General features: G+C 44.9%; 1 protein-coding gene across 2 annotated transcripts; it reads right to left on the bottom strand.

Annotated features, from left to right (window-relative positions):
• Positions 1-30,493: 30,493 nt before the first annotated feature.
• Positions 30,494-119,785, bottom strand: LGMN (legumain). Of its 2 annotated transcripts, none has more exons than XM_030214433.1 (14): positions 119,510-119,785; positions 87,933-88,092; positions 81,103-81,200; positions 75,968-76,049; positions 74,198-74,283; positions 73,980-74,055; positions 66,085-66,147; positions 61,945-62,011; positions 59,435-59,553; positions 48,964-49,053; positions 44,881-45,081; positions 39,619-39,789; positions 32,863-32,930; positions 30,494-31,186 (listed from the first exon to the last, which is right to left on the bottom strand). In XM_030214433.1, exons 2-14 carry the CDS (start codon positions 88,083-88,085, stop codon positions 31,144-31,146), a joined length of 1,317 nt encoding a protein of 438 aa, XP_030070293.1. In that variant the 5' UTR covers positions 88,086-88,092; positions 119,510-119,785; the 3' UTR covers positions 30,494-31,143. The 2 variants fall into 2 exon arrangements, with proteins under 2 accessions (XP_030070293.1, XP_030070292.1); XM_030214432.1 differs by having other exon boundaries at positions 87,933-88,095; positions 119,510-119,784.
• Between the last annotated feature and the right edge of the window lie 24,394 nt (positions 119,786-144,179).

Here is a 144,179-nt window from a genome sequence, read left to right as displayed (position 1 = left end):
GTGTTACTCTATAAATCCAAGTAACTCAACATAGTAACATAGTAGATGACGGCAGAGAAAGACCTGTACGGTCCATCCAGTCTGCCCAAGATAAACTCATATGTGCTACTTTATGTGTAAACCTGACTTTGATTTGTATCTGCCATTTTCAGGGCACAGACCGTAGAAGTCTGCCCAGCATTAGCCCCGCCTCCCACCACCGGCTCTGCGTATTTGGGTCACAATCCCAGCTCAGACCACCCAGTCTGCTCCATTCAGAATATGGCTACTAGAACTGCTGAGATACCAAGGGACTCACTCTCAAACTCTTTGTTGCCTCTGAATAAAAGAAACCAGCAGCCGCAAAGCAGGACTGTGGAGTCGCTGCACCAAACCTTCAACTCCGACTCCTCTGTTTTTCTACTGTCTGACTCTGACTCCAGCTGTGACTCTTACTGATATTAGTACTGATAACTATAACTTTTTAGATCCAGAACAAAGATATGTATATATATGTATAAAGTGATAAATTTACCATCTATTGTAATATTTTGTTATTTTGAAGCTGGAGTAGGAGGCGGTACATTTTTACTGACTCTGACTTCAACTGCAATTCCGCCCCAGATTGCCTCTAACTCCGCAGCCCTGGTGCAAAGCTGAATTCTATCGCAACGGAAACAATTTGTTAACTTCCTGGTCTCAGCTTCAGATGTTTCTGTTCTGTCAGAGCAGGGGTGTAGGCATACTTCGGTGGGAGGGGGGTCCAAAGCCCGAGGTGAGGGGGCACATTTTACCCCCCCCCGGTGCCGCCAACACCCCCCCCCCCCCCCCGCCACCACCGCCACCACCAACAACAACTTTGACCCCCACCCCCACCCCCTGCCGATGACCCTCTCGACTTCTCCTCCCGCCGCCAACCCTCCGTCGCCTACCTTTGCTGGTGGGGGACCCCAACCCCCGCCAGCTGAGGTCCTCTTCTTCCTTCGTTCCGTGTCTGAGTCTGACGTCAGACTCAGAAACGGAACGAAGGAAGAAGAGGACCTTGGCTGGCGGGGGTTGGGGGTCCCCTGCCAGCAAAGGTAGCAGACGGTGATGGCGGGTTGACGGCGGGATGGGGGGTCGAGAGGGTCGTCAGCGTGGGGTCCAGGGCCAAATCTACGGGGGCCCAGGCCCCCGTGGCCCCACGTAGCTACGCCCCTGTGTCAGAGACATGAGCTCTTTCTTCAGGCAGTTATCTTGTATGGTTCAGGTTACTTTCCGAATGTTGAATAGGAGGTTCTCTAGCTGATAGTTAGAGCAGTAGGACCTGAATTTAAGGCTCAAATCTACCACTGTGACTGGGGATAACTCGTTGATCTCTCTCTCTCTCTCTGTTTCCACAACTCTGTTAAAAAGATATTTGCCTTAATCTGGCCGTTTGCAGCTAATAAATCCAAAGAGATTAGATTAGATGTGAAAATGCCAAATCTGGGAGTGGAGGAGCAACTTAATGGTTAGAACAGCAGGCTCAGAAGCAGGGGAGCCTGGTTAAAGTCCCACTGCAACGCCTTGTGATCTTGGGCAAGTCACCTACCCCTCCTTCGCCTCCGGTACAAACTCATATTTTGAGTCCTTCAGGGATAGAAAAATACCTGCTATACCAGAATGTACATTACTCCAGTAGCTTGCAGGTGACAAAAAAAAAAAATCAAAGCAACTCTGGGACACTGAAAATGAAATCTATTGTACCTGAGTGACATTTCATGCAGTTTTCAGTGGAAGTTAATGTTGCTTCTAAATTCTACTGTGTTTTGTGAACTGTATCTGTGATTCAGTTCTGTGTAGAGACCAGATGTCACTGAAAACCTCATTTTTTTTTTTTAAAGTTACATTTGTACCCCGCTCTTTCCCACTCATGGCAGGCTCAATGCGGCTTACATGGGGCAATGGAGGGTTAAGTGACTTGCCCAGAGTCACAAGGAGCTGCCTGTGCCTGAAGTGGGACTCAAACTCAGTTCCCCAGGACCAAAGTCCACCACCCTAACCACTAGGCCACTCCTCCACTGTTGCTACTATTTGAGATTCCACTAGCAACATTCCATGTAGAAGTCGGCCCTTGCAGATCACATACGTGCAGGATGTCAGACTCACAGAAACAGAAGCCTGCGCAGCCTTCTACATGGAATGTTGCAAGTGGAATAGCAACATTCCATGTAGGATCTCCAATAGTATCTATTTTATTTTTGTTACATTTGTACCCTGCACTTTCCCACTCATGGCAGGCTCAATGTGGCTTACATGGGGCAATGGAGGGTTAAGTGACTTGCCCAGAGTCACAAGGAGCTGCCTGTGCCTGAAGTGGGAATCGAACTCAGTTCCTCAGTTCCCCAGGACCAAAGTCCACCACCCTAACCACTAGGCCACTCCTCCACTGTTGCTACTATTTGAGATTCTACATGGAATGTTGCTATTCCACTAGAAGTCGGCCCTTGCAGATCACCAATGTGGCCGCGCAGGCTTCTGCTTCTGTGAGTCTGACGTCCTGCACGTACGTGCAGGATGTCAGACTCACAGAAACAGAAGCCTGCGCAGCCTTCTACATGGAATGTTGCTAGTGGAATAGCAACATTCCATGTAGAACCTCCAATAGTAGCAACATTCCATGTAGAATCTCCAATAGTATCTATTTTATTTTTGTTACATTTGTACCCTGCGCTTTCCCACTCATGGCAGGCTCAATGCGGCTTACATGGGGCAATGGAGGGTTAAGTGACTTGCCCAGAGTCACAAGGAGCTGCCTGTGCCTGAAGTGGGAATCGAACTCAGTTCCTCAGTTCCCCAGGACCAAAGTCCACCACCCTAACCACTAGGCCTCTCCTCCACTCCACAAGCAATCCCACAGTCTTTGGTAAATAACTATGTAAAAAAAGGAACCAAGACTACTTCTGCTCAGTGGCGTAGCCACAGGTGGGCTTGGGTGGGCCAGGGCCCACCCATTTATGGCTCAGGCCCACCCAACAGTAGCACATATTTAGTGGTAACTGGAGGGAATCCCAAGCTCTGCCAGCTGAAGATTTTCCCCTGTTGGTAACGAAAACGCTACTCTCCATGACACCGGCACCTGCGCATGCTCAGTTTTCAGTGCAGGCCTGCTGCCAAGGTGGAAAGAAGCGTTTTCCCACCAGCTGAGATATATATTTTTTTTTTGGGGGGGGGGGGAGAACACTTGGTGCCCACCCAAGTTGTTGCCTAGGTCCACCCAAAATCTGTTGTCTGGCTACGCCCCTGCTTCTGCTACCCTAGAATAGCCACATCTGGTTTAACCACACATTGAACAAACCTTTGTGAAAATAATCACTTCTGTTTTTGTTTTGTTTTTTCAATTATTCAAACTTTTGTTTATTTAAACTTTTTCTCAAGAGTCCCCTCAGCAAAAACCACGATTTTAAGGCAATTACATTTCTGTTGCCAAGTGGCGCATAGCACTTCTTTCATCCGGCTACTCTCTTTTTATCTTTCATTTTATAAACGTGCTATTCAAGTAGTGCTACAAAAACATTCAAAAAAACGTGAACTTACCTTGCAACGTTCTATCAGCATTCTCATTAAGTCCTTGCTTCGCTCTTTCAAGGTACCATGACCACTATTGGGTCTCCGACTGCCTTCCCCTGGAAACGCCCGACTCCGCAGGTTTCAACGATCTTTCCTTAGGGACTTGGGTTAAAGCCGTCTCCTCTTCACCAAACAATGTGTACGACATTCATAGCGTTCACTATTGCAGCTTATAAAGGCGGCCATCTTGAGGCAGGAACCGGAAATCATTCTCATGACGTCACCACATAATGACAAGAATATTTTTATATGTTTTAATGTTATACAATGCTGTTTATATACTGATGGTACACATACAAACTCGTATTCATGGTGTTGTTGAAAAATATATACTTTTGCCCCAAAAAATATAACGTGAAAAGCAGGACTTAAAAATCTCGTAAATAATATCCCATCAGGCTACAGTCTCAAATAATTGTGTTCCACTCAATGTTCTCATTCAAGCCTTGTGGGCTAATAGTCTGTAATTTATAGATCCACTCCTATTCCCGGCGGGTTAAAACTGAAACTCGATCCCCGCCAGACTGAGTGGTGGGAACATGATCTATGATGAACCAATGTAATTCAGAAAACTTGTGATTGAATTGTAAACAATGGGTGACAAGTGGGGCTGTAAGATTTCTTGTCGCTAAACGACTTTTGTGTTCTGTCAAACGAATTCTCATCTTACATAATACAAGTGGCACGGACATTGAATTATATATACCACAAATGATGATTGACATGTAGTAAAATGACTCAGTGTGTAAATCCGTTGTGTCCCAAAATGTGTCCACTGTTGTATGACACTAGTTTGGGAGCAGAACTGACACTCTCCACAAGGTTTATGTTGACCTTCCTTGCTCTGTTGGTTATATTTATTTATTGCATTTGTATCCCACATTTTCCCACCTCTTTGCAGGCTCAAAGTGGCTTACAATACATCATGGATAGTGGAAATGAGAGGGGAGTAAACATTTGGTGTTACAGAAGGATTTTGGGTTGCATGGTAATGGAATACATGACAGTAATATAACAGAAGGCATTATTAACATTTCTGGATATGCGGGAGTTTCACATGTTTTGATCTTTGTGGTATGTCTTGTCGAAGAGATTGGTCTTTAGTAGTTTGCGGAAGTTGGTCAGTTCATAGGTCGCTTTTAGGTTACGTGGCAATGCGTTCCAGAATTGCGTGCTCATATAGGAAAAGCACTTGCCACGCAGCCATTTTGAGGGGGGGGGGAGCCCTTACCGCTACCCATTGAGGTGGCGGTAAGCGCGCCTGCATTAACTCGGTGGTAACTGGGCAGCACGTGGCACTGCCCGATTACCGCCGGAAATGATGGCATGCTAGGGGTGGGAAGTACAGCCAGACTGCTGCGATAGCCCAGCAGTACTTCCTGTATAGCGAGCAGTAAGCCCACGTTGGGCTTACTGCCACTTAGTAAAAAGAGCCCTTAACCCCCATTGCCCCACGTACAAAAACTTAGATTGTGAGCCCTCTAGGGACAGAGAAAGTACCTGCATATAAGGTGTACAGCACTACATACTGGAGTGGAGGAGTGGCCTAGTGGTTAGAGCACCGGTCTTGCAATCCAGAAGTGGCCTGTTCAAATCCCACTGCTGCTCCTTGTGATCTTGGGCAAGTCACTTAATCCCTCCATTGCCTCAGGTACAAACTTAGATTGTGGGCTCTCCTGGGACAGAGAAATATCCAGAGTACCTGAATGTAACTCACCTTGAGCTACTACTGAAAAAGGTGTGAGCAAAATCTAAATATATGGAATGTTGCCACTTTTTGAGATTCTGGAATGTTGCTACTATTTGAGATTCTACATGGAATGTTGCTGAGTGGAGGAGTGGCCTAGTGGTTAGAGCACCGGTCTTGCAATCCAGAAGTGGCCTGTTCAAATCCCACTGCTGCTCCTTGTGATCTTGGGCAAGTCACTTAATCCCTCCATTGCCTCAGGTACAAACTTAGATTGTGAGCCCTCCTGGGACAGAGAAATATCCAGAGTACCTGAATGTAACTCACCTTGAGCTACTACTGAAAAAGGTGTGAGCAAAATCTAAATAAATACACCTAGTAGTGCTATAGAAATGATTAGTAGTAGTTATAGAATTTGGGCTACTTTTGTAGAATTGAACCCAGAGCGTTGAGGGGGGTGGGGGCCTTCACTCTTACATATCATGTCTGTGACCTGGTTGGGAATTTCACAGCACAGAGGCAATTATTTCTAGCCTGTGATTTTGTACTGTAAATAATACACAGAAACTGGAATTTTTATTAGCCAATATACCCAAACCATTTTATCATGTTTTATAATATATTATTCAAAGCTTTCAGAACCTCCTCATTCACTAAAATATGTTACATGGAAAGTATTTCTGGACATCATCTGTACAGTTGGTTCTGCCTCCCATGGATCTTAGTAGTACCAGGTTCTGATGAGGTCTAAAATGTTTATGTTTATATATATATATATATACATATTTACTTATACTGCATTGCCTCTGTTTTTTGTTTGTTTTTTCTTTTTTAATAAAATCATTTTTTTTTAAATGTGCTCTTTTTGTTATAACCATGCCCTGTTCCTACTTATTGCAATTCTCTGCCGGTAGGGACTCTCTTCTTCTGTTTCATATATGTATCCAAAAGTGTGTGTGTGGGGGGGGGGGGGGGGGGGGGGGGGGGGGGGGCTCCACTCCGTGGTTTTCTAAGTCACATATAGATCTTGGATTCAGGGTAACATGCACACAAGTCCAGCAGATTTGTAAACCTGATATAGATTTTTTTTTTTTACATCTTTTTATTGATTTTCTGTTATGAAAGTGTGGACAGAACCATGAAAAACAGATACATTCACCAAATGTATATAATATAACCATACAAACTGGCAAACGTAATACAACGCTCATAGAATATTACAATAACTAGCACTGATATCAGATTTATTGCAATAGCTGTCTAGGAGTGACCAAAGTTTCTGAGAAGGAACGATATTACGAATGCAAATAGCATTAGCAGCTTCGTATTTATGGGTCGCACATATGTGTGACCAGCATTCAGAAGTATTCAGTTTAATATTGCCTTTCTAGTTAAGAACGATCAAATGTGAAGTTGAAGCTGGCATGATGTTGGATAACTTGACTAATTTATCAGGTATGATGTCGGGACATGAAGATCTGAGCAGAACAGTGTTGTATAAAAAGAGTCTGGGGTTTTCTATGCGAATAATTTGCATGATTCTGTTCCATGTTTCTTCCCAAAACAAGTGAACATTGGAGCAGTAGTAAAGCATAAGTGATAGATCACAAGGAGCTTGATTATATGATCAGCATTTGGATGGAGCAGATTCTGAAGAAAGCTTTTCCAATTTTGAAGGAGTCCAATATGTTCCCCCCCCCCCCCCCAAATTCTATATATGGTGCCTTAACTTGTGCATGCTAATTTGGCCACATGGCCAAATTGCACGCACAACTTAATTGATTAACAAGCCAATCAGTGCCGATAATTGGTACTTAACCAATTAGATGTACTAATAAATGGCTTTAATTAGAATGTATGTGCACAACTTTCTAGGCATATTCTACAATGCAATGTGTGTAAATTCTAATGCGCGCACTTGAAAAGGGGCGTGGTCATAGGTGTGGAATAGGCGGATTGTGAGCACTTCAAAAAACTATGCGCACTATTATGGAATACACCCGATCTGCACCTAAGTTAAGTACAGATATTTAGGCCTGGTTTTAGGTAGCCTAAATGGGGGTACCTACATTTTATTTATTTATTTGTTGCATTTGTATCCCACATTTTCCCACCTTTTTGCAGGCTCAATGTGGCTTACATTATGCCGTAATGGCGATCGCCATTTCCGGAATGAGAAATACAAAGTGGCATTGCATTAGAGTTCATAAATGATAGAGTACATTATAGAGTAAGTTAGATAATCAGTTCGTGTTCGGCGTGAGAAATAAGGTGGTAGTGCGTTAACGTTCATTAGTGACAGAGTGACTGAAGCAGTCAGGTATAGAGGAATTCGATTTTGTCTGGTTCTGGAAGAGTCGCAAGAATGGTGCATGAGCATATTCTATAAACTATGCCTAACTTTAGGCGTAGTTTATAGAGTCACGCTAAGCATGTGGTTTTTCAGCACCAATTTTTAAGACGCTATCTATAGAGTTTGACCCTTTGTGGATAATAAAGTAGGAAGATTGTAGAATAGCTGAGGATAAAGTCGGGCGACTTTCTAGCAACTTTCGTTCTCAAATAGAAATTTGTGAACAAGGAAATAAATTCTTACAAAAACAAAAGCTATGCTGTAGTCAATAACCCCCAGATTCTATATAAGGCACGGCGAGTTGCGTGTGTTAAATTGCATATGTGCCCAATTCGCGCATTCACCTTAATTGAGTAACAAGCAAATCAGTGATGATAATTGGCCGATAGCAACCGATTGTCATCACTAATAGGCAATCATTGGAATTTATGTGTGCTTCTAAAACGAAGTGTGCGTTAATTCTAACGTTCATAGCTGGAAAGAGACGCAGCCATAGGAGGAATGTGAGTGTGCTGGGGCCATTACTCAAATTCACACGTGGTTTTAGAATTTGGGGGAACACGTCTACGTTTTGGCGCAGGTATTTACACCAGGTTTTATGATTCATTTTTATCCTCTGACAGCGTTAGCTTCTGAAAGCTGATCGCATTCGTTTCTTAAACTAGTTCTAGCAAAAGGCATCTCGCTATATAAAATCCACTTTGAATGCTGGCTGTAAGAAGTCATGGTGCATATGTGTGCATGCAGACACCGACAAGGAACTGCTCCTCATGCATGAATGGAATCTGGGTGCAGCATTGAATAATGGGGTGCACACATATACACACAACACGGATGCTCCTCATGCAGCGTGGTGGCACTGTGTAGTGGGTTGTACGTACACATGTACACTGTGATAAGTATAGGTAACGCGCTGCCATGAAGAGGCCACCAGAGGGAGCTCTCCTTGTGAAAAGCCTGTGCAATGATATAAGAGAGGCCAATAGAGGGGGCTCTGGTGATAAAGGGACCTGGTTAGCTGGGAAGGGCCATTAGAGGGAGCGCTACCTCACGGCTTGTCTTATTTTAGAATGGCCACTCGAGGGAGCTCTGCCTATAAAGGGGTCCCCTATCTGTGACCTCAAGAGTACTAGCCACAGTAGTCGAGGGAAGCTGTCTCTGAACAACCTCTTAGAGACAAAGCTCTTGTGTCCCAGGATATTAATATAGGGGCTAAGCAGGCTGGCTGGCTGATGACTGCTGAACAACTACACCAGGACAGCAGTGGCATAGGTACGGGTGGGCACAGGCCCCACCCATTCTTGCCTCAGGCCCACCCAGTCTAGCGGCCCCCAAAGCACCTCATGGGCGATGCTTCACTCCTCTCTTTCCCGGCAGCTGCCTGTCTCTCTCTCTCTGAACCCCTCCCCCCATCTATCTTTGAGCCATTGCTGGCAGCGATTCCTGTAAGCAATCTGCTCCGGCCCTGCAGGCTTCCTTCTACTGCATTCCACCCTTGATGACATCACTTCCTGCTTGTTCACCGGTGGGGAGTTGGGGACGCGGTAGAGGGAAGTCTGCAGAGCTGGCGCAGGTTGCATACTGGAATCACTGCCAGCGACAGCATGGAGGTAGACCAAGGAGAGAGAGAGGAGCAGATGCCGGGCAGGGGGGAGGAAAGAGGAGGAGATACTTGGTGGTGATGGGGGGAGATGATGATAGCAGGGGCAGAGGGAAACTTTTTTAGATAACTGTGTATGTACTGGAGTGGGAAGGGCCCAACCAGGTTAACTCGGGGCTCACCCAAAATGGCTGGTCTGGCTACGCTCTTGCAGGACAGTATAATAAAGGGTGTGGAGCACCAAGAAAGAAGCATTGCTTCGTACTGGTGCCAGGGAACCAGGGAATCCCAGCACTTGAACCAGTATAACCCTGATCAAAAGGAACGTTCTAATGAGGGGCTGAAGGTCAGACACCCAAGGTCCCCAGGGAGAGAGAAGATCAGGTGAAGCAGGCTATTGGTCACAACGGGCTGATCACAACACACAGACGCTGACCCACTCCCCTTGTAGCAAGATGGAATCTGGGTGCACCACTTGATAGTGGGGTGCTCATACAAGTGCATGGGCATGCCACCGAGTAACTCCACCTGCACCCTACCAGGGTGGGGAGGCTCTGACTTGTACTGGTCCCAACATTTGCCCCCTGCTCTGACAATGAGTGGAGTGGAGGAGTAGCCTAGTGGTTAGAGCACCAGTCTTGCAATCCAGAGGTGGCCGGTTCAAATCCCGCTGCTACTCCTTGTGATCTTGGGCAAGTCACTTAACCCTCCATTGCCTCAGGTACAAACTTAGATTGTGAGCCCTCCTGGAACAGAGAAATATCCAGAGTACCTGAATGTAACTCACCTTGAGCTACTACTGAAAAAGGTGTGAGCAAAATCTAAATAAATAAATAAAACAACGGTGTCAGTCCCTTTCCTTCTATTACTGCTGTGTCTCCATTGGTGTCCTCTTCAGCCCGCATGAAGTGATCCACTGCCCAATGTGTTCTGGAGGAGCACAGCAGCAGCACTGGTGCCATCGGGAGGGTAGACATAGGACAAGAGTTGCCCTACTGGGTCAGAACAAAGGTCCATCTAGCCCAGTATCTTAACAGTGATCACTCTAGGTCACAAGTACCTGGCAGCATCTCAAAACGTAGCAAGATTCTATGCTACTTAACTTCAGAGATACGCAGGTACCAGGAATTGGTCCAAATCTTTTTTTTTAAACCCAGCTACACTAACTGCTTTTACCACTTGCTCTGGCAATGAGTTCCAACAATTATTCTTATGCATTATCAATAGAAATCAAACAAAATAAAACATGGAAAAGAAAATAAGATGATACCTTTTTTTATTGGACATAATACATTTCTTGATTAGCTTTCGAAGGTTGCCCTTCGTCAGATCGGAAATAAGCAAATGTGCTAGCTGACAGTGTATATAAGTGAAAGCTAATCAAGAAATGTATTAAGTTATGTCCAATAAAAAAGGTATCATCTTATTTTCTTTTCCATGTTTTATTTTGTTTGATTTCTATTGATAACCTTAAGAGTGGACCAACATGGCTACCACACTCCTCTTCTTATGCATTGAATGTAGGAGACTGTTATGCTAGTCATTCCATTTTTTGGGGTTGTTAACTTTTATTTCTGGATGCGACAGAGCCAAAGCTCCTGTGGGTATCAGGGCTCCAGGGCTCATCGGACCTTGTTTACTCTCCATCTTTTGCTGCTAATAAGCCTACTGAGACCAAGAGAGAGAGAGCAAAAAGAAATTACATGAGGTTAAAGCAACGGTACCACTAGCGATGTGAGTGTTTCTGGTACTGTGCCTTCCTCAGTTTGGGCTCCTTTTTAGATCTCCCACTACTCTTTGTTCCAGAGAGTTTTCTATTGCTTGGTTTTCTGAAATAATGTGTGCCTTTGATTTTAGCAACATCCATTTCCTGATTTTGTTTTAAATCTCCTTCCTCGTTGACTGTTGATGGTTTTTGTGTTCAGAAGTATCAGTGTGGGAACCAGCATCGGTTTCCGATTACTACCAGTGCAGCCGCAAGTCTTAACCTACAAATGCAGCTTTAAGAGCTCGTGATGGCACCTGTCTCGAACTTCCTGTGTACCATCACGTTGATATTGGACCCTTGCAGGGGAATTCTGTATAGGTCATTGAAACTTGGGCACTCAATTTAGCACAGATCTGTCTACACCCTATTCTATAACATAAGCACCTAATTTTAATAGCATGCAACTCCAAAGGGGGTTTGGGCCAGTGGCATACCCACAGATGGGCCTGGGCCTACCTGCTTTGCGCTCAGGCCCACTCAAAATTGTGGCACCCTTGTTATGTGCAAGAGGAAAGAGGGCCGCCGGTTGCAGCACGTAGAGGAGTGTTCTGGGCAGCTGGGGGCATTCGGGGATCCCCACCAGCTAAAGTAGTTATTGAATTCGAGGTTACAGGGGGATGGGGGATAGTGAACCCATCTCACACCTCCCCTTTCTCTTCCCCTCCAGCCTTCTCTCTTTGCCATCTCTCTGTTGCCCTGCTGACCCAACCCTTCTCTCATCCTCTTGTCCCACCCTTTGCTCCCATCTCTCCATTAACACCGGTATTTCTCCCTCCAACCTCCTGGTTTCCACTTTGCCATGGTGCAACATCCCTGCTCCCCCCGACTCCCCCTTCTTCAGTAGTGGTAGTCCTTCTCAGTCACCTCACCACCACTGGGGTAACCCTGCTCTAACCAGTAGGATATCCCACTCATTCTTGCACCCTCTCTACTCTGCATGACCCCCCATGTCCCTCTTTCCCAATCCTTATCACACTGCCCCAACCTGCTGTTTCAGCTACCTCCCTTTCCCCCACCCCCATACGTCCTGTCCCTTTCCACGCCACTCCCACCCATTTTTCCTCCCCAGTCCTCACTTCCCCCTAGCACTCACCATCATGCTCTCTCCCCATATTCAATAATTCAACCTATCCTTTCACCCCCTCCCATGCTATCCATAAACACTTATAATTCAATCTCTGTGCTTTCTCTACCCACTTACTCCTCCCCCAGCCCCCACACTCAACCTCCACATACTTTGTGTCTCTCTTATCCCTCCGCTCACCCCCATAATCTCTTCCCTAACTCATATCCCAGGCTGTCTCCCCCAATCACATTCCTTGTACTCCTCTCCACGATCTCTCCCCACCCCATACCCTCTCACTCAACCCCATGCTCTTTTCCACTCCCACTCAAGCTCTCCTTTCCACGTGCCTCCCCTCACTCACCCTCATGACCTTTCTCCACAGCAGACACTGTAGTCGGCAGCTTGGGGGCATCAGACGCACTTTCTACCTGTTGGTGAGGTCTAAGGATCGTTGCTGGTGTTTCAAGCTCAACTCTAGCTGGAAACTGAGTTTCAGGGCACTGTGCAATTGATTTGAGGCACACCCCCTTTGCCTGGGAATGGCATAACTAGAATGCAATTTGGGGGGGGACAATAGCCTATGTCAGGAATGGCATAACTAGAATGCAATTGGGGGGGGACAATAGCCTATGTCACCATCATACAACTAGTAGTGGAAGGGGCCGGGCCCAGGGCAAGGCCGCCCCCGGGACCCTGCTGCCGCCCCCACCCCCAAGGTCATTGTCGTCGCTACCCCCCTCCGTCCACCACCGGGCCGGGCCCCCCTGAATTCAAATCATAGCGCCTCACCTCGATTTGAATTCAGGGGGGCCCGACCCGGTGATGGATGGAGGGGGGGCGGGTGGAGGGGACGGCGGTGACTTGGAGGCCCGGGGAATTTTGTCCCCCCTGCCCCCCCCTCGGCGGCCCTGAGTAGTGGAAGGAGCCTGTCATGCCGCAACTCCCTGCTCTACACGCAGTCAGCATTGTGTGCGCATTGAAACCTTACAGGCAGCATGTTCTGTTCACAAGCTCACAAAATCATGAACGGAAGACATGGTGCTGTGACCTTTTAATGTGTGCACCGTGCCAACTAAACACCAGTGAAGGCTGTAGCACGTGGATTTCTTCTGCTGGTGGAGCTTCTGAATCCCGGACAGCATGGTAATTCACCCTGACTGTGGTTGTGCCAGGGAAATTGGAGTACAGGGACTTGAGCCCTTCCATTGGTCCAGAGGCTGGTGATGTCTCAGATAGAGTTCTGCAATGCACTGCATTGGGGACTTGCTAAGTCTAAGATTCAGGCATTACAGTCTATTCAGAATGCAGCAGCCAGGTTAGTGGCTGGGGTTCCACAATTTGAACATGCCTCACTAGTACATTGTTTGCTGGCACTGGTTACCATTTGCCTCTTGCATGCATTATAAGATTGCACAGTTGATGAATCATGTTTTGTATTAGGAGTTAGAGCTCCAGTCTTGACAGCCAGAGGTGACCAGTTCAAATCCCACTGCTACTCGTGATCTTGAGCAAGTCACTTAACTCTCCATTGCCTCAAGTACAAGCTTAGATTGTGAGCCCTCCTGGGACAGAGAAATATCCAGAGTACCTGAATGTAACTCACCTTGAGATTCTACATGGAATGTTGCTACTAAAGGAGATTCTACATGGAATGTTAATGTTGCTATTCCACTAGTAACATTCCACGTAGAAGCCTGCCCTTGCAGATCAGCAATGTGGCTGCGCAGGCTTCTATTTCTGTGAGTCTGACGTCCTGCACGTATGTGCAGGACGTCAGACTCACAGAAACAGAAGCCTGCACAGTTGATCTGCAAGGGCAGGCCTCTACATGGAATGTTGCTAGTGTAGTGGAGTAGCCTAGTGGTTAGACCACCAGTCTTGCAATCCAGAGGTGGCTGGTTCAAATCCCACTGCTGGTCCTTGTGATCTTGGGCAAGTCACTTAACTCTTCATTGCCTCAGGTACAAACTTAGATTGTGAGCCCTCCTGGGACAGAGAAATATCCAGAGTACCTGAATGTAACTCACCTTGAGATTCTACATGGAATGTTAATGTTGCTATTCCACTAGTAACATTCCATGTAGAAGCCTGCCCTTGTAGATCAGCAACGTGGCCGTGCAGGCTTCTGTTTCTGTGAGTCTGACGTCCTGCACGTACGTGCAGGACGTCAGACAAACAGAAGCCTGCGCGGCTGATTTGCAAGGGCAGGCTTCTATATGGAATGTTACTAGTGGAGGAGTAGCCTAGTGGTTAGACCACCAGTCTTGCAATCCAGAGGTGGCCAGGTCAAATCCCACTGCTGCTCCTTGTGATCTTGGGCAAGTCACTTAACCCTCCATTGCCTCAGGTACAAACTGAGATTGTGAGCCCTCCTGGGACAGAGAAATATCCAGAGTACCTGAATGTAACTCACCTTGAGCTACTACTGAAAAAGGTGTGATCAAAATCCAAATAAATATTCAGTTTCCAATCATATGGTATTTTAAAGAAGTTATTACTGTGTATCACCTGCAGAGAGCTTTACACTCAGAAACATCGATAATACATGCAAATGATGAAATGAACACTGTGATGTGTGCTGTAACATGGGCAGCAGCTTTTTTGATTGCTGGTCCACAGATCTAGAACAATTTGCCTGGATGTTTGAGGTTATATAACAATATGGAACAGTTCTGCAAGGGTCTGAAGACATATTTGTTTGTTAAGGCATGGGGTTGTCACTGTTGTAACGGACTAAGTATGATCAGTTTTCTATCGGGTTTGTGAATTTTATTATGTATGTTTTTATGTACTCCACTTATTTTTTATTACATTTGTACCCCGCGCTTTCCCACTCATGGCAGGCTCAATGCGGCTTAGATATTATATACAGGTACTTATTTGTACCTGGGGGCAATGGAGGGTTAAATGACTTGCCCAGAGTCACTAGGCCACTCCTCCACTGTTGCTACTATTGGAGATTCTACATGGAATGTTGCTACTATAGGAGATTCTATATGGAATGTTAATGTTGCTATTCCACTAGTAACATTCCATGTAGAAGTCGGCCCTTGCAGATCACCAATGTGGCCGCGCAGGCTTCTGCTTCTGTGAGTCTGACGTCCTGCACGTGCAGGACGTCAGACTCACAGAAACAGAAGCCTGCGCAGCCTTCTACATGGAATGTTGCTAGTGGAATATAGCAACATTCCATCTAGAATTTCCAATAGTAGCAATATTCCATGTAGAATCTCCAATAATATCTATTTTATTTTTGTTACATTTGTACTCCGCGCTTTCCCACTCATGGCAGGCTCAATGTGGCTTACATGGGGCAATGGAGGGTTAAGTGACTTGCCCAGAGTCACAAGGAGCTGCCTGCGCCTGAAGTGGGAATCAAACTCAGTTCCCCAGGACCAAAGTCCACCACCCTAACCACTAGGCCACTCCTCCACTTAGTTTTAGGCAGAATATAATTTTTTTTAATAAATAAATACCCATGGCTCTATCCCTGCTGCCTGGTGCTAACGACGCCCATGCTACAGATTTATGAAAAGGACTATGAAATTTCCTTCAGAAAAAGAAACTCTTTTGAGCCAAGCTATTATCATCTAGTAGCTACATTTGACTTATTTTGGATTGTGGACCTAGCTGACTTCCCCTGCAACTTTTTCCCGTACTCACACGTTGCTTCCACTGGGGTTAAGGGTCCAACACACACCTCCATTGCAAGTACCCCGCATTGCCCCTGTCTATATCCCCTTCCACTCACTTAGTTTAGTCACTGAGACTGTTCTGGGCTGGGGGGCCACATACCAGGGCTTCTTCTGGGAGACCTTCTCTACCCTCGGGGCTGAGTGAAAACAGACTGTGGAAAAAGCCAGAGTCATCTTTTCACAATGCCTGGGCATCTTATTTTGAAATGGGGGGAAAGATTTTGGACCATTTGGAAGGTTTATAATCAAATTTTGCCACCTAAAGCATGTCGTATGGTACGCAATGAACTACTCTTCTAGTCCACATTGTCTAGGTGTTTGACCGATGGCCATGAAAGGTAAGGGAGTGTGGGATGGTTTTTTGGGTGGGTTGTCTGTGTAGGGGGGGGGGTTAAAAGGGTAGAAGGGATTATGTGTGGAATGGCAGCTCAAGACTCAGCGTAGAGATGGGAGGAGGTCTCCTCCATCCTTGGTACATGTCCTATATAATAATTCTCACCTCCAATGTTCTGTGCTTGTGACTGTGGATCCCTGGAGGTGGTCTGCTAGGCAGACACGCACTGACGTCATGACAGCTGATTCCAAGGCAAGGGGAGGAGTAGGGAATCACGCGCAGCGTGGTTCCCTACTCCTCCCCCTGCCTCGGAATCATCTGTCACCCTCCACGCTACGGCCCCCTCGACCCCCCCCCCTCTGCGAACCTGTTGCCCCCCTGGACCGCTGAAAACCACCCCCCGCCGCCGTTGTGGACTACCTGTGCTGACGGGGGACCCAAACCCCCGACAGCCGAAGTGCTGTTGTGCCCTTCGCGTTGCTTCCTCAGTCATCTTCTCTGCAAGTTTCTCTGCGTGCGTCTGACGCCAGAGGCACGCAGAGGAACTTCCAGAGATGATTGAGGAAGCAACGCGAAGGGCACAACAGCACTTTGGCTGTCGGGGGTTTGGGTCCCCCATCAGCACAGGTAGTCCACAACAGCGACGGGGAGCGGTTTATGCCGGCACGGGGGGGTCGACAGGGTCATGGAAGGGGGGGGGTCGAGGGGGCCGTAGCGCGGGGGGGGAGGGGGGGGAGAAATTGCCTGCTTAGGGCCCATTTCCTTGCCTTCAGAAACGGGCCTTTTTTACTAGTGTTTCTATAAGTTCACTAGTCTTAAATGGGGTGGAAGGATATCCTTTAAAATGTTGAAAAATGTTGATGCTGATTATTATTTTGATAAAATGTTCTCTGGTTTCTATGTATCATTTAAAAAAAAGATTTATATCATGCTTCGGAATATTATGGACTACCAGTTCCTTGTTGTTCTGTGACAGTATTTAGGTCAGTGTTCCCAAGCAAGAGCTGGACGCATCCGCCTGATGCTCACATGTTTCATTGGACTTCAACCCCTTAAAGAAAGGTTTTGCAAATCTAGCAGAGGTTTTCTCCAGAAACAGCCACACCCGTGTTCACTGTTTAACTGTGCAGGAATAAATTCTTTGCATTTTAAACACAGGAAAAAGTTGGTTTAACACTAACTATGCAAGTATAGATGAGTAAAGAAGTTGCTTTAGACCCTTAATTTGAATATTAGTCAACCATCCAGAACTGTAGGTTTGAACCTTGGGCTCACAAGCTGGTTGTGTGCACAGGGACTTTGGTGCCACAGCTGAACTTTCATCCTGGAAGCCCTTCAATTCACTTTCAGGACCCTGAGCCCCTTCACATTTTCTAAATTGAATTCGACAACCACGATCACACTGACACCAGCTCTGCTAGAATGGTTCTCTAAAAACTCAGAATTAAAGAATTAGAGCTAGTGCATGGCATGAGCCCACCCAAACGGTGGCAACTAGTTATAGAATGCCCCCCCCCCCAAATGAATACTTGGCTGATTGGGCTGAATTCAGCACGTCAAAAAATCCAGTTCTATTCTCCGTTCACTGATAGTGACATAGACCCTACTCATTACCACACTACAACAAAGACATTCAGAACCCGTAGTGCAGAGGAAGTGATGTCATGGACCAAGATGGCCGACTGAGCTCTTAGCTCTGCACAGTCCGATATAATTTCAGTTTAAATCCCCATTATTTGGCCATTTCCACATACAGGCAGAGCATTAATCTTATAGAAGAATACTTGAAGAGTACATGGATATGTGTTTCTCTCTCTTCTCGTTATTCTTTGTAAGATTTTGCTTACCATCCCGTTGGAGCTGCTAATCACGAGAAAATTAAGATGGCAGAGACCAGAGGCCAGGCCAGCCCACCAGTGACACAGCCGCAGCCCTAAACAGAGGAATTACTATCAGACCCAGTAGATGGAGGTCCACTTACAGAATTTCAGGTACTCCTACAAGAAATAAAGACCGATCTGAAAACAGTTCGATCTAAGCACATTATCTGCGGATCTGTTTTTTTTTTTTTTTTTAATGTTATGTGATTTATCTCATTCATATTGGTTTTATCATATGGTGTTAATGTACAATTTTATTTATCTATGTTTGATATTTATATTTTTTTAGACCCCTGATGCAGTTTCACCGAAACACAGACCATGTCGAGTCTAATAAATAGCGAGTTAATGCTCCCGCTTTTTTAAGACTCCTTGTGCTTTTGTTTTCATCTTTACAGTGGACTGACTTATCAGAAGATGTACAGAAAACCATAGCAGCAGCACTTACATCAGGATCCCAATCACAGGTAGCACCTGTGTTTCATCATAAATTTCTTCAGGACACAGCTGCGCAGGTGAATTATCCTCAACTGGCTATGCAGTGGTCAGCAGACCTGCAGATAGGACTTACCGTTGATCATCTGAAAACTTAGTTGAGGAACATATAGAAACAGGTAGTGCACATTCAACATTGGGGAAACCCTTTTTAAATTTGCCCCACGATGCCTATGTGATGTCCTATGGTGGGGACACAGGGCCCACCCAGCAGGACTTACCACACTGGACGTATGTCCTAAGGGCGGAATCTTGGAACCACATTGGAGCATATGTTTTGGCTCTGCCCACTTGTGGTGGCCTTCTGGACTAAATCGATCTTTACTCTAAAAGTTTGGTCCTGCACAATGCATCAAAACCCGCTGTTACTATGTGGGAGTAGACTGGTGGACCCAGCTGTACCCTCTGGCTATACGAAATGTATGACTCATGGAATTTAGTTTGCTCTTAAATCAATACTGACTGCATGGATGAAACCCACAGGGCCCGCCCTGCAACAATGCAGGTTCCTCATGATTATTTATTTATTTATAGCATTTATATCCCACAATATTCCCACCCATGGGCAGGCTCAAAGTGGCTTACAACAGTCTATAAAAAACATTCAACAATTCAGCAAACAAACAATCAATATCGTAAGAGAGAACGGGGAAATAGCGAGGTGGGAAAAGGGGAAAGAGTAGCGGTGATCAGTATGTCGCTGCAACAGCTGTAATTCAGAAGGAAGAGACACCAGGCAGGTCATATGCATCTTGAACGTATGGCAGTGGAAGACTTTCCCCACACTTTAGAGGTTCTCTCTTGGACTTCTAACACTTTTATTGTTGTTAGCGACTGCAGATATGGTAGGTGGGGTTGCCAGGTGGGTGGTATTGTTTCCTAGTAAACCTGACGGCTGATAATTGAATGTAACAAGTTTGTGTTGTACTGATGTGATCATTAAGACAATAAATACAATTTAAGCAAAAATTGCAAATCACTAGTACAACAAATTGCAAGTACACTTCTTTCTGATACCGATACAATATTGGCTTCTGACACAATCAAACTAGAAAGAGCTCACCCCATAGCAAGACCCCCTCTAAGCCGATCTCTCACGGGTTATAATTACAGACTTTAAAAGAAGCTATAATGACTAAAGCGCATTCCGTGGGAGACCTTTGATGAGATACTTATGCGATTGAGGTGTTTCAAGATTTGGCAACAACGCCGCTTCGCAGAAGAAAGGAACTCCAACCCTTTACTAGGTATTTACATGAAAAGGGAATTAAATACCAATGGCACCATTCGTTTGCATTAACGTTTTATTTGGAAGGACATTTTCAGCAAGTTAGATCACATGCAGAAGCTAGAAAAGTTTTGCCTGAAGCGACTTCCTTATCTATTGCTTCAAGTTCCACAAATAATGGAGCTTTGCCATTGCAACGTCTATCAGCCCGACCTAAGTGGAAAAGGATTGCCACTCATGGTAAAGGCCGCTTGCATCCGATACCTTCGCTCCTGCACCCGATCTGCTGAAAGCCTCTGGAGGAAATCTCGCACCCATAGCGACTTCATTCATTACAAATTCATGCTATCCTCCTTCCAGTCCTCCCTATTCCTTGCCAAACAGGACTATTACACCCAATTGACTAATTCTCTCGGCTCCAACCCTCGTTGTCTCTTCGCCACCCTTAACTCCCTCCTCAAAGTGCCATCCGCTCCCACCCCCACCTCACTCTCTCCTCAATCACTGGCTGACTACTTCCGCAACAAGGTCCAGATCAACCTCGAATTCACTACCAAGCCACCTCTTCCTCTTCACCCTTTAACCCACTCCCTCAACTAACCAGCCCAGGCCTCCTTCTCCTCTTTTCCTGATATCACCAAGGAGGAAACCGCCCACCTTCTTTCCTCCTTGAAATGCACCACCTGTTCCTCTGATCACATCCCCACTAACTTACTAAACACCATCTCTCCTACTGTCACCCCCCCATCTGCCATATCCTCAACCCCTCTCTCTCCACTGCAATTGTCCCCGACTCCAAGCAAGCTGTAGTCACACCACTCCTCAAAAAACCATCACTAGACCCTACCTGCCCTTCCAACTACCGCCCCATCTCCCTCCTACCCTTCCTCGCCAAGATACTTGAACGCACCGCTGCCTTGATTTTCTCTCCTCTCATGCCATCCTCGATCCGCTTCAATCCGGTTTCACCCTCTACACTCGACAGAAACGACACTCACTAAAGTCTGTAATGACCTGTTCCTTGCCAAATCCAAAGGTCACTACTCCATCCTCATCCTCCTCGATCTATCTGCCGCTTTTGACACTGTCAATCATAATTTACTTCTTGCTAAACTATCCTCATTTGGGTTCCAGGGCTCTGTCCTCTCCTGGTTCTCCTTTTATCTCTCCCACCGTACCTTCAGAGTACATTCTCATGGATCTTCCTCCACCCCATCCCACTCTCTGTTGTAGTTCCTCAGGGATCTGTCCTTGGACCCCTTCGTTTTTCAATCTACACCTCTTTCCTGGGCTCGCTGATCTCATCTCATGGTTTCCAATATCATCTTTATGCTGACGACACCCAGTTTTATCTCTCCACACCAGACATCACTGCGGAAACCCAGGCCAAAGTATCGGCCTGCTTATCCAACATTGCTGCCTGGATGTCCAACCGCCACCTGAAACTGAACATAGCCAAGACCGAGCTCATTGTCTTTCCACCAAAACCCACTTCTCCTCTCCCTCCACTATTTCAGTCGATAACACCCTCATCCTCCCTGTCTCATCTGCCCGCAACCTCGGAGTCATCTTTGACTCCTCCCTCTCCTTCTCTGCCCATATCCAGCAGACAGCCAAGACCTGTCGCTTCTTTCTCTATAACATCAGCAAAATTCGCCCTTTCCTCTCTGAGCACACCACCCGAACTCTCATCCACTCTCTCATTACCTCTCACCTTGACTACTGCAACCTACTCCTCACTGGCCTCCCACTTAACCATCTATCTCCCCTTCAATCCCTTCAGAACTCTGCTGCGCGTCTTATCTTCCGCCTAGACTGATATGCTCATATCACCCCTCTCCTCAAGTCACTTCACTGGCTTCCGATCAGGTACTGCATACAGTTCAAGCTTCTCCTACTAACCTACAAATGCACTCAATCTGCAGCCCCTCCCTACCTCTCTACCCTCATCTCCCCTTACGCTCCTACCCGTAACCTCCGCTCACAGGACAAATCCCTCCTCTCAGTACCCTTCTCCACCACCGCCAACTCCAGACTCCGCCCTTTCTGCCTCACCTCACCCTATGCTTGGAATAAACTCCCTGAGCCCATACGCCAAGCCCCCTCCCTACCCATCTTCAAATCCTTGTTCAAAGCCCACCTCTTCAATGTCGCTTTCGGCACCTAACCATTGTACCTCTATCCAGGAAATCTAGACTGCCTCAATCTTGATTGACTGCACTTTTTGTCCTTTAGATTGTAAGCTCCTTCGAGCAGGGACTGTCCTTCTTTGTTAATTGTACAGCGCTGCGCAACCCTGGTAGCGCTTTAGAAATGTTAAATAGTAGTAATAGCAGTTGACTAGACAAATCATTGGACCTTTAGTTACCAGATGCAGTTCCTACTTATGTTTACTAAGAGAGGATACACTGGGTTCTAGTAACCAAGAGAAATTCTCCTCTGAAGTTCTGTCACTATGTGATTGATCTGTGTTTGCAAGTAATTTGTTTTTTCTTAAGTGACTCGTAAGTCAAAGGAGATAATTGTTTTAAGATTCCTGATGCATTCTAGGCCTTGTAGAATTTGCTCCTTTCCATTGAGACATGCCGGAATAATGGCGCATGTTACCAGTAGTTTCATCTATGGGGAGGGGGGGGATGGAAGGGGGTATGTGGTAAAGGGGTCATAATCCATGGGATGTCTTTTATTGGTACATTGGTTCAAGCAGGTTGTGAGGAGAGGGATATTAAAGGCTTGATCTACCTCAGATAAAACTGCTATCTTATCTATCTTGGTCCTTGAATGTCGAGGTTTTAAATACAGCCTTTAAACGCCAGCTGCTGTTCACAGAAGCACAATGGGTGCAAACAGATGTTATCTTTATCCAGGAAACCCATTTACTCCCAAGACATGAACGAATAATCCTATATATTTGCACCTCCAACGTTCCATGTCTGGCTGCCTGGGTTCGTAACATCTCCTGACGTCAGCCAGCCTCCAGAGTTCCATTCCCCCTCACTGTCCCGCCTTCGTGTCAAGACGTAATGACTTCAGAGGGCGGAACAGTGAGAAAGAAGGGAACGCTGGAGGAGAGCCGACGTCAGGAGGGATGTTACGAACGGAACGGAAGCCAGCGCCAGCCATCCACAGAACGTTCAGGTACAAATCGAGGAGAGGAGAGAATCGCAGGACATCGAGGGGAGAGGAAGGGAAGGGGAGGGCAGGGCAGAGGAGAATTGATGGACATGGATGGGAGGACAGTAGAGGAGAGAATCACGGGACACGGATGGGAGGGCAGAGAAGAGGAGAATCGCTGGACACGGATGGGAGGGCAGGGAAGAGGAGAATCGCTGGACACGGAGGGAAGAATCGCTGGACATGGAGGGGAGGGCAAGGGAGAGAGAGAGAGAGAGAAAAAGCTTACATGACAGCCTTCCTAGGGCCCGTTTCATTGTTGAGGAAACGGGCATGGTTCCAGTATTTGCTGCTACTAGTTCAAATGAGGCAATCCTTATTTACTTTTCTAAATGTATATGCACCTAATCGACCAAAAATCTTTTCACGAATCAGCGTCTGAGTTGCTGACTAGACGTGTGGAGGGGGCTCTGCTCACAGAGAGGGATTTCAATTCCAATCTCACTTTAAATCTTGATATTGACAACTCAGTGACCTCTGTGACTTGCGCTACAGCAGATAGAAAGGCTTTGAAAAATTTAGACAGACTAGGGCTTAACAGACCAATGGGAGATTATACATTTTACTATACTAACCGTGACTCTTATTCTAGAATAGATTTGTGGCTGGAAGGGAGATAGAAAAGAATACCTGAGAAATTACTATCTGTACTAGAACATGGTCTGATCATGCACCGATTTCTTTGACCCTATCGGGAGGCATGAGAGGGAGAAGATATTGGCAACTGAGGGGCCCTTTTACTAAGCCGTGTAAGCGTCTAAGCATACCCAGCGCGTGCCAAAGTTACCGCATGGCTACCGCGTGGCCCTTGTCATAAATTCATTTTTGGCACGTATCCACTATGAGTGCACCAAAAATATTTTTTACTTTCTGGCGGACGTCAGCTACGCACGCCAAGTGGCATTTGGCATAGGTAGGTCATTACTGCCCGGTTACCGCATGAGACTTTACCGCTAGGTCAATGGCTGGAAGTAAGGTCTCAGACCCAAAATGGACGCACGGCAATTTTCATTGTGCCGCACGTCCATTTTTGGCAAAAATGTTAAAAAAAGGCATTTTTTGTAGGTGCGCTGAAAAATAATTCTGCCCACTCCCAAAACACACGTCTACACTACCGCAGGCCATTTTTCAGCGCACCTTAGTAAAAGGACTCCTGAATGAGCCATCATTATCTGATCCAGCTAATGTATCTCCATTAGAGAAAAAATTGTTAGATCGTCTCATAATGATAAGTCAAAAGTAACTCCATTAATACTGTGGGAAACGTTGAAAACAGCAACGAGAGGTCTTATTATCTCCTTGCAATCCTACGTGAATAAGTCTAAGGTGAAAGAACAAGAGATAAGAGCTTAGTTAGCAACCCTAGAGGCTTCCAGTAAAAAGGGCAAAAGGAATCAGCCTCAAAGAGAAGCTTTGTACAGAGCTTGGTTACAACTACATGAGCCTGAGTTTAATGATATTACCGAGAAATTAAACTCTTGTCAAACAAGAGCATTTTGAATTTAATAATCGAACTAGCCGATTACTAGCCCATAAATTACATAGGCAACAGTCAAGTAAATATTGTTATGACGATCAGCCTCAGGTAGATGACTTGGCTATTCAGCTGGAGTTTGTGACGTTTTAATACTAATTGTGCACACCTGAATTGCTACCCACTGAGATGTCGGGGTCTCATTTTCTCTCCACTGTTGAGCTACCTATTAGCTCCCCCTCAGAGAATGAGCTATTGTTGGCCATAATAGTCTTAGATGAAGTGCTTAGGGCTACAAAAACAAAACAAAACTTACCTAATGGCAGTGTGCCCGGACTGGATAGGTTTGGCGTTTTATTTGGCATAGCTGACCATGACTAAATTTAGTCAAGAGGATGGGCACACGGTGTAGTCTATAAACCGTATGGAAATTTAGGCTTATTCAATAGATTATGCCTAAATCTAGGCATACTTTATAGAATACGCCTAGGCATATTTCATTTCCATGCCAATTATTTTTAGGCACGATACATAGAATCTAGTCCTAAATGTTTAATGTCTAGATTGACTGCTGTAAAATATGGTAGGATTTTCTCACTATCATAAAATGATACCGCTGCTTTTTAACATATTTATAAATGACCTAGAGATGGGAGTAACTAGTGAGGTAATTAAATTTGCTGATGACACAAAGTTATTAAATCACAGGAGGATTGTGAAAAATTACAAGAGGACCTTACGAGACTGGGCGTTTAAATGGCAGATGACGTTTAATGTAAGCGAGTGCAAAGTGATGCATGTGGGAAAGAGGAACCCGAATTATAGCTACGTCATGCAAGGTTCCACGTTAGGAGTCACGGACCAAGAAAGGGATCTAGGTGTCATCGTTGATGATACGTTGAAACCTTCTGCTCAGTGTGCTGCTGTGGCTAGGAAAGCGAATAGAATGTTGGGTATTATTAGGAAAGGAATGGAAAACAAAAATGAGGATGTTATAATGCCTTTGTATCGCTCCATATTGCGACCACCCTCGAATATTGTGTTCAATTCTGGTTGCCGTATCTCAAAAAAGATATAGTGGAATTAGAAAAGGTGCAGAGAAGGGAGACGAAAATGATAAAGGGGATGGGACTACTTCCCTATGAGGAAAGGATAAAGTGGCTACGGCTCTTCAGCTTGGAGAAAAGGCGGCTGAGGGGAGATATGATAGAGGTCTATAAAATAATGTTTGGAGTTGAACAGGTAGATGTGAAGCGTCTGTTCACGCTTTCAAACAATATTAGGACTAGGGGGCATGCGATGAAGCTACAATTTAGTAAATTTAAAACGAATCAGAGAAAATGTTTCTTCACTCAACGTGTAATTAAACTCTGGAATCATTGCCATAGAATGTGGTAAAGGCGGTTAGCTTAGCGGAGTTTAAAAAAAGGTTTGGACGGCTTCCTAAAGGAAAAGTCCATAGACTTATTAAATGAACTTGGGGAAAATCCACTATTTCTGGTATAAGCAGTATAAAATGTTTTTATACATTTTGGGGATCTTGTCGGGTATTTGTGACCTGGATTGGTCACTGTTGAAAACAGGATACTGGGCTCGATGGACCTTTGGTCTTTCCCAGTACGGCAATACTTATGTACTTATAAAATATGGGATCGATATACTGGGTGGAGATCCAAAAACAAATTGATAGTTAATACAGGAACACAATCCTCAACTTCCAGCTAGATACATCGATACGAATTCCCATGGTTTAATGATGGTATGAAAGGTAATGGGGGGGGGGGGGGGGGGGGGGGGGGGAGGGGGAGGAAGATTCTGTGGGATTTACTGATATGTCAAGTGATATTATTATATGGCAACAGAAACATAATAGAGCTGTGATAGGTTTATTATCATTTTTTATTTGGTTTTCTCGAAACTGGAATAAACTTGTGAAAAAAACAAAAAAAAGAAATCAGTACTGCAAACCTGCTATTCCAGGACAGCACCAGCCCTGCTACCTCAGAAAAGGCAGCAGACGGAGCTATTAAAGCAGGCCGAGAGCTTCAGTCTGGAAACCAGAACAAGCAGGACTGCAGAGCAATGACACATTAGAATGCTATTCGCTGACGGTGGCCGCAAACACACAGGATTTGCAGGACACACCTGATATGCATAGGATAAATCTATTTGCATATTGACTCTCTTACATGCAAATGTATCTCAGGTGTATTCATTAGGTATAAGCTGACCACACTGATCTTAATAAGCAGAACACCAAAAAGACCCTCACCGGCCACCAAAGAGGTAACCACAAATTAGACCTGGGTGAGTTGCAAAACGAGTTTGTGGAGGCATTAAAACAGCAGACTTAACAGGAGACCTGCTCCAGTTATTAAACACTTCCATTTCTAGTAACTGGGGCTGCAGAGGGAAGACAAGGGTCCAGGAATTTGCAGCTGTTAAGAAGTCACAGGAACGCGGAGGAACGGGCAGGAGACTTAGGAGGACAGGAAATCCCTGGGGAAGATCGTGGACCCTTCGTGGCACAGCCAGCGATAACTTCCACGTTAAGTTCGGATATATTAAGTAAGTCTTATTTACCCAGTAAACCTCAAATAACTTTGGACAATATATGGGAAGCATTGTTGGGCTTAGAGACTTCTTCATAAGTTCAAACGCCTTAATCAGCAATTTGACTCTGAGAAGGAAAAAGTGAATGCTTTGGATAAAAAATGATACCAAAGGGTAAAGAAATTGAAGTAAACTCTAATAGGATACAAGATAGTCAACAGATTCAAGCCAACCTTATAAAAGAAAATCTTTACCTGCACAATAAAATTAAAAGCCTGGAAAACTATCAAAGGTCCAATACTTTTAAGATTAACACATTTTCCTAAACGAATTTCAATTTCACCCTTGATAATGTTTAAAAAATATCTAAGTGAAGTATTGAAAATTCCTGAAGAATCATATCCTCCAGTTTCAAAAATAGATTATATTCAACCTTTTCGTAAGATGGATCAACAAACTGAGGAGAGAATAGAACAACCTGCAGAAACCTTAGATATGAATTTAACCCAGATACTCCAAGATGATAAAAAGGGTTTGACAACAGCAACGCTCAAAGTGACTTTTATCCTACAGCCTGATAGAGACTGGGTACTAGAGAGCTGCACGGGAACGGGGTTCGCGGGAATCCCGTGGAACCCGCGGGATTCCCACAGGGACAGAAGCAGTTCTGTGGGGTTCCCGCGGGGATGGAAGCAGTCCCTATGGGGGTTCCCGTGGAAGTGTAAGCTACACCTGCACCAGCCTCTCATCTACCGAGTACCAAGTTCTTTGAGTGATGTCTCCTCCTCCTCTTCCTCCTTGCTTTAACAGCACAAATGTGGAAAGTCTTCCATTAAGGAGGTGGTAGAGACACAAATGATGATGGAATTCAAAAACGTGTGGGATGAACACAGAGGATCTCTAATTAGAAAATGGAAACCTAACCTTAAATGGCTGCATGTGCGTGTGGATGTGTGATGTAATGCTTAGATGGTGACTGGCTGTGATTAACTTCGGCCTATACTGGGCAGACTTGTATGGTCTGTGTCTAATATATGGAAGTCTGGTTTAGGATGGGCTGGAAAGGGCTTAGACAGCAACTTCAGTGGCTGGAACACAGGGACAATTCTGGACAGATTTTTACGATCTGTGTCCCACAAATGAGAAGATGCATAGACTGGAGTGGGCTTCAACGACAACTCCAGCAGTTGGAACGGGCCAGATAGACTTCTATGGTCTATGTTCCAGAAACACGAAAGACCATAATCAAGTATATAATATCACACTCGTTGATTTAATCATGAATTGATAATGAGTGACTATTGGGCAGACTGGTCTTTATTTGCTGAGTGTGATTATTGGGCAGACTGGTCTTTATTTGCTGTCACTTACTATGTTACAATTAATCCTCTTTGCTACCGGGCTGATGAGCAGACCTCAGCTCTGACAAAGGCATGAGCATTGGATGTCACCTGACCTACTCACGCTTGCATGTGAGCACGCTGGCAGCACACAATGCCAGTAAATCAGAGACAAATCTTACATGTACACATCAGAGTGTTCCAAGTTTTAGCTTCCAATCCTTCCTTGCCTACAGTGCTGTGGCTCAAATCGAGAGAGAGACTGAGGGAGCTGACTGGAATTTTCTTTTATGTACCATTAAATTCTTACAGTGATGGGTGGGGATGGGTTAAATTTTTGCGGGGACAGGTTGGGATGGGTTAAATTCCAGTGGGGACGGGCGGGGATGGGTAAGATTTCTGTCCCCGTGCAACTCTCTAATGGGTACTTAAACAGTATTTTCTTCACAGAGAGCAACTTTTCCTAGATTGTAAAATACGAATTTACCCAGATGTTTCAAAAACTACACAAAAGAAGACAAGAATTTCTCAAACTTCGCCCCAAAGCTCTCCAAATAGGTGCTTTGTTCTGGTTGAACTTTCCTTGTAAGTGTGTTCTAAAATTTAATTCTATTAAATATGTTTTTTTTTTAATTCAAAACAATTAAACTCTTTACTACTACTACTATTTAGCATTTCTATAGCGCTACAAGGCGTACGCAGCGCTGCTCAAAGAGCTTACAATCTAATAGACAAAAAATAAAGTAAGCAAATCAAATCAATTAATGTGTACAGGAGGGTAGGTGGAGGCGAGTGGATACAAGTGGTTACGAGTCAAAAGCAATGTTAAAGAGGTGGGCTTTCAGTCTAGATTTAAAGGTGGCCAAGGATGGGGCAAGACGTAGGGGCTCAGGAAGTTTATTCCAGGCGTAGGGTGCAGCGAGACAGAAGGCGCGAAGTCTGGAGTTGGCAGTAGTGGAGAAGGGAACAGATAAGAAGGATTTATCCATGGAGCGGAGTGCACGGGAAGGGGTGTAGGGAAGGACGAGTGTGGAGAGATACTGGGGAGCAGCAGAGTGAATACATTTATAGGTTAGTAGAAGAAGTTTGAACAGGATGCGAAAACGGATAGGGAGCCAGTGAAGGGTCTTGAGGAGAGGGGTAGTATGAGTAAAGCGACCCTGGCGGAAGATGAGATGGGCAGCAGAGTTTTGAGCCGATTGGAGAGGGGAGAGGTGACTAAGTGGGAGGCCAGCAAGAAGCAGATTGCAGTAGTCTAAACGAGAGGTGATAAGGGTGTGGATGAGGATTTTGGTAGAGTGCTCGGAAAGAAAGGGGCGGATTTTTTCTTGGAAGCTAAGCTGGCAGAGTCACCCAGACCAATTCCAAGGGCATTAACAACTTCAACTCCATGAAAGTATTATTCCTGGCTGCCCTTCTCAGCCGCCTTTTTCACTTTAAGTTTAGAAGCCATTACGTTATCTTAGATTTCTAATTTCCTCTAGTATTGTATAATGCCTCCTGATAGTGGACTAGAGATGAGCAAATAGATCAATATTTTGTTTAATAATATATTATTATATTTTCCTGTCTGCTCTTTTTGACTTAAAATCATCTTTTTTTTTTTATTCTCAAGATGTAATGCTTGAAAAACAATGATAAATAAATAATTAAAAAAAAAAAAAAAAAAAAGGAAAGGGTCTGTGCAGGAGACATGTCCAGCCTTTCCCAGAGTACCTGTCCTGAGCTGATCAGAGGCTAATTTCATGCACAAGAGTACTTAACGCACAGGTACACACCAGGGTGTTTACTGTTCAGAGATCTTGCCAGGTATAAGATTGGCCACTGCTGGAAACAGGATACTGAGTACGGCAACGCTTATGTAGGCTGCAGTCCTTGTCCTTTGAAGCAAAAAGGCAGCACAATATTTGATTTGGCCTCGGTTCAAGTTTCAGTGAGTTTCCTAGGGTAAGCTGCCAACTGTGCTCTCCCTCCTGCTCTCCCTGAAAGCACTACAAAAGCTTGAGAACTGACAAATTCTACTGTCTCCATCAACCTTGCTCCAATACCAAATGCAGCCGCTGGAATGTTGTGAGGTAACATATCCAAAGACTGAATCCACAGTGCACACACACACACACACACACACACACACACACACACACAAACAGTCTGATAAGCCTCACTTTGTACTGAACTGAAACCAAAAATGCAGCTCATGCTCTCTTATATAATTGTATCTGGGAGGGGGAAAAAAAACCCTCCTCCCTGTTAGTAATTCCATAAAGAAACACAACTCTGCTTTCTCGATTTATTCATTAGCAGCAATTTTTTTTTTTTAATTGGTGTCCAGTTTCCTCAGAATCTTATACAGAGGTTACAGTACTGGAAGCTTTTCCTTTCAACCCCCGGTTTCTGCCCGCTCTTCCCCTCCTAGTGCGGAATCCTCATCGCAGCTGTGAAATTGACAGCGTTCTACATCAGTGCAGAAAGGACGTGGGAAGGGCCTTTTGAAATTTACAGTTTAATCACCTACGGCTACAGGCAGCCGAACCAAACACAGAAATCATTTTTAGTTCCTTAAGGCTGATCAGAGCAAAACATTTAAAAGTGTTTCAGCTGAATGTTCAGATTCTTGTGAAAGACGCTGAATGCAGGCTGGATAAGTCCACCCACTCTGGCTGCTGTAAAAAAAAAATCAACACACAGACCTACACACGTGTTCAATATCAGAGGTGCTCGGTGAAGCAGCCCTGAAATGCGAATGGTAAAATAGTTTAAAACAGTGGCGCAGTATCCTGCTTTAGTCCATTAAAAATTAGTTGAAATTTAAAAACAAAAAAAAAATGCTTTCAAAGTCGGGGTGCCCTCGAGACGTACTGTTTGCCACCCCTCTGGTCTAGTAGAAGGCAGTCACATCTCTGCTAGGGGAGGCGACGATAATGGTTCAGTTCCAGGCCAGGCACACACTGTCCATCGCCCTTTGGATCCTGCAGCAAAGGAAGACAAGGAAAGAAATTAGAATCATGGGAGCATAGCTGGGACGGGCAGTTGTTTGAAACATGGGAAAACGTCAACCATTTCCCCTTTCACTGCACGTGGTTTTTAACCTGAAACGACAGGAGGGAAACCCACCAAATCAGCGTCATTAACTGCGCACTATTAACACACACTTACCCTCCTCCCCGAAATGAAAATTTGAACAAAACACACTGAAAATGACACAGGCAACTAAATGTAATTTTTTCCCAGGATAAGTGCTGGGTCCTTCTCAGCTCTGTCCAGGGACCTAGTCAGCGATGATGTCCAGATACTGGCCCTGAACATTGGACTCCCAGGATATATCAAAACATAAATAGCCATAGGAGTGGAGGAGTGGCCTAGTGGTTAGGGTGGTGGACTCTGGTCCTGGGGAACTGAGTTCAATTCCCACCTCAGGCACAAGCAGCTCCTTGTGACTCTGGGCAAGTCACTTAACCCTCCATTGCCCCAGGTACAAATAAGGACCTGTAAGCTGCATTAAGCCTGCCATGAGTGGGAAAGCACGGGGTACAAATGAAACAAAAATAAAATAGATACTATTGGAGATTCTACATGGAACACTAGCAACATTCCATGTAGAAGGCTGCGCAGGCTTCTGTTTCTCTGAGTCGTGCAGGACGTCAGACTCACAGAAGCAGAAGCCTGCGCGGCCACATTGGTGATCTGCAAGGGCCGACTTCTACATGGAATGATGCTAGTGGAATAGCAACATTCCATGTAGAATCTCAAATAGTAGCAACAGTGGAGGAGGGACCTAGTGGTCAGGGTGGTGGACTTTGGTCCTGAGGAACTGAGTTCGATTCCCACTTCAGGCACAGGCAGCTCCTTGTGACTCTGGGCAAGTCACTTAACCCTCCATTGCCCCAGGTACAAATAAGGACCTGTAAGCTGCATTAAGCCTGCCATGAGTGGGAAAGCACGGGGTACAAATGAAACAAATATATATATATATATATATATATATATATATATATATATGCAGTGGCTTCACCCATGTCCCTCTATGGCTGCAGTGTGATTCACAGCGTGAACAGAATATTCTGTACTGATGAATCCAGAGCAACCCAGCTCCTATTGGGGTCCTCACATCCCCCCCTTGAAATCCTGAAAATCTGGTGTGGATACACCAAACACATGCAGGGTGATGTCATAAGCTTTTGCTTCCTTCAGAAAAGAGGTTAATGACAAAAATTCAGAAACGTTGAAGCAGTGAGAAGTTACACTGCTCCTGCATACTTCCCCCTTTTGCCTCAACGCATGAGATACAAAAATAAAGCTTAAAAAATAAAGTCCTGGGACCTAAGCACTAAAATCCCTCTAAGCCACAACATGAAACTCTCATCCACTATCCCACTCATGTGACGAGCATCACTCAAAAGGTTGATGGGGTGCAGAGAGATAGGGATAAATCCAAGGAAATGCGTTCCCTGCACATGCATGACCCACTCTTCAAGGTTTTCCTCAACATTTAGGATAATGGCACATTAGAACAGAGAGCCCATGCAACCCCAGACTAAGGGAAAAGTCATGGCCATCCAGTCTGTCGCAAGACTGTCACTCCATTCAGTGTGAATGCAAGTAACCCAACATCTGCAGTAACAGTGCACGACAGATCAATTATTACCTGTCTACAGCGTATCCTCTTTCACAGAGATTGACCAGGACGTAGAGTTGCCTCAGGGCAAATTCATACTGAAATTTAAAGAAATGAGTCAGACTTTTCCTCCCTCATCCATTTCTGAGTCAAATACAAATAACACCAAACTTTCTCAAGTACACGTCTCCCCATCTTCATGGCTTCCTATATATAGCAATGCAACACTCTGATAACAGATAGACAGACACGGGGGGGATTCTTTGAGAACCCTAGGAAATTCTTTCAAGAGGGGGAATTTTGAGAGAGATTGGGAACCAGCATAACAACACAGCCCCAACACCAGGATTCACTCTAGTTAGAGAAACATTTTTTTAGCACAAAGACTGACAACATATTATATATATATATATATATATATATATATATATATATATATAACACATTTTAACAGTGGCCCATGAAATATTTTACTGTTAACCCCAGTTAATAGTAACTAGGTCTCACTACATAAAATGGGACCTGTGCAAAAATCGCACAAGTTAGTGTTAAAATAACATGTCATAATGGTAGCCCACATTGATAATTCCCCCTTTGTGTGAAGAGTTTCCAGTCAGTGGTAACCAGAGCTGCTACTGTGATGTCATAATGCCTCATTCCACCAATGCCTAAGAGCCAAATCTCATCAGTGATGTCACAATGGCTTCATTGTCCTATACCTGGCTCACTTTTAGTATATACAGCAGCAATTTTGATTTCCATAGACATTTCCTTGTTCCTTAATTAAGGGGGGTAGTTACCAACGTGGGCTACCATTAAGACATGTTATTTTACTGTTAACCCCAGTTATTAGTAACTACTAGGTCTCATGAATGGGACCTGTACTAAAATAGCATACGTTTGTGGTAAAATAACCTGTCCTAACAGTAACCCGTGCTAATAACTCCCCCCTCCCCCAAAGGTGTTAAGACAATACACATACAAAGCAGAACAGGAACTCTACACATTATGTGGCAGGTGGCACAGTTCTCCCTGGCTGAAAAACCCACATCAAAGGTAAATATGTGCAAAGAACTGTCAGCATGTCAGAGACAGCCAAGTTGGAGACATTTCTGACCTATAACTCTGGTGTGGAGGAGGGGAAAATGCAAGTGGCAAAGGAGAGTGTCTAAGTACAAGTGTAAACAAAGACATGAAAATCTAGAAAAGCAGCGCAATTAAAAAAAAAAAAAAAAAAAAACTACTGTATGACCTTCAGCATCAGTAAGAGTAACTGCAGGGGAATGGGATGTCCTCTCCTCGGGAGACTGTGTTCTCATGTTATTTACTATTTTTATTTTCTTTTACTTTGCAGCTTCATCCTGCTCCAGCTCAGAACCAGTAGGTGCACTGCTGTCCTTTTGGTGGGAAGTAGAACAGGTATCAGGGCGCCTTCTAAAACTCTGCCATCTTGGACCCTGAATCTCCCTCAGAGGTCGTGCCATTGGCATAGATGCAGTGCCATCTGAGACTGCCTGCTACAATAACTACTACTACTACTACTTATCATTTCTATAGCGCTACTGGACATACGCAGTGCTTCACACTTGAACATGGAGAGACAGTCCCTGCTCGACAGAGCTTACAATCTAATTATGACAGACAGGACAAGTAAGGGATAAGGGTTAGGACAGACAGGACGTATAAGGGATAGTTGAAGGGTTAGGTTTAGGAGTTAAAAGCAGCATCGAAGAGGTGGGTTTTTAGCCTAGATTTGAAGATGGCCAGAGATGAGGCTTGGCGTACCGGCTCAGGAAGTTTATTCCAGGCATACGGTGCAGCAAGATAGAAGGAACGGAGTCTGGAGTTAGCGGTGGAGGAGAAGGGTGCAGATAAGAGAGATTTGCCCAGTGAGCGGAGTTGCCGGGGAGGAGTGTAGGGAGAGATGAGAGCGCTTGCTACCAATTTGATGCCAGGCCCCGAACACTCTTACCAAGGCCTTATCGTGGGGTCACAATCACCACAATTCTCACGAAAACCAAAGGTCCGATTCTCCAGCAGACATGAGTTTGACTCTGGACTTTTAGCCTGTGTCATTCAAGTTCCCTTTCTGCAAAGGATCCCTAAAAGTACTATATTTTAAAAAAAGCCCCTCACCTACACCTTACTGGGTGAAGCTGGAGGGGCCACATGACAAATGGGGAAACCCATGAAGAAAGCGGAAGGAGAGCACTTTATATAGCATCTGTTCAGGTATGTTAGATTGTTATAGTGTTTGGTTTTACTTGTTTGAACACTCATTGTACTTGTTCCTGTTTTATTGTAAAACGCTTTAAAACTTAACTGTATTAAGCAGTATAGTAACATAGTAGGTGACAGCAGAGAAAGACCTGTACGGTCCATCCAGTCTGCCCAACAAGATAAAGTCATATGTGCTAATTTATATGTATACCTGACCTTGATTTGTATCTGCCATTTTCAGGGCACAGACAGTTTAAGTCTGCCCAGCATTAGCCCCGCCTCCCACCACCGGTGCTGCCACCCAATCTCCGCTAAGCTTCTGAGGACCCATTCCTTCTGAACAGGATTCCTTTATGTTTATCCCACGCATTTTTGAATTCCGTTACCGTTTTCATCTCCACCACCTCCCACGGGAGGGCATTCCAAGTATCTACCACTCTCTCCGTGAAAAAATACTTCCTGACATTTTTCTTGAGTCTGTCCCCCTTCAATCTCATTTCATGTCCTCTAGTTCTACCACCTTCCCATCTCCGGAAAAAGGTTCGTTTGCGGATTAATACCTTTCAAATATTTGAACGTCTGTATCATATCACCCCTGTTTCTCCTTTCCTCCAGGGTATACATGTTCAGGTCAGCAAGTCTCTCCTCATATGTCTTGTAATGCAAGTAATTAAATCAAATCAAGTCCAATGCATTTCCTACAGAAAACATATTACTTCTGTCACCCTCCCCCCCCCCCCCCAAAAAAAAAAAGTTTTAAAATATGGAGGGTTATTCCGGGTATGACTCCTAATGTTTTTTTTCCTCTGAAATGATTCCTCTTAATATATTCATTCAAAAGGAGTGAAACCTGTGAAACTGGGATTACTCTAATCAGCGGGAATTGGATTGGAGATTCAAGGGTTTGTATTGTTAAACAATTTCTGGTTTTAAAAGGGAAAAAAATGAAATCAGGTGTATTACTTTCACTAATATTGGACAATAAGTATGTTTCCAATGAAATTGACGGACTATGCACCGTTATGGTCTTGAAGAAACCAACCAGATGATCAATGTGGAATAATGATTTAGATAAATAATAACTGGGGATAATCGGGTTAATACCACGTTTTCTTTGTTTGCTGTTGTTTAAATTGATCTCCTTGTCTTGTTTCACTCTCCCTATTTATTTTGTGGTCTAAGAAAGAGAAAGATTGTATAAAATCCATTTATCTTCTTGAGATTGTTTTCTTCTAATATTGTTTTAATGTACAATCATCTCTGTTTTACTGTTTTGCAAGTGATCCTTGTAAAATGAAAAAATTATAAATAAATGATTTAAAAAAATGTGGAGGGTTAATTCTACAAAGCAAAGCCTATGGGGTCCTTTTACTAAGATGCACTGAAACATTACTACTACTACTTATCATTTCTATAGTGCTACTAGACGTACGCAGCGCTGTACACTTGAACATGAAGAGACAGTCCCTGCTCAACAGAGCTTACAATCTAATTAGGACAGACAAATAGGACAAACAAGAGATAAGGGAATATTAAAGTGAGGATAATAAAATAAGGGTTCTGAACAAGTGAACAAGGGTTAGGAGTTAAAAGCAGCATCAAAAAGGTGGGCTTTTAGCTTAGATTTGAAGACGGTCAGAGATGGAGTTTGACATACCGGCTCAGGAAGTCTATTCCAGGCATATGGTGCAGCAAGATAAAAGGAACGGAGTCTGGAGTTAGCAGTGGAGGAGAAGGGTGCAGATAAGAGATTTACCCAGTGAACGGAGTTCCCGGGGAGGAATGTAGGGAGAGATGAGAGTGGAGAGGTACTGAGGAGCTGCAGAGTGAATGCACTTATAGGTCAATAAGAGGAGTTTGAACTGTATGCGGAAACGGATAGGAAGCCAGTGAAGTGAGGAGAGGGCTAATATGAGCATATCGACACTGGCAGACTATTAGTCGTGCAGCAGAATTTTGAACAGATTGAAGAGGAGAGAGAGTGGGAGACCTGTGAGAAGCAAGTTGCAATAGTCTAAGCGAGAGGTGATAAGAGTGTGGATGAGGGTTCTGGTAGTGTGCTCAGAAAGGAAAGGGCGAATTTTGCTGATATTATAGAGAAAGAAACGACAGGTTTTAGCAGTCTGTTGAATATGTGCAGAGAAGGAGAGGGAGGAGTCAAAGATGACCCCAAGGCCTGTGGTTTTGTAGACACATGTATTGGATGTGCACAGGTTCATTTTTTGGCACACCTGCAAAAAAGGCCTTTGTTGGGGGGGGGGGGGGGGGGGGGGGGGGGGGGGGCTGAAAATGGATGTGCGCCAAAATGAAAATTGGCGCACATCCATTTTGGGCCTGAGACCTTTACCGCCATCCACTCGTTAACCGGGCAGTAATTGTCAGTGCGCGTACAATGCTGATTACCACACAGTTAGCGCCGCACGCCAGAAATTTTCCGACGTGCGTAAAAAATGAAATTACCGCTCGGCCCATGTGGTAGCTGGGCGGTAGTTCTGAATTGGCACCTATGCAGCTTAGCAAACGGGCCCCTTAGGCTGCAAGCAGGTGTTACAGACATCCATTCTTTATAGAATACCAGCTTAAATGCCAAGAATGTGCCCATATTCCAGGTGCCATCACTTATACCAGCCACAGAGCTGGTGTAAATATTATGCCTGGATCGGTAACGTATGCACACAGATAACAGTGTCCCTTGTAAATCATGGCCTACGTGAATGCCCATCCATAAACTATGCGCGTGTTTACAGATCACAACTTGACCAGTATGCTAACCATTTACACGCGTGTATGTCAACTACACGCATAAACATCTAGAACACAGGGATTTATGCATTCTTGCCACATTACTTTAGGGGGCTCCATCTAGAATTACCCCCCAAATGGGCCTGATGTTCCATCCTCCCCCCAACAGACCTAACTCCACCCCAAGTCTGCTTTTGGTAGATGCAGCTTGTTCAAAAATTATAGGAAGGGATAAATACAGACGACATCAGTGTGATCCAGGAAGGCTCCCTTTGCATCAAACTGGGGATAAAAAAAATATTACTACTGACATGAAGACTCCAGTGAACCAGTTGTATCAAAACTAGCTTTTATTGTTTCAATGAGTCCACTATATGACACGTCAACAATTAACAACTCATTCATTACCATTCATGCCACACTCATCCCTTGTTACAAATGCTATAATATACATATGCTGTAATAATTAACAAACATCAAATCTTTAACCAAAGGTTATTATCATGCTGCTTGTTCATCAGGTAATGTCTCTTTAAACAGATCTCATTCAGTGGAGCGGCAAATCCAAATCAGCCAATGTCCAACCACTTATCTCAAGCTGTTGCTGCCGTTACATATCCCATGAACGACTCAGCTCTGAGTGTATTTCAATTAAATGCTGGTGTTATACCGCAACCCCACTGTCTTGAAACGCTTGATTCTTAAGCAACTCGTGGGTGAGACGGCACAAAATTCGCCTTACAGGCAGAGAAAAAACTTTTCTTCATGTGCAGCACGGTTCCCCAATGCTGGACCGCATTTCGCTACACTTCCTCAGGAAGAACCACCCATTGATTGTCGCTGTTATGCGCGGCTGCCTGCCAGATTGGGGTTCACGAAGAGCCACCCCACTTTAGTCACGCCTTGGTGAACGCCAATCTGGCAGGCAGCCGCGCATAACAGCGACAATCAATGGGTGGTTCCTCCTGAGGAAGTGTAGCGAAATGCGGTCCAGCATTGGGGAACCGTGCTGCACATGAAGAAAAGTTTTTCTCTGCCTGTAAGACGAATTTTGTGCCGTCTCACCCACGAGTTGCAAGTTGCTTAAGAATCAAGCGTTTCAAGACAGTGGGGTTGCGGTATAACACCAGCATTTAATTGAAATACACTCAGAGCTGAGTCGTTCATGGGATATGTAACGGCAGCAACAGCTTGAGATAAGTGGTTGGACATTGGCTGATTTGGATTTGCCGCTCCACTGAATGAGATTTGTTTAAAGAGACTTTACCTGATGAACAAGCAGCATGATAATAACCTTTGGTTAAAGATTTGATGTTTGTTAATTATTACAGCATATGTATATTATAGCATTTGTAACAAGGGATGAGTGTGGCATGAATGGTAATGAATGAGTGAGTTGTTAATTGTTGACATGTGTCATAGTGGAAACACAAAAAATAAAAGCTAGTTTTGACACAACTGGTTCACTGGAGTCTTTATGTCAGTAGTTATCTAATCCAGACTCTGATAATTTAGCATTATCCCCTCTTTCTTAGGAGAGGATAAAAAAAAAATATTGAAAAGTTACAAAACTTCGACGGGCTTCATGCCTCCCTGTGCTTTCAAGACCCCCATCTCCTTAGAGGTAACTCCTGAAAAACGGGTTACTATTGGATCTCAACTGCTTCTTGAAGGTGGACCCTAAGAAGGATCAGATGCATATTTTTCAAGAGCAGAATATACTGTCTTTTTATCTGTTATGATATCCCCCCATCCCTATGCTAGCACAGTACTGGTATCCCGGTCTGACCCAGCTCTTGTTTCATGGCTAGGGGGATGGCTTACCGTGGGGGAGTGCCAGTTGAAGCAGCGGGTTTTGAAGTGGTACACAGCTGCCTGGTAGCAGCTGTGTTTGCTGATGTTCAGTCTGTCTTTCAAGACTTGCTCCGTCTGTTCTTCTGATCCAGTCACTGAAAGCACAATCTTCCTCATGGACTCTTTGATGATATGTCGAGTCTGTACGCAAAACCGGGACAATGAAACACACTGTTTGTCTGAGGATATCTTCCCTCATCAATTCCCCTCTTCCCCAGGAGGGTTTACCCAGATTACTGAGACAGCTCTGTAAAAAGGTACTCAATGCCTGTCCCCTGTAATGCCGCTCAGGGTCAGCAGGGGTCATATGAGCCAACTTTTCAAAATGATTGGGGGTGCTGAATTTTTTTTTTTTTTTACAGGTGGTGCATTCCCCCTCCCCCCCTCCCAGTTCCAGGCTCCCCTCCCTCCCTCCCTCCGAGTTCCAGGGTCCCCCCTCCCTCCCAGTTCCAGGGTCCTTCCTCTCTCCCTCCCAGTTCCAAGGTTCCCCCTCCCTCCCAGTTCCAGGGTTGTCGTCCCAACCTCCCTTCAAGTTCCAGGCCCCCTCCCTCCAAATTTTAAAAGTCATCTATCTTACCTCGTCGGGGTTAGGCCGGCAGCAGCGGTAAAAAGCATGCAGGCTCGGCTCGGTGCTTAGTTCTGTTTTCCCTTCTCTCAGCTCTGGCCCCGGCCTTGTGGAGACAGGAAATGAGGGTGAGACCAGAGCTGAGAGAGAAGGGAAAACTGAACTAAGCACCGAGCTGAACCTGCATGCTTTTTACCGCTGCTGCCGCCCTAACCCCGACGAGGTAAAATAGATTACTTTTAAAATTCAGAGGGAGGGGGGCCTGGAAGGGAGGGAGGGAACGAACTTCCGGTGGGTGAATGAACTTCCAGTGGGTGAAATATTGGGGGTGCTCAAGCACCCACAGAATCGGCGCCTATGGCAGGGGTCACCTTTGCAGCTGGAACTGTAACTCCTCTCCCCCGCCCGGAGGCTTCAGCACATCCATCTTAAACAATTGTATTAACAGACATTCTAAAGGAAAATTAGAACTACATTGCCATACATGCAATGGGGTCAAACCATTACAAGTATGGAAACGTAGCTCTAATTTGTGTGTGTCCTGATAAGTAATTACATATAATATATTGCTGCCTCCATTTTGGTCCCAGGAGTGGCTGCACTTCTCCACCTTCCTTCAGCGTAGACACGGTTTTACGCTGTAATATATGGGAGCAGTTGTGTATCACACTGTTCACGCTATCCAAAAATACTAGGACTAGAGGGCATGAGTTGAAGCTACAGTGTGGTAAATTTAAAACGAATCGGAGAAAATTTTTCTTCACCCAACGTGTAATTAGACTCTGGAATTCGTTGCCGGAGAACGTGGTACGGGCGGTTAGCTTGACGGAGTTTAAAAAGGGGTTAGATAGATTCCTAAAGGACAAGTCCATAGACCGCTATTAAATGGACTTGGAAAAATTCCGCATTTTTAGGTATAACTTGTCTGGAATGTTTTTACGTTTGGGGAGCGTGCCAGGTGCCCTTGACCTGGATTGGCCACTGTCGGTGACAGGATGCTGGGCTAGATGGACCTTTGGTCTTTCCCAGTATGGCACTACTTATGTACTTATGTACTTATGTACTTATGATTGCTTGATTTAATGAGAGACGTCGCTGTGCCTTCATAATTGACAAGGAGCAACTTTGAGGGTCCCAAAAAAAACAACGGCAAGCGATCTGCAAGATCCAACGTGGAGATTACATGAGCAGATCAAAGTGACATCCAAAGGATTTTATTAGAGATATCATATATAAAAAAGTTGCCCGACATAGGCTGTGTTTCGCCCACAGAGCGCTTCAGTGATGGAGTACTGCTTGGTGATTTGAGCACGTAATAGGACTTGCCGTCTGTGCTGGTTTTTTTCTTCTTTTACTCTTTCTCGTCATCATATGAGTATTGCAATTGTTCCTTTTGGGAAGATACATTTTAGTTGTTCTTTTCGGGAGGATACATTTTAGCCCCTGACGCAGCCCTCTGTGGGCGAAACACGGCCTGTGTCAGGCAACTTTCTTATATATGATATCTCTAATAAAATCGTTTGGATGTCACTTTGATCTGTTCATTTAATCTCCACCAAGGAGCAACTTTGCCAAGAATGTAGGCAAAACACAACACTAATGAACAAATTTTGTACGGAGCAGGGCAATATCAGATACACAAACAGACATCCAGCTACTAAATCGTATATATCATCAATCAATAAGTTAAATGTTTAAAGGACCAGGACCATCAGAAGGTTAACGTTTAAATCATTGGGACAAGTGGTCCAACGATGATTATAACATCTGACTTCCTCATTGGTCTAAATTAATTAAAAACTTTTTGGAAGCTTCTGTTAAAAATAACTGAAAGTGTGTCAAGTGGAGGAGTAGCCTAGTGGTTCGTGCAGTGGACTTTGATCCTGGGGAACTGAGTTTGATTCCCACTGCAGCTCCTTGCGACTCTGGCCAAGTCACTTAACCCTCCATTGCCCCTGGTACAAAATAAGTACCTGAATATATGTAAACCGCTTTGAATGTAGTTGCAAAAACCTCAGAAAGGTGGTATATCAAGTCCCAGTTCCCTTTCCCTATTTGAGATTCTACATGGAATGTTGCTACTATTGAGATTCTGTTGCTACTATTGGAGATTCTACATGGAATGTTGCTATTCCACTAGCAACATTCCATGTAGAAGTCGGCCCTTGCAGATCACCAATGTGTCCGCGCAGGTTTCTGCTTCTGTGAGTCTGCAAGGGCCGACTTCTACATGGAACGTTGCTAGTGGAGGAGTAGCCTAGTGGTTAGTGCAGTGGACTTTGATCTTGGGGAACTGAGTTTGATTCTCTGGGCAAGTCACTTAACCCTCCATTGCCCCTGGTACAAAATAAGTACCAGAAGATATGTAAACCGCTTTGAATGTAGTTGCAAAAACCTCAGAAAGGCGGTATATCAAGTCCCATTTCCCCTTTCCATTTCCAAAGCCCAAATTTCACCTGGTTTCAGCAAGTGTAAGCCCTGGCACCTAAATCAGAACTTAATGCTATTCTGTAACGGGCACTCATCTTTGGTGTGGCAAGCGGAAGTCACTTGACACACCAAGATATTTTCACAAAGCCTTCAAAAAAAGTGTTTTATTAATTTGGACTAATGAGGAAATCATGTGTCATAATCATGATTAGACTGCTTATTTATTAACTCTATTTTATAGCCCGCCCTATCAACTACGCCCAGAACGGGTTACATGGTTTACAATAGTAATAATAAAAACCACAATACATACAACTTATGATCAATTACACAAACATAAAATCAATGAAACCAATCTGCCAGCTTAAAAATTAAACAGTCCATCGGAACTCATTAAATCAAGTGAGTTTACACAGCCTTACAGCAACTTAAAAGATCATTAATGCATCTCACCTCAGGACGCAGCTTATTCTATAACCAAACCAATGAATAAGAAAAAGCTTGTGAATGAGCACATTCCAGCTGGAAAAGTCTTGCAGAAGGTAGAAGAAAACGTTTCTCACACTGAGAGAGCAACAACCAGTTTGGTGTATACACTGGCAGCTTTAGCCAGTGTAATGATAGAAAAGAGGGCGACAAACACACGAACAGAGTCCTCTCACAGTTGGTGTCTTCCTAAACAAGGCCTGCATCAGGGGTCTATTGATCTTTACATAAGGTACATAAGTAATGCCACACTGGGAAAAGACCAAGGGTCCATCGAGCCCAGCATCCTGTCCACGACAGCGGCCAATCCAGGCCAAGGGCACCTGGCAAGCTTCCCAAACGTACAAACATTCTATACATGTTATTACCGGAATTGTGGATTTTTCCCAAGTCCATTTAGTAGCGGTTTATGGACTTGTCCTTTAGGAAAACGTCCAATCCCTTTTTAAACTCTGCCAAGCTAACCGCCTTCACCACGTTCTCCGGCAACAAATTCCAGAGTTTAATTACGTGTTGGGTGAAGAAACATTTTCTCCGATTTGTTTTAAATTTACTACACTGTAGTTTCATCGCATGCCCCCTAGTCCTAGTATTTTTGGAAAGCGTGAACAGACGCTTCACATCCACCTGTTCCACTCCACTCATCATTTTATATACCTCTATCATGTCTCCCCTCACAATCGGTTGTTTTTCTGAACCAGCACACTGCGTTTGACACAGATAGCTGCAGCAGCGCATTGCACAAGGTATCTTTGTTAACAGATATTTGACTGCGAGTCATCTGCTTTACAAGTTGTTTTGCATCAAAGACCAATAGACCCCTGAAGCAGGCCTTCACGGCCGAAACACGTTACGTGTCGGGTTGTTTTTATTGATTTGAATAAAGGCCTTGTTTAGGAAGACACCAACTGCGAGAGGACTCTTTTTGGATCCACTGTTTGTGTGTTTGTCTTTTGCTTCTCCTGTGGAGAGATCACCTTCTGTGTGTGTGTGCTTCGTTGGATTTGGAGAAAAGAGGGTGAAACATGATCACACAGGGCCTCTTTTACCAAGCTGTGGCAAAAGGGGACCAGCGTGGGCGTTCGGCACGTTTTACACGTCTGCCAAGGCCCCCTTTTACCACAGCTGGTACAAGGGAAGTCTCGCTTTCCGACAGGAAATGGCTGGACAGCAAGTAAAGCACGTGCCGAGCGGCCATTTCAGGAGGGAGCCCTTACCGCCACCCATTAAGGTGAAGGTAAGAGCTCCCGCGTTAAGCTGGCGGTAACCGGGCAGCGTGCGGCACTGCCTGATTACCACTGGGTACACTCCAGCGTTAGAAAAATAAATACATTTTTGTAGCGCCGGAAATCACGGGGCGCTAGGTGTGGAAAGTACTGCCGGGCTGCTGCAGTAGCACAACGGTACTTCCTGTATAGCAAGCGGTAAGTCCGCGTTGGGCTTACCGCAGCTTGGTAAAATTTTTTCAAAAGTCGAATTGCCGAATTCTGAACCCACTGAAGCCTCTTCAAGCTCTTACTAGGCGACTCCACAAACAGAGCATTACAATAATCTATGCGTGAGATTACATACACATAGAGCAACTGGGCAAAATCTGACTCAGAAGTAACCTGATGATTTAAATATTAACCTTCTGATGGTCCATTAAAAATGTATCTTATTGTTAGGAATGTAGGTCAAGATCGGTGTGGGGGACAGGAAGTCCTGGAGGCCTGGGAAAGGATTTGAGACTCTCTTTTCTTCACACTTACTGTCAGGTGATCTTTCATTTGCTCGACAATATTCTTAGCTGTTACAATATCATTTGTGGCCATCAATTTCCGTCTCAGGATTTCCAGAGGTACATCAGGACTGGCAACGAGGTCCAGGTGTTTTACTGGAGGATAGGAAATGGGAGAGGCCGGTTTCTTTCCCATCCCTTGGAACTGCATCAATTTCATTCGAGAGATGGTCTGCAGAACAGAAACAGAGAGAGTCGTACAAAAAGATGCGACTACGATCTCGGCAGATGACACGCTGAGCACATTCTGTGCCAAAGCTCCAGCCACATCATAAGCAAATGCTGTGTCAGACCCAGACATCAGCTGGTGCCCCAGTATAAAACATGGGCTGCCCTTTCTAGGGAATGAAGGTGTCAGTTGCCAGCGCTCTTACCTAGAGGGCAACCAACCAAAACCGCTCAAGTTTCACACTGGAACTGAAACTGTCACCTTGCCCCCTGCCGCAGAAAGCCTGCCCCTCCCACCAACCACAAACTCCATCATCCCCAGGCCTACCCTTCAAAGCCCTGATGGTCTAGTGCCCTTTTTCGGGCAGGAGCAATCCCCACAGCAGCCTTCCGAGACTGCCGCAGCAGGTCACGGTAGTCATTTTGAGATTGGAACTGCCATGGGCCGCAGCAACCAGGGATTGCTCATGCTCCAAAATGGCCACTAGACCACAAGGGCTTCAAAGGTAGGCCCAGGAAGGGCCTACGGGTGGGGAGTTTCAGTTTCAGCGAAAATGCATGTGCATTTTTGGTCAAAACCAAAGCATTGCTGAATCTAGATTTCGAGCCAGTTCCAGCGCTGAAGCTAGAAACTGAAATTCAGTCTGTCTCCAGTCCTGCATAAGCTCATGGTAACCGAACAGTGTCAGACTCTATCATGTACCTTTTGGTTTTCCCTTCATTTCCTTTGCTTATGCCTGGCCTTCTTAAATTTGTTACCATTTCAATCTCAGTTGCCCTCTAGGCCAATCATGCGTTTGCTACCCTACGAAGAAATATCTTCTAATTTTTCTCCTAAATCTAACACAAGATGGGAATGAAAGGAATAGACTCAGATCTAAGGAAATATTTCGTCACATCAAGGGTAGCTGATGTATGGAACAGTCTTCCAGTACACAGGATCTCTGAGGGAGAGGAAGGGATTGTAGGAACGAGACTGTTAGATCAGCAGACAGTGAACTGTATGGTCTCGCCAATCTACTACATTTCTTTGAAGGGGTGAATAAACACATTGATAAAGGTAAGCCAAGCCGATCAATACTGTTTATCTGGATTTTCAGAACGCATTCGACAAAGTACCTTATGAAAGACTCCTGAGGAAATTAGAAAGTCATGGGATAGAAGGTAATGTCCAAGAGTGGATTAAGAACTGGTTAAAAAAGACAGAAAACAGAGACTAGGATTAAATGGTCAGTATTCTCAATGAGAAGGGGTAGACAGTGAGGCTCCTCAGGGGTCTGTGCTGGGATCGCTGCTTTTTAACATATTTATAAATGACCTAGACTTGGGAATAATTAGTGAGGTAATTAAATTTGTCCCTAAAACTTCTTAAAAGTAAACTGAACACCTGGCTTTTCCAAAAGGCTTTTGAGGGTACTTACGGTAGATCTGCTGGTATTGGAATTTGGGTAGCACGAGTCTGAATTTTAGTTCTATTTTTTGCCTATTCTTTGTGTGCTTTATTTTAACTAACCTATCTGACATTGTAGTTCCTTTCTTTAATGTGAATTTTTTTTTGATTCTGCACCACTTTGATCTCCCAAGTGGCAGCTACAAGCGGTATAGCAAGTTTTAACAATAAGTATGGCCTACCTCTCATTCCTCCAACCTTCCAAAGGCCTGCCCAAACAATTTATGTTTTCACGGCTCTCTGAAGCTTCAAATAAACCAAACAACCCTGAATCTCACTTGGAAGCATTCTCCGCCAAATTGGCACCACTACCGAAAAGGTTCTCTCCCTCAAACCTCTGCTTACGGCAGCTGCCCATTTCCCACCTCTAGCTTCTGATAGGTCTTGGGCTAGCAGAATGAACCAATCAGCAGCAAGAGGCAGGGAAAAACATTCTTCAACTCCTGCGGTAACAACGGGGAAGGACGGAACAGAGGACGGCATGGGATTATGTGTATAATATTCATCAGGGGGACAAGAAGGCAACGAGGAGAATGCAAGAGTTGAGTGGAGAGGTCAGTGAAGCCAAAATGAATGGGGGAGGCGAGGAATGGTATTACCATGACATAAAACAAGTTTGGAAACCACTGACTCAGCTGATAGAAGGATTTAAGCCATGCTGCCTTCTTTGGTAGATCTCTAACCCATCTCAGCTGGAAGAGCGGTAGTTAACAGTTTATCAACTTCCTCTGATGAGTGGAGCTACCAAGGTGTTTCCTGGTATTCTTCTTATCTCTCCCAGCGTACCTTTAGTGTATACTCTAGTGGATCCTCTTCTACTTCTATCCCACTGTCAGTTGGTGTACCTCATGGATCTGTCCTGGGAACTCTTCTCTTCTCCATCTATACTTCTTCCCTTGGTACTCTGATCTCATCCCATGGTTTTCAGTATCATCTTTATGCTGATGACTCTACCTCTCCACACCAGAAATCTCAGCCGAAATCCAGGCCAAAGTATCAGCCTGCCTGTCTGACATTGCTGCCTGGATGTCTCAGCGCCATCTGAAACTAAACATGACCAAGACTGAGCTTCTTATCTTTCCCCCTAAACCAATCTCTCCTCCTCCCCCATTCTCTATTTCTGTGGATAACACTCTCATCCTTCCTGTCTCATCAGCTCGAAACCTTGGGGTCATCTTCGACTCCCCCCTCTCCTTCTCTGCACATATTCAGCAGACTGCTAAAACCTGTCATTGCTTTCTCTATAATATCAGCAAAATTCGCCCTTTCCTTTCTGAGCACACTACCAGAACCCTCATCCACGCTCTTATCACCTCTCGCTTAGACTATTGCAACTTGCTTCTCACAGGTCTCCCACTTAGCCATCTCTCTCCGCTTCAATCTGTTCAAAATTCTGCTGCACGACTAATATTCCGCCAGGGTCGTTACGCTCATATTAGCCCTCTCCTCAAGTCACTTCACTGGCTTCCTATCCGTTTCCTCATACAGTTCAAACTCCTCTTATTGACCTATAAGTGCATTCACTCTGCAGCTCCTCAGTACCTCTTCACTCTCATCTCTCCCTACATTCCTCCCCGGGAACTCAGTTCACTGGGCAAATCTCTCTTATCTGCACCCTTTTCCTCCACTGCTAACTCCAGACTCCGTTCCTTTTATCTTGCTGCACCGTATGTCTGGAATAGACTTCCTGAGCCGGTACGTCAAGCTCCAATCTCTGACCGTCTTCAAATCTAAGCTAAAAGCCCACCTTTTTGATGCGGCTTTTAACTCCTAACCCTTATTCACTAGTTCAGAACCCTTATTTTATCATCCTCACTTTAATATTCCCTTATCTCTTGTTTGTCCTGTCTGTCCTAATTAGATTGTAAGCTCTGTCGAGCAGGGACTGTCTCTTCATGTTCAAGTGTACAGTGCTGCGTACGTCTAGTAGCGCTATAGAAATGATAAGTAGTAGTAGTAGTCTTGTTCTTATACATTTCTGCAAGTGAGTCTCTGTAATAATGCAAATTATTTTTGGCGATGAATCCCCAGAATGAGCCTCTGCACGTGTGTAAGGACACTGGGAGGTATTATCCAGATCATGCTTCTGAATATCCCAGCCAGAAGAACTTATTTGAACAGCAGGTGTTGTTATCCAGAGCTGTGTTACAGAATATTGATCCCAGCGTTATCAATATTCAGGTACCTTCTGAGCAGGAGTTCCTGGACCTATCTATAGGACCCATCCAAAGAACTCCTTAACGATCACCAACAACTGTGCCCAGCATGGCAGGACAGGCAGTAAAGGTCACGGCATTACCAGCTACAATTAAGTCAAAGAGGAGCAAGAATGACCGTCAGGCTCAAGGCCCCACCCCCCCCCCCCCCCCCCCACCCAAATCAGGGCTGCTAAGTTTTCTCCACGTTACAGGAAAAAGCAAACGGTAGGACACTCACCTTATTTCCATATTGCATCACGTGACTAGTGTTGGTGAGTTTTTTCACCAGTTGGAACTGCTTGTGAAGAGTCTCGATTGTCAAGTCCTCCTGTAATAAGGACAAAAAAAAAATCTCTGCGTTTGTTTTCAAATTCTGAACAAAAAACATTAACAAATAGCAGGGAAAATTTAAAAGGAAACGGAGGAGAGCAACGCTGCACATGTCTGCTGACTGAGGTGAGAGATGTCCCACCGCTCACCATGCCCAAGGGATACACTCAGAAAAGGACATACTCTGGCAGCCCCCCCCCCCCCCCTTCACCTCAGCAACACCATTTTATCGACTAACTTGACAATTCTTTTCACCTTTTTTCCTGATCTGGCAGTTCTCTCACGCTTTTCATTACTTTCAATCAGTGCGTTTTTCTTCTAGTGAAAAAGATGCCAGTACTCAAATGCCAGACCACCATTCAGGGGTGGGGTGATCACTGAGGGACCCACCCCAAAATAGCCAGGCCCCCTGCAACCAGTCACAGAATCTATGACAAGGCAGAATTGGTGTGTGGGGCCTGAGCTCTTTCATTCAAACTTGGGGACCATGGGTCCATTTTAGCAGACAATGGAAAAGGTGCTGGTACCCCAAGTACCCCCTGAAAAAAAAAAGCCCTGCTTTCAGTTCAATCAGAAGCAGCCTGGGACTTGGTGCCATGAGACTCATTTGCATTGTCAGGATTCCTCCCCTACTTGTATGGCTTTGGCTTGCAAGAGCTCAATTTTGATGGTGTTGTGTGGTCTTTAGAAGATACTACAGGGCAGTTTGGAACAGCTAGTCTCCAAGAATTGAATTTGGAAGAGAAGGTGTGAGAAGCCAATTGATTTTGTCTATGTTTCATCCCTGAGGGAGCCTGTGGATGAAACGTGGCCATGTCCAGTTTTGTTAATAAATGATTTTAAAGAAAAAAACAAACCACTTTGTACCGGTGTGTTAATACTTTGACTGTGGATTTAGTGTATTACCTACCCTCCCTTGTTTGTATGCCCATATTCTCTCACTTTTGTTGAGTTACTGTAGTGAATAATGACCCCTTCAAATTTAAAAAAGGGGCAGCTGGTGGTTACACTAATAAATTAAAGAATAGCCATACTGGGCTTATGTTTCAACAATTTTTATTGATGATTCAACAAAATATATACATCCACTACTCTCAATATACAATGGATTAATAACAAAGTCATCTGTATTCGAGTACAAGAATAGTCACATCATCACATTTTTTAACACTTCCCTTCTACCCTACCCTAATCCCATGACCCAACCCTCCCTTCTATTCTACTTCAGTCAATATCTATTTGCAGAATCGTAATACTCGAAACATGTTATAATCACCTATCAGAACAATCCAATAACTTCACCTCAAAACGATCAAACTTCAAGTGAGCTACCCAGGCCATAGTATATTATAAACATTACATTCAAACCAAACTCCCAACAAAAGGACCCTGTAGCCCATAGCTTCTTGCTCTTAAATAGGCTGCTCCCCCCATTAATAGTAACAGATAAACCCTTCTGTGTTCAACAAATATATCCTCATAAGAGGGACAGAAAGCCTTGCTTCAAAGTTAAAGACATAGTACATCCTCTAATCTACAACCTTAAATCTCCTTTCCCCTCTGCTTTCCTAACCCCCCACCTCTATATAAAAACCACTCTGCCCCCTCCCCCCATACTACAAAAAAAAAATATATATATAAGAATGAAATGTATTTAGAATAAAACTGCGAGCTCTTGGTGATAGGACCTGTATATATGGCTCCCACGGGACTGTCGACGTCTACGGGGAGAAAACCCCACCATTCGGCGTTCCCACAACAATAACTCATGGAATCTATTACGCCAGTGCCAGCATTCGGGTCTTGATTCTCCCTTCCAGGAACACATTATCACTCGTTTCCCGCAGGCCTTACGTACCAGAAGATGGGCTCCCCTTCTACCCAGATGAAATGATTCATACTTATCTAACAGTACCTTGAGCGGGGACAGGGGGACTGGACCCCTCAGAAGAGTCCTCAAATATTGAAACAGAGACAACCAGAACCTCTGGACCCCACGGTACTCCCAAAGAGAATGAAAAAAAGAGCCCACCTCTCTCCCACACTTCGAACATAAAGGCTCTTCTACTCCCCCCATTTTGAAAACTTGTGCTTTAGTCATATAGGCTCTATGAAGAATTCAGAACTGACATTCGCGTAGATCTGCATTTATAGTCAATAAAGGAATACGAGACGTTAACTGATCCAAATCTACATTCAAATTAGGTAACTCAAGGTCTTGTGACCAAAGGCCACAATTCTAGCCTTATCCTTTCTGGGTACCAACCTAGTAATTACCCCATACAAACCAGAGACCGAAAGTCGTTCTCCCAAAACTTGGCCAAAAAAATGTCTCAAACGCCGTCCATGCCGTGCTCCCAGGGCCTTGTTTCGCAGCGTAGAAATGTAATGTTTCAACTGATTATATGCGAAAATATTATTAAAGTCAAAGCCAACCCCCAAGGCTCACTACAGTACCTTTAGCTGTTAAAACATGTTCCAGTCTCGTTATTCCCATAACTGCCCATCTCCGAAAAATCGGGTTCTCTGATCCCGGAGAAAACCTTAAGTTGCCCTATAGAGGCAACAGATCAGAAGTGTCCGAGTCCACACCCCAATAGTCATATCCCTCCAAAGTTCCCATAGTGGCCTTAACAATACACTCGCTCTAAAATGAGCAGGAATATCCTGTCTCGAAGCCTGCAATAAAAAATAAGGGTGACAGGGACTAAAATAATCCCATTCTAACTGCCTAGTGGTGAAATCCTGCCTATCCAAAAAACAATCACCCAAATGCCGCCATAAACAGGCCTGGTTATATCTACGTAGATTAGGAATACCCATCCCTCCCTCCCCCCATAGACCCAACTACAAATGAATACCCAGCTTTGGTTTCCTACCTCCCCAAATAAATTTACGCAGATGTTTATAAAGCGTTTTCAGATCCTTATTGAATACACGAAGGGGGAGCAAGACATATAACCACTTCGGGAATTTGATCATCAGAAATAAATGAATTCTGCCATGTAGGGACAGGGGCAAGGATTTCCACCTATTTAAGTGTACTAGTGTGCTAACCAACAGACAAGAGATATTAGTCTGGTACAACAAGGCCATTTTCATAGTGAGCTTTACCCCTAGATATAAAAAGGACTCCCGTGCCCATTGAAACGGAAAATCTGCTCCACAGTCCTGCCGCAGATGCTCCACTGAGGCCAAAGCCAAAGTCTTGGAAAAATTTAACCTGAACACAGCAAAATCTCCATATTCCTGAAATAACTCCAGCAATGCCTTCAAGGAGCTCCTAGGATCAGTGATATGTACCAATAAATCGTCCGCAAAAGCTGAAAGTGTAAAAGTGGAGTGCCCAACTGGGACTCCCACTATCTCCGGATGCGATCCGTTCTCTCGCAAGAGGGGGTCCAACATTAGTGGTGCACTGATAAGAAAAGTTAGCATTGTGGATTGTTTTGTAAGATACATTGGTGCAACTGGGGAAACGTAAAACCAGATATTCTTTGGATGACATGGAAACATTGCGTGGAGGTAAATCAATGAGTTCATTCATATAGGATGGTGACATACCAAATAAAATTTAATGGACCAATGCATATAGTTTGAACAAAATTCTGTTCTCGATAACCAGTGTAGATGATGAAGGAGTGGGGTAGCTTTAGCAAAGCACGGTGATTTACAAATTAGATGAGCAGCTGTGTTTTCAAGTTCGTAGTTTTTTTTTTGAGAAGGACGCATTTAATTCCAGCACAGATGGAATTACAATAGTCGATTTTTGTTAGACCAAGAGATTGGGTTAAGGTACGGAAGACTGGTCTTGTGAAAAATGATCGCAATCTCTTTAGTTTGCAAAGCATATGGAAGGAACTAGAGCTAACATTCGAGATTTGACTGTCTAAGGATAAAAACTGATCAATTGTAACCCCTAAGATTATCACTGAGGATACAAGAGGATAGGTTATATTATCAATTGTAAATAACCAATGGTCCATCTAGCCCAGTATCCTGTTTCCAACAGTGGCCAATCCAGGTCACAAGTACCTGGCAGAAACCCAAAGACTCAGACTTAAAAAAGGGGAAAAGAATGCCTACTCCACAAGATGGCGGTATAGCGACCTTATGAATTCCCCTGGAAACAGGTCTCACTGATCGAAACGTCAATGTGAAAAGAGTTGTGGGCATCGGGTGTTGAAATGATTACAGGGCTGGTTCTGCAGTGGCAAATGAGTGGTGCCTTTTCTCTTCTTTTTAATTATGAATATTTTTGTCATGACTTTGACATTGTAATTATTTTTGAAGAGAGTCTTAATAAAGTTGTAATTTTAAGATTGTAACAGTGGGGGCAAATGATTGATTTCACGATATAGGCTGGGATTTGAAACAGCTGGGGCTGTAAGAGATCCAATGGCTTTGTATATTTAGAAGTCTAATACCTCCTTGTTGTTCTTTTAAATTTTGAATAGTTGGTTAGAACCATAAAAATATACCAACTGTCACATTGCCTTTTTCTCCTTTCTCTCTTTATATAGAAACCCAAACAGTAGTAAGATTCCATGCTATCAATCCCAGGGCAAGCAGTCTCAATACCACATAAGCTCTGGAACTCATTGCCAGAGTAACTATTCGTTCAGTGAAAACATATTTCCTCATTTGTTTTATTTATTTATTTATATTTGTTACATTGTTACATTGGTATCCCACATTTTCCCACCTATTCCGCCCCTTCTGCCTCGCATCACCTTATGCCTGGAACAGACTTCCCGAGCCCATACGCTACGCGCCCTCCCTGCCCATTTTCAAGTCCTTACTCAAAGCCCATCTCTTCTCCCTTGCTTTTGGCGCATAACCACCTTCCCCATTCATGATACCTACACTGACTACATAGTTTGTAACCTTTAGATTGTAAGCTCTCTTGAGCAGGGACTGTCCTCCCCATGTTTAAACTTGTACAGCGCTGCGTAACCCTGGCAGCGCTATAGAAATGCTTAGTAGTAGTAGTATTTGCAGGCTCAATGTGGCTTACATAGTACCAGAGAGGCGTTCGCCGACTCCGGTATGAACAAATACAAAGTGATGTTGTGGTAAGATAAGGTTCATGTGGAACAGACACATTAGGGAATCGTAGAGCGGAAGAGTTGTGTTATGTCCATTGCATACTTTCGTTTTGTTGTGTTGCAGAGATCAGGCATTTAAGTAGGATCGGTAGGGTATGCCTTTTTAAACAGGTTGGTTTTTAGTGATTTCCAGAAGTTTAGGTGGTCATACGTTGTTTTCAAGGCTTTTGGTAATGCGTTCCACAGTTGTGTACTTATGTAGGAAAAACTGGATGCATAAGTTGATTTGTTTTTAAGCCCTTTGCAGCTTGGGTAGTGGAGATTTAGATATGTTTGTGTTGATTCGGATGCGTTTCTGGTTGGTAGGTCTATGGGGTCTGTCATGTATCCCGGGGCTTTAAAAGTATTTCCATATAATTTCATTAAGTATCCCCTGGTCTTTGTACTTTTTGAAAGAGTAAAGAAAATCAATTCAATTCTACTCGTTCTACACCATTCAGGATTTTGTAGACCTCAATCATATCTCCCCTCAGCCATTTCTTTTCCAAGCTGAAGAGTGATAAACTCTTTAGCCTTTCCTCATATGAGAGGAGTTTCATTCCCTTTATCATTTTGGTCGCTCTTCCTTGAACCTTTTTTAATTCCGCTATATATCTTTTTTGAGATACAGAGACCAGAATTGAACGCAATACTCAACGTGAGGTTGCACCATGGAGCGATACAGTAGCATTATAGTATTCTTGGTCTTATTTACCATCCCTTTCCTAATAATTTCTAGCATCCTGTTTACTTGGGGTGGAGGAGTAGCCTAGTGGTTAGTGCAGTGGACTTTGATCCTGGGGAACTGAGTTCGATTCCCACTGCAGCTCCTTGTGACTCTGGGCAAGTCACTTAACCCTCCGTTGCCCCTGGTACAAAATAAGTACCTGAATATATGTAAACCGCTTTGAATGTAGTTGCAAAAACCTCAGAAAGTTGGTTCATCAAGTTCCATTTCCCTTTCCTTATTTGAGATTCTACATGGAATGTTGCTGTTGCTACTATTTGAAGATTCTACATGGAATGTTGCTATTATTTGAGATTCTGTTGCTACTATTGGAGATTCTACATGGAATGTTGCTACTATTTGAGATTCTACACGGAATGTTGCTATTCCACTAGCAACACTCCATGTAGATGCCTGCCCTTGCAGATCAGCAAAGCGGCTGCGCAGGCTTCTGTTTCTGTGAGTCTGACGTCCCATTTCCCTTCCCTGGTCACAATCGCACACTTGGCAGAAGATTTCAACGTAATGTCTACACCACCACCTAGATCTTTTTCTTGGGTGCTGACCCCCAAGTTGGACCCTAGCATTAGGTAACTGACTTGGGTTATTCTTCCCAATGTGCATCACTTTGCATTTGTCCGCATTAAATTTCATCTACCATTTGGATGCTCAGAGGAATAAATATTTTAAACTGAAAATAGGAAAGGCTCTTGATAAGCCACTGGAATTATTTCGAACAGTAAAGTTCTTATTTGAAGGTTATAAACGTGAAAATGAGAATGAAACCGGATGTTAATGTGTTTGTGAAGTTTCTGAGTAAGTTGAGAACATTAGTGAAAAATCAAATTTGCATGACTACATTGGATTCTTCATTTGTTGTTGTGATCGATGGATGTAATTCATATCTGTAACAGATAGTGAGACAGAAGTAATGATTCGTGTGACCCCCTATGAGAGCTGTGTCTGATCCATGTTCCTCAAGGATATTGCAGGTATTATCAAAGGAAATCACCCTTATGGTCTTTGCGAGAAGGAGTTTTCCCACATCTCGTGAGCAAGCTACTGTAAAACCTGTGTTGAAAAAGGTAGGCTTGGATATTAAGGAATTGAATAATTACCGGCCTCTCTCTGCTTTCCCGTTTGTTGGGAAGATTATTGAAAAAGCAGTTTTGAAATAGCTTGATGAGTTGAATAAGGTTTTGGATTCATATCGATTCAGATTTCAGAAGCAACAATAGTGTCGAATCCCTGTTGGTCTCTACTGTTCATGTGATTATGAGGAAGATGGAGGATAGAACTTGTTTTTGTTTGGTTTCACTAGATATCTCCTGGTGCCTTTGATTCAGCTGACTTAAGAGCTTCTGCTTGTGAAATTGAAACATTTAGGAATAGGTGGGCAGATGATAAAATGGTTCCAATCTTTGTCTTTTATTGTTTATATGCTGATAATGTTCATTTTTTTTTTTCCGGTAAAGGCTTGGGAGTCATAGTTTGGATGACCAGTTGAGTTTCTACATGGTATGAGTGAGGAACTGGATTGATGATGAAAGGTTTGGTTTTGAATATTGCTAAAACCAAAGTAACGATTGTGGGAAGAAGTGAGCAAGGTATGTGGCCCGATTGTGTGTACTTAGGGAACAGATATATTGAGTACAAAAATAAATTAGGTTATTAGGAGTTTATTTAGATAGTGCACTCAATATGAGCATGCAAGTTTCTAAGGTAGTACAAACTGGGGTTTTTTTTGCAGCTACACTTCTTGCACAGATTAAGACCTATGTTATCCGCATACGACTTCAGAACTGTTGTGCAAAGTTTGATATGGTCTCAATTGGATTATTGCAATGCCCTGTACCTTGGTTTGCGAGCCCAGGGAGTAGGGTAGATAGGCTCGTCCAAAAGACCAAGGGAAATGTAAGTTCAAACGGTGATCTTTATTGGAACAATCGCAATAGACTCGACACAGTTGCATGTTATTTTGACACTGGAACCATCATCTACCTTTGTATAACCGACATCACGAGACTCCTGAGGCAGGCGTGTTTTACGCCGAAACACAGCAGCTGTCTATTGCGATTGTTCCGATAAAGATCACCATTTGAACTTACATTTCCCTTGGTCTTTTGGACGAGCCTAAGTTCAAACAATCGCAATAGACAGCTGCTGTGTTTCGGCGTAAAACATGCCTGCCTCAGGAGTCTCGTGATGTCGGTTATACAAAGGTAGATGAAGGTTCCAATGTCAAAATAACATGCAGCTGTGTCGAGTCTATTGCGATTGTTCCAATAAAGATCAACGTTTGAACTTACGTCTCCCTTGGTCTTTTGGAAGAGCCTATCTACCCTACTCCCTGGACTCTCTCTTGCTGATGCACATAGGGAAAGTGTGTTCCTCCACCTTGTGCGTCTGTACCTTGGTTTATCAACTCCACGACTCAGGGCATTGCAAGCGGTACAGAATGCTGCAGCATGACTTACTGTTGGTGTATCAAAATTTTCATACATATTACTACCATGTTTCCCCGAAAATAAGACACTGTCTTATATTAATTTTTGCCCCCAAAAATGCGCTAGGTCTTATTTTCAGGGGCTGTCTTATTTTTCGGGAAGCATCGGGGTTGGTCCGCCCGCCCTCCGTCGCTCCCGGAACTAACCTTAAACGCCTCCTTTCACCTTCGCAGCAGCAGGGCAGGCCACTCCTTCCTTCCGTGTCCCGCCCTTGCCTGACATAACATCCGCGAGGGCGGGGCACGGAAGGAAGGCGAGGTATACCCTGCTGCTGCAAAGGTGAAAGGAGGCGTTTAAGGTTAGTTCTGGGAGCGACGGAGGGGGGGGGGGGGGGGGCGGCGACCTCGGGTGGGGGGGGGGGGGCGGCCCTGCTTTCAAACAAAAATTTGATAGGTCTTACTTTTGAGGGATGTCTTACTTTCGGGGAAACAGGGTAGTTCTTAGGTATTTGTATTGGCTACTAATTATTCAGCGTATTCAATATAAAGGGCCGGTCTTGCTTCAACAAACTATTTATGCTGTTACCCCCTTTCTACTTTAAACATGTCCTCAAAATGTACCATCCTAAAGGGCATTTAAGATCAAAAAAACGCAACGTGGCTGTCCTTAGACCCAGTGGTGCAGACACACTACATGGAAACCAGAACTTTCTCCTCTACTGTTGCTGGTACGCAACTGTGGAACATTCTGACAGGACACTTGCGGCTTTGCAAATGAAATTTAAGAAACTTCTCAAAACACAGTTGTTTACCGCTGCATTTTATTGAGTTTTTGGAGTATTTTGCCCTCTGATATAACATGAATTGAACTGTGATGTTGTAGACAAAAGTGGGTCTATTTGTATATTAAGCTGTATATAATACGATTATGTATGTTCATTTGTAGACCACTTAGTCAATTAAGTGGTATATAAATTTTAAAGTGCGACAACCTTTAATTTCACCTAGAGACATGTTGAAAAATTACTTTAAAGAAATATTAGAAATAGAAGACAAAGATATACCACCCTTTTCACAGGTCTTTTACATTCCTGTGAGGGTTTTGGACAATCAACAAAGGAATAATATTCAAAATGATCGACCACTTGATGTTTCAGCTTTGCTCGAAATGTCAGATACAGAGCAAATAACAGCTACTACTTTGTTGGCTACAGTAGCGTTTCCCTCTGACAAGATCTGGATCTTAAAAAAATTCTTTCAGAAGAAAGATAAAACTTTTCGGGGTTTGCAAACTCGTGTTTTTCCAGATCTAGCGAGGGAAACGCAAAGGCGACAGAAAAATTTTTTGCAAATGAAGCAGGAGGTACTCCAAATGGGAGCAACATTTTATCTTAAATACCCATGTAAATGTTTAATTTCCTACCAGTCAGTGAAATATGTATAATTTGATCCTGACCAATTGTCCTCCTTTATAACAGCTAGAAGAGCTCATATATAAGAAAAAAACGAATAGAAACCCGTCAGAAACTCGATTTGATGTAAAGATTATTTTCCTTTCTCTCCTTTATAGGACTATTGGACTCTGGTAGTGGACTTATATGAAACTATAGAATTATTTAATCTGTGTACAGATAATTTCCCTTAGAATTATTACCATAGTGGAATTTTTCTTTTGCAAGCGATATGCTTGTATAAAATGTATAATAATAATAATAAAGAGATTTAAACATAAATTTTAAAGTAAATAAAATAAATAAACCTGCATCTAGTCTTCCTGCAGGGAATGAAGCATAAATAGAAAAAAACACACCCCCAGAAATATATCTTCAATGCAAGCAAGCACCGAGGGAGAGCAGTTTTCAGAAACCTGGTTTACATGCATCAATGGCTTTGAAATTTCACCTACTGTTTAATCTACCCTGTTTGCAGCTGGGCTCTAACTTCTTTACCCTTTTATACAGGCTTTTACAACCAATTTGCACATAGTTCAATAGGTCCATGCCCCAAAGAGCTTACAGACAATGGCCCCAGAAGGCTGCATCTCTCAGTGCTGGATTGCCAAGTGAAATGGCTTGGTGACCACCCAGAAACCCCAGGGATCTGCAAACCAGGTCCTTACCGCATCTGAATCTTCCATCCACGTCACGCTGTACAGGTCTCCCAGGTAAGTATCTCTCTTTTCATCATAGTAACAGGCATAGGACGATTCGTGGGGGTTCGCCGCAGTCGTTGAATATACTGGAAGAGCAATCACAACAGAATAGAAAGTCTTTCTTCTAGCAAAGATGGTTATAACTGGGGGTAAAAAAATCTGTCTCATCACCCTCACTAGACAGACAGTACGGTTAAGTGCTAGAACATGAGGATGGAGGGGAGGGATATCAAAACCTGTGAAATCCTTTATTGAAGCATGCCGCAGGTCAAGGTGGAGGTAGGGGGTTAAATTATCACTTTACTTGAGGGAATGGATATGATATTTATCCTAACCCCTATTCACTTGTATTAGTACCCTTGTATGTTTATCTTCTCACCCTAGTAATTCCCTTATCCCTTACTTGTCCTCTTTGTCTGTCCTGATTAGATTGTAAGCTCTGTGGACCAGGGACTGTCTCTTCATATTCAAGTGTACAGCGCTGTGTATGTCTAGTAGCGCTATAGAAATGATAAGTAGTAGTAGTAGTAATCCACCCATGAATCTTAAAAGTGCAATGTAACGAAGACGGCCGTATGCAAACTTGTTTTGGGGGGGCGGGAAGGGGAGACTGGGGTTGCACACTTTGGACGGATGCTAGGGGATGGGTGGGTGGGTGGGAGGGCGGGACACAGGGAGGCAAGGCCCGAAGGGAGGCGATCTGCCGCTTTCACAAGGAGGTGAGGAAGCAGCGCTGCCGATTTGAAAGGGCGGGATACAGGGAGGGAAGGCCCGAAGGGAGGCGATCTGCTGCTTCACAGGGAGGTGAGGCTGCGGTGCTGCCGATTTGAATGCGGGGCCCAGTGGCAGACGGTCGACAGAGCTGAGGGCGGGCGGGTGAGACCGGGGACTGTGGCGCCGGGTGGCCTGAGAGGTGATTGGGAGGGGGGGCGGCGATGGGGCCCCGGGGGCAGCCTTGGCCCGGCTCTCAGTGGCCCTGGAGAGAAGGGAGTACCACACTCCCTCCTCTTCCAGTGCTGCCTTCAAAATGGCAGTGCTCTGCCCTGCCCAGTGCATCTTGTGATGCACAGGGCAGGGCTTCCCTACCCTATAAGGAAGAAACTCCCTTATAAGGTAGTGAAGACAGCGCTGGAAGTGTGCTACTCCCTCCTCCATCAGGAAGGTACGGAATGGGGGGGAGGGGGCCAGTAGACCACAAGTTTGGGGGGGGGGGGAGGGTATGCAGCCCACTGGGCCACCAGGGAATTTTTTCTTTTTTGGGGTGTGAAGGGAGAATTAGGGGGACTGAAGCTCACTCCCCTCCACCCCACCAACACAAGTTAATCGATACAGATCCTGGATTTTAAAGATATGCAGAGTACTCCGAGCTCTATTCCAGCTGCATCCTCTGGTGCTTAAAAGTTCTTTGAATCTCTCAGGAGCTAAACGTATTTCAGTTTACATAATCTGTCTCTCGCCTTACCCTTGGAAAGGAGGAATATCTAATGAACACACACATTGCTTGCAATCAATTTTCAAACAAATCATTTTATTTAAACCTACTGCTCCACAACCATCAGTTTTGCAATACTTTCCAGGATCTGTATCGATTTCCCCCTCTCCTAAGTTGCTTAGTGACCTCTGGTGGATCTCACCCACCCCAATAGCTCTACCAAAGGGGAAATGTTACTTCCTGGCACTTTAACATCCTAAACATACAACATGTAATAGTACAAGATCACAGGTGCACATCTTGCTGGGGGTGGGGGGTGGAAGTGGAGTCACCCACATTAAAGCGCAGCTTTAACTGAAAATGCATATCCTTTCAAACAACGTTCGCTCGCTCCCCGAGTGCACAGATGCAGGGGTAGAGCTCTCCCTGCTACATTCTGCAAGGTTGATCTCTCTAGAATGAGGAAGTGGCTAGGGCTCTTCAGCTTGGAGAAAAGAAGGCTGAGGGGAGATAAGATAGAGGTCTATAAAATAACGAGTGGAGTTGAACAGGTAGATGTGAAGCCTCTGTTCACGCTTTCCAAAAATACTAGGACTAGGGGGCATGCGATGAAGCTACAATGTAGTAAATTTAAAACGAATCAGAGAAAAGTTTTCTTCACTCAACGTGTAATTAAACTCTGGAATTCGCTGCCAGAGAATGTGGTAAAGGCGGTTAGCTTAGCGGAGTTTAAAAAAGGTTTGGACAGCTTCCTAAAGGAAAAGTCCATAGACCGTTATTAGATGGACTTGGGGAAAATCCACTATTTCTGGGATAAGCAGTATAAAATGTTTTTGTACATTTTTGGGATCTTGCTCGGTATTTGTGACCTGGATTGGCCACTGTTGGAACCAGGATGCTGGGCTCGATGGACCTTTGGTCTTTCCCAGTATGGCAATGCTTATGTACTTATGCCTTGATCTACGAGGTGTACCCCACTGGGCTTTCTTCCCATGTCCGAAAAAGGCAAATAAATCTCCAGCCAACGAGCTCATTCTGAACTTACCATTGATATTGTCAGGCAAGTGGTTCATCATGGACCCGGATTCACAGGCTTCGATATAAAACACCATCTGAAGAATTAAAAAAAACCAAGTTCTGTCTCTCTTTACCACCATCTCCTCAATGGCTTAATACAAGAATTAACTGCCTTCAAGACCCACTCCAGAGTTACTGATGCTAACCTCCTTGCTACAGACCCCTTCCCTAAGGGCTACAACAGTTCAGAGGTGTGTGTGCAAGGCTGTCGGCTACCTATCCATTACCAAGGATGATGGACCCACAGACATAAATGAAGTGTCACCATTTTACTCCCCTTCCCCAAGTAGGTTTTTGGGAGTGTTCCGGGGGCAGAGTCATTATTTGGCCGGTTAAGTGCTAATATTCTGAAACTTAAAGTGCCAGGGGAACCGCATAAAACACAGTCCTATCTTTGGGAGCCTTTTACAAAGCGGCGGTAAGCCCAACGCGGGATTACCGCATGCTAATCTACAGCTACCGCCAGCCCAAGGGCACTGGCGGTAGTTCCAGCCCCAGTGAGTAGCCATTTCCCGCGCTGGGGAAAATAAGGCTGTGTTTTTTAGCGCGGCGCTAACCCGGTGGTAATCGGTCAGCGCTGCAGCTAACCGGATACTGCCAGGTTAGTGTGGGAGCCTTTACTGCCATCTCAAAGGGAAACACAGAGGGGCATAATCGAACGGGGCCGCCCATCTATAAGGGCAGCCATCTCTAATGACGGCCCGGCCCCATAAAGCGGCGTACCCGACCATATTATCGAAACTAGATGGCCGGCCATCTTTCGTTTCGATAATACGGTTGGGGCCAGCCAAATCTCAACATTTGGGCCGGCTTTAGAGATCGCCGCCATTGGTTTTCGCCGATAATGGAAACTAATGACGGCCAATCAAAACCCGGCCAAATCCAAGCCATTTGGTCGTGGGAGGAGCCAGCATTTGTAGTGCACTGGTCTCCCTCACATGCCAGGACACCAACCGGGCACCCTAGGGGGCACTGCAGTGGACTTCACAAATTGATCCCAGGTGCATAGCTCCCTTACCTTGGGTGCTGAGCCCCACAACACCCTCCCAAAGCCACTCCCCACAACTGTACACCACTACCATAGCCCTTACGGGTGAAGGGGGGCACCTACATGTGGGTACAGTGGGTTTCGGGTGGGTTTTGGAGGGCTCACATTTACCAGCACAAGTGTAACATGTGGGGTGGGGGGAATGGGCCTGGGTCCGCCTGCCTGAAGTGCACTGCAGTACCCACTAAAACTGCTCCAGGGACCTGCATAGTGCTGTGATGGAGCTGGGTATGACATTTGAGGCTGGCATAGAGGCTGGAAAAAAATGGTTAAATTTTTTTTTTTTTGGGTGGGAGGGGATTGGTGACCACTGGGAGAGTAAAGGGAGGTGATCCTCGATTCCCTCCGGTTGTCATCTGGTCAGTTCGGGCACCTTTTCAAGGCTTAGTCGTGAACAAAAAAGGACCAAGTAAAGTCGGCCAAATGCTCATCAGAGCTGGCCTTCTTTTTTCCCTTATCGGCCGAGGCCGGCCATCTCAACCACGCCCCTGTCCCGCCTTCGATACACTGCTGACACGCCCCCTTGAACTTTGGCCGACCCTGCGACAGAAAGCAGTTGAAGCTGGCCAAAATCGGCTTTCGATTATACCGATTTGGCTGGGCTTAGGAGAAGGCCGGCCATCTCCCGATTTGTGTCGGAAGATGGCCGCCCTTCTCCTTCGAAAATAAGCAGGATAGTAACATAGTAAATGACGGCAGATAAAGACCTGTACGGTCCATCCAGTCTGCCCAACAAGATAAACTTATTTTACACGCTAGCAGTAAGTGCTCCCCCTTGCATGGCTATGTTCAGCCTTTTTTATATGCTGCGGTAAAAAGGGCCACAGCACACGGGAAAAATAGCCCCCTCCCCCACCGCTACCCCAGGGCACTTTTTACCACAGTTTAGTAAAAGGTCCCCTTTATGCGGTAACCATAGGAGAAACAAAAAATCATGTATAGAAATAACTTCCTGCTTACAGATGACTGGTTTTGAATGAAACTTTCACCTCTATAATATTTACCTGTATCATTTTGATTCATACTGTTTAATTTTTACAGGATGAGGAGTTTTTCTGTGGAAAGCGAACCTTTTAAGTTTTGTTCTGAAGAATCTGGTGGTAATATGTTTATATAATTTTATGTTAATGTATATTTTTTATATTAGTTTGTATAGTACGTTTTTAATTGTTTTCATATTAATATATGTTTATAGACCCCTGATGAAGGTGAGGCCAAAACCTGGCTAAGTTGGTTCCCTCTTCAATAAACTTTGCTTTGGCAAACTCCTGGTTGCTGTTCATTCCTTGGATCACCTTTGCAGTCTGTGTTTCATTCTAGCCCCTACCAAGCTCCAAAAATCAGAGGAAAATGAGTTGGAATCTGCTGAAATACCAACCGTGACAATAATTCTATAATTCACAGCTACTGGGACTTTTTAACCCATTTCTACTCCCTCTCTCTCTCTGCTTAGCTCAGCCACCATAGGACAAACCGTGGTTCTCTCCAGAATGCAATGCAAGTCTGACTCTGTGTAATGGCTGGAGCTCCCCAGAGGGCCTGAATGTCTTCTATCCAGCATCCCAGCCCGAAGAAGCAGGGAACAGATTTAAAGTTTTGAATCTGTTCCCTGCTTCTTCAGGCTGGGATGCTGGATATTCAAGCCCTCTGGGGAGCTCCAGCCGGTACACAGCCAGACTTTCACTGCGTTCTGGAGAGAACCACGGTTTGTGCCGAAGAAGCAGGGAACAGATTCGAAACTACTTTCGAAAGCTAATTAAAATAAAACCTGGAAAAGAAAATAAGATGATACCTTTTTTTTATTGGACTAACTTAATACTTTTTTTTTTTTCTATTTCTATTGATTACCTTTAAAAGTGGACCAACACAGCTATCACATCTCTCTACTCAAAACTTTAACCCAAAAATTCCCACAAAGCTAGCACTACTGCTGGGCAATCGACCGACCCAGGAAAATGAACATTAATTCCTCCTTTGTAGGGTGGGGAACAGTATGTGTATCACCGTGCACAGTTGGGAAATACTCTTCAAGTGAATGTACGTCAAACACAGAAGTGAAGAAACAACTGGTCTGTTTACATTGCTGGATCTGAAAGGTTAAGAGTGCCCTTTGCTAGGGCAGCAGTGAATTCGTTCCCACATGTCATGACAAAAGGAAGGAAGGTGAACTTAGGGGCCATTTTGCAAGTAGGCACCTCCTTTTAGGCACCTGCTGGCTGTGCGGTGACGGCCTATTCCACAGCAGCAAATGGGCACCCAGATTCTTTCACAGAATGCCAGCATAACGTGGCTGTGGCCCACGGTTACACCAGCCACACCTCCCCCGTTTACTAAGCTGTGCTATTGGCTGCCATGCAGCGGTGCCGACACAACCCATTCAAAGCGAATGGGTTGTGTCAGTATTAGCCTCTAGCGCGGCTTAGTAAACGGGGGGGGGGGGGGGGGGGTAGACTGTGAGCCCTCCAGGGACAGGGAAATACCCAGTGTATACCTAGTGAAAAAGGTGTGAGCAAAATCCGAATAAACCACAGCTGATAGGAGTCCTGGCATCCACTGAAGCGTGTGTCCTCACGGCATGGCTAAACATTCATGGCCAGGCTTTTGAGGACTGCGCAAAGAACGGCAGCAGCAGCAGCAAACTCTAGGAGTGGCCTAGTGGTTAGGGTGGTGGACTTTGGTCCTGGGGAACTGAGTTCGATTCCCGGCACAGGCAGCTCCTTGTGACTTTGGGCAAGTCACTTAACCCTCCATTGCCTGCCGCATTGAGCCTGCCATGAGTGGGAAAGCGCGGGGTACAAATGTAACTAAAAAAAAAAAACAACTTAACTTTTACCCCAGGTTTTCATTTCCTGAAACTTCCAAACGAGAAAGGTAATTCTAAGCATGTGTGAATATTTTGCTCCACCCTCTGAAGACACACAGATGTACAAAAAACAGTTGTACTAGGGAGTATATTTCCCCCCAGACTCAAGGCCTCAATAAAAATTACTTGGTTTAACGTTGCTGCCTTTGCAGGGTAGACTGCAGAAAATAATCCACCCATATACCCAGTCCCCTTACCTTGTTGTACCTCTTGTGCTGATACATATAATAGATGGTTTCATTTAGGTCCTTCACATGGAGCTGTCAAACACAAGAAAATATTTAACTGTCACAGATCATCCTTCCATTACTACAGAGCAACAAAGACCTGGAAGGCAGCACATTTAATCCAATTCCTCTTTAGGGGCTCAGGAAGTTTATTCCAGGCGTCACCCTACGCCTGGAATAAACTTCCTGAGCCCCTACGTCTTACCCCATCCTTGGCCACCTTTAAATCTAGACTGAAAGCCCACCTCTTTAACATTGCTTTTGACTCGTAACCACTCGCCTCCACCTACCCTCCTCTCCTCCTTCCTGTACACATTAATTGATTTGATTTGCTTACTTTATTTTTTGTCTATTAGATTGTAATCTCTTTGAGCAGGGACTGTCTTTCTTCTATGTTTGTGCAGCGCTGCGTACGCCTTGTAGCGCTATAGAAATGCTAAATAGTAGTAGTAGTTTATGGGAAAACTGGACTTTTCTGACCATTACTGTAGCAGAGCACTTCTAGAGAGCAAGATGTCTGTCTTACAAGAAAGATATGAACAGTCAGAAGCACCGGCCAAGGGTAGGTTCACTCGCTGTCCAACTCTGGTCAGAGAACGTCCACCCACTGACGGTGGAAAATTCATTTCGGCCACATCAAACAATGTTTAGGACGGAGTGGAGCGTAGGGACGGTTAGGGCTACGTACTAGGCCTCAAGTCATTTTCATTCTGGTCCACGGAAACCACCCATCCAGCGTGGTTTTAGGATATCCACAAAAGCAAATATATATCTCGTGCATATTCATGTTGGATATCCTGAAAATTGTACTGGTCAAATGGTCTACAAGGACCAGGCTGAGCAGCACTGTAAGACGCAAATCAGATCAAAGTTTAAAAATTACACGTAAAACTAGCCGCACCTACATGTTAGAGTTGAGAGTGCACCAGGACTCATGTCCTTCCTCGACAGCTCTCAGACTCTTAACTGACCTGCTCTGTCTGAGGAAAAAAACCTATAAGAAGCTTTGAAAATCAGATACAAAATACGTTATTTCTTCTCAATCTCTAGCACCATATTAAGATCCAGAATTATATATCAGTGGGATGGTGTCCTGTGCATTCCAGCCTAGCTCTGTTTTTTAAATATTATCTATAACTAATAAAAAAAGCCCCGTTTCTGATGCAAATGAAACGGGGGCTAGCAATGTTTTCTTCTGTGTGCATGTGGGAGTGTGTGTGTCCCTGCCCTCTGGCCTCTCTCCCCTCCCCCCTCTGAGTCCTTCACTGTTACAGAGCCAGCGATTTGATTTCGTGTTCTGCTGTTTTCCTTCACTGACTGTGTTACAGAGAGGGCGGGGCAGACACTCATAGGGAAACCGGATATCTCGCCCCCTTCACACTTCCGGCTGGAGGCTTCATAGAACGTTGGTTTTGCCTTTTATATAGAGAGATTTGTATTCATTCCTAGCTTGGTTTTGATCACTAAGTGTGTGTGTGTGGGGGGGGGGGGGGGGGGGGGAAACGACAACATAGCACTGCACTTATATATTAGAGGGCTGATATTCAGACTGTAAGAGGCAGCCTGGCTAACTTCCGTGGTCATTGGCAAACCTGGAAATTCACTGCCGGACCATATCCAGCGACTAGCATTGAGTTTCCGGGTTTATTTTGGCCGCTATGAACCAGGAGTTTAACCAGACCTGGGCAGGAGGGGGGCACATTTTAGCCCGCCTCCCCCCCTACCACTTCCGACCCCCCCCCCCCCCCAAGGAAGTCAGTACTCACAGCACAGATCAGTGAAGTGAGCGAACGCGCCGGAGACCGGCGCTGAAGAACACTAAGGCTGGCGGGGGTTGGGGACCCCCGCCACCAAAGGTACCTTGCGATGGTGGCGGGGGGAGGTTGAAAGTGGAGGGGGCCTGGACTAAATCTATGGGGGCCCATGCCCCCGTGGCCCACCCTAGCTACATACGCCCTTCCTATGAACTCAGCCGGTTAAGCTGATATTCCATCAGCAGACCAGCTAAGTTATAGTGGAAAAACAGACCTGCTATTTATGCAGGTCTAATTGGTCACTAAACTTAGCCAATCAGCCGACGAATATTGGCGCTAACCAGCTATGTCATGACTGGGCTAGCCGCTAACTGAATATTAACAATTATCAGCACTAATTGAGCTCCAAGACTGTAGGAAGCGACCAAAAAGTCAGCTTTCACTCGTAGATGGAAAGAGCAGTTGAGGTTAGGAGTTTCCAGTTCTATCGCTTAGGTTTTGCTGCCCCTTTGGGTCTCTGCCTTTTTGTGGTCTTTGCTGCCGAGACGTGTTGCTGCTTGTTTCTTGCAGGTGGACATTGCTCATCCTTCGCTCTCCCTCCGTACCGGACGCTGGGCAACCGGCACTTCTTCCTCCTCTGGCGTTCTGGGCATGCGCTCAAGAGCTATACTTAACATACTACTCCGGAGTGCATGAGCCAGGTACAATTCTCCCCCTGGACTCCCTTATGCTCAACGCTAACAGCAAGTCTAAATTTGCATGTCATTAACATTCAGCATTAGGGAGCCGTGTCGCAGTACTGTTGTGGTGGTATTTTTCCAGCACTGTACTGAAAGCGCTGGAGTTTTGAGCATCAGGGACCTGAGTGACTTAACACATAATTAGTGGGATGATGATGCCATAATGCAGTGAGGCCGATAATGCATTCAGCACTTTGGAGCTGGATTAATTCTACGTGTCTCCTTACAGTGTCTCATGCATTACACTAACATTATCCGCTTCTGTCTCACCTAGAATGTAAACCGCACTGAACCCTGGAAAGGGGATATTAGCGGTATACAAGAATTGATACGGTTGTCACCTAGTCTCTGCTCAAACTCTGAATAATGTTTTAGGGGTCCTTTTAACTAAGGTGCACTGAAAAGTGGCCTGTGCTGGTGCAGACACGTGTATTGGACGTGCGCAGGTTCATTTTTCAGTACACCTGCAAAAAAAAGGCCTGCAAAAATGGACGTGCGGCGAAATGAAAATTGGCGCGCGTCCATTTTGGGTCCGAGTCCTTACCGCCACCCATTCACTTAGCGGTAAGGTCTCACGCATCAACTGGGCGGTAATCGTCAGCATGCGTACAATGCTGCTTATCGACCGGTTAGCACTGCACGCTGAAAACGTTTCCAGCACGCACAGTGGGCGCACGTTAAAAAAATGAAATTACTACCCGGGCCACGCGGTAGCTGGGTGGTAGTTCCGAATTGGCGCATGTTGGACACGCACAGGCGCCTACGCGGCTTAGTAAAAGGGCCCCTTGTTTTCTAATATATTCACTAGCCTTCCTGAATATAACGTCTGCTGTGGTCTCCTTTCCAGCCTCCTCCATCTAGGTGAATTGAGACTGAAGTCTGAAGTGTTACTGTACAACAGCATCTGGCTTTTGCTTTCCACAGAGTTCTGGAGCCATAATTCTGGTCTCTTGTGTTTTTAAGCAACCACAAGAAGAGCGGAAGAAACCAAAAGGACCAGACTGGAGACCGCGAATAGTAAGAGAACCAAATTAGTTTTATTAGGACCCTACACGGTCCGTGTTTCGGCCAAAAAGGCCTTCTTCCTCAGGGGTCTTCAAATTGACGTATACAGATGTTCCTCCAAAATTACACTGGGTAGAAAGAATGAGCACAAAAATAGTACGAAGTACTGGAATAAGGGTTACTGCCTTCTGCAACTAAGAATCCATTCTTAACCAGCCCTTTCCAGGCAAGGGGGACTGAGGAATCAGCTAAACATTGGCCGGCAATGATCTCAATATATATAGCATGTGAGGTGCAAACTCAATAACTTCACAAGGACTTGGAAAGGTTGAGCAGTCGGGACAGCATAGACATCTTCTGCTCACCTATAAAAAGAAAGGATTTAAAGAAAACTCCTGTCCAGATGTTGCAACCAACCCAGTTTACAAAGCCCCTCCTATCACTCAAGATTTGTACGACAAATGTAGGGCACATCTGCTCAGCAAGTGCACCTGAAGGACAGAGTCACAGAACGGGGCTGGAAGACAAGACCCAAGGTTACTATTATGCAAGATCCCCAGGGAATTTAATTTGATTTACAAATACGTGATACACTGCCCTTCGCAAACAGCAGCAAAGTGGTTTACAAATGAAAGGCTCAAGAGAGAACCAGCAGCTAAACATAAAAAGAGAAAGATAAAAAAGAGGTGAAAAACAAACCTTGATTGTTAAATATTTGCTATTTAATTTAAATTAATAGTTTACTAGTTTTAAATAACTCAATAGACCATCCTTTTTGCAAACAAGTCAAAGTGGTTTACAACAATTAAAATCCAAACTGGAAAGCAACTCATCCCAAGAACAAACATCCAACATTCAAGCACCCAAAGACAATCTTCTGCAGGCCATCCAACCTGGGGACAGATGGAATTCAGTTCCTCAAAAATATATTAAAAAAAAAAAAGACTTTAGTCTAGTTTTAGATAATCGATAAGTTCTTTCTTCTTGAAGATGCAATGGCAACTGATTCCACAAATAAGGGGCATAACACAAGAAACCACCTTCCCTAGTAGACGTCTAACCTTCAAGCACATCTTACCGCTTTTTCAGCGGCAACCAAAATAGTCTAGACATTATTATTATTATTACTACTACTAGAGTCTTATAATCCGCAAAATACCAAAAGTTCACTGCGGGTAACAGACAAAAGCTTAACATCAGGAATTACAATATTTTAAACCAAATTCCTATATAATAAAACTCACCTCCAACGTTCTAATGCTTGGGACCGTGGCTCCCTCAGCACGGAGGTGGTCTGCTAGGCAGCATCGAACTCAATGACGTCAACAAACACAGCTGAATGCAGGAACTGGCTGCTGGCATGTGCAAAAAAAAAAAGAAAAAAAAAAGGCACCAGACCCACAGTAGCAAAAAAAAAAAAAAAAAAACCAAAAGGGTGAAGAGAGAGCCTCCGGGCAACTCAGCAGGGGACCTGGACCACACTGCAAGCTGCAGGAAGCTGAATCGCACTCCAGTCCTGCACTAACCAAAAAAAAAAAAAAAAAGTGAACACACAGGCTCCGGGCAGGGCACCTCAGCAAGCAGCAGGCAGCTGAACAGCCCTCTGGACCCGCACTAACAAAACAAAAACAAAGGTGAAGACACAGCCTCCGGCGCATCAGCAGGGGACGTCGACTATAACGCAAGCTGCATGAAGCCTAGCAGACGGACCAACTTTCCTAACAGCAGGTACACTTATGGGATTTCAGAGATACGTGACTGTGATACTGGCTCTATGTCAGCGGATTACTATGTATTGGAATCTCTGATCGAGCTGTTTTTTTTTCCAAACCAATTCTTCATATATCTATTGACAGGACTTGCTCCGTCTGCCTAGTATTTGGCAATAAAGGACCCTTGTATAGCCCCTGAAGCAGCCCAGTTGGGCGAAACACGGCCTGTGTCGGGCTGTCTGTATTTACATAAGTATTGATATATTGTTTAAATAAATTACATTTCACTTTTACACGATCTGCTTTTTTTGTTTTCCATTTTACACTTATGGGAGAGAAAGGGCAGGAAAAAAAAAAAAAGAGCACAATCACGAGATTAAAAAAAAAAAGAAAAGGAACTGAAAAACCAAAGGGGGGGGGGGGGAACTACCCTGCACCTCAGACAGAAGGAAGGGGTCATGCACACACACAAATACACACACACAGAGACAGACACACTCTCTCACACACACACACTCAGACTCACTGCTCGCCCCTGTGGTCCCAGAACTTCAAAAACAAAAGGTGGGGGTAACTGCACATCTGACAGAATGAGGGGGTCATGCACACACGCAGACACATACTCTGGCACACTGTAGCTCTGTGTCACACACACTCTTTTCCACTCTCTGTGTCTCACTGTGACACACACTCAAACACACACTTTACTAACAACTCTACAGATACCAAAAAAAAAAAAAAAACCATTGCTAGCGCCCGTTTCCTTACAAACAGAAACGGGCCTTTTTTACTAGTATATAATAATTTTCAAAAAAATATACCATTACCACAAATTAGTAAAATTTGTTAAAAATAAGGGGTCTGTTTACTAAGCTGCGCTAGTGGCTGTCCCAGCGCTAATGCCGGCAGAGCTTATTCACGTTGAATGGGCTCTGTCGGCATTAGCGCGGCTTAGTGAACAGGAGCGTAAATGTCTTAAGAACTTTCCTAAACTGAAGAGAACCACAAATTCTTAAAAGGAGGAAGAGAATTCGAAAACTGTGCAGCCTGATAAGAAAAAGTAGATTGCTAAAATTTCCCTCATTTCGCAATGTAAAGGCAAAGAGGATTTTTCAAAAACCGATTTCTCGTAGATCTAGAAATAAAATCATTTGGAAAAACACCACCTAAATAAGCAGGAGGCGGGGCTAGTGCTGAGCAGACTTATACGGTCTGTGCCAGAGCTGGTGGTGGGAGGCGGGACTGGTAGTTGGGAGGCGGGGATAGGGCTGGCCAGACTTATACTGTCTCTGCCAGAGCTGGTGGTGGGAGGTGGGACTGGTAGTTGGGAGGTGGGGATAGTGCTGGGCAGACTTATACGGTCTGTGCCAGAGCTGGTGGTTGGGAGGCGGGGTTGGTGGTTGGGAGGCGGGGATAGGGCTGGCCAGACTTATACGGTCTGTGCACTGAAGAGGACAGTACAAATAAAAAAGTAGCACATATGAATTTATCTTCTTGGGCAGACTGGATGAACCGTGCAGGTCTTTTCTGCCGTCATCTACTATGTTTAGGAGTCGAACCATACAATGCTTGATAGGTTAAAGGTGATACCGTAAATTGAAATCTTGCCTCCAATGGTAACCGATGCAAACGGAGTAACATTTGTCTGCTGCAAAAGTAACTCTTGCTGTTGCATTCTGTACTCTTCATAATTTAGAGTTCAGCAACTTTGTGCGATAGCCCAGTTTTGAAACTATCAAAACCTGAATCATCAAAAAATTTCCGAATAATTCTTAATTTCTTTAATAACAGAAAAGAGCCCCTTACCACCTTATGAACCTGAGTTCCTAAAGCTAACTGATTATCCAGTTTTATCCAAAAATGATTAACTTGTAACATCATATCACTCAAAGGTTAAGGTGAACCTACCCATAAAAACTTTGTTTCCTCTTTATTAACTTCACGTTTTATGCAGAAACCCATGAAACGACTACATTTAAACAACCACAAAGAGTAGATTCCTGTCCTATGTTGCCAATAGGCAATACCATAGTAATGATATCTGCATATATAAAGAACTGGATCGTCGAGTTCTCTAGACTTTTTGCTAATGGTTGCATCAAGATATTGTAGCTCTCCAAGGCTCCGCCATTTCCCCTTGCGTTTTCACTATATATGGCCTATCTAGAAAACCTCTGATCCAATACATTTCAAAACTTCTTCCAGCTAAAGATTATCTAGGTTACCTCTTTAATTCCCTTTCCCAGTCACTCAATGCTTAGCAGCAGCCTGGAGAATTCAAATTAGTTAAAAGAAAAAACAGCAAAGTATCTGGGTAGGGCAGCTCTTTTTATAAGATTAGATGAGGTCTTCAATTATGCAAAACTTGGTACATCAGAACGTTTGTATCTTACAATATTTACCATCCCTATAAAGTTCCCTGACTGAGGTTCTTGAACTAGGGTGTACTGTTAGCCTAGTAAAAAGGGCTGATTCGCTTAAGTTACTTGAGAAGGGGAAATCATATCAAGAGCTCTAAAATATTATTTGCTTAAACAGACCAAACCATGGGATCTACATTTGGCAGCTCTCCAAACTAAAATGCTCCTTCCTGCCTCATGTCTCAAGCTGCAACTCAGTTGCCAGAAAGATTTCAGCAAGAAGACGGCACTTACATCACTGTTGGGGAAAGCCAGGATTCCCGGAGCTCCGTGATCGGTGAAATACACAAACACGTTATCTTTGGGGCCGCTGTGAGTGGGAAGAAAGAACAAAAGAGGTCAGCTCTGGTCCCATACTGAACGCAAGTACCCCCGCCCCCTTCCTCCCCTCCCTTCTGCTGAGGGAGTTCTGCACTGTAAGGGCATTTTTTGGATATGTTAGCAGATGTTACCTCTGTATCACCTTGCCGGATCCTTTGCCTTTCACTGCATCCTTATCACCTCTCAGGACAGCGAGGAAAATTTCTGGGGTGACGTCCTAAAGACACAAACGAGAAAGCATTCACTAAGGCTAAGAAAAACAGGCAAAATGTTAGTTTTGACTAACTAAGAAAATGGCAACTTTTGCTTTGGAGGGAAGAGTTGACGAGACAACCAATGGGATCCCTCAGTTTACAGTCCTAGCACATCAACAAGAAGCAGGGTGGTCCAGGAACCCTGCAAGGGGGCTTCGCAAGAAGAGATTAGTGAGATTTGAACTGTCTCTCACCTCATTACTCTCATAACTGCTTCTCCAAACCAACCTGGCATAAGGAGATTCTGTGATCTCATCTTGAGCGGCCAACTTAAAGAGTAGATTTCAGCAAAGTATGAACCGTTTTAGCACATCTGGATCTCGTATCTAGAAAATCAGGGTCTATCCCACCAATAACATAGATTCTTAAACAGAGCAGAGTCAGAGGCCTACTTTTAATGTGTAGAGTTACAAAAGGAGGTGCCAGAGGAATCCAATCATCCTCCTCATTATGTGCCAACCTTCCCAACTGGAGCACCTTTTCTTTCTTCCTATAATTCACAGCTGTTTATCAAAAGACTTTCTTCCAGTGCTAATGCCCACCAACATTCTGCATCGCTAACCTCACAACTATCCTGCAGTCATCAGCAGGACTCATTACTCCTGCCGGGCACAATGCCATTATTGTCAGTGTAGAATCAAGACAAACAGCAACTCCCAAACCTTTGGGAGGTCATGCTACTCATATCTAGCTCAGTTTATCCAGTTGTAATTTCAGTGGCGTAGCCACAGGTGGGCCTGGGTGGGCCAGGGCCCACCCACTTAGGGCACAGGCCCACACAACAGTAGCACACGTTTAGTTCCCAAGTTCCACCAGCTGAAGAGTTCCCCCTGATGCTAACGAGAATGCTATTCTTCACGATACCGGCACCTGCGCATGCTCAGTTTTCAGCGCATGCATGCTGCAGACTGCCAAGTTGGAAAGAAGCATTTTTCTGACAGCTGAGATATTTTTTTTTGTTGGGGGGGGGGGGGGGGGGGAAGGGAGAACAATTGGTGCCCACCCACTTCTTGCCTAGGCCCACCCAAAATCTGTTGTCTGGCTACGCCCCTGGTTGTAATCAGGGGCGTAGCCAGACAACAGATTTTGGGTGGGCCTAGGGAAGAAGTGGGTGGGCACCAATTGTTCTCCCCCCCCCCCCCCAACCACCACCCAAACAATAGCTCAGCTGGTGGGAAAACACTTCTTTCCACCTTGGCAGTCTGCAGCAGGCATGCGCTGAAAACTGAATATACGCAGGTGCCGGTATCGTGGACAGTAGCGTTTTCGTTACCATCTGGAGGAAGTCTTCAGCTGGTCAAGCTTGGGATTCCACAGCTACCACTAAACGTATGGTACTGTTGGGTGGGCCTGAGCCCTATGTGGGTGGGCCCTACGCCACTGGTTGTAATAACTGCAGTTCCTTTCCGCACACCCAAGTCTGGTGTTCAAACCAAAGTGACCAGGAAAGGACTGCATAGTCTGGAACGCTGGAGGTGCAAAACCTTCAAAATGCTCTGCTTCTAGATCAATCCAAGTAGATCTCTAGGACTCCCTTGGGGGATCTGTAGTAGTAGTATTTCCAACTAGTTTTTTTTTCCACCTGAGCTGTCATACTTGTTGCTATTTACAGAAAGAAAATTGTGGTCCAAACTTGAGGCATCCTACCTCTTTGGTGTAGTCTTTCAGCACGCCTGCATACACATCTGAACCATTGGGTCGATTGATGATTATACCTTTGGTTGGGTTACTGCAATTAGAAGTTACACAGCATATTAAAGAACAATGAGCACAAACCAACAGCGGCATCGCTGATACAATACAGACAAGGGAAGAGGGTTTGTGTACCAGTTCCCAGCAAGAAAAGGGACAATCAGTGCAGGGGCCCAAGAATGTATGAAAATGTGATAGCACAGACTAGTATATTTATTATTATACATGTCTACACTAAGCCAAGTATTGGAAGTCGTTTTATTTGGCGATAAGCAGAGGAAATGATGTTTACAGTGTGTCAGCAATTTAGAATACAGCTGCCAATTGGTATCCTTAATCAATATTTAATACTGAAAATCTTTTGTTTATCCCCAAATACACCAGGGTTCATACTAGCAAAATTCCAAATTGCCAAAAAGATATAAAGATGATCAATATTCTGTTATGTAGTTAATCTATCACTGTCCAAATAACAAAGAGAAGCACCAGGAGCCTTCAAAAATCGGGACACAGTTCCTTTAATTATATGACATCAATCTCTCCTTGTTGACCCAACAAGGGCCGTGTTTCGGCGCCCAGCGCCTGCGTCAGGATTCAACTGTGTTATAACATCTTAGGCTCAATGTCTTTCCAAAACGTTGGAAAAACTCCGAGCTCCTCAACATTTTGGAAAGATACTGGGAAGAAAAATAGCTTGCGCCGGATTTTCACACCCGAAGCAGGAGAGCTGGAGAAAGCTCCGTTGCTGCACCAAGGAGAAATTGATGTTCAAGTTATATGATTAAAGAAACTGTGTCTCGATTTTGAAGGTTCCTGGTGCTTCTTTTTGCCATTTGGACTTTGCTCTGTACTTTGGACCCTCTCTTGTAAATAATGAGCACAGGTTATGCACCATGGAACAGGGCCAAAGGGCAAAAACTGATCAGCATTTGAACCAGAACTCATGATCTGATAAGACATTCTTGTGTGCAAGCAGGCATGAGAAAGGAGTAATTAGGAATAGACAAAAAAACGTGGTTTAGCAACAGAGGGGAAACAGATGGTGAGAAAAGAAAACAACATGATCTCTGAGGAAGATAACTTGCTGAAGCTATGTTAAGCATTGTTTAAAGAAAAGATATATAAGCAGCTGTATTAGAACATTACTTGGGAGACACAGTTTCAGATAGTACTTATGTATAGCAGAGCTGTTCTCCCATGAGAAACTATTAATTGTATCTGTATTTGGTAAGTAACAATAATTGCTTTTCTCATACGTGGCCTTGGTCTTATATCACTCCAAATTGTGAGTGGCTGGTACATAATAATTTGGGGTGGTGGCAAAAAGACCAAAATATTTATATTACACTCTATGATGTTTTGTAATCTATCACTGGAAATGTCTGTTTTGATAACACCAGCCAAAGGAGTAGTGTAATTAGCAGGGTTCTCCCATAAAGGAACAGATGGACTAGGAGAGCCCTGCTGCTTACACTACTCCTTTGGCTGGTGTCTTCTGACGTAGTGATAACCGGTCCTCCGCTTCTACGGTGTTCCCCCCTGTTTTGATAATACCACATAGTATCTATTGAATCTGAACTGTAAGTTATACCGTATAAATTTAGACCATTCAAATATGTGCAGCCACCTAGATGTGTAATTTGTGTGCTTAGTGGCTGAATATCACTACATAGATGAAAAAGTTATATGCCAAAGTGGTGCCACCCTTGGAATACCATAAATCTCACCTCGTTTCACAGGATAGTTTTGGATGTATATCTATATTGCCAAAATCCTCTATTCAAGAGGCCTAGAATTTTATTTTGAAAAAAGCACTTCTGTCGGTTCCCCAGATGACCACATAAATATTTCTGAATCTCAGTCTCAAAGTGTATAAAAATGTAAGACTCTCTGAAGTTTAGAGCGCTCCTCTGCGTCAAACTCAGAGGCAGTGGAGTAGCCAGTTTTGAGCAAGGAGGATATTTTTCAGTGTTTCTGGAGGGGATAAGAACATAAGTGTTGCCATACTGGGACAGACTGAAGGTCCATCAAGCCTAGCATCTTGTTTCCAACAGGTTACAAGTACCTGGCAAGATCCCAAACAGTACAATACATTTTATGCTGCTTATCCTCGAAATAAGCAGTGAATTTTCCCCAAGTCCATCTTAATAATGGCTTATGGACTTTTCTTTTTGGAAGCTATCCAAACCTTTTTTAAAGCCCCTCTAAGCTAACTGCTGTCACTAAATTCTCTGGCAACAAATTCTAGAGTTTAATTACACATTGAGTGAGAAATATTTTCTCAGATTTATTTTAAATTTACTACTGTGTAGCTTCATTGCGTACCCCCTAGTCCTAGTATTTTTGGAAAAAGAAAACAAGCGATTCACATCTACCCGTTCCACTCCACTCCGCTCATTATTTTATAGATCTGTATCATATCTCCAGTCAGCTGTCTTTTCTCCAAGGTGAAGAGCCCTACCTGCTTTAGCCTTTCCTCATAGGGACGACGTCCCACCCCCTTTATCATTTTCGTCGGCCTTCTCTGTACCTTTTCTAATTCCACTATATCTTTTTTGAGATGCGGTGACCAGAATTGCACAAAGTATTCATGGTGTGGTCGCACCATGGAGTAATACAAAGGCATTATAACATCCTCATTTTTGTTTTCCATTCCTTTCCTAATACTTCCTAACATTCTATTTACAGCCATTACAGTAGAGGAGTGGCCTAATGGTTAGTGCAGTGGGATTTGATACTGGCTTCCTGGATTTCATTCCCACTGCATCTCCTTGTGACCTTGGGCAAGTCACTTAACCCTCCATTGCCCCAGATACAAAAACTTAGATTGTGAGCCCTTTAGGGATAGAGAAAGTACCTGAATATGTGTGCAGTGCTGCGTACGTCTGGTAGCGCTACAGAAATGTAGTAGTATTCTATTTGCTTTCTTAGATGCCGCTACACACTCAGCAGAAGGTTTCAACGTATCATCAATGATGACCTCTATGGTCTGAAAAGCTCACACAATCCCATCACCCTTTTGCTGTTAGTCCACTGAAAAGCATCACAGCCTACATATAGTTTCTCCTAAGACCACTATGACTAATAAAAAAAAACTGAAGTACATTCGTGCTAACGAGTGGACTTCAGACTGTGGCAGCTGTACAAAAGTTTCATTTCCCCTCCAGGCAGAGTTTCCCCACCCCTGACCTCAGGCGTATCTGGCTAGCTGGGTTTCCAGGATTACCACAATGAGCACACATAAGATAAAATTTGCATACGAGAGGCTGTGCCTGGCAATCCTGAGAACCCAACTGGTTAGGTATTCCTTCAGGACAGAATTGCAGGGGCTCATCTTGATTTCTCCACCCGTGGTCCATTTATTCCTAGCTGTGACATGGACTAGACGTGGTTATCATGGCAGAGGAATCGTTATGCCACTGAATGATTCAGTACCTGTACTAGATGGCACCCTAGCTCTTAATGCCAGGGCCAGACTCTCCAAAATTGGGCTCCCTCTACTTATCAGCACAGAAGACACCTTAGAAATTCTGCTAATGATTCCAAGGCCTTAAGATGGGAGGAGGGTAAATCAATTAAGGGACTTCAGACAGACTGTGCTCTGGAGATACCCTTCACACTTTAAAGGATGGATAGAGTTTGAAGAGGATGGCATTAACTGGGTGTACAGAAGCTTGAAGAAGACTGTACGGAGCATTAGCTTCCAGCCAGGACAAATGGCTGATCAGTGCTTCAGCACAGACATGCCTGTGCACATCTATCCCCAGATTCTAAAAAGGTTGCCCACATTTGGGTGTGTAGAGCAGATGTGTGCGCAAATCAGGGGCAAATTGACCATTCGGGCAACCGAGCAGTGCCTGAGGGCCCAGAGGTTCTGCCCGGCTGCCCGCCGCTCATTACTTCCCTCCCCAGTTTTACCTTGAAGGGCCCTGGGTCTAGTGGCCTATGCGGGGGCAGAAAAGAATCCCACTTTCCTGCCTGCTGCTGCTATTCTGCCTGGAGGCGCTGGTATGTTTTCAAAATGGCTGCCGAGACCTGCGAGACTACCACAGTAAGTCTTGGCAGCCATTTTGAACACACAGCAGAGCCAGGCACAGTAGCAATAGTGAGCAGGAAAGAGTGGGCTTCTTTCCTGCCCAAAGAAGCCACTAGACAACCAGGGCCCTTCAAGGTAGGACCGGGGAGGGCCCACTTCGGTTCAGGGTGTGTGAGGGGGGGGGGGGGCAGCAACTGCAGCGCGGGGGAGGGGGGGGGAGCTGTAGTGTGCGTCATTGGTGCAGCGGTGAGGTGGCAGGCCCCAATGACTTTTACTGCCCAGGGGCCCAGACCACTGTCAGTCCACCCCTGGCGCAAATTAATTAGTTAATGAGCCATTAATCAATTACTAACATTAATGGGCACTAAATTTGGGCTTACACATCTGCCTAGGCTATTCTATAATGCTGCACACCCAGTGGCTCACATGCAACTCAAAAGGGGGTGTGGCTATGGGAGGGGCATGGGCAGGTCAGGGGCATTCCAAATATTTTGGTGCAGTCTTATAGAATTCCTGGGTTGTGCGCCAGGATTTACACCAGGTTTCAGTGGGCGTCAAGTCCTCGCACCCAAAGCTGAATGGAAGCGAGAGAATCGGCGATAAGCACGATTCTATAAAGGACACCTGGTGTGGAGCCCCCTTTATAGAATACAATTTTAGCGCGGATCTTTCTAGAACCTACATTTGGGTGCCTTTACTGTCCATTCACAGAGGGACAGGGTCAACTCTATTCTGTTGTTTCCAGAGCACACTTCTCCCTTTGCAATTCTGGAGTCGCAAGGTTAAAACAGAACCGAAAACTATTTGAATATTTTAAAACCTGCTTTTTATCTTGTCTTCTTCCCCTACACTTGTCAGATTGATCATGTGACCAACTAATGCTCAGTCAATACCATGTGGAGGGTCCTGCACAAGCTGGGGGGAGAAAGTGCATTTCACCACCTCTTCCCTAGCTCTATGACCCATGCGTGGGACTGCGTTTATTGAGGCCTGTAGTGTCCTAAGTGTGAAAGGCACAACTGCACTGTGGGCTGAAGATAGACAGATTACTTACTCCTCACTGTCTGCAAGGTCATCGTACATCATGACCACAATCTGTTCATCAGGAATGCCATTCTTGTGGACGATCTGGTAAGCGTGGCAAACATCAGCCTGCAATGTAATAAGAACGGGCAGTGAGCAACTCCACCTAATCCTTGACCAAAGTTACAGCGATTTATATTCCAGAATTACCGATGCCCTTAACACACCCTAGGTCATGGCCATGCTGCCTTAGGGCTTCCTGTACTAAGGATCCTGGCTTAACAGGGGGTTTCCTCCTAGAGCAAAGTAAAAAAGAGATGGAATCTACTAGAAGATACTACAGATTTTAAGGAAGTCCCCAACCATAACATTTTGGTCTTACTCAGTTGACATGTGATAACAAGTCAGCCCTTGACATCCTGCAACAAGGTGGGTAGTTGATTCCACAACCTAAAAGCCAACACTACAAAGAACAGCTTTTCTGGTTTGTTCTAACCTAATTTTTCCAAATCAAAGGACCTGCAACCTCTTCCCAAGACTAGAATTAAGGCCCTTGATAGAGAACATCGAATGATTCTAAACCAGGGATGGGCAACCTGCGGCCTGCGAGACCATGGGAAACATACACAGGAAATGGTCCGCACCTTGAATCATGTATCTTCCCCAATCTTTTTCATGGGCTGGTCTCCTAAGCTGCTAGAAGAGGCTTTGGGTAAGGGTGATTTGGTAAATTTTATCCTTCTGGCTGCAAAGTTGCTTATTGCTTCCCAATGGAAATGTCCAGAGGGTCCCACAGAAGATAGCTGGGATAAGGTATGGACAACTGAATCATAGTAACATAGTAGATGATGGCAGAAAAAGACCTGCACGGTCCATCCAGTCTGCCCAACAAGACAATTCATGTGTGCTACTTTTTGTGTATACCCTACTTTGATTTGTACCTATGCTCTTCAGGGCACAGACCGTATAAGTCTGCCCAGCACTATCCCCGCCTCCCAACCACCAGCCCCACCTCCCACCACCAGCTCTGGCACAGACCATATAAGTCTGCCCTGCACTATCCCCGCCTCCCAACCACCGGCTCTGGCACAGACCGTATAAGTCTGCCCAGCACTTGGAGAGAGTGGTGGCCAAGTACAGGGATACAGTATCAAAGCTTGAGCAGATTTGGCAACCACTGCTGGAGTTCAAAAGAACTGGCTAAGCTGCTCTGGGCACTTGATTTGAATTGACTTCACCTTTAGAATCAGGGATACTTGGACCACAAAGAGTTCATTTATTATGTTTGAAGACATTATATTATGAACGTTTGATCGTGGTGGACGGAGAGATCTCCATCACTCTTCCGAGTTTTTTTTTGGTTTTTCTGTTTTTCACGGTTATAATTTTTAGTTTTTATGACTTGACAACAGTAATACATATATGTATCATCTCTCTTTGTGAAGAACTATTTGCTAATCTACTGTTTTATAATTTCGAAAAACAAAAATAAAGATAATAAAAGAAAATAGCCCGCACAGAGGTCATTAACCAGAGTTGGGTTGTCAGTGGAACCTTTGAAGAATACAACAATGGGACAAAACTTGACAATTTAATATTCTGGTAATAATTTATATTCATTTAATCACAGAGTTTTGCCGGCAGTGAAATTATTCGGAAAATAATTTTCTGTGTGTGGCCCACTAGGTATAGTCTTAACATTCATGTGGCCTTCTGTGCGTAAAGGTTGCCCACCCCTGATCTAAACTGTCAGATAACAGAACTTGAAGGATAAGATTTTAAATGGATTTGCAGTTTCATTGAGTGCCAATGCGCTTCTTGGGTAATCAGACATACAGTATATAGAATTATGTAGCCCACATGGGAGATGATCGCACTTCTGTTCTGGACTCAGAGGCCCTCATGAATGCATGAAGATACCTAACCATTCCAAGCTTAGCCAGAGCCCTACGTACCACATTTCTAACTCGGGTCTCCAGTGAAATGGAATTAATCTATTAATACACTAATATTTTTAATGCTAAGGAGTTTAATTTAAAAGCAGAAGTAAACTTTCAGGGGGTGGGGGGATATGATCATCACCCCAAGGAATTACAAGCCAATAAAATGTCTCAATTCAAGGTAATCGTTGAGATACATTTGAATACACTGCCTCCTAAGTATGCAAATCTGTCTCATGAATATTCACTGTGGATATCTTGAAACCCTGACTAGCCAGGACAGGTTTGGGAATTGCAGGCCTATGTTATTTAACAGTGTCATGATAAAACTGCTCTCCCAACGGGTAAAGCTCTGAGCAGGTGTGGTCCTTCCTGACACAATGGTCACCCTTATCTCATTTTTGTTGCTTTCCACTATGCCTAACAAGTGAATGACAAAGTTCTCCCAACAAAATTTATCAGTACTTTAGAGTTCTCCAACTAAGTTTTGCTCCAGGGTGCAGGTTTTTCGCTTGAGACCTCTCCTGTGCGGGAAACTTCCACCCAGAGGAACCTACATCTGTTCCACTTCATCTGTAGGGGACCTAGTCATAACCTAGAAAAAAAACTGTATATTCTATATGGTCCTGTCAATAGCCTGTCAAAATTACAAAACTGATAGTTCATATCTTCAGTCTCTCTTTCAAGGATCCCGATATGTTTGCATTGTCTTTGTAATTGTTTGATATATTTTCTAAGATTTCAATACGAGATCTGAATTGAGATCATTCAGATTTTATTGAAAATATGACGTTTTATCTCCTGTAAGTCTTCTTTAGTTTCTAGTAGCATTTCCTTTAAGAAGCACATTTCTTCTAGTAATGTTTCAGAGGCCTCACCTTCCGTTTTTGTTGGCTTGGTCTTTTTTTTTGGAGACGATGGCTCTGTTCTGTGTCTTTTCCCTGACTTGTTCGCCGTTTTTTTCTCCACATTAGGTGGAATTCTTTTTTCAATACTATTCTTTTCTTCCGGTTGGAGATTAAGGGGGTCTTTTACTAAAGATTTGCTCGAGTTACCTGCAGAAGGGTCCATAGGAATAAAATGGGCCCTGATGCAGATAACTCGAGCTAATCTTTCGTAAGAGACTCCTAAGCCTATGATGAGAGTGGGACTCTTTTTGAAGCAGGGCTGATTTTTGGTTATTGTGCCATAGTAGCCTGCTAGAGCTTTCAGGCTTATATTAATTGTTTGCCAAAATATATGTTGCCCCCTCGGATACTGGAAAGCCAACTTTTTTTTGCTTTACTTCTAAGATATCACATCTTATCTAGGTCAGTTTTTGTGGTCATTTTTTTTTCTTTTGTATTCTATTCTCTTGGGTCCCAGTATTAGCACAACTCTAACCCATGCAGTTGGCATTAAGGGTCATCATGGCTCATCTGAATGGTATCCTGCCACCATCAACCCCAATGCACCCACCCAATCGACACGAGGAACACGTAAGCTACTGCATTTCACTAAAAAATATCTAGTTACCATCTGGTCCAAATTTTTAAGTAAGCAACGCAGACAGGTCCCTAAAGCACCATAAAAGGACGTTTCCTCCCCCAACGTCTGAGCACCAACATCCCATCCGAACCATCCCTTAAAGATGCCGGGCTTACAGGGAGGCAGCATTTGGAGCAGTGTAAGAATCAATCACAAAATCATCATTACCAGCAACCTTTGGTTGGGGCTGACAACTCAAGAGAGAAGAATGCTGCTTGGGGGGGGGGGGGGGGGGGGGACGGGACTAAAGTTTCACCGAGATTATAGCACATCTTTAGAGAGTGCTCTTCCCTCTCCTGTGTCTAGGGGTGCAACAGATGTGAATCCAGCCCCGGTTATTAAGGCTCCTGCAGGTTGTTGTAAAGACTGGGTTATATGATCACCTGCATTTTCATATTACCCACTTTTTAAACGTGTCGCTTCTCCCATCTCTTCGTCATTGCTTGGAACAAAGGATGCTTACGCCAGGAGGAACAGTTTTGTTTCAGTTTCTACCCAGACCAGGCTTGCCCAACCTTTTTCTATCAGGGGCCACTTTTTATATTTTTTAACAAAATATGCGGGCATACGCACGCTCTTTTTGAGTAACATAGTAAATGACGGCAGAAAAAGACCTGCATGGTCCATCCAGTCTGCCCAACAAGATAAACTCATATGTGCTACTTTTTGTGTATACCCTACCTTGATTTGTACCTGTCCTTTTCAGGGCACAGACCGTATAAGTCTGCCCAGCATTATCCCCGCCTCCCACCACCGGCTCTGGCACAGACCGTATAAGTCTGCCCAGCACTATCCCCGCCTCCCAACTACCAGCCCCGCCTCCCACCACCGGTTCTGGCACAGACCGTATAAGACTGCCCAGCACTATCCCCGCCTCCCAACTACCAGTCCCGCCTCCCACCACCTGCTCTGGCAAAGACCGTATAAGTCTGCCCAGCACTATCCCCGCCTCCCAACCACCAGCCCCGCCTCCCACCACCGGCTCTGGCACAGACCGTATGTCTACCCAGCACTATCCCCGCCTCCCAACCACCAGCCCTGGCACAGACCGTATAAGTCTGCCCAGCACTATCCCCGCCTCCCGCCACCGGCTCTGCCACCCAATCTCGGCTAAGCTCCTTAGGACTTTCCAAGTCTCTCTCTCATGTACTCTTCCCCAGCCTTCACCCCTGTCTCTTTTTCTCTCTCATGTATCTCCCCCACCTGGCCTTCACCCCAACTTTCTGTCTCTTATGTACTCCCCCCAGCCTTCACCCAATTTCTGTTTCTTTCATGTACCCTCCCCCCCAGTCTCTCTCTCTCTCACTCGAGTCCCCCCCCCCCCCCACAACCAGCATTTAATTTTGCTCAGCTTCTGTTCTACTGCTTTAGTTTCCGACAGTAGTAAAAAAATTAAACATGAAATAAACAAAAGTAAACAGAGAATCTTATGTCCCTTCTATTATAAGTTGTTGGGTTGTTTCACTGAAGAAATCAGTTTAGTCCAGGCTTGGCCAAGCTTTTTCTCTCTCTAAATGTCCCCCGGTCTTCACTCAGTTTCAGTTTCCCCCAGTCTTCACTCAGTCTGTCCCACAATCCAATCTCACTTTCTCACGTCCCCCTCCAGGAATTATCAAGTCTCTCTCTCTTTCTCTCTCATGCCCCCACCCCACCAGCCTTCATCCAATCTCTCTCTCTCATGTACCACATCCCCCCAGCCTTGATTCAGTTTCTTTCCCCTCATCTGGCTCCAGTGGCAGGAGGTCAGTGGGTTTCCTGCTTCCCCGGACGGAACTTGGCTGTCTGCAAGAGTAATCTACACGGTGCTGGACGTTCGTTCCTGTTAGTCTCGCAGTTTCAAGTCTATACCAAGTTGCGGCAGGGGAAGCAGAACCCTACTAAGCTTCTGAGAGCCAGGTAAAAGCTCTTGGCAGGCCAGGTTTTCGCCCATGGGCCACAGGGTTGGACAAGCCTGACCTAGACATTTCAGCAAACATCACATCTGGGGTTTTTTTTTTACTCCTCTTAGCAGTGGCATCTCTTACAAATGCTTGTATTTCACAGTGTGAATTTTAGAAATCCTCTGATCACCTTCATCCAATCTTATGGTTTTTTTTTTTTTGTTTTAAACATCATCTTTATTGACACAGAATCAGAAAATAAGAACATTACTGCACATGCAAACCATCTGTTCATACATATCACAAAGTTCAATACTCAAGTTCCAGTGTGTCAAAATTTTTTCCTTTCCCCCCCTCCTCTAACATTTCCACCCCCTAACCCCCCTGCCCCCCCCCCGCCCCATCTCCTACTCAGCCCCCCTGCCTCCCCCCCCCCATCCTTCCCCTCTTCAGGAATTTAATACTGTACTCCGAGCCACTGGAGTTAATGTGTCCCAAAATGGTGGCCATATTTTACAATAGATTTTTTTTTAATGCAATTTTTATTTTCAACATTCTTCAAGCAAAGTACACATAACAAGAAAACACAGTCATCTAGAAACATATAAATATCACATTCAAAAACTTCAATCTCTGCCTTGCCCTTTCTGTGAACTCACTGCCTGAAAAAAAAAATCTGCACTTTGTTTAGCCATCTGCTGTATGTTTTGTTTTGTTTTTTAGAGCTCAAACCAGTCAGTCTAGGGGCCAGATACACAAAGCTTGTCATGCTATTAATGTTTGCTTTAGACTGGTTCTAGCCAGTGAAAAGGAAGCGATCATACAGCTAGTAGTGCACGTGGGCAGCCACCGAGAACCCCTTGCAAATGTATTACAGTGAGCTCATTAGTATTCTAATGTGCATTCCGGGGGATGCACAGCTCCAGAACAGCCATAATTTAAACCAGCAAATTTTACGGCTGCTTTGGAGCTGTTGGAGAGGAGAGAAAGCACCTCCCTGGTGGTCCAATGGACCTCAACATCGCCCCCACCCTGCAAATCTTTTTTTTTCCCCCTAGTGGTCCAGTGGACCCTGACACACACCCCCGTAGCCCTCCCCAAATCATTTTTTTCCCTGGTGATCTAGTAAACTGGACCCCATCCCCCCCCCCCTTGTGTACACACACACACACTCCTGCCGCTCCCTTCCCTGGACAACAGGGAAAGTTTTACATTAAAAAAAAAAAGATTCGGGGGGGGGGGGGGTGGTCAGGGTCCACCAGAGAAAGTTATATAAAAATAAGTGTGGGCTCAGTGCATCAGAGCTGTCAAATGCATTTGAGAGCCTGGACTCACAAACAGCAAGAAATGCAGAAAGGGGGATCCGTGCAGCTCATTTGCATGTGATCCCCTTCGGGCATCGCTCGCTGTTCGTGAGTTGCCAAATTTTATCAAGGCAGACATATTTTACAGCTGCCTTTGCGCATCTGGCCCTGGGTCTGTGCACCCTATGGAGAAGGGTACCAGCGTTTTACCTGGTGTCTGTAGTTGTACCAGCCGTTAGACCCGGCTACGAGGACCACCCAGTGCTTGCCTCCGTCTTCGATATCTTCCAATGGCGATGTGCTGATCATGATCACCAGGCCCAGCAGCACAGCTGTCTGCAAAAGCATCGGCATTTTCTTCATCGTGTTGCTACTGGAATGAAGGATTAGGAGCAAATTGTCAGGAAGATAAGGAGACAGTAAGTATACAACGCAACACCAGCTCTGAGTTACAAGTACATCAACAGCACTGGGCAAAAACTTACCACTAATCATACCTGAAACAAAACCATAGGTTGTTTAGCTAGAAGCAAACGGGTGAGCACAAGCCATAAGGGACAAGACAGCGGTAAGCATCACAGGAAAATACAGTAACCTATGCAACTTTGTAAGTCTATGTGCTTTGGAAATGAGCCTCAAAGTCTTCCAAATGAAATCAATCATTTGGAACACCTGAACCCAAATATTATTACACACATAAGCACCGCCATGCTGGAAAAAGACCAAAGGTCCATCAAGGCCCCAATCCAGGCCTCAAGAACCTGGCAAAAACCCCAAATTTAATAACGATCAATGGACTTTTCCTTCAAGAATCTGTCCAGACCCCCTTTAAACTCAGCAAGGCCAGTTGCCGTCACTACCTTCTCCGGCAATGAGTTCCAGAGTCTAACTATGCGCTGAGTAAAGAAAAACTCTCTCAGATTTGTTTTAAACCTACCACATTCTAATTTCATCTTGTGTCCCCTGGTTCTATTATTGTTAGAAAGTGTAAACAAACGCTTCACATCTGTCCGCTCTACCCCGCTCATTATTTTGTAAACCTCTATCATATCACCCCTCAGCCGCCTTTTCTCCAGGCTAAAGAGTCCTAGCCGTCTTAACCTCTCCCCATAGGGTAGTCGTCCCATCCCTTTTATCATTTTTGTCGCCCTTCTCTGCACCTTCTCCAAGTCCTTTATAACATATGCTCACCAAATTTAATTCATTAATTTATTTATACGTATTTATACCACTTGTGTATCTAAAATCAAATCAAAATGGTTTACACACCAAATAAATCAAGTACAATAAATCTAAAAGACTTACAACAAGATTTAAAAAGCCATACACTAAACATAAAAGAGAGCCAAACTGGGTCAGACCAATGGTCCATCTAGCCTAGTATCCTGCTTCCAACAGTGGTCAATCCAGGTCACAAGTACCTGACAGAATCCCAAATAGTAGCAAGATTCATGCTACTGATCCCAAAGACAGCAATGGCTTCCCCATGTCTATCTCAATAGCAGACTATGGACTTTTCCTCCAGGATTTTGTCCAAACCTTTTTTGAACCCAGATATGCTAAGCGCCGATACCACATCCTCTGGCAACGAGTTCCAGAGCTTAACTAACTAATGAGCGAAAAAAAATATTTCCACCTGTTCATTTTAAAAGTATTTCCAAATAACGTCCTTGAGTGTCACCTGGTCTTTGTACTTTTTGAAAGAGTAAAAAATTGATTCACCTCTACTTGTTCTACACCACTCAGATTTTGTAGACCTCTATTCATAGCCCCCCTCAGCCGTCTCTTTTCCAAGCTAAAGAGTCCTAAGTCTTTCCTCATATGAGAGGACTTTCAGCCCCTTAATCATTTTGGTCACCCTTCATTGAAACTTTTCTATTTCTGTTATATCTTTTTTAAGACATGGCGACCATAATTGCACACAATACTCAAGATGTGGTCACACCGTGGAGTGATACAGAGGCATTATAATATTCTTGGTCTTATTTTCTATCCCTTTCCTAATAATTCCTAGCAGTTCCATTATTAAATTTTGGGGTTTTGCCAGGGTCTTGGGGCCTGGATTGGCTGCTGTCGGAGACAGAGTGCTGGGTTTGATGGACCTTTGGTCTTTTCCCAGCGTGGCAGTGCTTATGTGCTTTTTTGGCCTCCACCACACACTGGGCAGAAGATTTCAGCATACTGTCCACGATGACACCTAGATCTTTTTCTTGGGTGCCGACTCCTAGGGTGGAACCTAGCATCCAATAACTGTGATTTGGATTGTTCTTACCAATGTACATCACTTTGCACTTGTCCACATCTGGATGACCAGATCCCTGGGGCACTACACTATTCACCCTCCTCCACTGAGAGAATTGGTCATTTAACCTTACCCTGTTTTCTATCCATCAATCAATTCAAGCGGCTGCTAAAAATGCATATGTTTGTCAAACCCTTTTTGACTACATAAAAACTTACCGGATTGACTATTAAAGAATCTTTTTTTATTTCCCCTCCCTTTGCCTTTTGTTTGTTGTATGCTAGGACCAGGCTGATGATCTCGTCTTAGCTTAATTAAGATACCTAGCAACTGTTATACGCTCAAGACTACGTACATGGATGCTGTTAATATACTTGACGATTGTTATGTGCTCAAGACTACGTATGTAGATACTGTGACCCAGTGGCGTAGCCAGACCTGACATTTTGGGTGGGCCCAGAGCTAATATGGGTGGGCACTATATATATATATATATATATAAGTGAGAGTAGCATTTCTTGAGATACAACTAAATAATGCCTTAAAGCGCACTTGATGAAGGATTTCTAATAAACAGTCTGCCCAACAGCTGTCCAGCATCAATATAAACCACATACATACTCAAAGCCTATGTAGCAAACTTTTAACACCACCAATTCTGAACACACAAATACTAATAACAGTACCTTTAAAAAGGCAGCAGTGAATAACAGCAATACGCGTCTCACTGGAAAAGTCAGACTACTCAAGATTGATATAGATCCCAACACAAACCACATGCCAGAAGAATCACTTTGGTCACATGCAGAACACAGACCAACCCTCATCAATTGCCCAGCATCAGCTCTGTCCTTCCCTGCCCCTCCATTCCTCCCTGTAGCCCGACATCAGTCCTACCCTTCCCTACTCACCTCATCCATCCCTATAACCTGGCATTAGTCCTACCCTTCCTTTCCTACCCCCCCCCAATCCATCCATCCCCGTAGCCTGGCATCAGCCCTTCCTTTCTCTACACTACCCCCCATCTATCCTTATAACCTGGCATCAGCCCTCCCCTTCCTCACATCCATCCCGTACCTAGGCATCAGCCCCACCTTACCCCCCCACCCCTCCCTGTAGCCTAGTGTCAGCCCTGTCCTACCCCCTACTCATCCCACCATTATGATGTTAAAAAAAAAGCATTTACAATTGTATTACCTGCAGTGCTGGGCTGGGCTGAGAAAGGCAGGGACAAATCAAACTCGGGTATACATGTTAAGTATCACATACAATGTAAAATGAGTTTATCTTGCTGGGCAGACTGGATGGACCCTACCAGTCTTTATCTATCGTCATTAACTATGTTACTTTATAACACCAGGCTTCCCAAAGGCAGATTACAGAAACAATTAAGATGAATAAGATCAAGAAATAGAATATTCTCACTGAAACTTTGCCATCTGTATTGTATAGAACAGCCTAGATAAATGAGCACAAAATACAAAGATTATCACTGCTATTTTTTTAAGCTGTTTTACTGATGTTCAATTTTTATTTTATATTTAAATCTAGATATAGGAAGGTTTGAAATAAATTAAAAAGCTGTTAAATAAGTAAAAAAGAAAAAAAAAATCCCACCTCCACCTTTTAAGGCACTGCCTAATGACTATCCAACTGGAACTGTTTTAGACTTTTTACAGATGGACGACACATTTATTTTGAAAATTCCTTTGGTAAAGTCCGTATAATGGACTAGATAGGAATACCCCATCTCCTGTTTTCTTCAACCTACTTGTCCTGTCCTGTGCTGTGTTGGGGGCGGGTCGGGTGATAGCTCCTGCAAGTGCTGCGGAGGTGGAACCCAGCAGCCCACAAAGTCAGCGAGCCAGAGCACACACAACATGTGCTGTGGGAACGGTCCCTTACCTTAGCTCTACTACAGCCATGGCGCCAGCCCAGCAGTCAAAGAAGAAAGAAGAACAGGAGTCAGCTTTGCACAGCCAATGAAGGTGAAGCGCCGCTGCCGCCGAACAACTGGGCTGCTGCAGCGAGTGCAGCCTGCAACACACACCGGACCCCCCCCCCCCCCCGTGCTGCCGGTGCCTGCACTGCCAAGAGAAGGAGCAGAACGTTGTCGAGAGAGCTCATCTCAGCCACAGCGGCCTTGTGTGGTAAGCTACTTTACTACTACACGAGGCCGCTGCAGCTGAGCTCTCTGGACGACGTTCTGCGCCTTCTCTTGGCTTCAAGCAGTGCAGGAAGCACAGTGAGGGGATGGGAGACAGGAGACTGGGAGTGCGCGGACAGCAGGCGGCTGAGTGGGCTGACAAGCGGCAAGCAGGCGACAACGCCAACCATCTCCGAATCCGATCCGGGCAGCGTTTGGAAGTGGTACCGCGTGCGCTTCAGGAACTAAACTAGCGATGAATGCGCATAGGCGCCGTTTTTTTCCATCCCCCCTAGCTACACCTACGCCATGCACTGAACTGAAAGAAGGCTGTGCAGCACTCTCACTGCAGCCTAACCGGCACCTAGAAGATCAGCACCGGATTGGAGGAGCAGGACAAATTGGGGTGGGCCTGGGCCCATCCAGGCCCACCCGTAGCTACGCCCCTGCTGTGACCCACCTTGGATAAGGCGGGATATAAATGGAGTAAATAAATAAAAAACAAATAAAATTCCTAATCCACAATAAAACACCACCTCCTAGCCCATGACTTTTTAATTTTCTCAGGAGTCTCTCATGAGGGACTTTGTAAAACGTTTTCTGAAAATCTACATCAACAAGGCTCGCTTTTAAATGCATACTTATTCAAGTATTCAAAGTAATTGTCACATTTTCAAAAGCAGGAACTAGGTTAGTGAGCCCTTAGGCCACTGCCAAGGAGCAGCAGTGGCAGGCAAAACCACCTCACATCAGGAACAAGACAGAACTCAGATAGGAACAGCAAGACTTCACCTGCACGAGCCGCCCCTCCCCAGGAGTTGAGGAGTTCCCCTGGCTGCAGGCGGCCAACAAGACTTACAGGACAGGGTAGGAACTAGAAGCTGCAAGCGGCCACTAAAACAGGGAACAAACACACGAGACAGAACTGAAAGCTGCCAAGCAGCCACTGAACAAGAAACACAGACAAACAGAAACTAAACACAAAAGACAGATAAGGAACAAGTCTAGGAAACAAACAATAACCCTAAGCTAAACTACACACAGACTAACTAGCATCAGACAAGGAACTAGAATAAAAACCAAGCTAGGCAGAAGTGCAACAAGCGGGGGGGTCACGTGATGCCTGCTGCCTGAGGGGACGTGGTGGAGAGGGGCTCCCCGAGAGATCTGCTATATTCAGCTAAAAACAGCCAGTTTTGCTGGCTATACGCAAATGCTGAGGGTGTTGGCTGTTAGATGATAGAACAGAGCCCAGATTTCATCACGTTTCTGAGAAGGTTTCTGAGGAATGCCCACAAAAGCCCAGAGAGGAGCAAAAACCCCGAACAACAAGGCGCCGAAAAAGATGGCGGAAACAACAATGCAGCCCGCGCGGAGCGACACAGAACCGCAGGCAGGAGAATGGATAGCGGAAATAACGAGGTCGGTGTCGGCAGCACTGGAAAATAGACTTACCAAACTGCAAACAGCTGTGGATGAAATAAACGGAAAGTTTGATGCACAGGCCACGCGCATTGCTGAAGTGGAGAATCGAGTGGCGGCGAGAGAGGACGAGGCTCGGCAAATGGCGGCTCAAATTTCTGAACTTCAAAAAGAAACGGGAGAGCTGAGAGACCGCCTGGAAGAGCAGGAAAACCGAGCGCGACGAAACAACTTGAGAGTGGTGGGTCTCCCTGAGTCGGTGCTGGACAAAAATCTTTATAAGTTCTTTGACTCCTGGCTTCCAGACCAGCTGGGCATAGCAGAGGGCAAAAACAACATTTGCTGTGACAGGGCGCACCGAATTGGGGTGCGCAAGGAGGAGAATGCCAGACCCCGAACAGCAATAGCGCATTTCACCAACTGGCAGGCGAAAGAGGAGATCTTAAGGGCTTACCGCACAAAGAAAGCTTTATCGTACGAGAGCAACAGGTTGCTTATTGTCAATGACTACTCTGCAAGAGTGGCACTGCTCCGGAAAGCTATGGCACCTACATGCACTGAACTGCATAAAAAAGGAATCAAGTTCGCCCTTCTCTACCCGGCGAAGCTACGGGTATGGCATGAAAATCGAGTGTCCTATATCAGCGATCCAGGAGAGGCGAAGGCAATGCTGGAGAAAATCACCGCGGCTGGCACCTGTGAGCTGGGAAAGAGCCCGTGACCAAGGAGAGTAATCCTGGAAGTGGGAGCTGAAGGTTTTATTTGCAAATAGCCAGGAGGCATCTATTAAGTGCTGGGACAATCTTTGTTTAGAGTTGATGGATATGCTAATTGATGGACAGGCTCCAAGCGAAAGCGGGAGCAGGGAGTGGGAGGAGGGGTTCGTAACAATGATAACATGTCTGGTTCTTTAAGCTGTTTTAGTTTGAAATGAAGTGTTATAGAAGGGTTAGTTTTATGGCTGATGGGGGTATGGGCTCAGGATATATAGTCACAAGCTTCCTTTGTGGGTCGTCTGACATTCCATAACTCTTGGATGGGGGGGGGGGGACTCTCGGGGAGGCCCTGTCGGACTGGTGAGTCTCGGGTAGGAGTAGGATGGAAGACAAGGAATGGAAGGGACAGGGGAGGGGGGGGAGGGATGAGAATGGTGGGGAGGGGGAGGGGGGGTGGATGAATGCGTAGAGTTGAAAGGGGTGTGGTTGTGGTTGTCAGTGTGGAGAGAGAAGGAGGGGGGAGGGGGGAAGGAGGGCTCTTGGGTGGGAAAGGACAGAGATCTGAAAGCTAAAATCACTGTGAGAGTCTGTTTGCTTAATGAGTGTATTGAAGATACTTGCCAGTTGGGCTGGGAGACTGGCGAGATGTATAGTGTCTTTATCTATGGTATTAATAACATACAACCTGACAATGGTTAATTTAAGAGTAATTACGTTGAATGTGGATGGTGTGCACTCCCCAGTTAAAAGAACTAAGCTGCTCTCGTGGCTACGCAAAGAGGGAGCAGATATAGCATTCTTGCAAGAAACCCACCTCTCGGCCTCTGAACATCAAAAATTACAACGGAGCTGGGTGGGAGAGGTGGGGTTCTCTTCTTATAATTCTAGACAAAGAGGAGTGGCCGTATTAATACACAAGAAATTGCCATTTAACACTCATAAAGTGATCCAGGACAGAGAGGGGAGATATGTACTGATTATAGGTGAATTGTGGGGACAGCATATTCTTTGCAATGTCTATGGGCCCAATGTATATTCCTCCAAATTTTTCTCTGAATTGGTGGCCAAAGTATTGACCCTTCCTGATTGCTTAATAGTGATGGGGGGAGATTTTAACATGGTGGCTGACCCCTCAGTGGATTGCAAGCCCCCGAAAACCAAGGGAAGAAATTGGGACACTAAAGGGGTGAATTTCGTGGCTTCTCAACTGGGGCTTGAGGACATGTGGAGGCTGTTACATCCCCACGATAGAGAATACACATTTCACTCCCACCCGCATAATGTATACTCTAGGCTGGATTACATGTTGGTCACCACTTCTTGGCTATCTAGAGTCACTAAAGTACATATACTTGATAATGTGTTGAGCGACCACTCAGCAGTTACTTTAGACATGTCATTTGCGGCAGAAACAAAGGAGAGGATTTGGAGATTTTCACCACTATTGTATAACAATAAGGAATTTCATGAGTTTCTGAGAAATAAGTGGCTTGAATACCAAAGGCACAATCAAACCCCGGGCGTAGATGCAGGTACATACTGGGAGGCCTCGAAGGTAGTGTTGAGAGGCGATATCATAGCATACACAGCAAGGCAGAGAAAAAAAAGGGAGGCAGATCTTTTACGGTTGTCTAGAGAATTCCACCAGTTGTGGAGGACACATATGAGCTCCTTGAATGCAGACTGTAAAGCTCAGCTGTTACATGTTCGGAAACAAATAGATGATATCCTGACCCAGAGAGCTGTAAGTGATATTTACTTTCAGCGCTTTAAACTGTTCAAATGGGGCAATAGGGCAGGGAAGCTCTTAGCTAACCTGGTTAGGCCACCACGCAAAAGACAGGTCGTTACCACAATTAAAGATCCAAAAGGGAGGGAGTACACGGAGGAGACACAGATAACGCAGCAATTTGTAAATTTTTATAGCTCTTTGTATAAGGCTAGGGAGTTTGACCTAGAGGCGTGTGAGCGGTTCTTTCAAACGATGCAGCTGCCACAGCCTACAGAGGATCAGCTGCTTGTTTTGAATGCACCTATCTCAGGAGAGGAGATAAAAAAGGGTATTAAATCCCTCAAGTTAACCAAGGCCCCGGGGCCCGATGGTTTTGGCCCGGAATATTACCGTATTTTGGTGGATCTAATAGTGGAACCCCTGGGGGCGTGGTTTAATGGGATTGCAGAAGAGGGACTGGGAATCCAGCGCAACATGGCCCATGTGGTATTATTGCCAAAACCGGGTAAGGATGTAACACAGGTGGGATCGTACCGCCCCATTTCGCTTTTAAATCAGGACATAAAGTTGTTGGCGGCCATAATGGCCAAGCGGATGAATGCGTTATTGCCCTTTTTAGTGCATGAAGACCAGGTCGGATTTGTCCCGGGGCGATACGCTTCCATGAACATTATGAGGGCTATGCTAACAATTCAGGAATACAGAGGGAGTGGGGGAAAAGAAGCCATAATAGGATTGGACATGGAGAAAGCTTTTGACAGTATATCATGGCAATACCTATTTTGGACCCTAGAAAAGTTTGGCATAACTGGGACTTTTTTATCCTGGATCAAGGCCCTTTACGCGATGCCACAGGCTAGGCTGGTAGTTAATGGAAAGCTCACAGAGAGTTTCTCGCTGCACAGAGGCACCCGCCAGGGTTGCCCTTTGTCGCCACCCCTATTTTTACTGGCCATAGAACCGCTAGCTATAAAGATTAGAAGCAGCGGATCGATCCGAGGTCTGCGGGTGGGGCATAGAGAATTTAAACTTAATCTATTTGCCGACGACATCCTAATGTATGTGGCGCACGCCCCTACGGATCTGCCCAGGGCGTTGGATCTGGTGGCTGGATTTGGGGATCTGTCGGGGTTGCGAGTAAATTGCTCTAAATCGGAAGTGCTTCCTTTGTCGGGACGCAGTGGGGACCCGGGAACAGTAGAATTGCCGATCCCATATGCTAAGGGCGCAATGCGATATTTGGGTATTTTCCTTAGTACTAGTGGTGGGACGTTCTACAGGAAGAACGTGATGGAGTCAGTGGAGAAAATTGGGCAGTTGTGTGCGCGATGGAAAGACCTGCCACTTTCTTTGATGGGGAGAATAGCTCTTGTAAAAATGGTTCTACTGCCTAAGATTCTCTACCCTCTACAGGTGGCACCTATCTGGGTCTTACGGAGAGAGGAACGTTTGTTTCGTTCCATTATCCGCTCTTTTATTTGGCATGGGAAAGGGGCACGAATAGGGCATCAGAAACTATCCCATAATAAGGGGGCGGGAGGCCTGGGGTTACCCGATTTACGCATGTACAATGTTGCAGCGCTTATACGCTTTATTTTTGAGGGGTTGGCAGATCACTATAAGTTTTTGCCAACTGGAGGGCTGGAGGACTGGAGTCGCCCATGGTCGTTTATAAATTTAATACACACGCGAGCTGGCACTGATTCTCAGATGGTGGGCAAGCTGGCATTCCTGAAACCCATGCGGAGGGCATGGATTTGGTGGAGAGAGAAACAACAGAAGTCACCCGATGCGTCCCCCTTTTTGGGCATGGTGGGCAATGCGGAGTTTCCAGCAGGCATGGGGTACTCGGTGTTTACCCAGTGGCAGCAGGAGGGGTGCAGGATTTTAGGCCATCTCCTAGTGGAGGGGGGGGGATACGCTGGAATCTTTTGACCAAATCAAAGAGAGATGGGGTGTCCCTAATAAGAATCTACTGCAATACATTCAAGTGAGGCATTATTACTCTGCTTTACAGGGGAAATACGGGGATAAGTGGAGGTGGGGCCTGTTGGATAAGGTGTTGCTCCGGACCCCCTATAAAATCAATAGTCTCTCTACATGGTATAAGATCTTGCAAATGCATAGCCCAGAAGGGGGCATGGAGAGGCTGGTGGGACATTGGAACACAGAGCTAGGTACGACCTATACACTCCAAACGTTTAACAAGCTTTTCTCCACATTATATGACATGGTTAAAGTAGCAGATCTGCAGGAAACACAATATAAGATAATGCACAGAGCATACATCACTAAGGCTAAAGGGGCAATTATGGGCTTATGGGGAGATGGACAGTGTCCCCGATGTCATCAGGGAGGAGGAACCTTTCTTCACTCTTTCCTGGAGTGTCCGAGCCTCTCAGTGTGGAATGAGGCCTTCCAATTAATACAGGGAGTTACTCAAAAACAGCTAGAAGTATCTTGTACTAAGTATTACATTCCACTAAGAACTAAATCTAAAATAGCTCCCCCTCTTGTCGGTCCCTGGACCAGTTGCTCCAAGAAACATTTCTTACGTCTAGGAATTTTACCTCCCTAGCGCTCCCTGATATCACATTTATCCAGTCAATATCGGGGGTAATTGAAATTGCCCATTATTATACCGTTGCCAAATTTGCTAACTTTTCTAATTTCTGTTAACGTATCTTCATCTGTCTGATCATTCTGGACTGGTGGATGATAGTATAGACCTCTGCGTATATTCTTTCTCTTCTCACACAGAATTTCTATCCATAACGATTCTATGTTGCTGCCTGTCTCATGCAGAATTTTTAATTTTGTTTGACTCAATTCCCTCTTTAACATACAGCACAACCCCCCCCCCTCCAATTTGATCCACCCTATCATTGTGATATACAGTGTCCCATTGATTATCCTCCTTCCACCAGGTTTCTGAGATACCTATAGCTACTTCTTCATGTATTGCTATATGCTGTAACTCTCCTAATTTATTTTTTAGGCTTCTAGCATTTGTATACAGACACTTCAAAGTGTTTTTTCCTTGCATTTACAAGCTGCTTAGATGTTGACAGGGATAATTTGCAACCTTTGCTCTGTCCTACCCTTAAACGCTCCTGGCTTTTTTCACCTGTGTTGAAACCTCTCTACTGGGATTCCTACATGTTCTGTTATAATAGTATCCTTCAAGGATACTTCACTCCAAACCACGCACTCCTGTGCGACTGTCAGCACCCCCTCCCCCCCATTCTAATTTAAAAGCTTGTGAGGGAGTGGGTGGTACAAGGTAGAGTTTCCTTAAGAACACTCACTCACTGAAGTGAAGCCACCTGAAGAATAAGTGTGGTAACCTGTCTGGCCAGGAGGGCGGGGTTGAAGGCATAACAGGATGGGGAGGCCCCCGAGGAAAGAGGTGTCCGAGGGCAAACCTCGAGGCAAACAGTCTCCAGAAGATGAGATCCTGAGGTCAAGGATCCTCCCAGCATGTCCTGTTGGCTGCACTACCTAGGGAAGCCTAGGAAAGCAGACATTGCTACCCCGAGTTTACCAGAAGAAGGGGTTTCAGTAAGGCAAGAGACGTTTCCTTAGAACCTAAGTTAAGAGAGTCTGAGTTATGATGAAGTGACTGGATATTAAACCTATGGAAGCTGTGTCTGGGACAAGTTGCAGGAACCCTGAACCTTTATAGGGAAAAGTAGTATATACTGAAGTGTGGAACCTATAAGGAACAAGGTTCGTTCAAGGACTGTGTTTGAGAGAGCAAAACCTGTGAAGAAATAGGCCTGTTTATTTCCCTTTTGACAATACACTGCCCTCTGTATTTTATGAGGATTCCATGCCTTTCCGTTGCTCACACTACCATACTGCTCTAGCTCCTAAATGTTAGCACCAGAAGCTTGGTTCCATCACGGTTAAGTACATAGTACATGAGTATTGCCGTACTGGGACAGACCGAAGGTCCATCAAGCCCAGCAACCTGTTTCCAACAGTGGCTAATCCAAGTCCATTCTTTTGGAATAGGTTCCCCCTTCCCCAGAACACTGCCCAGTTCCTAACAAATCTAAATCCCTCCTCCCTGCACCATTGTCTTATCTATGCATTGAGACTGCCTGCCTCTTGGGTCCTGCACATGGAGCCGAGAGCACGTCTGAAAATACTACCCTGGAGGTTCTGAATTTTAGCTTTCTACCTTGCCTAAATTTGGCTTCCAGAACCTCCCTCCCACATTTTCCTATGTCGTTGGTACCCACATGTACCAAGATAACAGGCTCCTCCCCAGCACTGTTTAAAAACAATCTTATCTAGGTGAAGCGCAAGGTCTGCCGCCTTCGCACCAGGCAGACAAGTAACCATGTGATCCTCACGTCCGCCAGCCACCCAGCTATCTACAAACTTAATGATTGAATCTCCAACTAATACTGCCATCCTAACTCTTCCCTCCTGGCCAGGAGACCCTGGAGGCATATCCTTTGTGTGAGAAGATATTGCATCCCCTGGGGGGGGGGGGGGGGGGAAGGGGGCAGATCCTGACTACAGGATCACTTCCTTCTCCAAAGTGATACTCTCCCTTCAGGTGACCTGTCTCCTCCATGGCAGCCCAGAGGTTACCAGACTGGAGGTGGGACTTTTCTACTATGTCCTTGTAAGCCTCCTCTGTATACCTGTCTGCCTGCCTCGTCGTATCTTCAAGTTCTGCTACTCTAGCTTCCAGGGACTGGACCTGTTTTCCAAGTGCTAGGGGCTCTTTGTACCGAGTACACACATGACCTCTCACCAACTGGGAGATCATGAAACATGTGACACTCCTTCCAAAAGACTGGATAGCCGCCATCTCACTGCTGCACTGCTGTCTGCATCTTATTATGGATCATTTCTTAAGCTGCTAATGAGTAGGTATTTGTAGACTGAAGTCCCCTACAATTGTTAGTTATATTCTAACCCTAATATTTAGGGTTTTTTAAAAATTATTTTTATTATTTGTAGGTTCCCCTCTATAGACCTAAGTAGACCATTGCTAAGAGCCAATTACTGGCTGATGGAGGTGCCCTGATTAACTTAGGTTCAAGGGCCTAAAAATCAGAGATCAGGCCAGGGGTGGGAAGGAATTAAACTCTAAACCAGTGGCTCCCAAGCCTGGTCCTGGAGGCACCCCAGCCAGTCAGGTTTTCAGGATATGTACAATGAACATGAGAGGAATTTGCATGCAATGGAGGCAGTGCATGCAAATCTCTCTCGTGGATATTCGTTGTGGATATCCTGAAAACCTGACTGACCAGGGTGCCTCCAGGACCAGGAACAGGTTTGGGAACCACTGCTCCAAACTGAGGTTTCCTGTGACTATCAGCTCTGCTCTATACTGATGCTATGGTAATAGTCCCTTAACTGCTGCCCAATGAAATTGTAAGAGAGACTTTAAATGCTAAGCTAACAAAAGTAACTTAAAAATAAGATTACCTATTTAACTCACCTTTCCTCAAGTTTAAAAGCAATTTCCCAGCAAATAATTTACCAGTGAAGTTCTCTCCCGTTCTGGAAGTCCTCTCACAACTCCTCTGCTGGTCTTTACTTTCGAACAATTTGTCACAGCGATAAAAATGACGAGCCCTAGCCCCCACTCCTTAAAACTAGATATAAATCTCTTTCCAAATGAAATCACTGAAGTCATTACAAACCCCCCTGTTTACTAAAGCTTAGCTCGAGTTACCTGCAGCAGGGCCCATTTTATTCCCATGGGCCCTGCTGCAGATAACTCGAGCTAAGCTTTAGTAAACAATCCCCCCCCCCCCCCCCAAAGTGTCCTATTGCCCCCAAACATCACAACTTAGAAATAAGTCGGATCCCATTTGGAGTCGCAGTGCAATCTGCACCCAGGTCAGAAGAATTTCTGTCCTTTACTCAATATACTCATGGCAAAATGCATTTCTATGGTCAATAAAAAGTGCTATTTTTAAAGCTAAGAAACTCCCTGCCTGCAAAGCCTGATACAGCTGCGAACCAGAAAGAGAGAAGGAAACCAGATGCAGGAAAGAGGGTTGTTTGCATATTACATCTTATGAATTCCAGAAGGATGCAAATACTGTGGTGAAGGTTGGTAGTTGATTGAGACCCAGATCATATTCTGCACAACCTGGCTTAAGGAGTTCTTACTATCACTTTCAGGTACTGAGGTTTCCTGCCCTCATGGTAAGCACAAATCTAACCTCGTTCAGAAACACTGTCTCCAGGAGAAGATATTCCTCAGAAACACAACACGAATGAGGAAAAGGATATGGTTTAAAAGAGCAAGCAAGATCAATCCTTCCTTCGTTAGCAGGCTATTCATTGTCTATCTGGCGTCATCCAGGATATTCTATTTTATGCTGCTCGTGCTGGTTTTTTTTATGAAGAAGATTCCTTATATTCTTGTTTTGACACATAATTTGATACCGATCTTATTTAAGAAAGATACAGACTAGCCCCTGACGCAGCCCTATTGTTGGGCGAAATACAGCCTGTGTCGGGCATTTGTTTCATACACGGTATCCTCAATAAAGTCTTTTTGGATATTATACTGATCTGCTGGTTTGTTTTCCACATCTATTCAGGAAGGACAGGGTAGGAAAAAAGGAAGGAGAAGTGGAGGTATATGTTAAAGATAACATTAAACAGACAGAAACTAAAGGACGTATGGGCTGAGGGAGCACTGTGAGCTAATCTGGAAAGAAAGAATGGCATTCCTATTTACACTGGTGTAATATACAGGCCTCCTTCACAGGCAGAAGAACTGAACAGATTAATTGAAGACATTCCAATATAGCTATAAAATGGGAAGTACTACTAATAGGTGATTTAAGTACATAGAAACATGACGGCAGATAAAGGCCATATGACCCATCCAGTCTGCCCATCCTCTGTAACCCCTAATTCTTCCTGTTCCTAAGCGATCCCACATGCTTATCCCATGACACAGTCCTCGACTCCACCACCTCCACCGGGAGGCCATTCCACACCTCCACCACCCTTTCTGTGAAATAGTACTTCCTTAGGTTACTCCTAAGCCTATTCCCATTATGACATCACAATATGAGCTCTGGTTACCAGAGACTGAAACTCTTCACACTAAGTGGGGAAAGTAAGCCATGAATAGGACAATTGAGCCATTGTGACATCACTGATGAGGTTGGCTCTTAGGCATTGGTGGAATAGAAACATAGAAACATGATGGCAGATAAAGGCCATATGACCCATCCAGTCTGCCCATCCTCTGTAACCCCTAATTCTTCCTGTTCCTAAGCGATCCCACATGCTTATCCCATGCCTTTTTAAATTCTGGAACAGTCCTAGACACCACCACCTCCACCGGGAGGCTATTCCACACCTCCATCACCCTTTCTGTGAAATAATACTTCCTTAGGTTACTCATTGCCATACTGAGAAAGACCAAAGGTCCATCAAGCCCAGCATCCTGTTTTCAACAGTGGCCAATCCAGGTCACAAATACCCAGCAAGATCCCCAAAATGTACAAAACATTTTATACTGTTTATCCCAGAAATAGTGGATTTTCCCCATTTAATAATGGTCTATGGACTTTTCCTTTAGGAAGCCGTCCAAACCTTTTAAAAACTCCGCTAAGCTAACCGCCTTTACCACATTCTCGGGCAACGAATTCCAGTTTAAATTAAACGTTGAATGAAGAAAAAAAGTTTCTCCAAATCGTTTTAAATTTACTACATTGTAGCTTCATCGCATGCCCCCTAGCCCTAGTATTTTTGGAAAGCGTAAACAGACGCTTCACATCTACCCGTTCAACTCCACTCATTATTTTATAGACCTCTATCATATCTCCCCTCAGCCACCTTTTCTCCACGTTGAAGAGCCCTAACCACTTTAGCCTTTCCTCATAGGGAAGTTGTCCCATCCCATTTATCATTTTCGTTGCCCTTCTCTGCACCTTTTCTAATTCCACTATATCTTTTTTGAGATGCGGCGACCAGAATTGAACACAATATTTGAGGTGCGGTCGCACCATGGAGTGATACAAGGGCATTATAACGTCCTCATTTTTGTTTTCCATTCCTTTCCTAATAATACCTAACACTCTATTTGCTTTCTTAGCTGCAGCAGCACACTGAGCAGAAGGTTTCAAAATTATCATCATCGACGACACCTAGATCCCTTTCTTGGTCTCTGACTCCTAACGTGGAACCTTGTATGACGTAGTTATAGGCTGGATGTGGGCTGGGGCATCCCCGTTGCTGGGTTGTCTACAAGTAGGGAGATCCTGGATTCTCTAGAGGGTGAACTGTAATGGAACCCATTCGGGATACAGCCATACTGGATCTAGGGCTTATAAATGGGGAGAATATCTGATGTGAGGGCTTCTGAAAAGGAGGACAAGGTTCCCTGGGCCCAGCCTCCAAGAAAGGCCCAGCGCCAGGGTCTATTTCTCTCCTGCTCCTGTGCGTCGGGACCCAAGTGATTGCATTAACGCAATAACCCGGGTCCCGACACGCAGGAGAGTGACAGACCGAGGGAGCAGCAGATGCAGGAAGGTAAGGGGGCAGGGAGTGGTGGCAGTCCAAGTGTCGGGGAAGGCAGCAGCAGTGGCCCTGCCCCAGCTCCGTCTCTCTGTGGCCCTGCTGGTGTCCAGTGATCACCTGATGGCAAGGCCGTCGAGAGGTGGGGTAGGGGAAGCAAAATTCCCTGGGCCTAGCCTCGGCAAGTTTCTTCTTGCTGCTGGGTCTGTGCTCCCCTGTTCCTGCGTGCCGCACAGGACCCGGACGATTGCATTAGTGCAGTATCACATTAATGCAATCATCCGGGTCCTAACTCCCTGCACGGACAGAAGCAGGCGAGGTCACATGGGAGCAGGCACTCAGGAAGTGGCTTTCTGGCGCTGGGCCCATGCTCGGGCCCCCTCGTTGGAAGCAAAGACAGAAAGTTAAGGGGGTGAGCAGGCGGGAGTGGTGGTGCAAGTGGGGGGGGGGGGGGGGTGGGCGGCATGTGCTGGTCCAGTTCTGCCCTGGGCCAGACTATCAGGCTCATTTTCGAAAGAGGACGTCCATCTTTCGACATAAAACGAGATGGACGTCCTTCCCACAGAGACGTGCAAATCTGTATAATCGAAACCCGATTTTGGACGTCTCCAACTGCAGTCCGTCGCAAGGACGTCCACATTTCAAGGGGGCATGTCGGAGGTGTAGCAAAGGCAGGACTTGGGCGTGCCTAACACTTGGACGTCTTTGACCCATAATCGAAAAAAGCAAGGACATCCCTGACGAACACTTGGACGTTTTCACCCGGACGTGTTTTTTTTACAAATAAGGCACAAAAAGGTGCCCAAAATGATCAGATGACCACCGGCGAGAATTGAGGATGACCTCCCATTACTCCCCCAGTGGTCACTAACCCCCTCCCACCCTCCAAAAAACATCTTTAAAAATATTTCATGCCAGCCTCAGGTGTCACACTCAGGTCCATGACAGCGCATGAAGGCCCCTGGAGCAGTTTTAGTGGGTACTGCAGTGCACTTCAGACAGGCGGACCCAGGCGGAAACAACGAGCTCTCCAAAACCCACCACAAACCCACATATAAGTGCCCCCTTCACCCTTAAGGGCTATGGTAGTGGTGTACAGTTGGGGGCAGTGGGTTTTGGGGGGGCTCAGCACACAAGGTAATGGAGCTATGTTCCTGGGAGCAATTTATAAAGTCCACTGCAGTGCCCCCTAGGGTGCCCGGTTGGTGTCCTGGCAGGTCAGGGGGACCAGTGCACTACAAATGCTGGCTCCTCCCACATCCAAATGGCTTGCATTTGGACGTTTTTGACATGGACGTCTTTGGTTTCGAAAATCGCCAAAAGTCAGAAACGTCCAGATCCAAGGACGTCCAAATCTAGGGATGTCCAAATTTAAGGATTTGGACGCCTCTGACGGTATTTTCGAAACAAAAGATGGACATCCATCTTTTTTTCGAAAATACGGTTTTCCCCACCCCTGGGTTTGGACGTTTTGCAAAGACGTCCAAAATCGCAACTTGGGCGTTTCTTTCGAAAATGCCCCTCCATGTCTCTCGGTGGCCCTGTGCTTCAATATTAAGGGTTCATTCAGAAGGGTCAAGCATTTGGGTTGCAAAAACCTGAGGGAGCTGTACAGCATAGGGGAGTGGGTGAACTACTTCTGTGCATGAGGCAGACCTTTTATTCTCCAACTAGTAAAAAAGCCCCGTTTCTGATGCAAATGAAACGGGGGCTAGCAATGTTTTCTTCTGTGTGCATGTGGGAGTGTGTGTGTCCCTGCCCTCTGGCCTCTCTCCCCTCCCCCCTCTGAGTCCTTCACTGTTACAGAGCCAGCGATTTGATTTCGTGCTCTGCTGTTTTCCTTCACTGACTGTGTTACAGAGAGGGCGGGGCAGACACTCATAGGGAAACCGGATATCTCGCCCCCTTCACACTTCCGGCTGGAGGCTTCATAGAACGTTGGTTTTGCCTTTTATATAGAGAGATTCCCCTCCCTCCAAAAAAAAAAAAAAAAAAAGGAACAGAGAAAAATGAAAACAGATAAAGACCATATGGCATAAAGGGGAGCTTGATTTAGATTATGCCTTTCTCAATAGTTATTCCCCTGTCCTATGCAGTTGCAAAAGAAGGTTTGTGGCACCGTAGCCTAATGGAGACCAGCTCCAACTGAGCAGGAAGTCCAAGAAGCAGCCGGGAACTGCAGGACCAAAATAACTGCGCTCTGGAAAAACTAACCCTTTTCAGCGCTGTGTCACATCCAGTTTTCTTGTTTAAAACTCCACTCTTCAGACAAGTATAATACCTACCTAAGTTCACACACAAACTAGTCTCTGAATAAACAGGTGCAGCAGGGGAAGCACGCGCCTTGGTTTCTTAGAGACTGGGGTGGAATCGCAGGAACAGTCCATTCTGCTACTTTGTCCTACTCCGTGTTTGTTCTGCCTTCCCATCATGCACTGCCAGCACGAAAGAGCTCCAGGAATGCAGCCAGGGAGCAATTTCTAGTTTAAGGAGAGCTCAGATGACGACATGGCAATGCAGAGATCCGCCTTCACTGTGAGGTAAGACAGGGCACTGACTGAAGGTCAAAGCAATTCAAAAACGATCATCCTGGTACACTATAGGCTAGCAGGATGAGCTCCAGTGCATTTGTAAAAGCTTTATTGCTGTATTGGTTTGAAATAAAAAGTGTTCACACATAAACAAAAGCCCTGCGGGGGGGGGGGGGGGGGGGGGGGGGGGGGGGGAGCGGCAAGGTTAATTATTTGAACATACGATCGTGCTCTAATTTGCACTTTGTTGGTATTGTTTAAGGGGTATCTACTGGGAGTATTGAATGTTTTTTTTTTGTTACATTTGTACCCCGCGCTTTCCCACTCATGGCAGGCTCAATGCGGCTTACATGGGGCAATGGAGGGTTAAGTGACTTGCCCAGAGTCACAAGGAGCTGCCTGTGCCGGGAATCGAACTCAGTTCCTCAGTTCCCCAGGACCAAAGTCCACCACCCTAACCACTAGGCCACTCCTCCACTGTTGCTACTATTTGAGATTCTACATGGAATGTTGCTACTATTGGAGATTCTACATGGAATGTTGCTATTCCACTAGCAACATTCCATGTAGAAGTCGGCCCTTGCAGATCACCAATGTGGCCGCGCAGGCTTCTACATGGAATGTTGCTAGAGGAATAGCAACATTCCATGTAGAATCTCAAATAGTAGCAACATTCCATGTAGAAGTCGGCCCTTGCAGATCAACAATGTGGCTGCGCAGGCTTCTGCTTCTGTGAGTCTGACGTCCTGTATGTACATGCAGGACGTCAGACTCACAGAAACAGAAGCCTGCGCAGCCTTCTACATGGAATGTTGCTAGTGGAATAGCAACATTCCATGTAGAATCTCCAATAGTAGCAACATTCCATGTAGAATCTCCAATAGTATCTATTTTATTTTTGTTACATTTGTACCCTGCGCTTTCCCACTCATGGCAGGCTCAATGCGGCTTACATGGGGCAATGGAGGGTTAAGTGACTTGCCCAGAGTCACAAGGAGCTGCCTGTGCCTGAAGTGGGAATCGAACTCAGTTCCTCAGTTCCCCAGGACCAAAGTCCACCACCCTAACCACTAGGCCACTCCTCCACTGTTGCTACTATTTAAGATTCTACATGGAATGTTGCTATTCCACTAGCAACATTCCATGTAGAAGTCAGCCCTTGCAGGTCAACAATGTGGCCGCGCAGGCTTCTGCTTCTGTGAGTCTGACGTCCTGCACATACGTGCAGGACGTCAGACTCACAGAAACAGAAGCCTGCGCAGCCTTCTTCATGGAAAGTTGCTAGTGGAATAGCAATAGCAACATTCCATGTAGAATCTCCAATAGTAGCAACATTCCATGTAGAATCTCCAATAGTATCTAGCTTTTTTGGTTACATTTGTACCCCGCACTTTCCCCACTCATGGCAGGCTCAATGCGGCTTACATGGGGCAATGGAGGGTTAAGTGACTTGCCCAGAGTCACAAGGAGCTGCCTGTGCCTGAAGTGGGAATCCAACTCAGTTCCTCAGTTCCCCAGGACCAAAGTCCACCACCCTAACCACTAGGCCACTCCTCCACTCCACTCCAATTCTTTGCAGCACCAATAAATCTCTTGTAATATACGACGGATTAAATAAAGTAGGGGCACAAAAGGGGGGGGGGGGGCAAAAATGTTTAAAAAATGTGATGACTGTTTATACTACGTGCAATAATACTGTATTGATGTCATTGTGGTGAGTTTGTTTTGTACCTTTTGAAGTGTCATCAACAAAAAAAATGTTGAAACAAAAGAAAAACTGCACCCGTCACGGACTGTGCGGTGATCTGAGCAAGAAAACTCTCCCAGTGTACTATTAAAGAGAGTTAAAATGTCACAAGAGGGCGAGTGTCCCATGAGGAGCTTGGTCCTGGGATATGGGTTACTGAGGTGATTTTTATTACGTGAAAAAGGAGGAGCAGGACCCTCTTCATTTTTTCCTGGTGCTGAGGAAGAAAAGCTTGAGGCCCAATTTCTTTTCTTTTTCAGCAAGTGCACAAGAAGCTTGACTGGGGTCTGTTCAGCGGACTTTTGTTTTCTCGCCACATAGTAGATGACAGCAGAGAAAGACCTGCATGGTCCATCCAGCCTGCCCAACAAGATAAACTCATATGTGCTACTTTTTGTGTATGCCTGACCTTGACTAGTATCTGCCATTTTCACGGCACAGACCGTAGAGGTCTGCCCAGCACTAGCCCCGCCTCCCACCGCCGGCTCTGCCACCCAATCTCCGCTAAGCTTCTGAGGATCCCTTCCTTCTGAACAGGATTCCTTTATGTTTATCCCAAGCATTTTTGAATTCCGTTACCGTTTTCATCTCCACCGCCTCCCGCGGGAGGGCATTCCAAGCATCCACCACTCTCTCCGTGAAAAAATACTTCCTGACATTTTTCTTGAGTCTGCCCCCCTTCAATCTCATTTCATGTCCTCTAGGTCTACCGCCTTCCCATCTCCGCCTCTAAAGTGAACGTTTGCTGATGAACCTGTGGAAGCTACAGACTGTTTCCCCCCCGATGTTATGCATTTTGAGGCCCTTTTACTAACCTGCGGCAAAATGTACCCTTAGCCTGCCCTTGCGCGGGTTCTTCCCGTGCGCTAAGGCCACTTTTGCTGCAGCTGCAAAATGGCCGATTTTCCATTTTCAGTATTAATGCACATGCGCTAATGTTTATTTATTTAGTACATAAGTACATAAGTAGTGCCATACTGGGAAAGACCAAAGGTCCATCTAGCCCAGCATCCTGTCACCGACAGTGGCCAATCCAGGTCAAGGGCACCTGGCACGCTCCCCAAACGTAAAAACATTCCAGACAAGTTATACCTAAAAATGCGGAATTTTTCCAAGTCCATTTAATAGCGGTCTATGGACTTGTCCTTTAGGAATCTATCTAACCCCTTTTTAAACTCCGTCAAGCTAACCGCCCGTACCACGTTCTCCGGCAACGAATTCCAGAGTCTAATTACACGTTGGGTGAAGAAAAATTTTCTCCGATTCGTTTTAAATTTACCACACTGTAGCTTCAACTCATGCCCTCTAGTCCTAGTATTTTTGGATAGCGTGAACAGTCGCTTCACATCCACCCGATCCATTCCACTCATTATTTTATACACTTCTATCATATCTCCCCTCAGCCGTCTCTTCTCCAAGCTGAAAAGCCCTAGCCTTCTCAGCCTCTCTTCATAGGAAAGTCGTCCCATCCCCACTATCATTTTCGTCGCCCTTCGCTGTACCTTTTCCAATTCTACTATATCTTTTTGAGATACGGAGACCAGTACTGAACACAATACTCCAGGTGCGGTCGCACCATGGAGCGATACAACGGCATTATAACATCCGCACACCTGGACTCCATACCCTTCCTAATAACACCCAACATTCTATTCGCTTTCCTAGCCGCAGCAGCACACTGAGCAGAAGGTTTCAGCGTATCATCGACGACGACACCCAGATCCCTTTCTTGATCCGTAACTCCTAACGCGGAACCTTGCAAGACGTAGCTATAATTCGGGTTCCTCTTACCCACATGCATCACTTTGCACTTGTCAACATTGAACTTCATCTGCCACTTGCACGCCCATTCTCCCAGTCTCGCAAGGTCCTCCTGTAATCGTTCACATTCCTCCTGCGACTTGACGACCCTGAATAATTTTGTGTCATCGGCGAATTTAATTACCTCACTAGTTATTCCCATCTCTAGGTCATTTATAAATTCAGAATTTTTGTGACATTTATATCCCATGTAATCCCAAACAAGTTTGAGTTCAATGTTGCTTACAATAAACAGTACATAAAGTAATTTGTTGTAAGAATCCAACTTTACAATACATTATCAAGCGTACTTGGATAGCTATGGATGTTTAACATTTAGAAAATCTATGATGAATGAGAAATTGTACATGAAGCAAAGAGAAGGTTAATGGTAAATAGAGTAATAACCAATTCAGGTAATAATTAGTTGTTTGAGATATGGTAGTTCTTTGAGAGGGTTTGTTTGAATAGGAACGATTTGAGGATTTTGTGGAATCTAGTATATTCCTGTATATTTCTTATTTTGCGTGGTAAGGAGTTCCACCATTTGGTTCCTAAGTAAGTGAAGTCTGCAGAGTGGAACTGAATATTGAAATCCTAATTGAATTAGGAGGAGGGAAAAAAAATTCAGAATTACAGTCGCTTAACTTAGTAGCCGACGGTTGTTGCCATCATAAGTAAAAAAAAACAACAAAAAACAATTATTAAAATCTCTCCATCTCCCTTTACTAAGCTAACTTTGTACTTTTTTTCTGTGCTAGTATTCCCCTTACTTAATATCAATTACTAAGCGTAACGATTGCAGAACGTTAACTTGGCTTTGCAGGTCGCGCTCTACGGAGCCTCTCCGTTTCACGTTTTTCTGCTTTGCCAGGAGCCGCCTTGCCATTGCAGTGCTAAGCGATTATTAAAAGAAGACGTTTTCTTCACCGTTTTACCATTCTGCAATTAACTTCATCAGTGTGCATCCATTACAAACAATTACCCTGTGAGCAGTTCGTGCCACCCATTTTGAAGGTAAGGGCTTGCGCAGTAATCCCGCACTAACCAGTCCGCATGCAGTAATGTACTGCGATAACTGATTAGCACAGGAACACCCCTCCCAAAAAGAGGGAGAAAAAAAAATTTAGACCCTGTTTACTAAGCCGCACTAAAGGCGCGTTAACGTTTTTAGCAAGCGCCAAGCATTAGCGCGTGTTAACCGTGTAGGTGCCCATAATATTCCTATGGGCATCTACATGGTTAGTACGCAGTAAAAACAAATCGACACCACAGGACGCCTGAGCACATCCTGTGGTATGTCATATTCAGATGCTTTAGTCATGTGTTAGTTCCTAGCACAGCTTAGTAAAACGGTTCCTTTATTTTTCTGCTGTGAGACTGATTTTTCTCCTCTTTTGTCAGTAAAATTACTTTTTATTTGGAATACCTGGAGTGTGGATTATTTTTGAACAGACTGTAAGAGTGAGTGATCCCCTAAGCCCAAGGTCTCCCAGCTGTCGTTGGTCTCATCCCAAGAACATGCTGTAGGTGGCTTATTTTTATGCAGCCTGTGAAGATGGACCACTTAACCTCTACCAGGAATGTCTCCCCAAAAGGGGTTACATATAGAGAGACTGCACTTGTCTAATAGAGGCCAACCAGCAACTGAAATTTGCAGTTCGATTTCGGCTGAATCTGAACCCCTCTCCTCCCTTCCCCGCGATCACTCTCGCTGCTCCCTTCCTTCCCTCCTACCACCCAAAGGCCCTCCCCGGACTTACCACAAAAGCGTTCCCAAGTCACTCTTGCCCCCGTCGACTCAGCAGCCAAAATAGCTGCTGGGACATCCAGCATTAGCCTCACGAGACGGGAACTTCTGTGGCAATCTCACAAGGCCGCTGCGGGACCGACGGGGGCAAAAGCGACTGGGGATTTCTCTTCGCTGAAGATCCACTAGACCAGAGATTTTCAGCCTTTTTTTAATCTCCCGGCACTAAAATTGTCACGGCACACCCCCACACATGGTCCAGCATTTTACCTTCTTCTCCTCCCACCCCACCGAGTTCAGCATTTACCTTTTCTTTCTCCAACCTCACAAATTGTCCAACATTTACCTTCTCTTCCCCCCACCCTCACAAATAGTCCAGCATTTAGTACATAAGTACATTCTCTTCCCCCCACCCCCACATCCACCAAAATAGTCCTATATCTCTCCCTTCTGTGCCCTCTCCAGCCGGCAACCAGGCATCTCCCCTTGTCTCGCTTGACCCCTCCCTCCCGTATACCTTTTAAAAGTTTTGGTTGGCGGCAGCAAGTCATACAGCCTGCTCATGTCAACCTTGCAGCGTTCTGACACTTCCCACCTATGTGAAAGCATCAGAGAAAAGGATCCAGGGTTGATGCGAACAGCCTGTATGAATCACTGCTCCCTGCCACCGACTGCTAGAGACAAGAAAACTTACTCCATTCTGGCAGAAATTAAGCTGGCCCAACTCCCGCAGCACACCTGGGGATCAGCCACAGCACACTGGTTGAAAACGCTGCGCTAGACCACCAGAAGGTTTAAAGGTACGCACGGGGAGGGCATGGTGCAGAGAGTGATCGCAGGGGAAAGGGGGGGGGTTGGTCTCAGCCGAAATGCACTTGCATTTTTGGCTGAAACCCGAAACCAAGTCGGGCTCTAATGTCTAAAATGGATCACATAATCAGTCTTTCAGAGCTACTAATAGGTCTCATTTTCAGAATATTGTCTGGTGGTTATAACACACAGCGGCCTGACAATGAGGAACGCCAGTTCAAACCCCACTGCTACTCCTTGTGACCTGGGGCTAGTCACTTACCCCCGGATTCTATATAGGTCGCCAAGGGCCGATGTACATACCAAATAATTAGATATCAACAATCAATAATTGACGTTAATTGGCAACAATTTAGTGCCTAGGGCAGATGAATGCACAGCTCCATCCTATAACATCCATTCCGTGCAACACCAAAGGGACGTGGCTACGGGAAAAGTCTGGCAGAACAAGGGGCGTTGCCAAAAGTTAGGCTCGATGTTATACAATTCTTGGATTTGCACACCCAACTTCCATAAACTGAGTGCCCAACACTTATACCAGGTTTTGGCAGGCATAGTTAAGCATGAAATCTACGGCGCGCCCTTTAGCGATTACTAGTTTAGCATGGATCTTTCCGGTACCTAAATTTGGGTGCCATTTACTGAATCTGGACCTTAACTCTCCAGTGTCTCTGGTACAAACGCTGACGCTTGGGAGAGGGTGGGTTCTGGGAAGGGACAGGTTAGGAAGCAAAATGTTAAAAGGCTGAGGATATGACTATTATGCTGTTCTTACTCAGATATTGTGATTTGTTTGGCACGTGTTGATGAGTTTTGCTATACCATCAATAAAGAAGTTGAAATATAAATTCATTCGGAATTACAACAGAGTCAGAGGTGCAAATAGAAGTCGATCGGGTTTACAGGTAGCAATCTGATGTGCAAAGAGAAGTCAGATATTCAAAGTAGTGCAAGATGTCTGTCAATCTGATTTAAGACACAAGACATAAGCATTGCCACACTAGGAACAGACTAAAGGTCCATCTAGCCCAGCACCCTGTCTCCGACAGTGGCCAATCTAGGTCACAATCACCCGACAAGATCCACGGAGCAAAGCATTTTGTACTGCTTGTCCCAGGAATAGTGGATTTTTTTCCCTACGTCCATTTAATAACATTCTATGGCCTTTTCCTTCAGGAAGCTGGCCAAGCCTTTCTTAAACTCTGCTAAGCTCACCGCCTTAACCACATTCTCCGGCAATGAATTCCAGAGTCAAATTACGCGCTGAGTAAAGAAAAATGTTCTCGTATTTGTTTTAAACTTACTGCACTCCAGCTTCATCGCATGCCCCCTTGTCCTAGTATTTTTGGAAAGCGTAAACAGACGCTCCATATCTATCTTTTCCACTCCACTCATTATTTTATACACCTCTATCATATCACCCCTCAGCCGCCCTTTCTCCAAGCTGAAGAGCCCCAGCCGCTTTAGCCTTTCCTCATAGGAAAGTCATCCCATCCCCTTTATCATTTTTGTCGCCCTTCTCTGCACCTTTTCCAGTTCCACTATATCTTTTTTGAGGTGCGGCGACCAGAATTGAACACAATACTCTAGGTGCGGTCACACCATGGACCGATACGATAGCATTATAATATCCTCATTTTTGTTTTCCATCCCTTTCCTAATAATACCTAACATTCTATTTGCTTTCTTAGCCGCAGCAGCACACAAGTCGGAGATTGTGCCAGTTCGTGTCGGGGGTGCATGAGAGGGAGAAAAGCCGTAGATGCAAGGTAGTGTAGTATCGTGGCCTGGCTGCATTCGTTGTGCTGCCAGTCGCTGTCATTGCGCTACACCCTTCTGATCATTCTACGCTGGTAAATGTGGGCGACAGTACGACGCTAATGGACTCTTAGCACCAGCGTTTACTTTTGATCATCGGCAACTTAGACTTACAAAGTTACATAGTAGCCAATGGAATTTTGTAAGCTTAACGAGCCCCTGAGTAAATTACCGTAGGTTATTCCATAAGAAAAGAAACAACAGTCAAATCATTGCTTCACCAGCACCCGTCAGGTGCCAATGAAGCCCTATCCACTTGTTTACTGAGGACCTGGCAAGAAAGAGAGGCAAAAGGCCACCGAGAAAGGGGTGGGGGCAAGATTACCCCAGGCACAGCCTCCAAGGGGGGCCCAGCGTTGGGGTCTGTCTCTCTCCTGCTCCTGATGGGTTCTGGATGATCGCGTCCTAGCAGGAGAGAGAAAACTCCGGCACTGGGCCCCCTTAGAGGATGGGGAGGAGCAGACTCAGTGCCTCTGGTTTGGTGGCAAGGACCCCCCCCAAGCCCCGCCACTTCAAGCCTTTCTCCAGCATTATTTTCTCTGCCACACTGCCTACCCTACAGCTGCTTTTCCCCTCACGTCGCACATGCTTGCATGACGTGAGGGGAAAAGCAGCCGCAGGGCAGGCAATGCGGCGGAGAACAGCGCTGGAGGAAGGATTCTGCTGGTAGAGCTTAGAGACCCCCCCCCCCAGCCAAGGTATGTGGAGTTGCGGTGGGGGGGGCACAATTTTTGTGGTCTGGCTACACGGTGGTCCTGAGGAGGGGGCCCTGCAGCCCTGCCCAGTACAGTCTCTCGGTGACCCTGGAGAGGCTAAGAGACAGACCCTTTCTCCCCACCCCCAAAGCCATTTTAAGATAAAGGGATCTCAATCACAGCTGTTTCCTTTTCCTTATCACTGACTCATTTAATTGTAAAGAGGAAGCAATGTTTTTTTTTAAACCCGTGATTTCATTCATGTGACCAGAATGTCTCTATAGATACTTTTAAGAGTTCTGCTGTATCAGCACACGATCTGGTTCACGCTTGTTTTTCTGACTACAAACTGAAACATTAACAGAGAACCTTTCTATTTGTTTCCTGCCCTTTCAAACAGTTTAAAGGTAGATCTTAAAAAATGCATTAGATGAAAATGGCATAGGAAAGCCAAGAAATAGCTTTTATTTTAAACCAATTTCACAAATTACACAAATATCCTTGAATGTCTAGACCCAAAACCCGGGGAATACCCAGTAGATCGATCATGGCCCAACTTCGATCATGGCCCAACTTCGACACACTTTCATCAAATGAAATCTCACTTTTTTTTTTTTGTTACAGTTGTACCCCGCGCTTTCCCACTCATGGCAGGCTCAATGCGGCTTACATGGGGCAATGGAGGGTTAAGTGACTTGCCCAGAGTCACAAGGAGCTGCCTGTGCCTGAAGTGGGAATCGAACTCAGTTCCTCAGTTCCCCAGGACCAAAGTCCACCACCCTAACCACTAGGCCACTCCTCCACTGTTGTTACTATTTGAGATTCTACATGGAATGTTGCTATTCCACTAGCAACATTCCATGTAGAAGTCGGCCCTTGCAGATCACCAATGTGGCCGTGCCACATTGAGCCTGCAAAGAGGTGGGAAAATGTGGGATACAAATGTAACAAATAAAAATAAATAAATAAACTGTGTTTGATCTTCAATAAGACTATCCAAATATAAACCAGAGATTGTTAAAAGCGGATAAACGCTCTAGGAAGAAGAGTGATTACACAGATAGAAAAAGCTAACTTTCGTTTGTAGTTTATGGAGAGTTCTCAGCGTAATAACTGATAAACTCCTTTTGATCATTAGACCTTTATTAAGGCAATTTTTGATATTAGAGTGATTGAGGAGTAGTGGAACACGAGGTTGAAGTGAGTGTTATCAGAAGCGGAGCCAGGTTGACGGCGCGGGGGGGGGGGGGGGGACCAAGAGCGGACTTCAGCCAGCACTGGCACACATTTTCAATGCAACACATTGAGAAAAAAATAGGCGCCGGAGCTGGCAGAACTCCTTTTGGGGGAGCGGCCGCTCCCCTGGCTACGCCACTGAGTGTTATTCACATTTAAATTCAAATTTATACTTTTTGAAAGTTTGAACAGTATTTGGGGCACCATAGTGTGGTTTTTGAAAATTATCTCTATATATAAAAGGCATCACCAACGTTCTAAATGAAGCCTCCAGCCGGAAGTGTGAAGGGGGAGAGATATCCGGTTTCCCCATTAGTGTCTGCCCCGCCCTCGCTCTCTCTGTAACACAAACAGTGAAGGAAAACGCAGCAAAGCACGAAATCAAATCGCTCTCTCTGTAACAGTGAAGGACTCAGAGGGGGGAGGGGAGAGAGGGCAGAAGCCCTCACTATCTCTGTAACACAAACACAGCACAGCAGGAAACTTACACTGAAGGACTTGACTCCGAGGGGGGAGGGGACAGAGAGCAGAGGGGAAGGGAGAGAGGGCAGAGGGCAGGGACACACACACTCCCACATGCACACAGAAGAAAACCTTGCTAGCCCCCGTTTCATTTGCATCAGAAACAGGGCTTTTTTACTAGTTGGTATATAAAAAAAAACAAAAAAAAAACCACGGAGAGGTTCTATGATTGAGATGCTCAACCACCCCTACAGACTAAGAGAACAAGTCTCATTTGGGTGAGTTATTACTCTGAGAACTCTCCATAAACTACAAACGAAAATTAGCTTTTTCTATATGTGCAATCACCCTAGAGCGTGTATCCACTTTTAACAATCTCTGGTTTATATTTGGATAGTCAATGTTTTACCAGGGAGTTATTTTGGGATCCATTGTTTGTTGAGCTGATCTTCAATAAGGGCAGAAGGGTCCCAAATGTGTCTTGGGGAACCCCAGTCAGTCAGGTTTTCAGGCTATTTACAATGAATATGCAGGAGATAGATCTACATACCAATGAGGCACTATATGCAAATCAATCTCATGAATATTCATTGCGGATATCCTCAAAAATTGACTGGCTGAGGTTCCCCCCCAGGACAGTTTTAGGAATGATTATTAGGGGCTAACCCAGTGGTTTCCAAACCTGGTCCTGGAGGCAACACCAGCCAGTCTGGTTTTCAAGATATCCACAATGAAAATCTGTATGCAGCAGCGGCAGTGCATGCAAATCTCTATCATGAATATTCGTTGTGGATATCCTGAAACCTAACCGGCTGGTGTTGCCTCCAGGACCAGGTTTGCCGGGTGTTAAACCGCACATGCCAGCCTAAGGAAGCTACCAACCAGAGACGAGCTGGGTTTCTTCTTTTCCAGTTCGATTGATCTCTACTGCCATCATCTATTAAATCAATATCCACACTCACAAGTAATTTTTTTTCTCTGTAATGTTTGTAAGGGGGTAGAGGAAAAGACTTCAGATACCCGGTAACCACTTATTGTGTTTTTAATAGTGGACCGCGCTGCTTAGCACTTACACGTGAAATAAATGTTTCTTTTTTGTAAGGCTGCTAGCGAGCATTGTCATGAGTCAAAAAACCTCACCCTTTACATTCTTTTTTCTTTAATTTTTCATATATAATACTATGATACTCTTTGCCCTTTAGTGCTTTTAGACCTCATAGACCTACCAACCAGAAGCACAACAAGATCAACACGAACATACCTAAATCTCCACCACCCAAGCTGCAAAGGTGTCAGATACAAATCAACCTATGCATCCAGCTTCTCCTATATAAGCACACAACTATGGAACGCAATGCCAACCGCCGTGAAGACTACATATGACCACCTAAACTTCCGGAAGCTCCTAAAAACTAACCTGTTCGAAAAGGCATACCCGAACGATCCAACTTAAATGCCTTAACCCTGCAACACAACAACATAAAAGCTCGTACTGGACATAACGTAACTCTTCGCCCTTCTGATCCCCAATGTATCTATCGCAAATGAACTTTACCATAATCTCACTCTGTATTTGTTCATACTGGTATTGGCGATCGCCTCTACGGTACTATGTATGCCACATTGAGCCTGCAAATAGGTGGGAAAACGTGGGATACAAATGTAACAAATTAATTAATTAAAAATGAATAAACACTTAGCTGCTGTTGAACTAATGGGTACGCCCAACTGCGAGCTCCTGTTTCGCTTGATGCTTCATAAGGGACCCTTTAGTTTCTTACAACGCTCTGACGCTGTGAGGCTTCTACCTACTGTGTTATCTCCAATAGCCCAACAGAAAGGTAATCTGTTTGATTTTGGTAGCCTTTCCCCGTGCATTTAAGCAGGCTATTCATCTCCCGCTGGTAAGCACTAGTTTTGAAGCACTGTGAGATGGAACCATTGTTTTTGAAGGACAGAACTACTAGCCCCTCGCTTTTTCCTTCTTGCCAAGACTCTCTCCCCCTTCACTAGCTTCCTTTTCTTTCCAGCGGCGCCCGATCATGTTTCTCCCGCCGTATTTCAGCACCTGAGCCTACAAAACCTGATTCCCGGAGCTGACCTGCCCTTCTCTTCGGGATTTCTCAGCCACTGCCTCAAATCCCCGGGCTCCGTTCCCACCCTTACCTGGCGTTGTGGCCGGGGGAATCTCTCCTTGTCTGACCGCTGGTCTCCTCCGGAAATCCAGACACTGATTAGTGCTGTCTGTGCCCGGAAGCCGAGCTCTGTAGTGTGGCGCAAGAGGAGAAACCAGCCGGCCTACTTCTTCCTCCTTTCCAGATGAGGTTGGAGAAGAAGACTGGGGCGAGATATTTTGCAGTGTGGACGTAGTTAGAACTTAATGTGCTGAGTCATGACGTAAACACACGGCGAAGGGCAATTTCTTAGGTTCGTGTTTACTGTCTGCTGATCACGTAGAAAGTCTCAGTTCCACTTGAAAAAACATGATTGCAACATACCGCCACCAGGAGGACATTCTTAAGAAGAGAATGCATCGGATAGATAACTTCAACCCTACACGGTCTTTGGAAGACCGAAAGAGAGGAGTTTAAGCCTAAGAAACCGTCCTATATCACTTTATTAACCTGTTTTATTATGTAAACCGCATTGAACCTGCTGTTGAGTGGGGAAAGTGCGGGGTACAAATGTTATAAATAAACAATCGAGAACGTTGACACTGTTTTGGGTTAACAATCATATATTGTTTCGTACAATTTAGCCCTGTTCTTCTTCCATTGTGACGTCACAATGGATGGCTGGTGCAGGTGAGTGAGTACCTGGAATACAATATATATGTGCTCTAGGTAAATACACGTTTGTGGGTCTTTTCCAAGTTCTCCCGTTTATGCTTTTGTTTCCCTTACAGGCCCACATTTATTCATTTAAAACGTTTATTACACTACTTTCCCAACATGCTAGGGTTATACAAAGCAGTGTACAAACGTAATAAAAACATAAAATATCAATTCTTATTTATTTATTGCATTTGTATCCCACATTTTCCCACCTCTTTGCAGGCTCAATGTGGCTTACAATACATCATGAATAGTGGAGACATATAAGAAAATACACATTTCTCTTTCTCTTACCCTTAGGGACCTCCATTCATGGCTGGTTCCCCAGACTGCTCTCTCCCAGGTGACTTGGAGTGGAGAAGTAGCCCACCTTGGGCATTTTCACCCTCCACTGCCTCAGATTGCAAGTCTTGTAGTTTATGAACCTGAATGTATACAATCCATCTTCTTGAAAGCCTGCCACCCATCCAACCCTGGACTAGTCCCTATATCTGCTTTGGTCTGGAGAAGGGAATGCTGTGCAAGACAGAGTGAGGAATTATATGGATTCAGGTGCCATGGCAAGTGACTGGAATCATGCAGAGGGGAAGGGAGACTGCTGAGAGGGATGCAGACAGTCTGCAGATTACATATTGCCAATATAAAGGTTCTTCCACTGAGTTCTAACTAAACCACTGGCTGGCAGCAGTACTGTGACCCCAAATTTCCCACATCTGCCAGGAGTTTAGCATGCTTGTGCTGGAGACTTAGCAGGCCCCCCTCTTGATTTTGAGCCATGGGCACAGGCCTAGTTTCCCCTATGCCTTAATCCTGCCCTGCCATAGTATATCACATTACAAAGGCTTAAAAAGCAGGGCTGGAACAAGAGTATCAGCCCCTCCCCCCACCCCAGATGAACCTTCAGCCTTGTGCCTGCCCCAATTAACTTTCAGGCCAATAGACTACTCCTCCACCCTTCCACTGAGATTCTGGCAGCAGTTCAGTGAAAAGTACAGATATCATGCTATACCAATATCATATGAGGTATTGATGCAATTGTCAACATTGACGTTTTGCATTCATGTACGGCACACCTAGTTTCAGGAGTCTTGTCCCTTGCTAGAGCAGAAAGGCTGGTGGACAAAACAACTTCCAGAGAGGGTAGTCATGTCAGCCAAGCAGATAAGCGAACTCTTATCCTCAATTAAACTGGTTGCTCTATAAGGCACCACCACCTCATTTGCTCTGATAGTTTGTATCCAGCATATTCTGTTTGGTGCTACGTGATCAGTGAGCTGACAACACACATACAAGTAGGACTCTTCGTTTTGCATTCACTACTTGGTGTATTTATTGACCCCTGATGCAGACGCTTTTTTGCGTCGAAACACGGCCTGTGTCGGGTCATTATCTTTGATACAATAAAGACTGTTGGACTCACGTCTCCAGTGGTGAATCGTCTATTAGTCTCTACTTTTGCCTTCTCTGCTCTATAAGGCACCACCAGCCTTTTTAGCAGATAGAATAAGAACCTTGGGAAACGCTACTGAGACACACAGAAAAAACACGATTGAACTGGGAGATGATATATTGTCTACAGGATACCGCATGTCATTTTACAAAAACATCAAACAAGTCTACTTATACCAGGAAGTGCTGACAAAAAATACCTTGCATCCAGGCCATACTTTGCACTGACTGTGAGTGATAATCGAGTCATCACTGGCTGATAAGCCAGAAACAGGGCAGGGACCAGCAAGGTGCCTTTATTCCTATTACTGCATGAAGTCAATTTCTTTCAGACCACAAATGTTATCAAACAACAGATTAAATGCAAGTCACTACAGCCCTGAAAATGGCAGATACAAATCAAGGTAAGGTATACACAAAAAGTAGCACATATGAGTTTATCTTGTTGGGCAGACTGGATGGACCGTGCAGGTCTTTTTCTGCCGTCATCTACTATGTTACTATCAGGCTTATTTTCGAAAGTGATCGCCGGCCATCTTCCGACACAAATCACAATTTAAATATAAAATGTGCAGCTTAAGTATCTCCAGTAATGTAGCAATTTCTTTGATTTTGTTTTTTTAATACAGGAATTTTAAAGAAATAATGATGTTTAGGGCAAAGCTGGAAGACCTGGGGTTCTGAATATCAAAGTTACCTCCTTTAAATGCCAAAATGAAGTTGATGCAACTACAAACCCTCTTTTAACTGTTAGGGGTGTGCCAACAATTTCCCATTCAGTTAACACTGAGGACACATCATTATCACATGGTAACTGCACTGCAGATTACGCAGTACAGTTAGCTGCATCAGTGCAGGTAATATTGACTGCACCGCATTATCCGTTGCAGTAACACTTAACCAGTAAACTGCAGTTTCCCACTTTCTCAGCCCCATTCTGCATTAACTGTTAATGTGGCAGATAATGTACATTAATTGTGGCACAGTGGCGTACCTAAGGTAGTTGACACCCGGGGCCGGTCATTTTTTAACACCCCCCCCAAATCCAGTACTAGGCATACCAAGAATACAAAACACTCAGGACCTATAGAGCAATTCTACCATACCATAAGCAGTCATTTCTACGAGTCACACAAGGAAAAGGAAAACATCTTAAACACTACAGTGAGCACTAGAACATCAATTCACCTATTGTAAAACGAAACCAGACAGAATAGTACAGATCGTAGATCCTGCACAGTCAATGCCAACTGAAAGCCATGTCTTTTTCACAAACACAGATACACCCTAATCCACTATAGAATAAGTAATCATAAACTTTCTATTTAGACAAAAATTAAACAACCCCCAATGCCAGACTCTGCATACAATGCAACACCACAGAAACAGAAACTGTCCCCTAGTACTGTGCAAAATATAAAGACAGCAGATGTAAATTTGAAAAAAACTAATAAGTACCAATCACCACTTTACAAATTAACAAATAGAAATAAAACAAATATAGAAAGTAAAATAATACCATTTTATTGGACTAATACATTTAGCTTTCAGAGGCCAAAACCTCCGTCCTCGGGTCAGTACAGTATAGTGCTGTTACAGTATCCTATCCTGACCTGAGGAAGGGGGTGTTGTTCTCCGAACGTTAGTCAAAATGTATTAAAATTAGTCCAATAAAAAGATTATCTTATTTACATGTTCTATTATAAACATTTAACACACCTACAATATTTTATCCTAAAGCAAAAAAAATAAAAAAATATATTTTATTTACAGTTTGTTGTCTCTGGTTTCTGCTTTCCTCATCTTCTTTTCACCGTCTTCCTTCCATCCAGCATTTGTCTTCACTCTCTCTCTCTCTCTGCCATCCAGTGTCTACCCTCTCTGCCGTCCCTTCCATCCACTGCCTGCCCTTTCTCTCTGCCCCTTCAATCCACCATTTGCCCTCCCTCTCCCATCCATCCAGGGTCTGCCCTCCCTCTCGCTCCCCCTTCCATCTAGGATCTGTCCCTCTCTCTCTGCCCCTTTTTTCAGCCCCCAGATCCAGCCCCCTTCTCCCCTCTGAACACCCCCACCCCAGTCCCCTTCTCCCCTCCCCTTCTCCTGTCTGAGACCCCCACCACAGTCCCCTTCTCCCCTCCCCTGTCTGAGACCCCCACCCCAGTCCCCTTCTCTCCTCTGAACACCCCCACCCCAGTCCCCTTCTCCCCTCCCCTTCCCTTCTCCCCTCTATCCCCACCCCAGTCCCCTTCTCCCCTCTGAGATCCCCACCCCAGTCCCCTTCTCCCCTCCCCTGTCTGAGATCCCCACCCCAGTCCCCTTCTCCCCTCCCCTTTTCCCCTCTGAAAACCCCCACCCCAGTCCCCTTCTCCCCTCTGAGATCCCCACCCCAGTCCCCTTCTCCCCTCCCGTCCCCTTCTCCCCTCCCCTTTTCCCCTCTGAACACCCCCACCCCAGTCCCCTTCTCCCCTCCCCTTCTCCCCTCTGAGATCCCCACCCCAGTCCCCTTCTCCCCTCTGAACACCCCCACCCGAGTCCCTTTCGCCCCTCTCCTTCCCCACCTCAGTCCCGTTAAAACCGGCGAAGCAGCGTCGCAGGCAGCGCCTCGTGCCCTGCTTGTAAAACAAAAATCAAATCTCCTTCCTTCTCCTCGTCTTGACGTCGACTCGGGCCTTCCAATTGATTGGAAGGCCCAAGTCAACGTCAAGACGAGGAAGAGAAGGAAGGAGATTTGATTTTTTTTTTTTTTTACAAGCAGGGCACGAGGCGCTGCCTGCGACGCTGCTTCACCGGTTTTTTTAATGTGCGGCGCCGCAGGAATGGCCATGGGAGGCGGCGGGAGCGGAGCACCCCCCACCCACTGGCACCCGGGGCGGACCGCCCCCACCGCCCCCCCTTGGTACGCCACTGTTGTGGCGTGGTAATTGCCGTGGTATCGGCTAATATGGCTGACAGGCCGATGCTCAGAACTCCTACGGCAAAGCCAACTGCACAGAACCCATACTGCTGGAACAGCGCAGAACACTAGCTCGCCAGTTCTCAAGGAAATAGTATTCAAATTACTGCAAAAGCGAAAGCAAGGGGGGAACATGCTCGGCACATGCGCAGAACAGTTTCACATAAGCTCAGCTCTTGCACGCAGGCACCAGGCAAACCGGAAAGCGAAGCACACATGAATGCCTGTTTTCTACGCCTTTAGATAGAAGCGTTTCAATTTTATTTCTTTATTATATTTGGAAGGCTTATATTTAAGCACAGGAACCAGGCGCCAATGTGTGCTTTCATTTTCGGCTTTGCTGTGACTCGTCCGCATTCATCTCTCACTATCAGCGCTTAGGATGAGATTCTACATATGGCGCCTAAACATTTGGTGTTGAAATCGGTGCCGACTAAGCCATATTCTGTAATCGGCATCTAGATTTAGGCACCGATGATAGAATACACTTAGTTGATATTTCAGCCCCAGTATCTGCGCAAATCCATTTACACCAACTAAAACATGGCATAAATTCCAACACGTAGAATTAGGCGCATTGGGCCATATTCTATAGGCACCTAAATTTCATAACACCCATGAAACACCCATTTGCCGCCCAAAACCACACCCCTTTTTGCCTGTGCGCGTTAGAAGTTCAGCTCACCTCATTACAGAATACACCTAAATTCTAATCAGTGCCAATTAGTGCTCATTATTACTTTGTTGAGCGCTGATATCAGCACTCAGATTGTTAAACCAATTAAGTTACGCATGGTGTTATAGAATCTGCGCCGATTTCGCCACCTAAATCTAAATGCACTATACAGAATCCGGGGGTTAGCGGCTTGCACAAGATTCCTTCTGCTTCCATGTTTCAACATTTTTTATTGATGACACATCAAAACAAATACATCCAACAACTGAGTATGGAACACGTCACCTGCCAAAACGCACATGTCAAAGATCAGAAGAAACATAATTCACCGTCAAACTGTGAACAATTTCTCTCCCCCCTCCCCTTTCCCTATCCAAACCCCATTACGCATTATACAAAACAGAAACATTTGGTGGTTTGGTGATAATAACATAAAGTAAACTGGTCAGTTGCAGACAATCACCAAGCGTATAGGCTTCGAATACCAATATAACAACAAGAAAAAAAAAAGGGGGGAGGAGGAGGGGGAAGAAAGGCTAGTCCAGTACCGGAGAGGGAACAAAGGGAAAATCATCCCCCCAGTTTCATCCGGGCTAGAAAGCCAGAATTCCGAAGTGCCTGTGCTCTTATAACATTCCAGAATATCATGGAGATAGAGGATACACCCGACTCCCATCCCTCACCCCCTGGAAAAAACACAGAAGTCTTACAGGCCGGATGCATCCAACTCGTTTCATAGTGTAGGGAGCCCCCCCCCCCCCCCCAATCATTCAAAGCGATGGGAGGGCATTAAGAGTTTTATAATGTATTAAGGACTAAACTCCTGGCTTTGGGCCCCTTTTCCCAAGTGGCAGCAAAAGGGGGACCTGGGCTGGCGCACGTGTTTTTGGCATGCGCCGAGGCCCCCTTTTACCACAGCCGGGCAAAAGGTAGGTCTTTATTTTCTGCAGGAAATGGCCATGCAGCAAGTAAAGCATTTGCTGCGTGGCCATTTTGTTGGGGGGAGCCCTTACCGCCATCCATTGAGGGTTGCAGTAAGGGCTCCTAGGCCATTTAAGGGGCTCCCATGCTAACCCAGCTAACCCGGTGGTAAATAGATTTTTGTAGCGCCAGATATGACAGCGCACGGGGGGTGGGAACTACTGCCAGGCTGCTGTGGATTTCCTGGTGATAGTTCCTTTTTAGTGAGCGGTAAGCCCGCGTTGGGCTTCCTGCCACTTTGTAAAAGGGGCCCTTAGTGAGGTAAGGACTGTAAATAGGCATTTAAGTGTTAAAAAAAAAATAGTTTTGTCCATTTAGGGGCTGTTTTTAATTACCCTTCTCTAGACCCCCGCAGGACCCTTGCCCACGGAGGTGGAGAGAGGGTTTCAGAAGGCTCATAATAAGTCTCTTAAATATGACCTCTGTTTTCTGGCTCCTAATTTCCAAGGACATCCTAGGGCATCTATTCTCCCACAAGATGTACTAGAGTTTAAAAGATAGTCTATTTATGTGCTATAAGGTGTGAAATGAAACAGAGAAATTAACACAGAGACTAGAGAATAGTGAGATAGAATTTTACTTGTGTGTCTGTGAAACAGTTTAAAGAGAAGAGATTGAAACAGAGACTGGAGCAGTTTAGTGAAAGAAATAGTCTTTTATTCTCACCCAAATCAGGACTTCAAGTTGGTACAGACATCAGACAGATTCTGGGTTCAACCAGCCAGAGCTTCGCCGTTGTCCGCGTCAAGTTGGGGAGGGACTCCGACGATAGCTCTGATGGCCAGCTCTTATATAGCATTTTCAGTACATACAACTCAATTGGAGAGGGACTTTTTTTTCCTATTATTTCTTCATCTCTGAATCATATTTAACCACAGGTCAGGTGCCCACCTGCCCCTCCTTTCTAAGATTTCTTCATAATGCCAATTTCAACACTTGTAAAACCTCTTTCCTAATATTGAGAGAGATCTGCGTCTTTGTATCTTGTGATTCTGGGAGCCATTTTACAAAGACAGACTCCATCTTAGAAACCAACCTTTTTACCATTTTTGTCATTATTTTCTACATCTTAAGTGTTACACTCAATTTGAAAGTTGTACCTGGTTTCAATAAGACTCACCAAGCAGTCCTGCTCTTGCAGGCTCTCTGCTATAAGGCCATCAGCTGATTCTCAGGCCTATTCAGTGCTTTTCAGCTGTTTAAGATATGTAACTTGGCCTACCACTATTCCAGTGGATGGGTCTCAAGCTGGGACACATATTAACTTGCAGGAAAAGCAAGTCCTTGCTCAGCCAGTCATAGATTTTTAAACCTAGCTGGTATTTTTACAGCCTGAGTCCTAAAATCTGGCCTTCCACCCTTCCGGTGGGCATCCAGTGAGGGCCTCTTGCTGTACTATAATTATACAGGGCATAGCCAGCATGCCTCCGCTCAAGCGACATTAAAGTATGAAAACAGTTTCTCCAGTTGCAAAAGGACAGGGCATCCTCACTGGTCCACACTCCCTAGATGACTGACTGACTGACTGACTGACTGACTGACTTACCCACCATCCCTGCCTTCTGGAGCAAAAGAGTATGAGAACGATTTGGGATGTGAAAAGTCTTATGCTTCCAAATTAACTAAAAACTGACAGATTTTAAAGAAAGAATTGTGAGAATCTGTTTATATAATGACACTTTCTCCAGAGATTTTTGTTTAGATTACTAGATTATTTTCTCTCTAAGGGCCCTGTTTACTAAGCCGCGTTAAGGCATGTTAGCATCTTTAACATGCGTTAACCGTGTACGCTCCTACAATATCCCTATAGGCGCCTACGTGGTTAGCTCGTTCGCTAATTGCAGGCACATTAAAAATGATGGCGCGCCTTAGTAAACAGGGCCCTAAATTACGAGCTTTCTGTTTTAATATCAAAAGCTCCAAAGTAAACCATTGTTACTAGGTCTATCCAATTTTGTTTTCACAAATGAAGGAGCTAGTTTATCCAAAGTTCTATGACTGATATTTCTTCCTTTATAGATAACTGGAAGTATATCTGATAGTTTGTTCAAATTAATTGAACTCCAAAAACGGGAGCTATCAATTTTCATTCTAGAAAGATAACTTCATTCCTAGTTTTTTTTTTTTTAATGTTTCAACAGTTTTTATTGATGGTTCAGCATGTTACACATGGACATACATTTCGATATATGATTGTTTAAATAACATAACATACTTATATGCATAGATCATTAACTTCTGCTATCTAGGTTCCCCCCCCCCACACACATTTCTCCTCCCCCCTCAAACCTTTGTTACTGTGAACATAATGTTTATATCTTTGTTGTTAAATGAACTTCTAAATAAAATATTGAATTCAAATAGTAACTATCTGCCACTTTTGATACTGTTGATCACACCTTACTCCTAGATACATTATCCTCTCTTGGATTCCAGGGCCCTGTTCTTTCCTGGTTCTCTTCCTATCTCTCCCAACATACTCTTAGCATATACTCTGGTGGTTCCTCCTCCACGTCTATCCCGCTAACAGTCGGTGTACCCCAAGGATCTGTCCTAGGACCTCTCCTCTTCTCCATCTATACCTCTTCCCTTGGTGCTCTGATCTCATCCCATGGCTTTCAATACCACCTTTATGCTGATGATACCCAGATCTACCTCTCCACACTGGATATCTCAGTTGAAATCCAGACCAAAGTATCAGCCTGCCTTTCTGACATCGCTGCCTGGATGTCTCACCGCCACCTGAAACTAAACATGACCAAAACCGAGCTTCTCATCTTTCTCCCTAAACCTGCCTCTCCTCTCCCCCTGTTCTCTATTTCGGTAGATAACACTCTCATCCTCCCTGTCCCGTCTGCGCACAACCTTGGAGTCATCTTCGACTCCTCTCTCTCCTCTGCTCATATTCAGCAGATTGCCAAAACCTGTCGTTTGTTTCTCAATAATATCAACAAAATTCGCCCTTTCCTTTCCAAGGATGCTACCAAAACCCTTACCCACACCCTTATCACCTCTCGCCTAGACTACTGCAACTTGCTTCTCGCTGGTCTCCCGCTCAGCCATCTCTCTCCCCTTCAATCTGTCTAAAACTCTGCTGCACGTCTTATATTCCGCCAGAGTCGCTATACTCACGTTAGCCCTCTCCTCAAGTCGCTTCACTGGCTCCCTATCCGCTTCCGCATACAGTTCAAACTTCTCCTATTGACCTACAAGTGCATCCACTCCGCAGCTCCTCAGTACCTCTCCGCTCTCATCTCTCCGTACACTCTTCCCCGTGAACTCCGTTCGCTGGGTAAATATCTCCTGTCGTCCCCCTTCTCCCCCACTGCTAATTCCAGGCTCCGTTCCTTCTATCTCGCTGCTCCCTATGCCTGGAATAGACTCCCTGAGCCGGTACGTCAGGCTCAGTCTCTGGCTGCCTTCAAATCTAGGCTTAAAGCCCACCTCTTTGCTACTGCTTTTGACTCCTAACCATGACTCTCTTACTCAGTACCCTCACTTATTGCCCTATCCTTTATCCTCACCTCTTTATTCCCCTACCCTTAATTGTTCTGTCTGTCTCATGTCTTATCTAGATTGTGAGCTCTTTGAGCAGGGACTGTCTTTTTTTTGTGTATGGTGTGCAGCGCTGCGTATGCCTTGTAGCACTATAGAAATAATAAGTAGTAGTAGTAGTTGTTATGCATTGCTTACTATTACCCTGTCCTGATCTGCTTCCCTCCCCCTCCCTTACTTAAAGAACTCATCTCCATACTTCATGGTATCCACTTCCCTTAATCCTTCTCCAATCCCTACTTGACCTGTTAAGCTTTTCATAGCTATCCTGTTAATTGATTACTAATAACCCCTCTACATATTAGCCTCACTATCTTGTTAGTTTCCTATCCATTCCTTCCCGATGAATAGTTGCAGACACTCCCATTTACTTCATTCCTAATTATGATTGTAGGTCTTAGTTTAAACCAATTTACATTGAATTGTAAAATAAAGGGATCAGACTAAACAGGTTCAGACCAGGTATAATCAGAAATTCTTTTACTCTTTGTTTACTCTTTCCAAAAATACTAGGACTAGGGGGCATGCGATGAAGCTACAAAGTGCTAAATTTAATATGAATCAGAGAAAATATTTATTCACTCAACGTGTGATTAAACTCTGGAATTCTTTGTGGTAAAGGTGGTTAGCTTAGCAGGGTTTTAAAAAGTTCTGGCCGGCTTCCTAAAGGAAAAGTCCATAGACCATTATTAAATTGACTTGGGGAAAATCCACTGCTGTTTCTGGGAAAAGCAGCATAAAATATGTTGAACTTTTTTCGGGATCTTGCCAGGTATTTGTGACCTGGCTACTTATATGTACTTAATACTATTATTAGATTTGGATAAAAAAAAAAGGAGAATAAATCTAGCTGGTGACTTTTCTCATGGCTGAACGGAGGGGAACTGAAAATTGAGGGGGGATAGAAATTTAAATAAATCAATCAACCACTTTTGTATCTGAAAAAATGTTCTAAATGCAGATTAATATCTCCAATTAACAAAACATTATCTGAATAAATTTTATTTTTAAAATACATTTTAAAAAAGTTTCCCTGGCTGTCACCTACTTCCCAGGAGGGCTTACTGTCCACATGACCACCTCGGTACCAGGACACTGCCACAAATCCCTAGGGTGCTTGCAGTAGTGTCCATCAGAAAGCCTGAGTCCCAGCTCTATCCAAGACCAGTCACACAGCCTCCATAATGGCAGCAAAAGGAGATTGCCCAGTTTGGCCCTTGCTTCCATGCAAGACACCTTGGGGGCGTTGGTGCACCAGAAGCTGTGATTGTGTACTCTCTCCTCTGGCACTGACAGTAACCTCCATGATCATCTGACTCCGCTGGCACCAACATTCAGCATGGCCTCCAGCACCCCACTTGCTGGTGCCAAGGACCTGCTCTTGTGTTGCCCTTGGCTCCACTACTGGCCAGCATAGGACAGGCACCTTCCCTTATATGTCCACTTGTACCATATATACATGAAGGGCCATGGGCCCCACCTGGCCCAATTAATTTACCTCTACTCAAGCGCACAGTGCCATGTACATAAGTACATAAGTGTTGCCATACTGGGACAGACTGAAGGTCCATCAAGCCCAGTATCCTGTTTCCAACAGTGGCCAATCCAGATCAAGTACCTGGCAAGATCCCAAAACAGTACAATATATTTTATGCTGCTTATCCCAGAACTAAGTGGTGGATTTTCCCAAGTCCATTTTAATAATGGCTTATGGACTTTTCTTTTAGGAAGCTATCCAAACCTTTTTTAAACCCCGCTAAGCTAACTGCTTTTACCACATTCTCTGGCAACGAATTCCAGAGTGTAATTACACGCTAAGTGAAGAAATATTTTCTCTGATTTGTTTTAAATTTACTACTTTCTAGCTTCATTTCGTGCCCCCTAGTCCTAGTATTTTTGGAAGGAGTAAACAATTCACGTCTAACCGTTCCACTCCACCCAGTATTTTATATACCTCTATCATATCTCCCCTCAGCCGTCTTTTCTCCAAGCTGAAGAGCTCAAGCTGTTTCAGCCTATCCTCATAGGGAAGTCGTCCCATCCCCTTTATCATTTTCGTCGCCTTTCTCTGTACCTTTTCTAATTCCACTAACTGAGATGCAGTGACCAGAATTGCACACAGTATTCGAGGTGCGATTACTTCCACTTCCAGCACCACTCAATGAATCAACACTAACAGGAGCAACAGAGGTCTCTCAGAACCACAGCACCAACAAGGGATATGGAGCTGAGATCTAGCACATATTAGCTGAGAAGGAAAACAGCACTTCTCTGCCCGTGCAACCACTGCCAGCCGTGCTAGGACACTGCCTTGCATCATCTTCCTTCAGCAGGCACCTGCTGAGTCAGCCCTATTTATGGCACCACTCAGGACCCCTTCCTTTGAGCTGTTCCCTGAACCTCTGTGTTGCTGGTACCTGCAGTCCAGCCCATTGGTGATAATCCATATCACTGCTACTGAGCAGGGCTCCTTTTTGCATACAGCTGCGTTTTGCCCTGATTCAACCCGGGATCCTGGTGCTGAGGCAGATCATTACACACCATCATGGATAAATGATTATTGGGCTGTTTTGTCTTTGAGATATTTTTGTGGGGCTCTTTTTTGTCCTACTACATCACAACATTTCTACTTAGTTGTTTGATTTTAACTCCTGGGTCTAACCATAGGAGCCAACTTTTCAAAATTATTGGGGGTGCTAAGCCCAGTGGAAATTACCCCTCCCTGGACACATACAAGGAATTTTCTCAATAATTAGGGGTGCTCAAGCACCCACAGAGTCGGCTCCTAAGGGTCTAACTGGAGAAGAGTCTGGTCTCAATGTCAGTCGAGCCGCTGAAAGTGCATAAAGATTGTCCCAAGTTCAATCAAGATTATCAGTCTGATAATCTTTATTGAACATTGTGTGACAGTGAAGAAAGCAACAGTCTCTGTTAATTATTTATTGCCTTTAAAATGTGTTAAAAGCAAATCAACATACCCAGTGTACCTGAATGTAACTCACCTTGAGCTACTACTGAAAAAGGTGTGAGCAAAATCTAAATAAATAAATAAAGATTCTAGAATTCTAAAGAATAACAAGATTCCATGTAGAACCCCAAAGAGTAACAAGGGGTGGAGGAGTGGCCTAGTGGTTAGAGTACCAGTCTTGTCAATCCAGAGGTGGCCGGTTCAAATCCTGCTGCTGCTCCTTGTGATCTTGGGCAAGTCACTTAACCCTCCATTGCCTCAGGTACAAACTTAGATTGTGAGCCCTCCAGGGACAGGGAAATATCCAGAGTACCTGAATGTAACTCACCTTGAGCTACTACTGAAAAAGGTGTGAGCAAAATCCAAAAAAAGAAATAATGTAGTAGTTATGAATTTAGCTATTTACATTTATAATTTGCATTTTTTTCAATCTGAAGTATGCATCAGGTGATGTACATTGTACAAACATAAAATGCACAAGCTTCATATAAACACAAATCCTTTTGATCCCTTGTTCCTTTGTTGCAAAAAGAATGTAGCCTGTGTTCAGTATTTTTACTATGCTACTCAAGCAGTCTATGGTACGTCTCTTTCTGTAATAAACCCAGGTTTTGAATAGGTTGCAAAAGGTCAAGTAATTCTCTACTTCCTTCAGTTCTACAGGGAAACAATTAAAAAAATATATAGGGACAGGCTTATAAACCTCAACATGCATGCACTGGAAGAGAGGAGGGAGAGAGGAAATATGACAGAGATCTTTAAATATCTCAAGGGCATTTATGTACAGGAAGTGAACCTTTTTCAGCTGAAGGAAAATTCTGGAACGAGGGGGCATACAGTGAAGTTAAGAGGGAGTTGGTTTAGGAGTAACCTAAGGAAGTACTATTTCACAGAAAGGGTGGTGGAGGCATGGAATAGCCTCCCGGTGGAGGTTGTAGAGTCGAGGACTGTGTCAGAATTTAAAAAGGCATGGGATAAGCACATGGGATCGCTTAGGAAAAGGAAGAGAGGTTACAGAGGATGGGCAGACTGGATGGGCCGTTTGGCCCTTTATCTGCTGTCATGCTTCTCTGTTTTTACAATGTGAACAGAACACTGATAATAACACAGCATCTTGCCTGAACCACTTGCATGTAGTAGTTTAAAAATCAGACACAACATTTTAAATTAAGGGGGGGGGGAGAGTTATCAATGTGGGCTACCGTTAAGACATGATATTTTATTGTTAACCCCAGTTATTAGTAACTAGGTCTCGCTGCATAGAATGGGACCTGTGCTAAAATTTGCAGGAGTTAGTGGTAAAATAACACATCTTAATTTTGCCAACATTGATAACTTCCTCCCTAAACCAGTAATGGTATCTTCAATAAATGCAGCGGTGTAGCAAGGGCGGGGCGGTGGAGGGTGGAGGCGGTCCGCCCCAGGTGTCAATGGGCGGGGGGGTGCTCTGCTGGCGAGTCCCTACCAGTTCCATCCACCTGGCAGCTGTGTGGTGTGGCGCCTCGCGTCTGCGCTGCTGTAAGAGAAGAAAATCGCCTCGTTGGCCCTTCCCTCACTCTGTCCTGCCCTGGAGGAAATAGGACGTTACATCAGAGGGTGGGACACAGTGAGGGAAGGGCCGACGAGGCAATTTTCTTCTTTTACAGCAGCGCAGAGTTGCGCGAGGCGCCGGGTGGACGGAGCTGGTAGACAGGTGGGGACTGGGTCAGGCGGGTGCCACCATCTTGCAATGTCACGCCAGGAGGGGGTGCGCGCAGCATCGATCCGCCCTGGGTGGCAGTGAACCACAGAACGCCACTGGATAAATGTGATAATCTTGGATTTTGCTTCTTTAGATTTATTACTCATCATTTCCAAATTTGAGCTATCAATAGAAATCAAACAAAATAAAACATGGAAAAGAAAATAAGATGATACCTTTTTTATTGGACATAACTTAATACATTTCTTGATTAGCTTTCGAAGGTTGCCCTTCTTTGTCAGATCGGAAATAAGCAAATGTGCTAGCTGACAGTGTATACAAGTGAAAACATTCAAGCATTACTATGACAGTCTGACAGGGTGGGAGGATGGGGGTGAGTAGGAGGTGTGCATGGGGACATCAAAGCATATAATTGATATTCTAACAGGATGGGTGTGGATAGGTGAGGGGTGGGGTGATCAACAGAGAAATACAGCTGATCTGCAAGGGCAAGCTTCTACATGGAATGTTGCTAGTGGAGGAGTAGCCTAGTGGTTAGTGCAGTGAACTTTGATTCTGGGGAACTGAGTTTGATTCCCACTGCAGCTCCTTGTCAATCTGGGCAAGTCACATAACCCTCCATTGCCCCTGGTATGAAATAAGTACCTGAATATATGTAAACCGCTTTGAATGTAGTTGCAAAAACTTCAGGTTGTATATCAAGTCCCATTTCCCTTTCCCTATTTGAGGTTCTAGATGGAATGTTGCTACTAGTGGAGATTCTACATGGAATGTTGCTATTATTGGAGATTCTAGATAGAATGTTGCTATTATTGAGATTCTGTTGCTACTATTTGAGATTCTACATGGAATGTTGCTAATCCACTAGCAACATTCCATGTAGAAGCCTGCCCTTGCAGGTCAACAATGCAGCTGCACAGGCTTCAGTTTCTGTAAGTCTGATGTCCTGCAACATATGTGGAGGAGTAGCCTAGTGGTTAGTGCAGTGGACTTTGATCCTGGGGAACTGTGTTCAATTCCCACTGCAGCTGCTTATGAATCTAGGCAAGTCACTTAACCCTCCATTAACCCAGGTACAAATAAGTACCTGTGTATTGTGATATCCCCCTCTTCACTCAAGGTGACCTGGTTCTCCATATGCAGATCATATGCAAATTAGTGTGCTACCCCTTCTCGCTCAGGTTGACCTGGTTCCCACTAAGCAAATTAAACAGGTCTCACCAACTGCATATTTCTCAGGCAACTCTTTATTCCAGCCCCTGGGCACACTTCTTCTAGCTTTATGCTTTCATAGGTCTTCAGACTGAGCCATCCCACACAGATACATGGGCTCAGTACTAGCTTCAATACTTTGGGGACTTCTAACCCCAGGCTTTGCAGCCTGCTTCTCTCAGTATGTTGAGACACACAGCCCTCCCTTTGAACACCCAGTTCTTTACCAGTACTTGGGACACACAGTCCTTCCTCCTTTGAACACACAGTTCTATAAGTACTGAAGACACACAGTCCAACACTAATGCTTTAGGGCCTTCTTACCCCAGGATTTTCAGCCTGTCCACTCAGTCCACCACAAGTCCATAAGGTTAGCTAGTATCTTCCAGGGGGATCCCTCTTCTTCTGCTGCCAGCTCACTTCACCTCCCTTTCACAACTCAGGTGGGTATAAAGGGGTTAATTAGCTACACAGGACCCAGCCCCTAACCGGCTACACCTGTTGCCACCCCCAGGACTCTCCCCGGTCCTAGCAACCTCTTACTTCTCACAGTATACTATATATAACCACTTTGAATGTAGTTACAAAAACCACAAGGCAGTATATCAAGTCCCATTCCCTTTCCCTTGAAATAAAGGCAAATTAAATAAAAAAATACACAGCCAATTGCTACGTATGTCATGTGGCACTATCAAGACGCCAGCCTTATCTTATCATTCTTCATGGTATTAATCACATCATTTTCAGTATTTCCTAGTAGATGGTGACCCGGTAACATCAAAACCAGTGGTTACATGTGATCAGATTACAGCTTATTGAAATAAAAAAAAATTAAGCAAAAGGAAACTACACTTGATATAACAGAAAGAAAACAGATTTGTGGGTTTGTCATGTGAAGAACTGTAGAAATACTCAGAATATAGCCAGAAGAGTTACCAGTGGGCTGCCGAGTATGCCAAAAGGCCTTTTTACACCTTGGGGGGGGGGGGGGGAGTTATTTACTAATGGTTGCACCTTCATTGTGAATATCTTGAAAGCCCACCTAGCTGGAAGTCCACCAGGTTTGGAAACCACTGTCATATTTTATTTATTTATTAGGATTTATTTACCACCTTTTTTAAGGAATTCACTCAAGGCGGTGTACAGTAAGAATAAATCAAACATGAGCAATTGGCAATTACAGCAGTAAAAATAATCAAATAACAATACAAAGTATGGCATATAGTACACTACTTAGAATGTCAACATAATACGTAATAGAAGATTTTAATTAACAGTGTAGGGTATAAGCAAAGATGGAACTTATAGATAGGTAAGAGAGTAAGTTGGCTAATTTAAGAAAGGTGCACATGAGGTCAGAGAGATGGTTAAATATTATCTCAGCTAGGGTAGGAGTGGTAGGATAAAGGACTCCTAACCAGTTGACTAAACATATACATAGGATTTTAAAATAAAGAAATAATTGATTTTACTTGGGGCCTGTAAGTGAACGAGTTTCTCCCCCACCCTTTTGCTGGCATATCTGATGTTCTTGCTTCTCCAGGGATATGTGTCCTAGTCCATGACCTCCGTCTTCTACAGTGCATCCTTCAAATCTCTCATAGGCTTTCGCTGTCAAGTTCATCAGATGACACTCTCACATAAGTAAACTCAATGTCAAAATCCGTGTTTTGTGTTCCCACTTTTCCAACAGAATAAGGTCCCTTCCTTCTTGTGATGTGATTTCCCAGTGCGCTGGAGAAGGAGGATGGGAGGTGATGGGGGTGAAGCAAACTCAGCACTGTTTCCTCAACCTGGTGACCTTCTACTGACACCTCCAGCACTTCCGACTGACAGTTCATCTTGATATTCTGTACTATAGGAAACGCACTCAGGGAACCTTCCCTCTTGACAAACCACTTTGGTGGCAAAGCACGGTTAAACAGCACTGTGCAACAAGTCCTTACTTCAATAATTATTATTTTTTTATTTATTTATGATTTTACAATATTACATCCATTTCAAAAATGTATTAGATACAGAGAATATATGAAACACACTATAACATAATGAATATATTTTTTCTATTTCGACCACAATCAACACCACATTGTGAAGCAAGAAACTAGGAAAATCAAAAAGAAAAGGAAAAAAAAAAGTTATTGAGTTTAGTTTACTCTAACAAGAGGAAAAAAAACCCCAGTTACTCGCTAGCCGATATAACAGCATTTTTAAAGTGGGATCTCAGGTCTGAACATCAGTCTTACTATGTTCTTTTCATTCAATATATATTTGCATTTTCCTGGGGTCAAGGAGCATATAATTAACACCATCAATAGAGACTAAGCATCTGCATGGATATTTAAGAACAAAAGTCCCAGATATTGCGAGGATTCATGGTTTAAGCACCAAGAATTCTGGTCTCCGCTTTTGTGTCTCTTTGTTAAGGTCAGGAAAAATCTGAATCAACTAAAAAAAAAAGTGCATTCATATGTCGAAAAAACAATTTGAAGACATTATTTCTGTCAAACTCAAGAGCAAATGACACCAAGAGAGTTGTATGTTCAGTAACCACCTCTAATGAACTCTCGAGGAACTCGGTCAAATTCAGATCCGGATGAGATTGAGAAACCAGGGGTTGAGACCAAATTCCAGATATATAACGAGCCCCAGTGATAGGAGGAAAACCCTCCATTGGGATTCCTAGAGTATCTCTATCTTTTACCAAAGTTCCTGTCAGGTCTTGAATGTTCTTTAACTCTCCTCCCAAGGCGTCAGTTTTTGCTTGATTTTCTTGTATCTTCCCACACAGCTGCTCTTGGGTTTGTTTTAAACTAACAATTTCTTCTTTTATGGACGTTGTTACCTTAGTTAGGCTGGTGTTCATCCCCTGTATGGCATCCCACAACCGCTCCAGCATTATCACAGCCGGTTTTGTTCTCTCACCGCTTACCCCCGGAGGTGCCACCAGGACAGGAGTGAGTGCAGGGCTCCTTGCACCCAAATCTGTAACCGCTGTCTTCTCTGGGGTTGACGCTTCCACGGGGCCTCCTCCGGTTGCTAACGCAGTAGACTCTTCGGTTTGCGTTTGCTGCCCCTCCGATAGAGAGCAAACACTTCCGGGTCGCGGTGGAGCTGTGAAGGGAGGCGGACTAAGTGACGCTGCCTCCATGCTGTGGTCTGATAGACCAGCTACGGACCCCATCGTCGCGGGTGCTGGCGTTCTATTCATCTGGACTCCGTACTTCTCCAACGTTTGTTGCCGGAGCGCCGGGCTTCCAGGGCAGGAGGAGGACTGGATCCCTGTTTTCTCCTTCCTTTTCCCCCATGAATCTTCAAGGGGAAAAGTGCCGCTTACTCAGGCAACGCTGTCGGGTTTCGGGAGCTCAGAATCTGCTTCCTCTCAAATCGCCATCTTGCATCTACTACTCCTACTTCAATAATTCTTAATAAACGGTGTGGGACAGGATCCAGAGTCATCAGGTGGGTGAGATTAGGAAAACTAAATAAGCCGGATTAATACTTATCGATCCTACGTGGACAATCAATATCTGTGTTCACACAAACAGAATACAGATACACCCCTCACCACGTATAGAATAAGAAACCGCAAACTAAGAATAGAAATATGTACACAAAAATTAAACTGAACCCCCAAGAAATCAGACTTCGCATATAGTTCAACACCAGAGAAATAGAAACAGTGATGCATGTCGTCCTGTGCAAAATAAAAGCAGATATAGCAAGATGTACAAGGAGAGACTTGTGGACCTGAACATGTATACCCTGGAGGAAAGGAGAAACAGGGGTGATATGATACAGACGTTCAAATATTTGAAAGGTTGTTAATCCGCAAACGAACCTTTTCCGGAGATGGGAAGGCGGTAGAACTATTGGACATGAACTGAGGTTGAAAGAGGGCTGACTGAGAAAGTGTTTTTTTTCACCGAGAGTGCGGTAGATATGTTGCTGCGGGAGGTGGTGGAGATGCAAACGATAATGGAATTAAAAAATGCGTGGGATAAACAAAAAAGAAGCCTGTTTAGAAAGGAATAGATCCAAAGAAGTGTGATGGAGGTTAGATAGCAACGCTGGTAATTGGGGAAACAAAGCCAGTACTGGGTAGACTTCTACAGTCTGATCTTGGCTGGACAAATTTGGCTTCTGAAGTTGGGCAGACTTCTATAATCTGTTCCCGTGGCTGACTAGACTTGGATGGGCTGGAGAGGAAATTTTCAAAGGGTTTGACGACAACTTAAGAAATTTTAGAACAAGGACAACGGCAGGCAGACTTCTCCAGTCTATGCTCTGAAAATGGCAAGGATGGTATACATATGAAGTATCACGTACTTTTGCTAAAGATTATCATGGACTAATTCTTTCACTAGTTTATTAACAGTGGAGAAACTTGCCCTATACCTTTTGGTAGGCAGTGATATCAAAGTAACCACAGGATTTCTGTTACCATGCTGCTAAACATCACAGTTAATATGGCCAACAGGAAGATGCTGGACTGGGTGGGTGGGTGGGAGGGAGGGTGCCAGGGTAAACTGGGAGCCAAATGTTTAGTACCTGCATATGTTTCCAGAATACTGTTTTTTTGGTGTACTGTTTTCAATTTTTTTTTTTTTTGGGGGGGGGGGGCACATAATTCCCTGGAATGTATTCAATGTGTATATTACTATCAGTAGTAGAGGTACTAGCAAGGGAGGCAGCTAGTTCAGCTGCACCACAGGGACACAGTCGAGGGGTACTTCCCTGATGTGTTCAAAAGTGACTCATTTACTGACAATATAGGTGTCACCTTCCCACTCCGCCTCATCCCATCCCTTCCTAGCCCCACTCACTTCATCATAGCCCTACCCAGTCCTGCCCTTCGTTAGCCTCCCCAAACGTCTGAGTCACCAACCGCCTATGGTGTAGCTATTGTCAGCAACGATTACATTAGGCCTTCCTCCGGCAAGCCCTGGGGTCCTTCCCTCAGACACGATTTCCTTTGGTGCATGGGCAGGGCGCAGCAGAGGGAAAGGATCAGGGTGGACAGAGGAAAGCCTGATATAATCACTGCTGGCAACAGATATAAGTTAGTAAACTCATGGCTGACAGGAAAGAAACCAAATCCCAGGGGTTAGAAGGAAGCAGGTAGGGAGATGAGACCCACTGGAGAGAATGGAGGTGGGAAGGAGGGGGGAGATGTTGCACAGGGAGAGACATACTGTCACGGCACATTACCGTTCCGGCGTGGCTTGGGCTTCATCCTCGGATGTCCACGGGTCCGGTGTGACGCAATCCCACACCGGAGTACTCTGGGGATTGTCAATTTGCTTCTCCAGCTAGCATTTCTGAGTGCCGCCTGGGAACCGCGTGACCCGGTGATGTCAGATGTGCTGGGATTGTTATCGCTTGTCTACTGGGTTCAGAGCTGTAGCTTTTGCTCTTTTCAGCTCCGGTTGCTCCCTGTCTGTCTTGGTGCTGCCTGCTTCTGTTTGTTACCTGCCTTCTGACCCTCCTGACCTTGGATTCTGTCTGGACTGCTGCCTGCCTTCTGACCTGCTTGACCTCAGATTTTGCTTGGACCTCTGCCTGCTTTCTGACCGCCTGACCGCGGATTGTCTGGACCGCTGCTTGCCTTCTGACCTGCTTGACCTGAGATTCTGCTTGGATCTCTGCCTGCCTCCTAACCCTGCCTGACCTTGGATTCTGTCTGGACTGCTGCCTGCCCCTGAACCTGTCTGACCCTGGACCTGGCCTGGGCCCCTGTCTGCCATAGCTGTTTACCCCGCTCTACGCCCTACCTTTCTTCTGGAAGTCCCAGGGAATGGCAGTTGGTGCAGGTGAAGTCCCAGGGAGTTGTAGACTACCTTTTCCCTCTTGGGAGAGGCCCAAGGGCTCACCAGATGACGATTTCCCCTGAATCATGACACATACTGTACACAACATTTAAAAAAGAGGCCTCTTCTGCTTTTATTCCACAGAGGTATTTAAATGTCTCTATCATATCCCCCCTCACCTGCCTTTCTTCCAAAGTAAAAAATAGTTCAACGAACAGGATCCTCAAATCGCTAGACTATACTTAAATATACGATCCTCAATGAATAATGGTAGGATCTGAAATGCCTCCTACTGAAATCTCTTCAGAAGGAAAACGGCCTCAAAGAGCTCACGGATATCTTGTATCTACAGAGCTTAATTGGATCTAACTGATCCTCTCTTCATCACTGGCCATGAAAATTAATTCCACTATAATGGTTCTGCAGTCTCTCAGTAGAATAAAGGCTCAAAAAAACAGACCTTACTACCATCTGGTGAGCATTTGATAATCAAAAGGCACTTATCTTCATTTTCAAGAGGCCATCAATATGTGCTGTGCTAATGCACCCGCATTGAGTCTGTGTACAGCGGCTCCTCTGCTCTCGCTTGCAGCGATATGCACCCTCTAGCCCCAAGCCGACGGTGGCCAGCGTTTCGCTTCTGCATCAGGGTCTTCGAAACTGGGTAATTCTGCAAACAAAACATATAGTGAAATATTGAATACATCGGGTCCACTGTAATAAAATAGAATGCTCAGCATAGCTACTCGTGCTTCACAATCCTACCTGGATGTAGCCATAACTATTCACTGTACGGTGTCATTTACGACAACCGTTACACACTCATCTGCTCACTTAAGAACTAACAGTGATGTCAGACGCCAGAAACCCGGTCACCTATCACTTGCTAGAACCCATCATGTTAAAAAAAAACTGGCTCCATTCAATACGTGAGTTGAGACCCGAAGGTTCCAAGGAATGGAGCATATGAATCCACCTCTGCTCTTTCTTCCAAAGTATACATGTTGAGATATTGAAGTGTCCCCATATGCCTTATGATGACCAATGACTATTTTAATAGCCACCCTCTAGACTGACTCCATCCTATTTATATCTTTTTGACGGTGAAGTCCTTCTATGACAGCCTTTAAAACCAGAACCTTATTTCCCATAGTACGGGCATTCATATATACTACTTTGCAGGTCCTTTTCAACCTCATGATGACCCCTCTAGCCAAGTCTTTATCCACTCAAGGCCTTAACCCATTCATATATGCTGATGACATCACAATATATATCCCCTACAAACACGATCTGGTAGAAATCACCAATGAAATCAAGCTCAGTCTGAACACCATGGACTCATGGGCAAACGCATTCCAATTAAAACTAAATACAGAACTCATTATCTCATCCCAATACAACACATACAAACCCACTAACATAAACACCCCAGGATACACCCTTCATATCGCAGACAGACTGAAAATTCTCGGAGTAATAATTGACCGGAACCTCTCCCTAGAGAATCAAACGAAATCTACCATAAAGAAAATGTTTTACTCAATGTGGAAACTTAAACGTGTGAAACCATTCTTCCCGAGGGAAATATTCCGCAACTTGATACAATCAATGGTACTGAGCCATGTAGACTTCTGCAACGGAATCTATGTGGGCTGCAAAGAACAAATCATAAAGAAACTTCAGACCGCTCAAAACACAGCAGCCAGGCTTATATTTGGAAAAACACGTTTTGAAAGCGCCAAACCCCTTCGAGAAAAAATGCACTGGGTCCCAATCAAAGAACGTATTGCGTCAAAATCTGCACCCTGGTTCATAAAATTATCTATGGTGAAGCCCCGGGATTCATGACAGACTTCATAGACCTGCCAACCAGAAACGCAACAAGATCAGCACGAACATACCTAAATCTTCACTACCCAAACAGCAAAGGACTCAAATACAAATCAACGTATGCATCCAGCTTTTCCTATTTAAGCGCACAACTATGGAACGCACTGCCAAAAATAGTAAAAACAACGTATGACCACCTAAATTTCCGGAAAGAACTGAAAACAAACCTGTTCAGAAAGGCATATTCCACGACCCAACATAAAAACCTGAGCACCTGCAACACAACAAAACAAGAAATCATAATGGACACACCCCCAACTCCCCTCTTCCTCCCTAAGTTCCCTAATTTACCTACCTTACATGAACCTATTCTACTACAATAACACCTGTATTTGTTATTCCGGAACTGGCAAATGCCACTACGGTCCTATGTAAGCCACATTGAGCCTGCAAATAGGTGGGAAAATGTGGGATACAAATGTAACTAATAATAATAATAATAATAATTAATATTTATATTTATATATTTTGCATTGTGAGTTGTAAGGAGAAATGTCCTAGCTTCACTGATGAAGGAAATGTGGAGAGCATATTACAGAACCAAGCATCGTGGGGCTTACGTTGAGATTTTGTTCCATTTTATACACACTCCAGACTTCACTCTCAGGAAGAAGAAATCGTGCATTGAGTGATAGCTTAGCTTTACTGGATGGTTGAACCTGAGTGGAGATTTCTTTCTACCTTTTTTGTGGAGTATCTTTTATAGCTAATGTTAAATATAGTGAGGGGAGGACTGTGATGCGGGTGTGATTTGCAGAAATGTTCACTTTGATTTGCTCCCCTTATACCCGTTGTGCACCCTT

This window comes from Microcaecilia unicolor, chromosome 9 (assembly GCF_901765095.1).
Source record: "Microcaecilia unicolor chromosome 9, aMicUni1.1, whole genome shotgun sequence".
Classification (NCBI taxonomy): domain Eukaryota; kingdom Metazoa; phylum Chordata; class Amphibia; order Gymnophiona; family Siphonopidae; genus Microcaecilia; species Microcaecilia unicolor.
Note: the sequence above shows the minus strand (reverse complement) of the source record. Positions and strands in the feature narration are given on the sequence as shown.

Bases quoted from the DNA above. Each gene is read 5' to 3' on its own strand.
- LGMN (XM_030214433.1), bottom strand. From the start codon at position 88,085: ATGAAGAAAATGCCGATGCTTTTGCAGACAGCTGTGCTGCTGGGCCTG. The intron at 76,050-81,102 runs GTAAGTAATCTG...TTCTAATTGCAG, and splicing joins GACCTTGCAGACAGTGAGGA to TAACCCAACCAAAGGTATAA. The intron at 62,012-66,084 runs GTAAGGGGACTG...TTAATTCTTCAG, and splicing joins AGCACAAGAGGTACAACAAG to ATGGTGTTTTATATCGAAGC.